This window comes from Panthera pardus, unplaced genomic scaffold (genome assembly GCF_024362965.1).
Source record: "Panthera pardus isolate Hobbes unplaced genomic scaffold, ASM2436296v1 HiC_scaffold_1, whole genome shotgun sequence".
Taxonomy (NCBI): domain Eukaryota; kingdom Metazoa; phylum Chordata; class Mammalia; order Carnivora; family Felidae; genus Panthera; species Panthera pardus.
This window is the reverse complement of record NW_026526654.1, coordinates 44,510,175-44,654,353: the sequence shown is the minus strand read 5'-3', so window position 1 is coordinate 44,654,353 and position 144,179 is coordinate 44,510,175.

Below are 144,179 nucleotides of genomic sequence, written 5' to 3'. Positions count from 1 at the left end.
TGATTTGCTGAAGACTTTCAAATTTAGCCAAACAGAAGAATACACTCTAGTTGTTATAAGCTCTAGTTCTAAAATGGAAGCAGAAAACACAAAATCAAGGATGGGTTGGCAGTTAACGTGACAGGTAAAGCGTAGCACTTACCATCCAGGCAAGGCCAGGAACAAAATACTAGGAAGCAGAGTTGGAAACACCAAGTATATGTGGGATACACAAAGAATCTAACTGCAATGGTGGTTCAACCAAGGTCACAGTTGGTGAGGGATGAAGAGAGTGAAGAGCATAGGAATAGCAGGATATAAAAAATTATTTGGGAAAGTGGCTTTTAACAGTAGAGTTCATTTTGGAAGACTCCGAACCAGTGGACCAAATAACATACTTATAGCACCATCCAAGGGGTAAAAAAAAAGAACCAAGGAAGAATCATTAGAAAAAAGTTTAACTTTTTTTTTCTCTAAATGCAATGGAGTAATCTTTGGGTTTATTTTTTCATTTCATTTTATTTTAAGTTTTCATTTTTATTTATTTTGAGAGAAAGAGAGGCAGAGAGAGAGGAAAAGAGAGAATCCAAGCAAGCTCCGTGCTGACAGCACAGAGCCAGCACCGGGTTCCATCTCACAAACCAGCAGATCATGACCTGAGCCCAAATCAAGAGTTGGACACTTAACCAGCTGAGCCAGCCACGTGCCCCTCTTCAGGGTTATTTTAATGGTTTTTCATTAAATGAAATGAAAATGAGATGAAATCGTTTTTCATTGTTTTATTTGAAATCCCCCTGGAAAGGGGCACCTAAATTCTTTTCAGTGTTTGGATCTATAACTGTCTTAATCTAGTCCTGTTCAGTCATTTCTCTAAGAGCATACTTTCAAAGTGATGCCCTCAGAAGGACGCTGCACCATTTGAATTCTACTGAGTATATAAATCATTAAGCAATTTTAGTCAACAGATTTTTGTTCAGTGCTTACAATGACAGGCTTTGCAAATATTAAATTAAAAATTAAAAAAAATACAATATAGCTTTGTGAGGCATTTGATTTTTTTCAACAGCATTTGGCATGACTAATGTGTCCTATAATTTGATAGGCTAGGATTCTCTCTTCAGGGTGGGTGATAGCAACCCTCCCTAGTGAAAGAGGAAAATACCTGGATACCATACATTTTTAAGCTGAAGTACATTATTTGAATCACTGAAAAGATGACAAAATTGTAAGGCATTATCAGGGCAAAAATAAGCGAAAGCAGGAATCCAAATAAGTGGACAGAGCTTTTTTCCCCTGTTTCCCACCCTCTCCCACACCATCATCATTATTATCATCATTCAGCTTCTTTTTCCCTAGGGGCAAACTTGGAAGCATGATCTTCACAGCCTCTTATACATGGGGTCACAAATTATAACCCAAGTCCCTCTCAAGATGGTGTTCTAATAAGAAACCTGTTCCTGACAAAGTTGGTGACTTTGGACTCTGAACTTTATACTCAGGAGTTAAGTTAAACCAAAAATAATGCTCTCTTCCCAAAAGACTTAAAGGAAAGTTACCTAGCAGTTGAGCAGAGCAGTGTGAGAGAGGAGAATGAGAATCCGTTCCTCAGAAGTTATAATCACAACTTAGTCTTCAAAAGGGTTTCAAGCCTCAAGTCCCACACATCTAGGAGTTTTAAAAAAAAACTCAAGCTGTGAATTTTGCTTAAATAAACATGATTGGTAGTACCCATGGGTGCCTCAGAGAAGAAAAAAAAAAACTTCTATAAAGAAATAAATCTTTATCCATGTCTTCAAAGAATCTTTTCAATGATTTTCCAAGAAAAAGAGCTCCCTAAAAAAGACAATGTAAGACAGGAGGCATGCACTGAAAAAAAAATCAACAGGGAGAAATAAAAACAGAATGAATCCCACAGGGACATTAAACATTGTAATAATTATGCTTTATTATACTTGAAAAATAAAAGATTAAAATATCTACAGGGAACAGTAAACCTAAACAGACAAAAAAAAAAAAAAAAGAGAAAACCCTGAACTGGCAGATTTTAAAAAGAACAAAACAGAACTCTTAGAAATTAAAAAATACAGCAACTAAAACTAAAAACTCAATGTTTAACTTTAATAGTAGATTAGACACAGAAAGAGAGAAATCTGGAAGAAAGGAAGATAAGTTGGAAAAAAATTTCCAGAATATAGTAGAAAGGAAATATGAAAGAGAAGTTAAAAGGCCTGAATAATTAAGTTAAACAGTTAGTGTCTCTATTTATATAATCAGATTTCTATCATGATAAGAGAGAAAGAGAATGGAACATAGGAAATGAAGAGATAATGAATGAGAATTTTCCATAACTGATGAAGATTCAAGAAGTTCCATAAGTCCCAGATATAGCACAGTGATGCTGTAAAATACCAAAAGCAAAGAGGTGGAAGAGAAAAAGAAGTAACTTCTTAACAGCATTAAGTCAGAAGACTGAATTTATATTTTCACTGTGATAAAAGGAAGTAAGTACCAAACTATTCCAAGTAAAAATATCTTTAAAATATGAGGACTGGGGTGCCTGAGTGGCTCAGTCAGTTAATCATCCGACTTTGACTCAGGTCATGACCTCAGTGTTCATGAGTTCGAGCCTCTGACAGCTCAGAGCCTGGAGCCTGCTTCCGATTCTGTGTTGTCTTCTCTCTCTGCCTCTCCCCTGCTCATGTTCTGTCTTTCTTTCTCAAAAATAAATAAACATTGAAAAAATTTAAATATAAGGACTAAATAAAGACATTTTCAGATAAACCAAAAATGAGAGCATATCCTAATATCAAGTCCTCACTAAGGAAAATTCTAAAAAAGTGATTTTTTAGGAAAAAAGAATCATGGGTGGAAGTTATGAAATGTAAGAAGCAATAAAAAGCACCTTGGTAAAAGAAAGTAAATATAAGCATGAATATTTTGTAAATGGTATTTATTGAATACCAAGCAATGTTTAAATAATTTTCATACATTAACTGATGTCATCCTCACAACCACATGAGGTAAGTTCTTCTATTTTTGTGATCCGTCTTACAGAAGAACCACAGTTGAGTTAAGTAATTTGTCCAAGGCCACATAGCTGAAAGTTGGTCATACCTGGATTTGAACTCTGGCTGTCTGGGCAAGATGGTTTTACTCACAAAATTTTTGACACCAAATGTGTGTGTGTGTGTGTGTGTGTGTGTTTGTTTTTTTACACTAACCAATTCTTCACTCTTTGGACACCAATCAGGTATCCTACAATTCAATTCAATCCTGGCGTTAACTACCTAGCGTTAGCATCAGACTCCATAAGCTTAAAAGCTCAGGTCCACAAGATGTACCACACTTCAAACACTGTAGCAAGTATTAAGTATTAGGTTCTTTGGTTACCCACATTTCTGTCTAACTTGGCTACAAACCGGAGGTTCCCATGACCCACCCCCCAACCTGTTCATTAATTTGCTAGAATGGCTCACATAACTCAGAAAGATGGTTAACTTACTAGTTTATTATAAAGGATATAACTCAGGAACAGACAAATGGAAGAGATGCATAGGGCAAGGTGTAAGGAGCTTCCATACTTCCTCTGGGTATACCTCAATGCATTCACCAATGTAGATGCTCTCTGAATCCCATTTGTTTAGTTTTTTTTTTTTTTTTTTTTAATGGAGGTTTTATTATGTAGGCATGCTTCATTAAATCATTAACCATTAGTAATTAACTCAATCTCTAACCCCTCTGGACTTGAAAGGTCCATCCCTCTAATCATGCCTTACTCTTTCTGAAGACTAGCCCTATCTTGAAGTTATCTAGGGGCCCCAGCCACCAGTCATCTCATTAGCATACCAAAGGCACTCTTATCATTCTGGATATTCCAAGGGTTTTAAAAGCCAAGTGCCAGGGACCAGGGATAAAGACCAAGTATATATTTCTCATTGTGTCACGCTGAGCCTGTGTTCCTAAATGCTGTACCATACAAAAATAAAGGATAACAGCAAATTCAGGCTTAACGGACATTAAAGTTTCATTTAGTATAGCTGAAGGTCTTCCTTTCCCTTCAATGTTAGTAAATACAAAAATAAATACATCAACTTAATGAACTATTTCTGAAATTAGATTTGGAAGATAGCAGATTACAGGAAGGAGTATGTCATATGAATACTTGCCTAGGATGGCAGTGCCAGTGGACCCAAAAAATTGGATTCACAACCAGAGCAGTATCAGGGCAGCGGCCAGGGTCCAGCACAAAAACTACACCTAAAAAAAAAAAAAACAAAAAAACCCTACACCTAAATTAAATTAAAAGCCTCCTGTTAGGGGCGCCTGGGTGGCTCAGCAGGTTAAGTGTCCAACTCTTGATCTCATAGTTCATGAGGTTGAGCCCTGCATCAGGCTCCATGCTGACAGTGCAGAGCTTGCTTAGGATTCTCTCTCTCCCTTTCTTTCTGCCTCTCCCCCTCTTTCTGCCTCTCCCCAGCTCGTGCTCTCTCTCTCTCTCTCTCTCTCAAAATAAATAAATAAAGTTAAAAAAAAATCCTCATGTTTTAAAAGTAGGTCCAAGAAATCAGCGTTCAGTAGTAAAAAGACAAAGTTAGGGGCACCTGGTGGCTCAGTCAGTTAAGCATCTGACTCTTGATTTCAGCTCAGGTCATGATCTCAAGGTTTATGAGTTCGAGCCCTGCATCTGACTTTGCGCTGATAGTGTGGAGCCTGCTTGGGATTCTCTCTCTCTCTCTCTCTCTCTCTCTCTCTCTCTCAAAATAAATAAACTTAAAAAAATTTTAAAAAGACAAAGTTAGATGCAAGAATGCATTTAGAGACTGGACTATAAAAAATGAAGAAAGTGAAAGGAAATTAGTTGAAGGAGCCCGGGATGTAAGCTGTTCTGGGTTGCTCCTAGCTGTCTATGGGATGTGGAAGATATGATACTAACACAGGTTAAAAAGGGTAGGTAGGAGGTCCAAGGGTGGGGTCAACCAGCCCATCCCTTGGCCTTGAGAATTCTTATTGTTAGGATAAACATATTGGACCAGCTGGGTTTTAAGTTTTCTTTCAACTGTAACATGTCCTTTGTGTAGAATGATTTCATGGAAATGATCCAAATGCCAGTCCTAGGTGTGATCTTTTGATTTCATGAGCTTCTACGAATGTTATAACATTAAGGCTGTATTATATTAAGATTTCAAGATAGAGAAACTCTGAGGAGGTTCCACATGGTACGAAGGGTATAAGACCTAAAGCAAAGAAGACACTCTAAATTCCTCTTGAGCTGCACACCGCAGCATCACTTGTGGCACCAGCCAAAGGAATCTCCCTGCCAATTACCTCTGTTAGAGTCGGGTACTACAGGTCAGGAACTGGGACGGAATGGACAGACCCAAAATAATCTCCCTAGAATTTGTATTTTTGCCTAAAATCAGAAAAAAAAAAAAGATTTAATTGGTCTGGGAGACTATCACAAGTAGGTGAAAGATAAGATTACATCTTCCAAGGGGAGACAGTCTGTGGTTGGAGAAAAGGCAAGCTCTACCGGTATTTTGGGTCCTAAATTTAATAATTGTAGCATCAAAACCCTATAATTTGGAAAAGTACTTGTGAAGATGATGTTTGCATTTTCTCTAATCACTTTCCTTTTGTTCCTATTTAGCATATGTTAAGTTCCGCATGAAATTACAGTGTTTCAGCAGCGCAAGAGAACCAAGGAAGATTTCATTTGCTTTCTTTTGCCAGGCTTGGCTCAAGCATTAAAGGGAAACAGGATAATTCTAGGGATGACGTGTGATGGTGTTGACGATACTAAAATGAAAACTATTGCAAGAAAATGAAACTAAAAGTCATGAAGTCAAGGCTTTCTTTTTAAGGTATCATGTTTGTCAACACTTTCTCCCCTCTCCCTCTGACAGTATGCACAGGGCTGGTGTTCAATTGCCCAGTGCTCCTCATGGGCTTCTGGGCTTGGTGTGGAAAGTTGTGCTCATCTAGCCTCCACTGGCAGAACCACAGACTCAATCCCTGCCTGCCCAGCAGGCAAATCATCTGGCACTGCCTGCCTTTCTTCTACCCCCTTGTCTACCTCTGCCTTCCTCGCCCCTGCTGTCAATGCAATTGTTCCTGCTACTGAGGTTTTCTTCTCTGGTGCCTTAGAACAGCAATAATGATGATAGTTAGGGGCTTAAAAATTCAAGAACTATTTGGTATGCATAATTGGTAGGATGTGTAGGATGGCAGAGAAGAAAGGATTCAGCATGCCTCCCAGGTTTCTGGTGTGGGCAAGGGTAGTGAGTTACCTGAAATAGGTTGATGACAAAGAAGAATAGATTTGGTAGGGGGCGGGTCATGAACTTCATTATGGAAATAGTATAAATAAACACATTCTTTTTATTGAGCCTCTACTTCTACTCTAGAGCCTCTAGCCTCTACTCTACCAGGCAAAGTTTCCAGTGCTTTAAGTGGTAGTTCTGATTCTTAGAGTAACTTTTTCAGGCAAGTGCATATACAGTTTGTTGTGATTTCCGGGACAGTCTAAGGACAATAACCAATAGGTAGTTGGATTTTCAAGTTTAAGATTCAGGAAACAGGTCAGGGTTGTAGATACAGAACTGTGTGTAGGTGGTAGTTAAACCTATGAGAGCTGATGCAATCTCCAAAATGTACATGTCAAATAAAGAAAATAGTCAGCCGAGAATAACCATAATGATATAAAGGAGAGAGCATGGGATTTGGGCTAGTTTGTTTGAATCCCAACTGAACTCTTTATTTCTCTGCCTATTTAAGCTAATAAAAGATTGTGCTTCAAAAACAGCCTCAGTTTTCTAGTTTTAACCAAATGATCCTACCTTACCTTTCCCTAGCGTAGTTTACTGGAACAGGGATAAAAACTTGGCTCAAGAAACTCTATCTAAAGGTTGAGCTGAGTTAATCGGATTTCTTAGAGCATTTGGACGAAGTGACATGGAAATTGTGACCCTTACCGTCAACCTCTCCTGCTCCCTGCTTTTATAACCAGGATACTTTATAATGACTCCAAACCAGAATTGCAGTGAAAATATTGTTTACAACTATGGAATGTTGAGTGTGAAATAATAGAAAGTCTTCTGAATTATGCAGAAATTTTCCTTTGGTAAACTAATTAAGAGGATGCCTATGAAGGTCAGCAGATAAAACAGGAAACATAAGTTGGGGGGGGGGGTTGCAGTGGTATGTTAAGAAAAATGCTCTTTTGTACATACAAAGTAAAATGTAATAGGGAGGGGGCCTAGAACACAGAGGGGATGTGAGCAGGCAGTAGAGATGAGACAGTGCTAGCTAGGCTCCCAAGGATAAGGTCCAGCAATTGAGAGCAACTGCCCAGGTTGTGGCTATCATGTACCCCCAATCAAGTGCAGTATCCTTGAGCAGCTGCCCCCAAATGCATCAGTTCCAAAGTCCACTCCCTCCTTGGCTTTCACTCTGTGTTTCAGCTCACTTACCTAATGATTTCAGAAATGTTCCTTGACATACCAAATATGAGGGGAAGGCACCTTCATTGCTTCAGCCAGGAATCAGAAGAAGGCTCATGAGCCTGCTTCCTCCTCCATATTCCAAACTTCTCTCAGGAAGTCTAGATCTACAGTTTCCTTGGGCATGTGCAGAATATTGGTGCCCAGTGCTTTGCAACTTGCTCATTCCATTAGCTGGGTACATTTGAAACATTATTCCTTTGTAATATTCCCAAGCGCTCAATCAACTTTCTAGGTCAATCTGTTTTCCTTCAGTCATCAGCAATACACTTTAAGTTTCTTAACTTAAGCATCTCTTGAAAAACAACTGAATGATAAGTGATACTTCTTATTTTGCAAAAGATGACAAAGATTTACAATATTTTCTTTGTATCAAAAATTTGATTTTATTTTTTTTACCATACTGTATAGTTGGAGTACCAGAAAATGTATTTTGGGCATAAGCAGAAAATTACAGTCTACATTTTTATATTCAAGTATATCATTAATTTAGAGAATTTATAAATCACTCTTACCCAGTTACCAAAGTTTGTTGCCTGCATATTATAGACTACATTTCTAGATGTCCCATTCTGCAATTTTCAGCCCTTCCTTATGTATAACAATAAGTGATAAGAGATAATAATTTTTGTTAGGAGGTGCTAGAGGGCTTCAACATAAACCCCACAGAGAAGGCAATCTTAAAATGTATCATCTAAGACATCTTCAAAATTGGAATATTAAGACAGATAGCAGATAGCTCTTCAGGGTGAGTGCTAATGCCTTTGCAAGGTTTTGTTATTCCATTTATGGGATTGGACAATGACTGATGGAGCTGGTGAGAAAAGAGCTCTTAATAACCCTGGAAATTCAGCCCCTTTCTTAATCCTAACTGATGTGCATAGAGTGAGATACCTTATTGTGACATTTAGTGTGCACGTGTCTGTGTGTACACGTACATGCACACAGTGCACTTATGCCCCGTAAAGGGCAAGGACTTCTGCACTCATAAGTAAGTATGCTTGTTTGTTCTGTTTATGTGATTGTTGCTTCAAAACGAACCGATAGACATCTGGCATTTGAATATTGAATGCGGATTGTTTCAATCAATATCGCCAATGTCCTGCAAAGAAGCACACAAAATGGAGGATCTGTTTGTTTCCAGGGCAGAGTCTATACTCAGTTATTTACCTTTTTGCTTTAGACTAGATTCATAGTGTTTTGTGCTTCGAGTTTTCATTTAATCAGATTATTAATCTCTTACTGACAAGATGATGTTCTGAAATTTGAGATATTTGTGTCTGCTTGGTAAAACCTTACAATTTTTAACTAAAACATCTATGTGCAAAAGATCAGGGTCAGACAAGGTCATATAATCTACAGGATCAGAAAAAGTAACTGCTTCAGAAACCCAAGGTTATCTCCTTTGCCCAAGACAGTATCTTCTGTATTTTCTACTGAGATGTGAAATTCTTTAACGAGAGATTTATTTGTCTTTAGTTTAAGTCTTTTATTTTGCAGAGAAAATGCAAATCTTGTTTAAGAGGTATATATTCTTCCACATGCACTTTAGCTTAAATAAGCCAAAGGTACTGTTTTAAGAGTAGATATGAATAGGTATTAATCTACCATGTCCGTGGATTATTAAAACAGAGATGATAACACCCACTCTGTAGGGATGGGAATGGGTTGGGACAGAGCCAAGACTTTAGTGTACTAGGGATGTGGGGAAGACCTGCCTTTATTCACTCATTCTACAATTATTTATCAAAAGCCCATTATGTAATAGGCATTATGCTAAGCTCTTGGGATACAAAAATAAACACAATAAATGCCTTCCCTGTCCCAAACAGAGCATATTGTCAAGTATATTGGTTTCCTCAGTCTGTGGTAAAAAAAAAAAAAAAAAAAAAAAAAAATTACCCCAACTTCAGTGACTTAAAACAACGGAAATTTATTTTCTCGCAGTTCTGGAGGCTAGAAATCAGAAATCATAGTGTCAGCAGGGCCAGGCTCCCTCTGAAGCCTCTAGGGGAGGATGCTTCCTTGCTTCGTCCAGTGTCTAGTATCCCCCAGGTATTCCTTGGCTTGTGGCCGTATAAATCCAATCTCTGCCTCTATCTGCGCATGAACTCTCTTCCTCCATTTGTCCCTGTCTTCCCTCTGTGTCTGTGAGTACTCTCCTCTTCTTATAAGTATACCAGTCGTTGAATGTAGGGTTCATTCTAAATCCAGGAGGAGTTCCTCTCCAGATCCTTAACTAATTATATCTGCATAGATGCTATTTCCAGAAAAGATCACATTCTGACATCCTGAGTGGAGATGAATTTTTGAAGGACACTAGTCAACCCCCTACATGAAGGGAGTTTTAATATAGACTAATGCCAGGAGAGGTGATAAGGGCTGCATGAGAGGGGTGAGGAGGAAAGTGAAGAGTATTTTAGGCAGTGAGCGTTTTGGAAAGACCCAGAGGAAAGAATGTGCAGTGGTTCTCAAGAATTTCAGTGTGGTGGGAACTCATGAGAGCATCTGACAAGGGAGGAATTAGAATGGGAAAAAGTGAAGATTGTTTTTAAAAGAGAGGCAGTTCCTGAGGATGTGAGGAGTTTTGTTTTTGTTTTTGTTTTTCCCTGAGATAAGCAGGCAGCTATGGTAGGGTTTAAGTGGGATACCATTGTTCTGTTTACATTTGTGTTTCAGGAAGGTGACTCTGGATGTGTGCAGAGTGGGAGGGAAAGAGAGAAGTAAGACTGGACACAAAGAGACTTAGGAAGATGTATGTCACACCTTATGGTGGCTCTGCACTCAGCATCTGACCTCTCCTCAAAGTGTTGCACCCAGACCTGGCCAAGGGTTGGGCAAAGGGCTCAAGTTAGTATACTGACACTGAACTCATAGTTTTATCCTTGAGAGAAATGACAAAAAATTCCAACAGTTTGGTGTTCACCAAATGAGCAGAGGCACCATACATTCCGGGGGCATCAATCCATTTTCCTGTTCTTTCTCCAGCCATATTATTTAACCTGCCCTACAACTCTGAGAGCTACCTTTGATCTCCATAAAGGGTCTTTGCTTAAGAAAGTTCAAGGCATTTCTCTTGCTCGCAGTAAAGATGCCCAAGTGAAACACCTCTTTTGGCCAAAGGATGACAGTGACATACACCTGAGTGGGGAGCTGAAGTAATGTGGATGGGTTTGAGCAATACCCTGGAAGTAACACTGTTAGGACTCGGTGATGGATTGGAAGCGGGGTCTTTAGTGAGTGGAGTCCGTAATGAAACTCAAGTTTCTAATGTGACACTCTCGGTGAACAGCGGAACCATTAACGGAGGTAATACACAGCAAGAGAAGGCTGGATAGAGAATTCATTGCATTCAGTTTCAGTCAAATGAATTTGAAGTGCCTACAGAACGTCCAATTGAAGATGACCCAAAAGCATATTGAATATAGATCTGAAATTCAGGACAGAAGCCCACGTAGGAGAATATGTTTCTGAGGATATTAATCCACAGGAGCTGAAGCTGGTATCATAAATACAGCAGACAACTGTACTGAATGACCAGGTCTTAAATAGTCCTCTCTTCTCATCTCTTGAATTTTCAATCACTTGTTGCTGTTTAATAGTTTCTTTTTCATGGATACTTTTTTTTTTTAATCTCTCAACACTTAGAGTCAAAAAAATATCCACAAGATAAGTAATATAAACATGGATTGGATAAATTCATTTTCTTTCCCCTTCTCTGGGCCCACATCAATTTTCTCTGGAACATGCCTATTATTTTCAATATCTGTTAAGTCTGGACATTCTTTGCTGCATTTCTATTGTCTGTTTATTAAGTTTGAGATCCATGAGAGTTGGAACATTGTTTTTCTTTTCTTATTTACTTCCAAACTGAATCTATCAAAGTGTAAAGCACTTAATGGGCATTCACATGTTTATCAATGACAATTTTAATGTGGAAGGGTTTCCGAGTTGAAATAGACACCAGAAGAAACACAATATGACTTAAATTTCCTAAGATTTTAATTATAATTATATAACACACAAAGGAAGTGAAAAGAGACATGGAACACAAATATGATTAGTGGATCATTTTGCTTTCTTTTGTAAATAACTTTTCATGCACAATTACGCTTACACCTGCATGGACTAAATTAATTTTTCCATGTGGATGGGTAAGGAACGATGAGTACCATCTGAGAAATGCTCTTCCATTTCAAGCCCAGATTGCGTTATGCTATCTAGCTCAGAATCAGAAGGGGTAGGAGAGGAAGCGGTGTGAGAAGGTTTCTCTGTATAATTTTGCTTTAAATCTCTAATTTTGTGCATTTTGTGTTAGCATCAGAAATATAAAACTGCAGGCATCGAGAATGAATTTTCTCTTCACTCAAAGCTAGCTTTACTTTTTCTGATCTTTCTGCCTGGGCTTAGGTTGGTGATTATAACACTTAGCCACATGAATCATTTTCTTCATCTTCAAAGAGCAGTAGGAACATTAAATAATTATTCCTCACAATTCTTCTGGAAGGTAGGTATTTTTGTTCCCATCCCATTTTCCAGACCTGAATACTGAGGGACAGAAGCCAAGCAGGTGTGCCAGGATCCCAAAAGATTAAGTAATAACAACCTTTTGACTCTAAACCACCTTTTCTCTCTCCCTTTTGGTTTTCCCTACGGACTTTAAGATATAAGAAAGAGATTGGGGGAGGGGGCGGGAATTGTAAACTCTGTGATGTTTTCAAAGGAAAGAAAGGATTTCACACCTTTTTAACTGCCATTCAGCTGCAGGTAAAGAATTTAACAGCTTTCGGAGTGCTAATTAGAGCCCATTATAACTTGATTGACCTGCATTGGCTGTAGCACTTCTCCTGTCCTTGCAAGATGGAGATTTTGCTTCTTTGCAGGGCTCTGATTCAGGGAACTCAGTTTTCTGACTACAGGAGCAGTGATAATTCCCAGGCAGCAATCAGAAGTGGGCTGCGTAAATCAATATTTAAAATGGAATTTTCCCTTTGCATGCTTTGGGAATAATAAGCAACCGATCCTGTTCAATACTTCCAGTGGCCCAAGTGTTTTCACACTTACATGGGGATACAGAAAGTGGAGGTTCATTATCTGTCTTAACTTCTTAATTAACAAAGTCAAAGAATATCCAAGAAACAAAATACCTGTATTTGGCCTTTGTGGCTTTTGCTATTTACTATTTGCATAAGAAATCAAGTATGTATATTTACAAGGTAAATGCTTTGTACTCAAGTGACAAAATTAGCTTTTCTGGATAAGTACATATTTGGGTAAAAAGTGTTTTCTTTTTGCTTGATTCAATGGTTTTCTTGATGACTAAGAGAATGTTCCTCTGTCTTTGATAATTGAATTTAATATTGTGTATATACTTATTCCCTTACCCTTAGTCTACTCTCAAATTTCTAATTGCTTATTGCACAGAAACTTACTGTGTGAAAAGGCACTCCTTTTTCATCCACCCTCTTCCTGCCTGCAAACAATTCTCCCATTTCCTCCACTTTCATTTCTTGTTGTTGTTGTGAAAACATCTTCTTTTTTTAAGTTGAGTTACAATTGACATATAACATTATATTAGTTTTAGGTGTGCAACATAATTTGATATTTGCATATATGGCGAAATGATCACCACAGTAAGAACTAACATGTGTCACATCCTCCACTTCTAACTTGCTAATTACTTCCAAGTCTTTAGCTAAATATTTGAATGGATATTAAAAATTAACACTAGAAAATACCAAGGTCTTTTTTAACTACTTTCTTTCTCTTTCACAACCTTCTCCCCAGACCTACAAGCTCTACTCTACATCTTGCTTTTATAAGTGCTGTCCTTAAAGACACTGTTCTCATTCACCTCTGTCCCCTTACTACTGAGGATTGTACTAGGAGCTCAATAAATATCGGTGAAAACTAAATAAGCAAGTTGTGTTTCCTACTATCACCTTAAAGGCTCCATTTCAGTTAATCCGCTTGCCACCTGTACACATGGTATTAATTTTCTGGTATTAATTAATTGTCATTCAACTTCATCAATCAGTATAGATGTCTGTGATCTCGGCATTGAGGACAAAGGAAGAAAGAGACTCGAACGGGTGCAGTCAAATACATGCCGTCTTGAGATATTTGACATCATTTATCAGCTAAGATAACTTAAAAATAGTGTATTCCTTTCTCCATATATTTCAGACTGATGGTATGCCTCTTTGCCACTATCCATCCGGTGAAACCAATTAATATATAATTTACCTATGTTCATCTTTGTCCTGAGGTGAATTTGGGGACTATAAAGATAATAATATCAAGTTGTTTTTTTAATAACTAAGAAAAATAAGGCAAAAAGAAGTATAGACAATTAAGGGAGCATCAGTGGTAAAGTTAGTATATGGAATGTGTGCTGTAATGATGTCCTTCACACTTGCAAGAAATGAGCCTCCTGACCGCCAATCTAGAGTGACACCCAAATCCTCATTGTGTTTCTGAGTTCGTTCTAGTACTTTATTTCCAATTTCTTGTATTCTTTTCTTGGGGGCTTAGTTTTGAGGAGCTCATCAGAGCACTGTAGTTAAGAGTCATAGGACATGGTGCTCTTAAATGCAAAGTACAAGGGATAGAATTAGACAATTCCTTCACTCAAGTAGCTGCACACCTCCTCCTCTGTCCAAACATATACACATACTCTCTCTCAATGGATATATTTTATATTGTCAAATTCGTTTTAAACTCATGACATTTTTTAAAGTGCCCAATTTACATCATTCGAAGGCAAATTTGAATTTTTAGGAGACAACCAAAACTCATCTTGAACCTTGGATAATAGTTATTTGATCAAAACAAAATGCAGCTATAAAGCAATGAGAATGTTTTCTTTCAAAAGTCAGCTCAGAAAATAGTTCCAAATAGTTCCACACATTACTGTATATGAACACTCACTATAGTAAATGTGTAGCTTTCTATCTTGACAGTTTGGAAGAAAAACTTAAGAGGGCTCCTGGGTGGCTCAGTTGGTTAAGAGTCCAGCTCTTGATTTGTGCTCAGATCATGATCTCACTCACCGTTGTGGGACTGAGCCCCACATGGGGCTCCACACTGAGAGTGGAGCCTGCTTGGAATTCTTTCTCTCCCTCTCTCTGTCCATCCCTTGCTTGTGCTTTGTCTCTCCTTCTTTCTCTCTCTCTCAAAATAAATAAGTAAACTTGAAAAAAAAACCTGTGGGTTTTTTTTGGGGGGGGGGCTGCATGTGTATACACTTGTAATAATCTACAGTCACTACACTACAATCACCCCTGCATCCAGCTTGCTCTAGCTACACATTAACATTGTTACATTTGTTTGTTGCTTTGTAGGATGTTTAGTTTATTTGCTGTACATCTCGTAAATTCTCATCAAAGTTTTGAAACTTCAGTATAAATAGTCCATATGGTGGTTTTGAGCATTAAATTAGATCATGAACATCCACGTCTCTTTTTTTAAACAGTATGCGAAGGTTGGTTATTAGTATCATTATTTGTACCTTTTCCATGAATCCTAGTACAAAATGAACCATCACTGCATATTCAATTTGTTGACTGACCCAGTGGCAGTGTGATTAAGATTACTTTTAAGTTTTTGGTATTTAGTGGTGATTCTTCTATTGACAATTTGCTCGTGTATCACTTCAAAGGGCAAGAAAGGTTTTCCTGGCACTAAAAATGAACTCATGACTTTCAATCCTCCACTATTCTTTCTAACTGATCATGTTGCACTCTATTGTATTTAAACAAATATACAACTTCCCCTGAAGGATAAAAAGTCACTTTAAGGAAAACACACACACTAGAGTGTAAACTTGAGCCAGCATATGAGAGTTTCATTTGCTTTGGTATGTAAAGCAAAAATATATGCTTTGATGTTAAGAAAGTTGCCCTAATGACTGGCAATTATGAATAACTATCATTTGATAGTAAGTCTTCCACGTGGTATTCTCACATTCAGGACCAAATTCTTTCTTCGTGACTCCCATATGTTCCTGAGAGCCAGGCTGCAGCCAGCCAGAGTTAGAAGGGTTTAAGATAAGAGGAAGTTTTCTGTTTCCTTCTTTTCAATTACTAAAGAATACAAAAGGGAAACAAATGTGTATTATTTTCTTGTCCCCAAATTTAAAACTATAGATTTTAAAAATCAACATCAAATTGAAAGCAAGAAAATGGTAACAGAATTGAATCCTGGGGCCCTAAAGAAATATCTTCCCCAAACTTTCCTAATATTGTGATATTTCTTTATAATCAGAAGTTATAATTAAAAGGTATAATTATTAACCCATTTCCTTTCTTAACCAGGCTCTAGTCCTTCATTGCTGCCTTCCGAAGCTCACCTACCTAGTATTTTCCTACCACTTTTCTTCTCTCTTTTCTTTCCCATAGGTTCAGCAGGGACATCTTTTTTCAACCTGCCTAACTTGCACTTAAAGATCCTGTCATGTTCTCTTCCTCCCTAAAGAACTGTCAAGCAGATCTCACACAAAATATCCAGGAAAGGAAAGGTGTACATGTTACTTTTTTCCACCCGTTTTACTTACTTTGAAGTTCTTTTGGACTCTAAGGTCATAGGGATCAAACTAAGGCTCTAATATGCTCAATTCTATTAACCTGTACTGAGAGTTAATTCATCTTCTGAAAGTACTTGACTTGATTCCAGGGAGTAATTTATATTAAGGTAGTATCTGACTGAATTTAAAAAAGGAAAGAGAGAGAGAGATTGTAGAAAGCAGTGAAAAAAACACTTGTATGGATGCATTTTATTTAATTGGTTCTTTCATTTAACATAAAACAGAAGTGTCGTATAGTATAAATTCATTATCTCATTAGGGTTTCCATGTTATATAGGCACTCGTCATTTTTGTCCCACTTCTTTTACTTTAAAAAACTGCATTTTTTTTTGCCTTTTTGGCTTTTGCATTACAGGCTATGCCATCCAAACTTGAAACTTCTCAAAATCTTACCGTTTCTTCACTCTGACTACTCCTATAATTTTTGGCATAACATCCCATGATTGGTTTTCAAATTTTTATTTTCCTACACGTATCCCACCTCATGGCTTTCTCACTACCAGTACCCAAAGTTCAAGTAATTCACCATAGATATTAGTGTATTTTAAGTCACATCTAACAAGGCAACTGAATCACCTGTATTTGCACAATCATTTCAATAGCATTTTATGCTGGTTACCTACACGGCTAATTATTTCAGGTATCTCAAAGACTGGATTTGAATTTTAATGTGACTCAACTATATAATATTCCTGGCCAAAATTCTATTCTGGTAAACCCATGTAAAACTGTGATCAGCCAAGGATCAACCAGAGAAGCAGAACCAGTGAGAAGTGGCTTGGATGGTTAGATAGATTTATTACAAGGAATAGTCTTACAAAAATGTGGAACTAAGCAAGCCTGCAGTCTGTAAGACAAGCATTCAAGACAGTAAGATCATGAGTGGGATAGAACCCCCAAAAGATGAAGCTTAGACACACAGAGGGGTGTCAAGAAGAGAAGACCATTAGCGGGATGGAATCCTAGAAGCATGAATGGAACTTGGAGTCCGATCTCAGGGAAGCTTAACCTTCTTTTAAAGGGCGTCACTTACTTAAACATTGTGGACTTTAGTGAGGGAGCTGTAAGAGATGGGATAAATAAAGGAAAATAAAATAGAAAGCAAATTATGAAATATTACATCAAAAATTATAGTGAAAGGTCAGAAAGATTATAAAGTTAAGTCAGCCCCTTATAATTAATTTATGGACAGTTGATTAGGGGCTCTTAATTATACCTACAAAGTCCTTTCATAGCAGCATCTAGGTTAGTATATAATTGAATAACTGCGTGTGTATGCCACAAAATGGCTGCTGTTTCCCTTCTGTCCTCTGGCAGCTCTGGGAAAATGTCCTTCTTAGTCTGCCCTAACTGGAAACATGCCAGAAAGGAAATTCTGTAGACTGTAGTTCAGCCCAGCCAGGTGGACACATCACAAAGTCATCATAGTCTTTAGGAATAAGTTTAGACCAGATGCTGCTTTGTAGCTCTGTTTATGGTTTATCCCTAATAAACAAATGCTCATCAAAAGTCATGGGAAAAAATGACCGTTTGTTGATCGTAATTGGCTTTTGCTGAGTGAGTACTTACTGTGCTAGGCATCATTTTAAATACTTTAGGTGTATTAACTCAAATTTCATAACAACCTTATGAGGTAAGATCCTATTATTATCCCCATTTTCAGATGAGGATACTGATGCACAGATAGGTTAGGTAACTTGCCTAAAGTCACACAGCTTGTAAGTGACAGAGCCATTTGTGAATATAGAGAATATAGCTCTAGAGTCCATTAGCTTTACCAGTATGCTATGCTGAAGCAACAAAAATGCCTTGAATTTTCAAATTTTGTCAAACAGAATTTTGATGTCCTATTCAGCTGTAATTATTGGACTATAATACTTACTCAGCTCATTTCCTATGTAATAAGATGCCCAGTTAGGATAAGAGTTCATCTTTGCTTTTCTACTAAACCCCTCTGGTTCCCCCCTTCCCACAAAAAACTATGAACTGTTACATTTTGTCACCTATCTGGGCACAGTGAGCACAGTTAGTTAGGAAAATGCTCCTCAAAGACCAGAACAAGTCTGTCTTGTCTTTGGTCTGCAAGGACAGGCACAGCTCACACTGTCTTGAATCAGACTTGGTTCCCTGCTGGGTGAAGAGCACTTTCTATTACACGCAGCCCGTCCCAACAGAGCCACATGCAAACATGCAATGAAGGATGAAGGAGGCATCAATAAACTGAAGGATTTTAGTGAAACCACTTACTGTAAGTGCGACAGACTTGGATGGGGTGGGTGACAGTGCAAAGTACTCTGAAAAATCGCTGGCTCCCACTGTTTTATCTCACTCACACTGGAGTTATTCCTGAAAATGAAAATACTTGGTAAGGCCAAGGATTTCCTTCCACAAGGCTTGCAGCTATTAAGGAATTGAAAAATGGGGGTGTCATTAGGCAGAGACTTAAAGGGGGGGATCAGTCCAATCACTGTATATCATATTACCAGGATATACAAAGATTACTCTAATCCTTAGCACATCAATTAACAGCCAACCTGTCTTTTTTGTATTTTTTTTTTTATGGAAGCAATATTCACAGTTGATGTCTGAGTTCTTAGACATTAAAAAGCTTGCCATAAAATAGGAGATGTTAGGGGCTTCTTATGGAATAATGGAAAAATGGAAATTAGTGTCAAAATGATGTCATGGCTTCAAAACATTGTTGGTACAAGTGCCTGACAGCCATCCTTGACACACTCTATAATGACATAGTAAGAAAGCAAAAATAATGTGACAATGACTTTCTATAGGACTTATGAAGAATGGTTGGGTGCTGCACTCCATATGCTGATCTCGAGGAGAAGATACATTTCCTCCATAAGACATCAATATTTATGAGATTTATTGATTATCTTGTCATGTTTAAAATATGTGCTTAACAGTATATTTAGGGGTCAATTGGAGTCACAGGGACACAGCATCATCTGCAAACACGACAAGAACGATCCTGTCATTCTTTGTCAGTTCTTACTAGTTCTCTCGAAGAAAATAAATCATTACAAATTTAAAGTAATTCTCACAGAGAAAATACCAAGGCAAAAAGTTTTTACGGATAAGATTAAAATATCAAAAAATATAGGTTAATCCCATATAAACTCTCCCAGTAAACTTCGTCCTTAAGAGTATTATTATTATTGTATTAATTTGGAAGGTCATGTCTTTACTGCAGATTTTTTCACCATCAAATCATATAATTGGAGAGCTGGATGAAACTTCAGCAGTCACGTAGCCCCACTTCTTCAGGATGAAGGGTTTACTCAGTATTATAGCTCTAGTTAGTAATGGAACTGCTGTCTGTACTTCTAACCGGGGTGGAATCACTTCTTTTATGCCAAGTTAAATCCAGTTAGAACTGCATTTGGCAGCAAGTATTGTATCAATTACCAAGAAATAAGCAGTTCTACACTGTAGTACAAATTACCAATGACCTTGAGGGTCCACACCCCTGCCAGCTCTCCCTAGTTCGCTTGTGGCTTTGGACCTTATAGTAGACAGAAGGCTGGTGTTCCCAGAAGAAGGAAGGAAGAAGGGAAATGGACTGAACAAACAGATGTCAACTCTGTCAGATCTCAGTCATATAGCCTCCTCTGGTTTCAGCTGAAAATTTTACCTTTTACAGCTTCATAATAAAGATAACAGGGCAGAAAGGGATTGAAAATGGAGGTTAGGACCAACAACTAATAGTGTCTTCCCTACTAACTGCTATGGACTGAATGGTGTCCCCCAAAATTCATATGCTGAAGCTTTAATCTCCCCCCCACCCCACCTTTCAACTGTATTAGAGATAGTGCCTTTAAGGAGAGAACTAAGGTTAAATAAGATCATAAGAGTGAAGCCCTAATCCAACAGAAACTGATACCTTTATAAGAGGAGGAAGGGGCACCACAGTTCTCTTTCTCTGCCATGTAAGGACACAGTGAAAAGACAGCTGTTTGCAAGCTAGGGAGAGGGCTCTCACCAGAAACCAAAGCCTGTCAGAACCTTGATCTTGGACTTTCCAGACTCCAGAACTAGGGGAGGATAAATTTCTGTTGTTTAAGCCACCCAGTCTAGTCTTTTGTTACAGCAGCCCAAGTGGGCTAATACAGTGTCATACCCCAATATGGACGTTCACTCATTTAACAAGAATTTAGGACACCTATCATGTTGTAATCACCAGATACATGCAGGAATTGAGATGAACATGATACAGGTCTATCTAATATGCAGGTAGCAGGGCTAATAATCAACAAAATAAGTGTGTGATAATTGTTTCATAGGTAATTACAGAATGTTATTGGAATACAAAGGGGAGTAAACAAAATCTTCACCCAAAAGCCTAACAGCACAGCTTCAAAGAGGGTTTCTAAGAGTGTTTAACCTCTGAACAACAGGCTAGTTACTTAACCTCTCTAAATTTCAGCTATGACGATGAAGATAAAAATCAAATCAATTGCATATATTTATTGGCTCAATTTAATGAGATAAACCATGTAAACAAGATAATGAGATATATCACAGTACCTGACATTTGGAAAGCATTTTTTAAAAGAATATAATCAGATCAACTAAGTCAGGGGTCATCAGACTTTTTCTGTAATGGGCCTGATAATAAATATGACAGGCTTTGCAGGCCATACTGTCTCTGCCACAGCTGTTTGGCTCTGCCACTGTAGTGTGAAGTCAGCCAGAGACGATACATGAACAAATCAGCATGCTATCTTCCAACACAACTTTACTTATAAAAACAGGCGATGAACCAGATTTGACACATACTATCACAGATACATAACTGCAAGTAATTTTAGGCATTATTTTGAGAGATTACTTTGTATTTTGCCTTAGAAATATACCTTTTATCATCAACGAAATGAAAGGCAATCTACTGAGTGGAAGAAAATATTTGTAAGTCATATCAGATAAGGGGTTAATACCCAAATATATAAAGACCTTGTAGCAAACCCAACTCAGCACTAAACAAAACAAAACAAAAATCTAAAAAATGGGAAGAAGACCTGAATAGACATTTTTTTTCTTTCCCAAAGAACACAGATGGCCAACAAAGAGACGCATGAAAAGATGCTCAACATCACTAATCATCAGGGAAATGCAAATCAAAACCGTAGTGAGGTATCAACTGACACCTGTTAGAATGGCTAGTATTAAAAAGATAAGAAACAACAAGTGTTGGTGAGGATGTGGAGAAAAGGAAACCCTTGTGCACTGTTCGTGGGAATGTAAATTGATGCAGCCACTGTGGAAAACAATACAGAGATTCCTTTAAAAATTAAAAATAGAACTGTCTTATGATCCAGCAATTCTACTCCTGGGTATTTATCTGAAGAAAACAAAACCACTAATTCATAAAGATATATGCCCCCCCCCATGTTTATTGCAGCATTATTCACAATAACCAAGTTATGGAAACAAGTTAAATGAAAACAGTGATGAATGAAATAAGATGGAACTTTATTCAACTACTAAAAGTAAGAAGGAAATCTTGCCTTTGTGACAACATGGATGAATCCTGAGGGCATTATGCTAAGTGAAATAAGTCAGACAGAAAAAGATTAAAAACAAACACACAAGCTTGTGGATGTAGAGAACAGATTGGTGGTTGCCTGAGGCAGGGTGGTGAGCAAAATGGGTGAAGGGGGTCAAAAGGTACAAAAAAGAAGAGAAATGAAATGAAAAGATAAAAGGAAGGAGAAGAAAAGAAAAAGTACTTTTGCTTTAAAGTGAGGCAAAGTGTATAGTCGTGAGTCTTTCTCATGTGGACCACACACCTGCAAGAGCTCAAATGTTTTCTCTTCTGGATTTATGTCCCAGAACAAGCAAGGGCTTAGCAGCAAACCCCTATGTTAAATGAGTCTGGCTTTCTTTCAGTTCCATTTTTGTGCTTTTACTCATAAAATAAGACCTATTCCCTGCCTCAAAAGCTCAAGAACTAGAAGGGTGAGATAGGACAGGGGGGCTTTAAGTGTAATTTTCATTCAAGTTTGTTTTAAGCGAGTGCCAGCCACTACATCAGACAGTGCTGAAACCGAAGGTAGGAGGCAAGTCCAGCCCTCAAGGGGCTTCCAGCCCTTTATAGGTTCAGAAGGCTGTAGTGATTGTTCTCTAGTGATACAGCAAATGTTTGGTCTGGTTTCTTGACAAATCACTGAAGCTTGCCTCACTGGTGGATAAAAGCGGTGACGAGTTCACTAGCCTTTTGATGACAAAGGTTGAAGGAGGCTTTTAGTGGTAGGCTAGAATTTCATCATAATTCAAATGTTGCCTGTTCAATTTTCAATCTCATAACTCCGTAGTCCTTTCCCTTCAATTAGCAAAATAAATCACTGGAGAGTGGGAGCAGACAACTGGAAATTTCCAACTTGTATAATCCATCTCTTTTTCCAGAGGGAACCTTGACATACTCTTCTCACAAGTTTTAAGCTTCTCTCCCAAACCCTTTGCCAAAGTTGTTTTTGGAAAGGCTAAAGAATTGCGGACAAAGTAAAAGTGTGAGGAGAGACCTTGAGGTGGAATATTATTATCTCGGGAGACGGGCAGCCTAGGGATTCGTCTTGCTTTCTTTTATATAGAAATAAAACACCAGGGCTAAGCTCCTGTTCACAAGCAGCCCAGATGCTCAGGCTCTTTTTCCTTTTGATGTATATTTGTGTATGAAAGCTTCATTTTCTTTGTTCCAGTGAGTGAGGGAGTTTGGTGCTTTCAGTAGAAAGCATCTACTTTTATTTCCTTTATTGGAATGGATATTTCTCCCACAGAGAATTGTCCGTATTTGTCTATGGGTCTTCCTTTCTCTATTCACAGATCTCCTGGTTGAATCTTTTTTCTTTCCCTTACCAGAAGTCCACATGGCATGCTTCCAATTGTGTTTATCCACTCCAGCTAATTGACAGCCACATAAGTGCAAGTAATGTGAGGTATTATTGTGAGAGATTTCTGTTTGCCTCTTTAATTAAGCAGTTGTTCACAGGTGCATACAGTTACAACAAAATTAATTGATAGCTTTATATCACACTTCTTGAGCCCACTGCTATTTGATGTTTGCAAACACAACTATTAGATTCGTCTTATCTTGTATATAGGGAGTTATTTCTCCTTTTCTTCTAAGAGAGGTTAGGACAGGTCGCCCTAAATACTAGAAAATCTATCAAAGCAGAAAAAGATAATTTTTCTAAGAAGGAAACAAAGTGGAATATTTATTTATGGAACATTTTAGCACCACTGAGAAGTACAATAGAAGCTTTTTAAGTTTCTGTATGCACAGCAAGTTTCCTGAATGTCAAAAATCATTGCTGCCCAAACCAAATAGCTTCCTGTGAAGGCTCTGTGTTTATCTTTCAATGATACGGAGGAGTCACAGGCACTTACAGCAGGCAACTGGCATTTCCTGGGATTACATTTTATTAGTAGTCATTTTTCACTCTTTTCTGTATTTTATCTGAGTACCAACAAGGCACCTTCCTTTCTCAGTTCATAGTGGGGCTTCCTTCCAAGGAGAAATATAAACAGATGCACTGCTGTTAATGTGTCCCACTTGCTGCAAGGAGCCAGAGGTTGGTGTTGGAAGGGACCTCACTCTCATTGACCCTTGGATAGGCGGCCTGGGAGAAAGATTGATGTGTGGCCTCCCAAGTGAAACTTCCTGAATTGGAGTCCTGTACTTTCATTTATTACCTGTGTGTTATGAGCAAGTTACTTAACTTCTCTGTCCCTCCACTTACTTATGGATGAATGAGGATAACTAAGGATGTACCTCATAGAAATGTTGTGACAATTAAGTGAGTGAAGTAAGTTTTAGAACTAGTCTTAGTCTTAACTCAGACTAGTTTTAGTCTGGCAAATGCAGAATAAGCTACAGCAACTATTAGTGGATTGGGTGATTTAGGTAGTTTATTTAAATTTTTTTAGTCTCACTGTAATTTCTCACTGTGTTCTCACTGTAACTTCTGGATATGAATACTGATTTGTTAATTGCATAAAATGTTAGAGGTATGTTAATACTTTAATTGTTACTATTGTGAAGACTTCCTAACTTTTATACTTACATATGTGATGTTTCCAAGAGTACAGCGCCTATTTTAACAACAATATTAATTTCTGGTCATGTGTCTTTTGTTATTTCTGTTCTCCATCTATCTTCCTTTCTGTCGGTGACTTTAGTCCTCTACCATGGCAGATAGTGAAACAGGTAAAGTGAAAAACTCTCCAAGCATGTGGAGAAGGTGGTTTAATGGCCCTGAAGTCTCTGTTTACTACTGAATTACTTGTTCTCTTGTCACTTAATAGAACTTTTTGGAACTTTTATGACAAAATCCAGAGAATATCAAATTAAAATATATATTTAACCCTTAGGAGAAATTCTTCTTGCACATTTGAATTAGTGACATATTCGGGTAGATTGCACTATCAGATTAGGAGATCATCACTTAGAGGAAATCTTAGAAGGGTATAATGTCAAATATGAAGAATCTTATTAGGGATGGTTGGGGGGAGTTGTTTACCAAGCCTTCAACTTGGTGAAATGTTTCACTCTGATCTCTGTGGCTGGATGCATTCCCAGTAGCAGGACTGATCCAGAGGATTGCTATCGGGTATATTTTTCAGAAGCTCATGTAGACAATGAGCAGCATAAAATCATATTTGAGATAGAAACACAAAAGATCACACTAAAGACACTAAATCTGTCATCAGCTTTGAAGAATAAATTTGGAGTGTGGAGTGGAAGATGAAATCTAAAAGGTCAAGACCTGCACAAACTCAGGAGTGGAGTTAAAAGGCAAAGAATAGGGCAAGAACAAGGCCAGAGGACACAGAACTGGCCAAGAACAAGCCTGGATGATGCGCTGAGCTCCCACTTCCCGGCGCGGTCTGCAGGATGTGTGGTTGGGGCTGACTGTATAAAAGGCACAGTATGGATGCACATGAAAGTGATATCATAAATACTTTGCTTTTGCAAGTTTTGCACTGAACACAGGTTAAATTTTCCTTCTTGATTTTAACTGAAAACTTGAGATTTTAAGGGAGAGAATGAGAGGCTTAAGGGAGTTGATGAAAGAAGCGCAAATGCTTTTACATCTGCAAGCCCAGGTCAAGGAGAAAGAGAAGTTTGGATATGCCAGTTGATGCTGGTCACGACTCAAGATAGTGGCCTCTGGGAACCAGGACCTGGTACCACTTGGATTGGTGCCATTTGGAACAGACAGCAGTTGGCTCTATCCAGACCTTCTATCCTATCATCTAATTTCTGCCCAAATGTGGGACTCTCCCATTTCTTCCACACACTAGCATTAATCTTTTGTCCAACTCTCCCTCCATTCTGATATGCTCTTCCTTACCTGTACTTATCACCTACAGCAACTCCTTTATTTTAAACATCTTTCCTTAAAAGACTTTTTCATCTTCTTGTGCATGAAACGTATTCATGTCATGGACCACTCTCTGTGTTCACAATCCTCTCATTTGCCTCGTATGGTCTTCCCAGCTACTCAGTGATGAGTGATGGTCTTCAGAAACTGAGACTGTTAACTTATCCTGTGTCTTTCTACTCTGCCTGTCATTACCACCTTGAGCAATTTAAATTTCCTGCATAGCAAAGCTAAGGGCATAGTCTAATCATTTCTTGACTCTCTAAACCCCTTCAGTTCCACCGCTTGTCAGTAACTCAATCATACGATTGCATTTGGGAATTTGACCACAGAGTAAATCACTTAATTTCTGGAATCTTGAACTCTTATTTCTTTTTCCTCTTCTTCTCCTCTTCCTCCTTCTTCTTCTCCTTCTTCCTCTTCTTCTTCTCATTCTTCTTTTCCTTTAGAGAGAGAGAGTGTGTGTGTGTGAATGAGTGGGGGAGAGGGGCAGAAGGAGAGAAGGAGGAAGAATCTTAAGCAGGCTCCATGCTGAGCACAGAGCCTGACACATGGCTCGATCGCATGACCCTGGGATCATGACTTGGGCTGAAATCAAGAGCAGATACTGAACCAACTGAGTCACCCAGGCACCCCTCTTTTGTTTATTTCTTATACAGTTATGGAAATCTTTTACTTAAAATTTGCACTACTTAAATATTATCAGATTGCTACAGCACGTGAAACAGAGTGGGATAATAAAGAGATGAGGCCTCCGATCCAACCAGATAGAAATGCATGTGTTGTAGCAGATATTGGGATTTAGGTTGGTCGTTCACAAACAGATACCATCACCCCAAACCTCTTCTGTAGCCACATCTTCATGGGGAGGTAAGGGGTGATGAGCACCATGTAACCAGCTCCCTGAGCCAAACTGCTCATTTCTCACGGTTTAGGTAGAGACTGGCTGTGTGCGGCACGTTGAGCCATGATCTGAGAAGCTCTGATGGGGCACTGTTTGTCCATCCACAAAATTAGTACACAGTCAGCCTAGGGAGGATTCCTGTGAATGTCCATCTAATCCAGCAGGGTTCTCCAGCAGACTCCTGGTGGAGAGAGGCTAGTGTGGTGGAGAGAAGAGAGGCCTGGCACCTCTTCAAGGCAGCCCTCATTGGGTATCTTTACTGACTTTGGAACTTCCACGGTGAACCGCGCACCTTTAACATTTATTCTCAGTACAAAGTAGCAAAGCAAAATAAGAACTTGTCTTATTCTTCACTTTGTCCACAAGCTGCTAGCTCTCTGCTGTGGAAATCCAGGAGATGTGCTACCAGCAACCATTACAGCTCTGACCCCTTCACTTCCTGTTTTCTAATGAGGCAGAGTCTCTATTTTTATTCTCTTTTCTTAAAATGGGGGAGGGGAAGGGGGTGTCCTGGATTGATTCCATCTTTAAACCCCAACTTCCAATAAAATTGAACTTGAGACAGGAAAAAAAACCCAACACACACACACACACACAAGAAAACAACCCCACCCCCCAAAAAAACAGAGAAAGAGGAAATAGAATTTAAAAAATATAACTGAGAAAAAAAGAAAAGAAGGTAAGAAACAAGGTTAGTATATACATGAATATACACCCCAAGTCTAATTGTTAGACATGAACTGATTCCCAAAACAAAGAAGAAAATTTGATCACAGTTCCTGTAAGGGAAACACAGTTCCTGTAAGGGATACACAGTGCTATATGATCTCCTTTAGGTGTGATAAAAGTGAAAATGTTTTCAATATCCCTAGGGTTAGCCCTGCTAATAATTGTTGTTTCTTATTATATTTCTTATTATGTGCCCTAATGATGTCAGTGCCATTCTCTTGAGAACATGCAGTAAAAGCAATCATTATTAACCCAAAACAATGTGTTATAAATATGCAACTGCACTGACCCTAGAATAAAATTTAGAATATCTGCAATAATCTGTAAGTCATAGATCTTTTATGAATATTATTTCTTGAAATGAAATCCTTGAGAAGACTTGGACACTAAAGAGTTCAAAGTTAACATTGATTGTGACAAAAAAAAAAACCGAAAAGGAAAATATGAGAATTCTATGTTGCAGTTTTAAAGTGGAGTTACATGCTTGACCCTTGACTAACAGAGGATAGACTTGAAATATATTTTTCAAAACTAGTCCTGCCACCTTTGTTTGGAGGTGGGCCAAGGGAGTGACTGTGAGAAGGGGTGAGATTTCCTTGAAAAATGTTTCTGCCTCTGCTTCAACCAAATAGACAGATTGCCCCGATGATTTCCAAAATGGTAGCTGATAATTCTCCCCCTCTGTCTCCCAACATGGCCATAAAACATCTCACACAAAGTATCTATAAAATATATCTCATTTTAAACAATGTACCTCCTGGTGAACCTTCAAGATAGATTAATTGGCAAAATGTATCCACAGATAACTGAATGATTTGACCTGTTACACAGAAGTGTTGGCTCTAAGCCAGTTACTGCTAGAGGACATCTGCCAAAACTTAAGATTTGAGTTTTGAATAGTTGATCCTATGCCACCATTTCTGACAATAATTAAAAGGCAGAATCAATTACGTGTTGAGGTCATTTCTAGTACATGACAATCAAACCATTTCATCGATGTAGAAAAGAATACTTTCCCCTCTTCTTCTCAATATCAGTGGTAGTAGATAACTCATCCAAAAATAGAATGAAGTTAGTAAAGTATGAAGAATAGAATCTAAAACACATTGTTGCTTTTCTCATTTGAAATTATTTCTTCTTATGTCTGAAGAAACTATGCCAATAGACTTTGTCATTTGAGGGATATTAAAATGGAAATCCTGTGTGAACAACAGATGGTTTCTCTGCCATGGGCTTCTACAGCTAACTTGCTCACTGATTTAAAGACCAGAGAAAGGTCCATAAAAGCTACAAACATTATTAGGTCATTTCGGCTCTATGCATTCCAAGCTACACATTCAGTCGCCACCACTGAATGGTGACACTAATGTTTTACAAAACATCTGGCACATAGTAGGTGCTCAGTCTTGCTTAATTAAAAGATGGGCTCTGTGATAAATTGTGGATTACTGAGTCTGAAGTTCATTTGTTATTATATAGAATATTATCTTGACAAATACAGATTTGTAAGTTATCAAAGAGAATACTAGAACAAAATTGAGATAGAATTTAAGGTAATTGAGATAGAATTTAAGGTAAATTTAAGGTACTATTTCAGAAGAATAGTAAATGATAGTCCTTTAAAGTATAGGACAGATAGTATATTAGACCCTTCTACAGAGATCTTAACCACAGGATAAAAGAAAAGAAAAGATAGGCAAAGTGTCAAGGACGAGTACCTATCAGTGAATATGTATCTCTAATAATTCTAAATGCAGGAAAATATATCCAGGACATTTTTTATTTGAATTTTTAAATTATATGTTTCTATATAAAGAATGGGTTCAATCAACAAACAACGTGAATCTAAAAGTTAAAAGAATTACGTTTATATTAGTAGGCCAGGAAAAATAAAGATTTCATTCCTGAAAGGAAAAGATTTCATTCCTGAGAATTCAATACATATTTTACTTCCTCAACCACATTCACTGGAGTTGTTACAGACAAAGAAATCCAAGAATCTGTATCATTCCTTATCTATATAAACAAATCTAGCTTCTCTAGCAAGGATTTATTGTACTTAAGCTTTCTGGATAAAATCAGAAGATTTTGGTACAAGTTAAATTTTCTTAAACATTTTATGGTCTTTTTTATGAGTTATGAATTGTCTTAGCTTCCCTAACCAAGTTGCTTCTGAGGACCTGCATATACTGAGATAGTACAAAGACTTTAAGAGTGAAGGTGTAGATAGTTTTAAGGGAATCAATTTCCAGACCTTCAACTTGTATGCATTCTCCTCTCTATAAAATCTCCCCTTTCACTGTGGCTTCACAAAGATAGGCTTAGTAAGGTGCCTTGTCCCCGGGTGTAAAACCCTCAGGGAGCCAAACAAATGGACCAGTAGAACTGTGTGTGTGTGTGTGTGTGTGTGTGTGTGTGTGTGTGCACGCGTGAGCGCGCGCACACATGGGCGCCCACCAAAAAGGAAATGGCTTTAATGATCCTTGAGGTAAAGCCTTCAAAAGCCAAATAGATTCCAATTCTTGACTTTGAACAAATCTAAGGAGGATTTTGTAGTATAGTCAGCTGAAAAACCATTTGAAATATTTATTGATGATAGCCACTGTGTAATATTTTTTGCAGTGTACCTCAGGAGGATTTTAAAGAATCGAGTTATACTACCGAGATCAGCTTCATGGGTATAAAACCTGTGCCGTTACATGGGACACTGCAGTCAGAGGGCCCTGTGCTTGGTTTAATGTCTCTGCTGTTAATGTTTTGAAAATTTAAATAATTTTATCTTTGAACTTGTGTTTTGCAAGTGAAGTCTGATGGAACAATGACATGTGAAAATGAGCAAAGGAGATATGCACGCACTATGTGTGTCTACTATTCCTTGCTTGTCCCTTTTTCATAGTGTCTGTGGGGCCCAACAACACTTAATTCTGGTGGACCCTTGATGCCTGTGACGTCAGCAAAACTCAAAGCAACTACCTGGTGAGTGTATTACATCAACAACTGAGTAAAGAATTGTGAGATCAAGGCCACCATTGGGCTCCATGCATAGCCTGCTTAGGATTCTGTCTCTCCCTCTCTCTGCCCCTTCCCTGCTCACATGCACTCTCTCTCTCCCTCTTTCTCAAAATAAATAAATAAACATTAAAAAAATTCATGATAAGTCAAGAGAGAGATTGTGGAGTAAATGAAAAAACTTTATAGTAACTTTAATGTCACTTTATTCCTACTTTCTGAACAAGGGGCCCACATTTTTATTTTGCACTGGGCCCAACAAAGTATTTAGATGGTCCTGAACACTGTTCCAGCAAAACATCCACTTCCATCTACTTCTTTATGTGGCTAAGTAAGCAAAGCTCACCATGCTTTTCCTTATAAAAATGAAAGATTAGAATGAAATTCTGAAAATCATCACATTCAAAAAATAATAGTGATCCATGAGCATGAAAAATAGCACCACCCTCCTCTTTAGAGTTGCATTTTCAATAAAAGTTTGCCTTGTGTATTTAATAATTACCTCTAAAGATATGTAATTTGTAATTTGGGGGGTACTATACAAAAAGCAATGCTAATTCTCTCCAGAACAATTTTATTTATTTATTTTTAATGTTTATTTATTTTTGAGAGAGACAGACAGACAGAGTGTGAGTGGGGGAGGATCAGAGAGAAAGGGAGACACAGAATCCAAAGCAGGCCCCAGGCTCTGAACTGTCAGCACAAAGCATGGTGTAGGGCTCAAACTCAAGAAGTGTGAGATCATGACCTGAGCCGAAGTCGGATGCTTAACCAACTGAGCCACCCAGACGCCCCCATCCAGGATAATTTTAAACACTCAGAGCTGGTCACAGGCATTAAGAAGTCAGGTTAATTTCTACTTATAGATAGTTGTGTTGTATCAAAGTACAATAGAGTAGTTCAATAAACGACATCAATATCAAAATACTCTAAATACTTTATGTTATGGGACAGTTCACATTATGTTTAGAACTACAAATATTTATAATTTCACAGCTTCTGTAAATCAGGATCAGAGGCAGCTTATCTAGGTGAGTCTGGCTCAGGGTCTGTCACCATGCGGTAAGTATTTGTCACTCTGCTAAAGGTTTTACCTGTGGAAGGCACACTGCCAAGCTCACTTGTGGGAGTTGACAGGCCTCAGGTCCTCTCGGGCTGCCAGACAGAGGGCCTGGGTTACTCCTTGCTTGTTGGAGGAAGGCTTCTTCTGGTTCCTTGCTAGCAGGGGGAGGTCTCTGAAGAGCCTTTATAAAATAACACCCTTTATAAAAAAGGTGTAACCCTTTTTTCATACATAAGTATGTATATACATATATGTTTGTGTATATATGCTATTTAGTGTATATATTATATATATTATGTATATGATTTTGTGTGTGTGCGCATGTGTGTGTGTGCGTGTGCGTGTGTGTGTGTGTGTGTGTGTGTGTGTGTGTGTTGAATTGTGGGTTGAATTGTGGCCCTTGACTTGGAATCTGTGAATGTGACCTTATCTGGAAAAGGGTCTTTGCAGATGTAATTAAGTTAAAAATCTTGAGATCATTCAGGATTTAGGATGGGCCCCAAATCCAAGGACATGTGTCCTTATGAGAGAAAGAGAGAGGGAAATTTGAGACACAGAGACAGAAAGAAGAAGGCAAAGGGAAAACAGAGGCAGAGACTGGAGTGATGTGTCTACAAGCTAAGATCAGCTAGGACTACTGCAGCCAACAGAAGCCTACAGAGAGGCTTGGAATAGAGCCTCCAGAAGAAAAGCACCCTTCTGAAATCTGGATTTTGGATTTGTGTCTCTCAAAGCTGTGAGAAGATATATACATTTCTGTTGTTTTTGGCCACCCAGTTTGTGGTAATTTGTTAGAGCAGTTCTAGGAAACGAATATATGCATATATATATATATATGCGCATATATATATCACACAGATATGTATCACATATCATATGTTACATGTATGATGTAGAGAAAGAAATCACTATAGATACTTAGAGGCTAACTTATTTCTCCTGACTATGTACAGATGCTCCATCATAGCACTAGGACCCAGAATGTCCAGTGTTATTTCATTATGAATGTCATATTGTGACCTGTGGCTCAGCTCAATTCAAGATCTATTCTTCCCAATTCTGCCACCTTTTCTTCTTTCCTCCCTTTTCCACTTCTCTCCCGGTCCCCCTGGCACTGCTTTGCTCCCCCATGGGCATACATCTGGATCCCATCAGTTCCACATTGTTCTTGGTGGTGTCTTAATTCTGAGCCCCTGCAGCGAAAGCTATGGAGCCGCACAGGTGTGGGGACTCTATTTCCAACAAGGCTTCTGTGTACTTTTGGATTTGCTTCCCCCTGATTGACTTTTACTGTATCTGCCATCAAGTGGTAGGCTGTGAAACTACAACTTGATAAGGAGAAGTCACTGTGACCATGTGTGTGACACACACATGTAGGGTCTGTGTTAGGGGCTGCCAAGTGTCAATAAGTGATCAATTATTGATCATGAATCTAAGCTGGAACGCTGTATGACTGATGACAAGCTATTACTTAGAAAGAACGTTGCACCCCCTACATTAACATATCTATTCTAGGGGCGCCTGGGTGGCTTGGTCGGTTAAGTGTGCGACTTCAGCTCGGGTCATGATCTCGCGGTCCGTGAGTTCGAGCCCCGCGTCGGGCTCTGTGCTGACAGCTCAGAGCCTGGAGCCTGTTTTGGATTCTGTGTCTCCCTCTCTCTCTGCTCCTCCCCTGTTCATGCTCTGTCTCTGTCTCAAAAATAAATAAACATTAGGGGTGCCTGGGTCGCTCAGTCAGTTTAGTGTCCGACTTCAGCTCAGGTCACGATCTCGCGGTCCGTGAGTTCCAGCCCCGCATTGGGCTCTGGGCTGATGGCTCAGAGCCTGGACCCTGCTTCTGATTCTGTGTCTCCCTCTCTCTCTGCCCCTCCCCTGTTCATGCTCTGTCTCTCTCTGTCTCAAAAATAAATAAACGTTAAAAAAATTTTTTTTAAAAATAAAAAAAAAAATCTATTCTAAAAAGGGTGTTTAACATAGCAATTTCTGTGACTTCACTTCAATTCCATGGGTCCAGTATACCTTAGCTAGTGATTAGTCTCAATCAGGATCTTAATTTTCCAAAAGCTGCAGTTCTGGTGGAAAACATTAACAAGAATTTACTTTTGTCAGTAGAAGTGCAAACATAAGTACAATTCATACATTTTTTTTGTTATTCTTTCTTTTAGATAATAGCTAGCTTTTTATCCTAAGATAACATACGAAAAGTTAAACATATTTTTTAGAAGAATTTAGGGGTGCCTGGGTCGCTTGGTGGCTTAAGTGTCAACTCTTGACTTCAGCTCAGGTCATGATCTCAAGGATGTCAGATCATATCAATCTCATGCTTACCATTCTGTAATGACACCCCATTTTTTACAAAGGCCAAATTCCCAACGGTAGCCCATCACACTTACATGATCTGCCACCCCAGCTCCTCTCTGAACACTTCTCTGAACTCTCTTGCCCTGATCCAGACACACTGACTTCATTGCGGTTCTTAAATATGCCAGGCAGAGAACCAATTTAGGAGCAATTTACTGGTTTCTCCCTCTGCCTGGTTTACTTTTCTCCCAGCAAAGGCTAACTTCTTTACCTTCTTCAACCTTTGCCCAAATGTCCCCTTGTTAAGGAGGCCTACCTGACAACCACTCATAAGACTATCTACCCCACTCTCTGTACCTTCATCTACTCTCATCCACCTTATTACAGCACTTCCACCCTCAGCATGTATTATAAATTATGTATTTATGATGTTTGTTTTTTATGGACTATTCTCCCCCATTAGAATATAAGCATGATATGGGGAAGAATCTTTGTTTTGTTCACTACTGTATAATAAAGATCCTAGAACAGTGTCTGAAACATAGTAAGTACACAATAAATATTTTTGAATGAAAGGAAGAAAGGATCTGTTGTAATAATTCATCCTGTATATTAAATGGACTTTAACAGTTTTTCTCAATTACTCAATTGTTAATTCCTTTAAGGACAGGGGCATTTCATCTCGTATCCCCATGAGTAAATGATGGAGTAAAACAAGAAGGAAGGGAAGATGGATGTTGAGTGCTAATTACATTACTGCTCTTAACTTTATTCACTATTTGGATGCTTCTAGAAGAGTTTTGAGATTACATTAACACAGCCCTGAAGGAGGGAAATTCACACATAGTAAGATAACACTATAGGAGACATTTGTTAAGGCAAAAATAATACAACATTAAAAATATTTGGGTATTTGTCATGCTTATAAGACACTGGATTTATGCTTAATATTTTTTCATCAATATTAATAATACAATCCAGTAGCTATAGATGAGATTTTACACAAGAGAGTCATTAATTTTTACAGATATTATCTTAAAATAACCTTGGAAATTTTGATTTCTATTGTTATTGGACAAAATTTTATAATGCAAAAGTATTATGCTATATGTCAAGTTAGCTTTCGATTAAGGTTAATATTACTGAAATAACTACATCTGCTTTCCTCTCACTGTGATGTTTATCACCTAATAAAAATGCTAAAGTTACCAAGGAAAGATGTTTAATTTGTTCTCACTGCTCAGTTGTATGTTGCATCCTATTTTGTAGTAAATGGCATAATGTCCCAAGTGGGCTGCCATACTGTCAGATACATTATTTATACATAACATTACTGGTTAATCAATGAACAACAAATGCAGTAGCCTTTTCTTTTCCTCTTTATTTTTAAAGTGATAGCAAGATGAAATATGCAGAAAAATATTCCATTTCTTTCTGATATTAAATAATCTTTGATGATTAAAAAAATAAAGTCAACAAATATGAACATAATAATTAAACCACATGCCCTAATGCATTCTAATGAAGAAGAACAATTAACTAGTCAAATCTAAATATGGTTGCTTTTTTTTTTCTAGCAAACCATGGTAAAAGCACACTTTATTACACATTGCAAACAGCTAAATAAATAAGATTTCCCCCCCAAAGGATGTATAAAATTCATCCTAGAAAAAATAAATTAAAAGAGTATTAATCATCTATTTGGAATCATAAATTCTGTATCAAACTGTGTGAAATGACAGCAAACAAAGGAGCAATAGCTTTATATGGATCACTTACCTCCTTTAAAATCTTATTGGTTGTTTGGCAATGTATCAAAATATGTTCAACTTGAATGCATATATGGGCAAAACTTTAGCTCTTTCTGAAGTTCCTACGACAACTTACATTTTGTGATGATACCACTGGGACAAATTTGCCTTGTATTCAGGCATTCTTCTCTTCTACCAGAAATAGTATTATAAAGTTAAAAGTTTTTAGTGAGGGCAGTTATAATAGATTATTTAGCTTTTATCTAAAAAAACATTCTATTTATTTGTGGAATGATGAATGTGAAATGAATGTTAAAAACTTAATTACATAATATAAAAACGACAGCAATAATTTATTAAAGAAAATAACACTGTACAGTAGTTTGAGCTATTTAGAAACAAACATATAAACAGCTAGCTGGATTTTCATAGTACAGGTACCTTCCTAAGCTGATAAGGGTCTTGAAATGTGCAGTTTCCAAGAGGAAGCTGTATGCTACAATAGTACATTTGAAAAAAGAGACAAAGAAATACATATATTATCACTGATAACCAGCATTTACTGAGCCCTGCTATGCGCAGAGCATTGAAGTCACATACATATATTCTCTTAAAAGTGAATTTCAAAAGTGTCCTGATTTAATTAGGTATGATTAAGTATATTAAATAATTCCCAAATGCGTAAACATTTTTTTCCTGTGAGAATTACAATAGCATTTAGAAGCCCATATTTTAAAAAAAAAGAAAAGAGAAAAGAAAGATGGTTTGTTTTTACTTTAGCTCATTCTGTTGTGTTTTTATTAATAGAAGTTTTAGATCGATACCAAATATTCTGCTCAGTTCCAGTGATTGAATATGAATACATTATGTGCATACAAAAATAGTGATAATCTAAGTTGATACAATAGTTCATTCTGCATTAGTGTCCTAGATGGGACAATGTTAAGAAGCAATTTAAATGAAATTCATTTAAATGTCAGCTCTCATGCTTGTGATTTTTCTATAATTGGTTATTTAATTAAAATAATTCTCATAGTCATTAATTTAGACTAAAACTTGCTGTGCACTGACATGTTTTAATTACATGGTATTAACAAAATTGATATGCTTTAAAAAAGCATGGTTAAATTTTAAACAAGAATAAATTAGAAATCTCATAGATCATCCTATTTAGTGTATTTATGAGAAAGTCGGTCATTTTAAATGTTTATTGCAAACAAAGTCACACCATTATTGTGCACACGTTGCACTTTATACCCCATATCTGCTAGAAAGGTTTGGTACACATACAAGGCTCCTGTTCTTGAATGTCTTTAACAATGTATGAAGGAAACCACATTAACTGAAAACCGCAAAATGACCCACAGATGGAGGAAGAGTTCACGTGTAGGTGATACAGAAGCTCATGGAGATTTTAGATAAATAATATGATTTCATCCATAACAAGATAACTTCAAACTTATATTAAAAGATTAAAAGAATAAATGATTTTGTTATAACCACTTTTGTGATCCTCCTTGCAGTGACAAAAGAAATAGGTATATTGCTTCGGGCTTATTTAAGAAAAAATTAATTTTGACATTACATTTGTGAGGTTACATTTGTGACCAGTCACATTCTTGTTTCAATCTTTGTCAAAGGACTAGATAAATATTTTACCCTTTTCAAATCGCAATTACAATCTTTGTCAGGAGTATGAGAAATCAGAATTTTAGTGTTTTTTTATGAATTAGAGGACTTCTATATTGCTTTGACCTTTTTAATATTCTGTAATTTAATTGGATGGACAGTCTACTTTTACCCAAGATTGCCGGTCTTCCCATTTAATAAACTTACTGACACAAAGCACCATTTTAAATGGCTGCTTTTTCTTTGTTTCCTGAATTGAAGCTTTGGTACTGGTTAGAGCACTGCTTTTGCCAACTAATTTTTTTCCATTTCCTTTGGAGATTTAAAACTTCTTGTGTGGCCAGATGGGTTCCATTCCTTCATCTGTTTTGGATATATGACAGTGGCAGAACCATGTTTCCAATCCAATTTCTTCACCTTTCTCTGGCTTCAGTGTAGGGCCACGAACAGAAAAGCCACGGTATGATACTCCGTGTATCATATAAAAGAAAAGGGGAGGTGTTTGCCTACACCTTATCGCAGCCTGTGTTTACACGTTTTATACCCTGGGCCTGATCAAGGTACATCTATTATTTTGGATCATCTTCACTGTCAGGTTGGACATGGCATGGGTGGTCCTGAAGACATGGAAGGAGAAGAAAGTAGTAATTACCATGTTTGTTTTTTGTCACTCAAGTTCCATTTAGATCCATCTAAGTAAGTGAAAAACTAGTTTACAGAATTCATTCTGATTCCTCCCTTCATTCTTACCGTCTCAATCCCTGTATGCTTCTTTCTCATTCTAAATATTATAAAACTCCATATTATAAATGGGTTGGTAAGAAGAGAAAAGAAAAGTAGTGTTTGGGTTTTTATTATAGTTTTAATACTACAGAGGTAGGAATAAGTATATTTTCCTCTTCTCTATTCTTCCCTATATTTATTGTGAAGTAAATTGATTCGGTTTTCAATATGATGGAAAGTAATAAATTAACCTGTTGATGAGGAGAATCTGTTAATTCATTGAGGTGTATTTGAATAATGTCTGACTTATAATAGCTGCTCAATAAATATTGGTTGAATTAAATTCAGTGACTGAATATAATGATAATAAGCACAAAGTTCCAATTAGGTCTCTTAACACAAATGGGAGAAAACAATTATTTCGGAAAGTCGGCAATGAGCAGATGTCGAGAGAAGCCCACAAGAATTTAATCTCTGTAGATCTATTTTCCGATTCACAGTGGAGCTGCTATGATCCAGGTGTGCTGACTCATTGTTCAAATCTTTTCATCCCCAGATCTTTTCTGATTCCCTCATATGGCTATTAAAAATGAAAAAAAAATCCTTAATTAATTTGTTCTGTAATTTGAGCTTTTAGCACAACTGAAATGAATTTCTTAAAGCTTAACACCAGAATTCATGATACGCAGTGAAAGAGCGAGAGATTTGACTACTGGCTCTGACTCCTCTGAGTCAAATGGCAAATTATTTCTTTGCAAGCTTCTTTATCTTAAAAATTGTTATCCTCCAATAATGTCTACCTTGTAGGGTCAATATTTGGTTACTACTATTATCCTGATATTGTTCATCCCTTTATTAAATTCTTTTTGCGATTCTGATGCTTTCCCTATCTGCCTTCCCATTCTTTATAAGAACGAAGAAGCCTAGTTGACTGGCTGTTCAGTTGACGTGGGCAGTGTTCTAAGACAAGTCCAGGTACGTTTAGCGGTACCATCATGACTGATGTGAGGCTCACCCATGCGGGCCATGATTAAGCACATTATCTGGAAACCATGCCGAAGCATAAGAGACAACATTTTTTGTTCAAACTAGAACATCTCCTTTAAATCATAAGGCCTTGGTTTTGACTGGTAGAGGTGATGAGCAGGCATGAGACTATAGCCACACAGTGCTGAGAATTATTCAGAAGATTATGTCATCATTATAGAATCTGTGTATCAGGATCATGCTAGGCGACACTTTAATGTAACTGGAAAATTATAAAGAGTGTGCTAAAAGCCAACAGATATCTGCATGGTTATTTAAACTTGTTTTTCTCAAATCCATGAATTCACACACAAAATTTAGCCAGATGTTCAGACATATTGTTGAAAGGATAACAAAATATGTACCCATACTTACCCATTTTTTTGCTCTGAAAATGTTCCCTAAGCTAGAAGATTAATGCTTAATCTTAGTTCCATATTACCTTCTACAATAGGGGTACCCTTTTGATAAAGTGACACTTTAGCAAATTGTATCTTACTGTAACTTAATCATAATCATCTGTATATTTGGTACAACATGAATAATTCCTTCAAATTTATGTTTTTAATAAAAGATTTTATTATATTTGAATTTGATAAAGTGCATCAGATGATTACATTTAGTGATAGTTTACAATAAACAGAACTGAGATGTAATATGGATCCACAATGAACTGTCATCTTACCCATATATCCATAGGCCTATAATTTTTATCTGCCCATTCTGTGTTCTTTTACCTGCTTTTCTTCTTCTCTTTTTTTTTTTTTTTTTTTTTTATTTATTTTTGGGACAGAGAGAGACAGAGCATGAACGGGGGAGGGGCAGAGAGAGAGGGAGACACAGAATCGGAAACAGGCTCCAGGCTCCGAGCCATCAGCCCAGAGCCCGACGCGGGGCTCGAACCCACAGACCGCGAGATCCTGACCTGGCTGAAGTCGGACGCTTAACCGACTGCGCCACCCAGGCGCCCCTCTTCTTCTCTTTTATAAATGGTGAGAAGCAGAGATGAAGAGAGATAGCAGTAGTGATTAGGATGAGATAATATAACTAACTCTAGTAGCTTCCAGCAAATTTTTGGTATCCGCACCATACTGAGGGAGTGTCAAACTCAGGACTGTTATGTCTATAAGAGGCAGAGATGCATGTTAAATAGTTTAAGTTCAATATCTCACATAACTGACTTTTAAAAATAATTGTGGATAATCATAAAACATAGAGAGCTTCTGCAGATGGACTCAAATGACAATTTAATGGAAAAAATGGGCAGAGGATAAGGGCGGATAATTCACAGAAAATATTTGCAAGTTATAATAAACACAGAAAAGATACTCGATGTTATTAGTACCCTGAGAAATTAAAATCAAAATATTGAAATAACAGTTCCTGATCCGGCAGATGTGCAAAAATTAAAAATAGAAATAATACCTAGTTTTGGTGAGGATATGGGGAAACAGACCATCTCATTGAAAAGTTTAAAATGTGGATGTGCTATGATCTAACAATTTGACCCTTAGGGATCTATTCAACAGAAAAATAGTCACCTATGAGCACAAACGTACACATACAAGGTTAGCCATTGAAGTGTCTTTAGCAACCTTTCATAGCCTCACAAACAGAGAAATCATTTTTGGAAGCCTGTTCTGTTTATATAACATTGTGAGAAAAAGAACACATTGAGAAGATTAAGTAATTAAATCTGGATTCTTGATTTAGAGGTGAGAAGTATTAGGAAATGCCACATGTAAAACATGTTTTGAAAGATTGCATTAAAAAAATTCCTTGCTCACTAAAGTCTCATTTGCTAACTTCCAGGTAGCAAAACTTATGGTGTTTAACCTTACTTCTGGCATACCTGGAATTTTTTTCTGTAAGTTCTATAAATATAGTTCTACTTGTATCAGTAAGGACCTTTTGCATTCCTCAGTTGTGACTAGTAAAAACATTTGCCAATCTCATCAAGCAGACATCCCCATAGCAGTCAAAAGAGAATGTTTCATTCCCTCCCCTGGATGGGTAGAGAGGAATTAGTCAGAAACTAATCTATTCATATATTTAAGAAAGATACCTTACACCTGTCTGGGTCTGAGTGCTCAGATATATTTTGGAAATACTCAGATGAAGACATAGTTCTGTTTTCAAGACATTCACAGTGTAGATATATAATTGTACGTGTAATTGGCATGACCAGCACCAAGTGTAAAAAGGATCCCACCTTTTTTTTTTTTTAAGTTAAAATCTGCTCAGATCCTTATTTGCACAAAATCCTTAAAATGTTCAGTATATTTTGGGGCCTCCAACCATATCCATAAATAGTCCAAGAACAAGAGAGAGCTTCCTCAGTCCAAAGGTACAAGTCCTGTTTCCAGTCGCCCCTTAGAGAAGGAACTGAAGAACTTTCTCAGTTCCCTGATGGTTCCCTTATATTAGAATGTCCTTATTTCTTTCTCTAACACATGATATCATTATTGAACATGGGTGGCTCAGCCCAGCTTGAGGCAGGGTATCAGACGATTGTGAAGGAGGGTAGAAGCCTGGAAACGACAATCTCAAAGCTTTGAGAAAGGTCCTATTTTTATAACAGCTGAGACTTGAGTTCACATTTGGTGCATGTCATCCTTTGTTGGGAGAACATTTGAATGAATTTTCAGTTATTCAATATTAAATTTTAAATATTCTGTGGACTTTCTTCGTTCAGACAAAGATTGATTTTCTAGTTCAAGGTTGCTCTGAAACTGAGAACACATACCTCTATCAGTTAAACAAATTCAGGTTTTATTGCTATCTACTACCACTCTTAGGCCTAGTGGGGGGCAGAGAGGGATACATGTGTGTGGGTGTGGGTGTGTTTATAGGGTAATGATTAGGTACTGGATCTGCTTGTCTAGACTGGGAAGTAAAGATGGATCCACCAGGCATATTAGCAAAGACTAGAGTGTATATTCTACTACATCAGACTGTCTAAAGGAAAGGTCCAGAATGGCTTTTAGATGGCTACCTGGGAGTCACTGCAACAGAATCCAAAACAAGCACACTATGATTAAACTGTAGTGTTCCTTTTATAACTTAGGGCCCAGAAATGTTAGCTAATTTATGAGACAACCTAGTAACCAAAGGCAAAGACCCCATTCAGGATTGCTAGACTTAGCAAATAAAATACCAGAGACTCAGTTAAATTTCAATTTCGGATAAACAATAATAATTTCCAATGTAAATTTGTCCAAAATATTGTATGAGATAGGCTTATATATTTAAAAAACTATCAATTGTTCACCTGAATTTCAAATTTAACTGTATTTTTGCTGTATTTTATGTGTCCTGTATTTTTATCTGGCAAACCCAGCCTCACTATACACTAATTCCCTTGAAAAAGGAATTTTCCTGGTATTTTAGGTTCAGTGGATAGATCCACTCAAGCTCATTGGCAAACAGTTTCTCCCCTATTTTAAGTTTGGAGTCTGGAAAAGATAAGCACTCAATTTTCTTGGCCATCTTTTTGTAGGAGTAACTAAGTGTTAATTATGGCTAGTCAGACATGTGAAAAGTCCTCTAGGAAATGTTCCCTTCTAGAATAAAAAGACAGTACTTCCCAAGGAAAAGATTTTTTGATCTTTCTACCTTTTTCCTGTTTGTGACTCAGAAGCAATGGCTGTAAGTCCAGCAGCCCTCTTGTATCTTGAGGTGACACACATGAGGACAGAGGTCTACACACTGATGCAGAAACCCTGACCCAGATGATCATTGAGTTACTCTACCTGCCCTAGACTATCAGAGAGAGACAGAGAGAGAGGAAGGGTCAGAGAGAGAGCATCCCAAGAAGGCTCCACACTGACAGCACAGAGCCCAATGTGGGGCTTGAAACCACAAACCATGAGACATTAGCCTGAGCTGAAATCAAGAGTCAGAGGCTAACCAATAGAGCCACCCAGGTACCCCTCAGACTTCTTGTTACCAGACAGAAAATAATTCTTATCACTTAAAACTATTATATTGAATTTTTTATTATTTGTAGATGATTGAGATCCTTACTGATACCTTTTGGAACTATAGAGTTTCTTAGCTTCAAATAACAAAAAAAAAAATCAAGTTTGGGAACAAGAGTGATATCACGGGTAAGTTAATTTACCTTCCTAGAGATTCTTTGAGCGGAGGAGAGAGGGCCATATAAGAAATCTAACATCAGAATCCTAGAAGCCCCTATGGTTGGAGAGATATGGGCAGAAGTTGTTTTTTTTTTTTTTTTTTTTTTTTTTTTTTTATGAGAAACTTGGCGAGAGAGTAAGTAAGAAAACAGGGTTAGGAACAGTGGAATTGTTTGAGAGACTTTGTGAAATTTTGGATATCAAAAGAGCTTCTTCTGGGCTAAGGGAAAGACTGTGGACAGAATTAAAGACTGTTCTCAGAACATTTGCAAAGAAAACACCACTTCTCTGGCACTCAAGTTTGGTAGTTTGGAGAATGTCCAGAGGCAGCATCTTTGGCATGACCACTGGCCTTCTCACAAGGACATCATCATCAGAGGCAGAAACGGGGCCTTGTAGGAAATAGATGAAAACATTCTAGAACCAGAACAAAAGAATAGACACCATGTGGTGAGGAGACTGACAGGCTGACCTGTGAGCACATGAAAAATGCCCCTTGAGGAAATCCCAGTAGTAACAGAGGGACATTTTGAAGTGCGCTGAAGTTTAGTTTTTCCACAGGCTGAGGAATTTGATCCACTGCTTTTGGTGTTATAAGTTCATGGGTATTTTAGCATAGCCTTTTGACAGGGCAATATTCCTGTTGACCCAGAATTTTTAGATGTATTTATGCTCCTCTAAAACTGAGATATACATGTGGTGTGTGCCTATATTCTTTGAATAATTCTGCAAATTGCATTATAATCAATTGGTGGAATGTCTACTTCTCTTGTTACCTTAGTTTAGGTGCTGTTCATCATTTATCTGAGTTTTTACCTAATTGACCTTTATGCTTTCCTCCTTAGCTTTCTCAAATCCATGCTGTACTCTGCTACCAGATCACGTCAGTTCCATATCTAAAACTCTTCAGTGATTCTCTTTTGCATATAAAGCCCAAGTTAAATAACTTCCACAATTTGCCCTTTGCTTCCTTTACAGCTTGATCCTCCAATATTCCTAAAGTGTTCTCTTATACCCCAGCCATGTAACCACTTCCTGAACACTTTGTGTCATTTTCCTCATTGGCAAATTCTTTTCTCACTGCATGAAACTCATTTTTTTTTTTTTGTCTTTTTGCCTACTTCACTTACTCCCACAGATTTTTCAAACACATTCCCAAAGTGATTTTCTTTATTAAGTCTTTTCTGGGACCTATCAGAGAGAATAAGTTATACCCAGTGCTGTGCTCCTAATAATGTGTGCACATCCCCATATTGAACTCATCACTTAGTATTATAATTATTTGATTGCATGTCTCTTCCATTATATCATGAGTTCCTTGAAGGCAACTAATTTGATTTTTGACCTCTTTTTAAAACCAGCTTCTAAATAGTAGGTGTTTAATAATTTTTAATTATGTAAATGAATGACTCATACTCTTGAAAATAAACTCCACACCAGGTCTTGTTACTTCCACAAGCCAAGTATTTCTCAATTTGGTTTGTTTCTCTCCATTCCAACCACTAACTACTACCAGGGATTAGAACTTCATCAACTCTGCCTGGGTGGCTCAGTTGGTTAAGCGTCCAACTTTGACTCAAGTCAAGATCTCATGGTTTGTGGGTTCAAGCCCGCATCAGGATCTGTGTTGATAGCTCAGAGCCTGGAGCCTGCTTCAGATTCTGTGTCTCCCTCACTCTCTGCCCCTCCCCCATTTGTGTTCTGTCCCTCTCTGTCCCTCAAAAATTAATAAATGTTAAAAAAATAAAAGAACTTCATCAGCTAGCTTCAGAATATTTCCATAGCTAGTGCTTTTGTCTTCCTTCCATCAGAAGTGTTTTAAAAAGTGAAATTATTTGAGATTTGTGGTTGCAGAAAAATAAACCTGGTGGCTTTGTAGAAATTGGACTGTGGCTGATGAAGGAAGGAGAAAGCAAGCCAGTCCAGTTTTCACAGAGCTACGAGTCATTTTTCAAAAACCCACAATTCTGTACACATAATTTCCCTTTTTAAAATACTTCCAATGGAAAATCATGAGCTAAGCATGTACTTAGACATATTGTGTCTCACCTAGTTTTCTGTTGAGGTTATTAAATTCACAGAGAAAGGGAAAAGTTAGGGTTACAAATGGAATTCAATACAGGATTTTATTTAGCTGACTACCTCAACTTTGGGGTTTCATTGAGTCAGTGGAGGTGACCCCGATAGACCACACGGATGCCTTGCCTTTTCTTCTTCCACTGTGCAAGACACCAGAGGAGGAAAACAGACTCTTTCGTCATCAGGTACACTCAGTAAGATATTTACACCCAAGTTTTATTATTTGAGCCCTTGGTCAGGACCAGTAATCCTTCAGCAGCCAGTCTTCCTCAAGGAGGTCCAGTCTGCTGAGCTAAACTGATCTAAATCAATACCACTGGCAGAAGACCTAGCGCCACCATCCCTCCATGCCCTGGGAAAAAGCCTTCAAACCATTGGGCTCTCAGTTGAAGAACCCAACCTGCCAACCTGCCAAGCTGAGCTGGAAGCTCTCCCAGCTCACTCTCCCTGGCATCCATCGACCTCAATTTAGGGAAGCAGCCTTCTCATTCATTCATCTCCAACATCCCTGGAAGGAGAATTGTCCTTATTTGCTAATGACCCGGTTGCACCTAATGACCAGAAAGCACTACAATTGGACTCACACTACATAGAGAACAAGGGAATTCCCTGTTGCTAATGATGCTGTTACTTATGTGAGAGCTAGCTTACATTTGCATGCTTACTATGTAACAAGCACTGGGTAAGTGTTTTATATATTTAATCACCAAAACTCCATGCATTTGGTATTATTATTGACTTTATTTTACAAATGAAAAAAAAAACACAGAGGTATATTATCTAGACAGTAAGTAAAGAATTGGAATTTAAACCCAGGAGGTCTTAACCAAATTGGCTGTCCAACTTTCTGCTGGCAATTGCATGCCAGTGTTTGAAGGTATGATCGTACATTGAAGACTCACTGGATATATAAAGAGAGTGAGCAACATACATGAGAGGGATTGATCCACGCAATTAGATCAGGCGTCACCCACTGACATAGTAACGGAATGGACAGAATAAAACTTGAGATGTCCACTCTTCAGTCTATGTGGCAATTGAAAGATTATTGCAACAACAATTTAATTAATTGGATCCAGACTGCTACATTGGGAACAAATAAAAAAAATCGAAGGAAAAGACTTTTGTAGAATCTAAAACATTAAAATAAACCCTTCAGTGGACTGAGGAAATAGTGGAACAGATGTGGTCCCCATCAGAATTACTGATCCTAAAATCCAACTTGAGAAATTATACCAGACTAAAAAGAAATGAACAGCAAATTATGAGAGAAAAGATAAGACGTAGATAAAAAAGGAGACAAAAGGGTATGAGCACAAAATTGTTTTCTGGACTGAAAGAGCAAGTGGGACTTTGAGTATAAAAGACTCAACAATGTCAGGCAATAATGTTTTTACAAAGCATATTTTTTAAAACCTTCAAGGAAGTACTCCAGCCCAATAAAAATTTATTTCGATAAAGTTTTTCATTTTTTTAGTCAATTTTTTTTAATTTTTAATTTTTTAACGTTTATTTATTTTTGAGACAGAGAGAGACAGAGCATGAACGGGGGAGGGTCAGAGAGAGGGAGACACAGAATCTGAAACAGGCTCCAGGCTCTGAGCTGTCAGCATAGAGCCCGATGCGGGGCTCGAACTCACAGACCAGAGATCATGACCTGAGGCAAAGTCGGCCGCTTAACCGACTGAGCCACCCAGGGCACCCCAAGATAAAGTTTTTCAGATAGAAGAAATAAGTGATTAGGAAGCTTGCTGAGCAAAGAAACATTTTAAGCCCTGAAAAAAAAAACCGTTGCTATTGTGGATAAGGTATATTGCAATATTTCGGAAAGGAATATTGAAATAGAAATACATCATGTAGGAAAAGAATTAGCAATACTCTGCTTCTAAAATTTTCAACAACCCTCAGTGTTAGTACCAGTAGAATGTATAGAAGTTTGCCAAATTACTTTCTTAAGGGAAGCAAATAGCTGGTTATTTAACTCATAATATGAATAAGTAAATACAGATTCAAGTAAATTGTTAAACCACCTCTCTGCATGTTTCATTTCCTGTGTCTGAAATGCTCCTGCTCCTCAGGATATCCACAGGGTCCATCCCTTCACTTCAGTCTGATCACAACTCACCTCATCAGAGGGGTGTTTCTGGATCTTTCATCTAGCGTTAGATTTCTCACAATGGTGTATCCCCTTACCTTATTTTATTTTCATAGCACTTTCATTGTTTACAAATATATACATATATTTTCTTTCTTTACTGGCCTCCCCCAGTAGAATGCAAGTTCCCGGAGGGCAAGGCTATGTTTATTCGCTGCTCTGTCCCCAGTGCTTAGAAGACTGTTTAGCACATATTTAAACCTCAATAAATGTGAATGAACAATATATAAAATGCCCCTGTAAATCAGTAAGAACAAACAAGTACCCCAATTAAAAAATAAAGGCACAAAGACCATGAAAGTGCCATTAAATAAGCATATGAAAATATATTACCTTCATTAGTAACGAAGAATGTAAGTTAAGTCAGTAAAAAAGATATTTCTATAGGTTGATAGCCAATATTTTACAGACTGATAATATTCTTCAGTAATAAGATATGGGGAATGTAAAATATATTTTTAAGGTCAAGTTTTTTTAATAGTTTATCAATATTTCTTTGATACAGAAAATCCACTTGTAGGAATTTTCCTATTGGAATATTTTACAATTCTATACAGATTTTTTAAATATTTGCCACATTTTTATAAAAGTGAAAAAGAAACTCTGCTGATCATATTTTGTCTATAGAGATAAAATATAGAGAAAGATATAGAACTAGATGCATAGATATGTTTTTTGTACATAGAAAATGTAAACTTGCCTCTGTGATTATCTCTAGAAGGTAGAGTATATGATAATTTGCTTCCTACTTGAGGTGTTTTTGAAATGTTTGAAATTTTACAAAAATGCCTAACATTCCATAATCAGTAATAAAATCCAGAAGACATGATTATAATCCCTAAAAGAATTTGTGAACCAATTTTCCCAACTTAGAAGTCCACTCTACAGATTGCATCAGGTTTTGTGGGGGTTGTTTTGTCTTGTTTTTGTTTGTTTTTGTATTTTTTACACACTACTGAGTTCTATAGGCTGGTATCTCTTTCAGGTTTTTCATCTATGTTCATGAGTGAGATTACTCCACAGCTTTCCCTTTTTCTTCTCCTGTGCTGGTCCAGTTTGGGTTAACACAGTTATGTGTCTCATAAAATGAGCTCCTCTTCTCCAATCACGCCCTGTGCTCTGCTCAATGTACGATCTGATCACTTGAACCCTTCTTATAAAACGTGTCATCTTTTTCATGCCTCTGTGCCTTTGTTCATGATGTCTCTGCCTGGCAGGCCCTTTACGGTTTTCCTTCTTCAGCAGCTTCAAGTGATCTTTTGAGACACTGTGAAACATCCCTTCTTGTATGAAGTCTTCTCCATCACCCCAGAGGTTCCCTTTTTTTTTCCTGATCCCAACTCATTCTATAAATAACGTTTTTGCCCAAGAGCATTTATCACATTGTAGTGTAAATATTTTTCTGCATTGTTTCCTCTCTGATCTAACTGGAGACTGTTTCCCATTCAGCTTTGCATGCCTAGCCCCTAGTACAGTGGTTCCTCAGAGTTTCTCAACCTCAATAGATATCATTTGAATAATGCAGAGATACCCAAGGACCACCTGAGAGTTTATGAGTTAAAAGTAAAAGTTCACCACTTCCTTGCTCATCCCTTTGAATGATTATTTAATTTTCCAGACTGATAAGGTCAGCGGTTACTGTGTTATAACAAAGAGTGAGGTTGGGTTTAATGTCATCTTTCTTCAGTCCTCCTATTCCTAAAGACCCAGAGAGGATTTCCTGTCCCTGCTGAGACATGTTAAAACGTCCTTCATCCTTCAGTTCTCCCTTGTTACATTCAATCTTGCCATTTTGGCTGTTTATTCTTCTGTTTGCCCTTTTCCAAAGGCAAGAATGCTTTATGACTTTTGGTTCCCAGAACGAGTCAGTGTGCATGTCTCTACATGGCCCTCAAAAGCCAGTGCTACTTGGATCTAACCAAGAACTAACGAATATATAAGCTCGAAGTAGCATTATGAAAACTGTCATAAGCAATAGAGGACCTGAGCAAGATCTAGCTCTTCCTATTGGATCTTTCTTCTCTTAACACTGCCATTGGTTTGTAATGGATTATCTGTTTAGAGTTTCTGTAGGATTTGCCTCACCCTTAGCTTTAATGTTTCCACACCTCAACCTGTAAAGCAGGAATCCTAGCTTCCACCTGAACTGAAATGTAGATGTATCTGGGACCTTCAGAAGCACCTTTGTTATTTAAGCGTTTACTAAATAAGAATGAAGAATGTTACTCCTCTAAGGAAAGTGATATGGGTTATGGAGGAAAGCATGAGGTCCAACTGAATATTTTGGTTCACACAAAACCCATGGATTATCCTGTAAACCCTATGGAGAGGAGGGTCCTTGGCAGAAGAAAATGCTTTCATATGCATCTCAGAGACACAAAAGCAACTTAAAGCAGCTGTGCCCCGGGACACCACACAGCTTGCTCTGGGTCCCCAGGGCTGCGGAAGCAGAGCATGTGCTGGGCACCTCTGTGTTTGTAGCATTAGGACTGCCAGGAACTGGTCCCTCCTCATTCCATGACACAGATATGCTACACACACACTTAATTCGCTCAGTTTTATGTAGGATTTTTTTTTTATTTACGTTTCCACTTACCATCATAAAATCTTTTTTCAAGATTTGCTGTAAGCTTTGTCTTCTCTGGGAAACTTTTCCAGAGTGCCTCTCCACTTCCACCCCAGGTAGAGTCACTGCAACTATCTTTGTTCCAAGTGCATTTTTCCGTCAAAATTAGATAATGATTTAATTGACTCGTTTATTTTTGTATACATCTTCAAAGCATTTCCAATACAAGTACCTAGCCCAGTGTCTGGTACATAATAGACTTTCATTAAGTTTGCTAACAAACTACATGAATAAATAATCATAATTATTTCAGTCACAGGATAAATATGTCTTTGTAGGCGCTATATTAATAGCTTGATGTTATTCTATCATATGGATATAACAAAGAATTCATTAGTCTCCATTTTTGGAATACTGATTTGTATCAAATGATTATTGTCAAGAACAATGACAGGAGATATTCGTGTATAAATTGACATCTTTGTACATTTTCTGATTGCACAATAGAAGAGGAATTACTGGATTGAAAAACATAAATATTAATCACAACAGAATTATTTTCCCCAAAAGCCTGTATCACTTTGCACTCCCAACTTTTTGGGAGTGTATAATCTTCAGTTTCACCTCATCCCTGACAACGCGGAATTTTATATATTCAAATTGCATGTACAAGATTTTTTTACACACATACATGTTAATCTAACCATAATTATACACACACACATTTATATATGGTTTCTAATTATACTTATATATATGTTAAGAAAAAAAGCATTATGTTATTTTAAATTTCATTTTTGGCTGCATTATCAAGCTACCAAACTTGAAAAACTAAAGTTCATTTTCAAACATACCAATTTTGAAGGTGGCAGTATTGAACAAAGTCATATATATGTGTGTGTGTGTGTGTGTGTGTGTATGTGTGTGCATAAGTATAATAATAAAAATACTGTGTGTATAAGTGTGCACATGAGGATACTAACAAAAATACTGTGGAGTTCCTGGTATGTGCAAATATGAACATTATGATTAACAAACCAGATAAGGACCAAAATACAATTAAGCTGTTTATTGTAATCCAATCAACGTGATACTTGTTTCTTTCCTACTTCTCTCCAGAATGCCAGCCAACTACACGATACAAGTGCCCTGACTTCTGCTTCTACTAAGTGTTTAGCCTGTTTTGGTCGTATTGTAAGTTATTGTGATTTGACGGCTCTTGAGAGTTTCTGAACCATATTTTCTCCCTGCTGTTTAGAGAATCTTCTTTTTTTTTTTTTCTTCCTATTTGATTGTCATGGAAGAAGTGCGGTGTTTCGAGGAGCAAGGCTTTTCATTTTATTTCATTTTATTTGAGTGAGTGAAAATGAAGTAACAATTTCAACATAACATTGGGCATTAGTCTTTTTCTTAAAAGCTGTGGATTGTCATTAACTGACAAAATATTCTGCTGCCAAGATCTTGCAAGTATTGTATTTGTTGTCTGATGCCAAACATCCTCTTTAAATGCTAATGAACAAAGTATGGCATGCATTCTGTTCTTGATAGATGATGCCTATACCTTCTGTGGTCAACAGAAGGGGAATTCCCGGCCCATATGATTTCCATTCTGGCACACTCATCTCCTTCGCACTTACAAGCCAGTTAGCATTTAGATGTATTACTCAATCTTATTCTTACGACGAATGGAACAGCCACGGCTTAGCTTCACCTACCGAACCGAAGGAAGTAATGTTCTGAAGGAACTTCTCCTTGTAATTATTTATCCCCAATCAGGCAAATACAGTAAACATTCAGTTTCACATTTAAACTTCCTTTGGCTAAATCCAGGTAGTCAAATTTCAGAAAGCCTTGAATACAATTCCAACCAGTGTGGCCTTTCCTCCACAGGCATTTTGGAGCCATCAAAGAACGTCAAGATAATGTGGTGACATGATCTGGTGACAGATTTGGGGGAAAGGAGGGCAGTGAAAGAATGTAATATAAAAACAACCAGTGGGCTTTTGCAATAGTCTGGGCCTTTACGGACATAGTATGAGCTGATGCATCTATTAGGAAAGGGTCTTGGGAAAATACTCACAGGCAGAGTGGTCCATAGGCTTTGGGAACAGTCTATTCTGAGTTTGACTCAGGGCTTCACCCCATATTACTATGTTGATATTTTAATTAAATTTCTTTAAATCTCTGATTTATCAGATTTATCACCTGAAAATGGCTGTTATATTAGGACATAAGATTCAAAATTGTTATAAAGGTTACACGAGATAATGGACTAACACTTCTAACATAGTACCTGGCATGTGGTTTTCCTCTTGCTGTGTGTGAGTTTTTCTCTTTCTGTGTAACAATTTTTTTCCCTCATTTTTTCTATGGCAGAAGTCTGGACACAGCTTAGCAGGACTTCTGTTCAATGTCTTACAAGGCTATAATCAAAGTATCAGGCAGGCTACACTGCTTTCTGGACTTTAGGGTCCTTATCCAGGCTCACCTGGCTGTTGGCTGAATTCAGTTCCTTGCAGTTGCAAGACTGAAGTCCCCACTGAGCACCTGGGTGGCTCAGTCGGTTGAGTATCCAACTTCAGCTCAGGTCATGATCTTGCAGTTCATGTGTTCAAGCCCCATATCAGGCTCTCTCTGGTCAGCATAGAACCCACATGGGATCCACTGTTCCCCTCTCGCTCTGCTCCTCCCCCACTTGTGCTCTATCAAAAAAAAAAAATAATAACCATTTTTAAAAAACTGAAGTCCCCACAAGGTGACTGTCAGTGGGGGGCCACTTGGATCCTGGAGACCACCTACAGTTTCTTGCCAAGTGGTTGTTCAGAAACCCTCTCACATCATGGCAGCTTATTTTTTCAAGGCCAGCAGGAGAATCTCCTTGTCAAGTCTAGTAAAACAGAATCCTTTAGTACATGACATAGTTAAAAGAGTGACTCACCCATTGCCTTTGATATATTTGATCAGCTTAAATCAAGTTAGGGATTATGTAACAGTCAGGCGGAGCAGACCATACAACAGTGAGGGCCATTGTAGGGTCATCTTAGAGTTCTACCACAATATATATATTAGCTCTTGTATTAGTCAAATATTCTTTCTGTCATAAGACACAGAAACCCAACTTAATGTAGATTAAGCAAAGTAGTATTTTAAAATGAAGGATTCATTAGAAATATTCAGGAATTGTTCACAGGATTTAAGAAGAGGCTGCAGGAATCAGAGTAGCATCAATGAATTTAGGAATCTGAACAAGGGTCATAATATCTCTGGAGACATGTTTCAGCATATAAAGAGATTCCATTTCCTCACATGCTAGCTTTGCCTTTTTCTTAGCATTAGATTCACACTTTCATGCTTCTCCATGAAATATAGGGATTGCCTGTGTCAGGGTTCATGAATCTCCACCTTTTCTATAAGGGGTACAGACTTTTCCCCCACTATCTCCAGAAAAAAACATGTTTGCAAAGCACTCCAATATGTTTGTGGTAGATCAGGTGAGAGAAACCAGTAACTCTGACAGATTGATGGAGTGTCATGATTCACTTAGCCAAGGTCACAGGCCGACCCTTGATGTTGGGCAGAACTATATCAATTGCCAGAAAATGGGTTGGGCAGGAAACAGAAGTGTGAAGATGGAAGCCTGGTAGAGTGACTTTTTCCTAGTAAAATATTATGAATATTTTCAAATGTAAAGTTGAAAGAATTATAAACAATTATATACCCATCTCCTAATTTCTGTAATTGTTGACATATTGCTTTGTTTGTTTTACTACATATCCATCGATTCACTTTGTCTGGTCTTTGATCCATTTCAAGTGTGTTGCAGACTTCAGTATACATCACTCTAAACACTCCAGTGTGGCTAGTACTAGAGTTTGGCAGAATGAATTTGAAGTTAAAGGTCAAAGCATAAGAAGTCCATTGGATAAACCTAGAAGGATAAGCTTTCCCAGGTAATTCTTTCTCACTAACTTGGTTGCCATTTATCTAATCTAAACAATAAAAGAGAGTGGCTGTTTCGGGCATTTTATTAAAATGGAGAATTGTTCAAATACAGTAAATATGTTCAAATAATATTAGGAATAGGGAGAAAGATAATGTAGTAAGCCCTTACTATTCATCCACTTACTCATCTAAGTTAGAACCCTGACAGTCAAATACTTCTCCCTAACTGCTTTTATCTAGTTAGTAGCCAGTCAGCCACCTTCTTTCAGTTTTCTATATACTCCCCCTCATCCCCATCTTCCCCCTTTCCATCTCCACTGATTTCTAACTCTCTCCCACTTTGCTCTTGCAGTAGCCTCACAAATTATCTCTCTGACTTACGTAACTCCTTTCAATAAACTTTATAATGCCTCTAGAGTTATCTTTCTAAACACACATCTGGCTTTGTCACTCCTTGAAACATGTTACTTCTCTTTCGTCTGCAGGAGAAAGTCCAACATGCTAATATGGTGGACAAAATCCAGTAAAGACCGGGTATTTTGTAAATGTCTTTATCAATATCCTAAATAACAGCAGAGAATATTTGTACCACCCACATTGCACTTATTGCCAACTGATTACATCAAATATCTGTTGATCTTGATTATTTCTATTAGATGAATGCCCTGAGTTGGTCCTGAGATGTTCTAGGTCAGGCTGATGTTACCACACATCTTGGAGTGTTAATATGGAATGATAATCTTAGATGACGAAGAGATTATAGAACTTGCTAAGACCCATATTGGGACTGAAAGTCTTTCATAATGGCCCTGTACTATTTAATCCAAAGCTGATGAAAATGTCAGTTGATCAACAAATGATAATAGGAAATTGTTCTTATTGAAATTCTGTGCCCTCCCGTATATGGCAAATAGGTCTTTATAAAATACTATACATAAGAAGGGGTACTTTTTAATTAATTTTTATTAGATTTAATTCTGTATTTATACACTAGAGTGCCTTAATTAGAGACAGTATGTATTAAATTGTCACTATTAAATAGGATTACATTTTATTTAGGTACAAGTAAATGTATTAGCTACTAATCATGAAATAGGTCTGCTCTGCAAATTTAAAACAGATTCTGAATTTTGTATAATATGAGAACTTGAATTAACATAGGCTGAGTGAGACATTGTTTTTGTTTTTTGAGCCAAATGTTTTCATTTTTTGATGTTTTTTTCATTTTATGAGGTTTGCATTAATAAACTCATTTTTAACAAAGTTAACCAAATCCACTACTAGTCAAGATTATTTATAATATATCATGTACAATTCTTAGAGCATTACATTAGAAATTTTAGTCATTTGTAATGTCATTTAGATATTGGAAGTAAATTATTTAGATGTAATAGAAAAATATTTATATGCTTCCAAAGAATCTGTTATTATAAGAGCTTTTCCATGACTCTAATTATCTTTCTTTCCTAATACACTTTACAATGAAATCCAATTTTCATAATTTCAACAGAAAAAAACACAGCACTTTATTAGTGAAATTGAAATGCATTGTATGTTCACAAATGAGAGGGAAAAACTTATAAAAATGCATGCATAATTTTTAAAAAATCAATTGATATGGATTTCTCTGACAATCAAAGGTGTAGCATGAATACTTTATTGTCTAAACTTGAAGGCGTTGCAACCACTGTTGCCAAGGACGCACCACGTTGTTATGGAAACAACATGGGTTTTAAGTCAGAAAAACCATGACCTTGCAACTATAGAATTCATAAATTTGGACAAGTTATTTACTCTTCTGAAACTGTTTCTATATTAAAAATTGAGTCAATCATATCTACCAGATAGGACTATTAAAAAGATTAAAGGTTCTGGTGTATCTACAATGACTCACATATACATAGGCATATAGAAGTTCCACCAAAAATACTTGTTACCCTCCCTTGGTTTCCTGTAAACAATTAAAAGGCAGAAATTATTTGTCTTCTGAAAGCACTAATGATTGGGTGGGTCCCAAGAAAAGACAAACTAAAAACATGTTTAGAATTTGGTGTGTACAAAAGTCAAAATAGACGCTAGAATGTTGTTTAACACCAACAAGTATGACAACGTAGAGAAGTTAGAATGACAGAGACATGGGTCCCAGGCCTACGAGTCCACCAGTGAAATTTGTAACTTTGAGAAGATGGTGCATTTCACAGGCTTTCAGCATTTTCAACCCTAACGTGATAAAATGAAGGTGTTGAGAACAACTTTCCTCTTCCTACAGTGAAAGTTAAAACTTACTTTTTCTTTTTCCTTTTCTTTTCTTTTTGTCAGAAGAAAGTTCTGGAAGATCTGAGTAACAGGAAAAGTAAGATTTCTTTTCTTAAAAAAATGATAGCAGCTTATTTTCCTTTTTGTGCTTCCTCTTTCAATAGGTTTCTTAAGACTCCAATATGAATGAAATGATAACTTTCTTCCCCACCTCACAAATTTCCTTCTTTGCTTTTCGGGGTCTTTAGTTGGGTTCCTAATATTACAAATTGACTAAAGCATTTCTTTTCAAAGTCCTTTCACAAAGATCACGGCAAAGCTGACATTTTCAAGACAAGTATACAAATTCTATATGTTCTTTCAATTAATTCCTCTCCCTGGTGTTGTTCCCTACAGCTGGCTGTTAATTGTGGGCCAAGTATAAGCTTTTAAGGCACAAACTCCTCCACAGGCCCCTATATGTATATTGAATGAGTCAAAGTATTGGATGGTAATAAGTGCATTTATAAGCATTATTTCTATAGTGAAAAAAAAAGGTTAATTTGAAAGTCATTCCTCCATTCAAGAAGAACAATTTTCTCTAGTCTTCTGACTATTTATAGAAAGACCTTTACATGTGCAAACTAATTAATAAATGGGATCAATTTCAAGGTATTTTTTCTGGTTCATCACCACTTAATCATTCAATTTAAAAAACATTTTAAAGGCCAAGTCTAAAATAGATTTGCACCCACGCCCCCAGTGTGAATTTTTCATTCTTTACAACATGCAGTAGGTACTGTATAATGACCTTTTCTCTGTTTGGAACAGGGATTAGAATAATACATTTGACCCTTTACAGTCACCTGGGAGAGATGTTAGTCTCCATGTTCAATAAACTGAAATATGTCTCAAGTGTCCCAAGGTTAAGGCCATGACTTTAAACTATTTAACACAGAGTATCATACTGATTCACTTAGACTCTCAGGCTTTTAAAAAAATTATTGGACTGAATTTTATGTACTTTATCAGAACAATTTCTTCTCTTCATACAATTAAAGCAAATATTTTACATTGCAAATAAAGCAAGTTAACCTAGATGCATTGTGCATTATAATAAAATTTATAGCTGCATAAATAGCAGTGTAAACTTACAGAAAGACTAGTAATTATAGTGCCATTGATGGTCTTTGTTGCTTTAATTCTGAGGCAGCCAGAATGATTAAACTGAATCTTAATCGACTTCTCCATTAAAAATGCTGGCAGAGGAGCTCCTTTAACCTTTCCCATTGATTGAACACAACAATCACCATTCAATTATAATGCAAAAGGACATTTGTTATAATGTAGAAAAGATGCATGAGCCATTTCCTTTTACTCAAGACAATCAATGAGATGACTCCTACTTCTGCAAAGGTGAGAATGCTCTACCTGGGAGTCTGATAAAGTCAAAACCAAACAGAAACCTCCCCACCGTACAGAGTAGCGTACTGATGAAACTAATCTGGAACAGATTCATTAAGAAGAAATGTATTTTCTATTGCTATTTACAATGGCCACATCTATCCTTGATATATTGTTTTGCTTCCTAGATTTTCAAAGTACTTAAATTACCATGATCAAAGGTTTAATGGTGAATTAATGAGGGTGGTTACTGGGCCTTTTATATGTGTTCTCAGTGCAGGCTTAACAATACAAATCAAGGCAGTACTGGTAATTGGAATACCAGAATTTTAGACTACGAAGGAGCCTTCGAGATTAACTGATTTACTTAAGGTCAGATGGCTAATTGTCACAAACCCTGCACTAGGATTCAGGTCAATCAATTACTCATACAACACTTGTTGCATTTGTCACTTCTGAAGTATCCTTCATTTTTAGTTACACTTTTTACTTGATTCTATAATTGTATGGAAAGTTCAAGTAATGTACTTACATCACGTAACCTAAAACATATGACTGACTCTGAAAATATAGTTTGTATATAGTTTCCACATATGTAATAGCGGTACATTAAACATGGCGCTAGATTCTTTGCTATTCCTCCCACTGAGCAGTGGAGTATGATTCTCCTCCCCTTGAATCTGGGCTAACTCAGTGACTTGACCAATAGAATGTGGTGGAAGTGACATCTGGAAATTCAGACGCTAGGTCCTAAGTATTGCAATATTTGTCCATGCTTCTTAGAACACTTGCTCTGGGGAAGCTAATTGCCATGTAAGACCTATGACCACCCACAGACCACTAGGTTATATAAGGAAGCTGAAGTCACTATATGGAGAGGCTGTAAGGAGAGAAAAGCCCAAACACCCCCTCTGTCTCAGCCATACCACACCAGGAATGAGACATGAGTGAAGAAGGTTTCTTGGACATCCCAGGGCCAGCAGACAGGATGTGGAGAACTAAGAAAACAAGTTGACATCTAGAATCAAGGCCTTAAGCATATGGCTTTAGTCAAATTATGACAACTGACCAGGATGGCCTTAATGTTCCTCAACTTGACTGAATTTAGACAGGTTTCTTTCTGACTGAATGCCCCTGACCTCCCTTTTCTTAGAGCAATTACTTCAGAAAGCTTGCAGTTGTAAATTCTCCGGTCTGCCCCTTTGAGATGTAGATCTCCCAGCCTTTTGCCAGTTTTACAGCCCACAAATGCCTTTCTCAAGGACCAGGGAGCCATCCTTCCAGAATATAAACATCAAGAATGATACAGCCCCTATCTCCCAGTCTCTTTAGGGAAGGTAATTGCCTAACTTGGCAAACGCAGATGGCTTTATCATATTGACCAGCTTCCCCTCTAATGTTCTCCAGTACTTTTACCAGCTCACCTCAGCATTCAAAATCACCCCCACCTTCTGTTTCAGTGGAGTTAAGCTTAATTTCTCTTCCCCATTGCAATAATCTTTAATAAAGTCTCCCTTGCCTCTCTGGCACCATTTTTCTTTGACACAGCCAATTCAGTCATTTGTTCCTCCCTATCTGAGACCCTAGTCATCAAGGATCAGGGACTGGTCATTCCTGCAGTGCCCTGCCCTAATTCCAGACCACCAAAATCATGTGCACAATAAAATGGGTGCTGTTTTTATGCCATTAAAGTTTTTTTATATAGTTTGTTGTGGAGCAGTTGATAACTGAAAACTCTCTATAGATAGATAAATGGATGGATAGATAGATAGATAGATACACACACATTTATGATGTGTATAGTTATACATTGTATAGATATAGATAATTGTATAATATATAACTATCCCAGTTCAAGATCCTAATTTCTAGCTGCATTCAGAGAAGGATAGAAGTATGAAGTTCATGTTACTAATTTACTTTGAAGGTTGTACTAGTGCTCAGTGCATTTCGTTACTTAGGAGAACATGCACAACTCTTCACTTTAAGTACTTTGAATATGTGTCTAATCACTAAAACAAAAAGATGACTTTAGTTATAATAATTATTTTGTGTGTACTTAAACACCATTATATAGCCAGCCCCATATCTTCAGATTACCTCTTTTAAATGTCAGGGTAAATGTACAATGAACAGCAATTAGGATGATTGTAAAAGTAAATAAGTTTTAGTCTACTGAAATAATCAAAGAACAGGGAGACATAAGGTGAACAAAAAACCCCCAATCTTTCCTTTGAAAAAGATCCAGATTTGAAATGGCAATGTTTCCAAATTCAGAGCAACCAAATTTCAAATTTTTGGTTCAAAGGCTAAATCATTTTTTTAAAGTAAATTTTATTTATTCTGAGAGAGGCAGAGAGAGAGAAAGTGGGGGAGGGACAGACAGAGAGAGAATCCCAAGCAAGCTCGGCATTGTCAGTGCAGAGACCGATGTGGGGTTCCGTCTTCCACACTGAGATCATGATCGGAGCCAAAACCAAGAGTTGGAGGCTTAGCCAACTGAGCCACCCAGGAGCCCCTAAATCATTTTTTTTCAAATAATAATGAAAGTTTGAAGAAAGACTTAATTTATTAGATTGTAATATTTTATTATATTTCCAAATGAACATGTAAATTTTTGTGAAAAGAAAATATTTTTCTATGGAAGGAAAACCTAGACTATTTCAATATAACAGTTCCAGACTGATATGGCTAGAATGACCAGTTAGTTTTGAGAAACTTGTCACGCATGGAGTCAGTTTTAGTATTCATGTCTGTCAACCAAGACTTTTCAGAGGGTATATCCAGAGGTCTCTTTTGTGACTATGTCTATATCTTGCTTTTAATGGGAAAAAAAGTCATGATCCATAATTTTGAGTATAAGATTAAAGTATTTCTTCTCAAGACCTTTTTGCTGAATCTGCTTGCTTTTTATTGAAAATTATAACATTTCACATATAAATCTCTAAAGTATGGCTTTTATTGGTTTACTTATTTTTCATATACTACATATTTATATTATGCCTAATTAATAATTTTCCGGGTCATAAAAACTGCTGTTTTATTATGTTTTCTGAAAATATGTTGACTATAGAATATATGTGCCCCACATATCACTTTCAGGAAAGCAAGTATCACAAAAAGAATACCTCAAATCTGCTATCGTGGTGGACCACAGCTCCAAAATGGTGAGGGATGTGTTTGTAGCAGGAATAGCTTAGCTGGAACACACTGGACAGATTAGGTACTTCATCAGACTCAGGGTGACTTTAGAACCACTCAAAGCAGGCTCTGGGCACAGGGACTTCATGGCAGTTCTGTGTTGAGTGGGAGGTGAACTGATAAATTACTTTCTGTGGGCTGAAAGATTTGCCCCCAAGCTTAGGAAACAGAGCAAGCTTTGTCTGGTGTAATAAGTTCTGATTGTATCATTCATGGAGCAGAAAACTTTGATGGGTGATTGCCCCAAGAATTAAAGCCCTTCCAAAGTCAACCTTCTTGCATCACTTTTCCACTGATAATGTCTGTGAAGATACAGATGGGCCATTTAGTGACAGGGTTGTGCCTTTGGCTTCCCACTATTACTTAGTTTTATGATATATCCTAGAGTTTGTACATTCTGGTTATGCTGACTCAACATGTGCCTTTATGCTGATAGAATGACAGTTGTAATAGTGGATGGGATTTAGATTAGGCTTTTAAAAAACCCTTCTGATTATTACATGAAAAGATTGTTTTAAAAATATATTGAAATCTCTTTCTCTGAAGGGTTTTGTCTAGGTTAATTCTTTCCTGAAGGAGTTTAAGCGACTCCGAGATCAAATATTTCATCACTTTGCACAGGCAAATAAAAATAAATTCCAGCCAGACAAAAGACAAAGTGTTCCTTAGCCTCCAAGTGGTTAAACTGGTGACCAGGAAACTGGCCTCTGAGTTTCAGAATCTGACTCTTAGCACTTGCTGATAACTTTAAGATAATGTTTTAGAAGGTACTTATGTTTCAAATGTATATTTTTTTTGTTTTCTCTTTTGGTTAATATTTCCATTTTTCCCTGAATTCACATTTCTTTATATAGCGGTGTAATTTTTTGATGTATTAGTTATATTTGAAAGCCATGAAGTCTAGGAGGGTATTAAGTAATATCATGAATTTACCCATTCACTTATTAAACTAACTCTTGTTATGTCAGAAAGGGCTAGGTCTGAGAAGAGCATTGAATTATCAGTTGAAAGAATGCTGGGTAAAAAAAAAAAAAAAAAAAAGGAGAATACACATGGAGAGGAAGAAATAAAAGCCTGTTCTGGAGATCAGGAAGCTTTCTTGGAGAAATGACTTAGGGAATGAGTAAGAATTCATGAGAACGAAACTTAGGAGTTCTCTAACTGACTTGCTGGATTGGGGGAGAAAGGAGACCCATGGGAGGATGATGAAAGAGAGAAAATCCAAGAAAGCCCTACTTTTAAAAATGAATTAAGAAGATTTGCATATTTTTTGATTCTATAGAAGAGTTTATACACATAGGAATTAAGGGTTTTTTTCTTGAAAGTGTTAGAGAACTTGTCCCTAAGTCCATTAGGGACTGAGCTGTCATAGGGAGATAGAGAAGCAGCAGTGTTGACACTCCAATCACCCATGGCATTCTGGGTGAGCACCAGAAATGTACCAGAATCAGAGCCGACTTTATTTGATTAAGGAAGCTCTGCTCAGCCCTGGCACGATCAGGAACTGGGGTATGAAATAGGATATGGAGGAAAATTAGCTGGGATGCCCCCCCCCCCCCCCGCCGCCGCTGGCCCTGCCAGCCCAGTGTTGGGTGTGGAGAGGGTCCAGCCCTTTTCCTGGCTTGATCAGACGCCTGAAATTCTAACCTTGTGTTTGCAACTGTAGAAAAGGCAAATCATCAGCAGGTGTTCTATCTTTGTTCATGACTGCAAACATCTACCCCTCCCTGGCATGATGGCAATAGAAAGCTGGATTCTAAGCCTTGCCCTTGGTTGGGCTTGGTTGCCTCCACCGTTCTGGGCCAAGTTTTTCCTTCAGAGGCTAGTCCTCCATAGGTCAGTCTTGGACAGCTAAACCTGAGTTCCCAGTATTAACTGAAAAAGAGTTCCAAGGTATAACATGCTGGACTATGTTAAAGAGGGATTTTATTACATGATTGTACAAAGCTCTGATATGCTAATAGGAGGAGTAGTTTTTAAAGAGAGCAGTACAATAAGAACAGTTGTCCCAATTCCCTTGAACCCTGAATATATACCCTCTTTTGTGTTAATCTCTTGGAATTAGTGTTACTTAGATATGTTTTGGGAAATGCCACTTTTTATCTACAAGATCTTGGTATTTATATTTGTATTTAAGGTTATACTAAACTCTTAGTCATTGAAACATGTGACTTCTATGTCCCATTTAGATTTATGCCTTGAATTCTACTTTTTATGATACTACCTTTATGATTTCTACTTTCTTTTTTTGAGGGTTTGCCTGATTTAATTGGTGTATGCTTTTTTCTTCGAGTCACTTGTCATTAGATAACATCTCACAGTGGATATTAAGTTTCTAATGTGACAGACTTTTTCAATTGTTTTAACTTTTTTTATTGAGATAATTGTAAATTCACAAGCAGTTTTTTTAAAAAAAAAAATTTTAATGTTTATTTATTTTTGAGACAGAGGCAGAGCATGAACGGGGGAGGGTCAGAGAGAGAGGGAGACATGGAATCCGAAGCAGGCTCCAGGCTCTGAGTTGTCAGCCCAGAGCCCGACGCGGGGCTCGAACTCACGGACCGCGAGATCATAAGATGAGCTGAAGTCAGACACTTAACCGACTGAGCCACCCAGGCATTTCACAAGCAGTTTTAAGAAAGATCTCCTGTGTATACCTTTATCCAGTTTCCCCCAATAGTAACACCTGGAAAAATTATAACACAATATCACACTAGGTTGTTGACTGATACAGTCAAGATATAGAACATTTCCATCACCACAAGGATCTCTTATGTTGCCCTTTATGGCCACAACCACATCCTGTCTTCCTTACACCCTCCTTTACCCCTGGCAACCACTAAACTGTTCTCCATTTAAAAAAATTTTCATTTCAATGATTTTTTCAAAAAGGAAGCATACATTATATAAACTTTTTGAATTGGTTATTTTTCCTTCAACAGAAGTTACCAGAGGTTGGCCAAGGTCATTGCATGTGTCAGCAATTTGTTACTTGTATTGCTGAGTGCTATTCTACCCTGGGAATATACCCCTGTTTGTTTAACCATTAACTCATTGAAGGACATCTCAGTTGTTTCCAGTTCTTGGTTATTATGAATAAAGCTGCAGTAAACATTTGTATTTAGGGTTGTGGGAACACAAGTCTTCATTTCTGTGGATAAATGCCCAGGAGTGTAATTGCTGGGTTGTATGGCAATTGCATAATTTATTTATTATTATTATTATTATTATTAATGTTTATTCATTTTTTTGAGAACAAGAGAGACTGGGTGTGAGTGGGGGAGGGGCAGAGAGAGAGGGAGACACAGAATCCAAAGCAGACTCCAGACTCTGAGCTGTCAGCACAGAGCCTGACATGGGGCTTGAACACACAAACCATGAGATCATGACCTGAGCCAAAGTCAGACGCTTAACCGACTGAGCCACCAGGCACCCCTACATAATTTATTTTTTAACAAAATTAATAAAAACAACAAAAAACGCAAAATTCTTTTCCAGGAAAGATGTACCATTTTACATTCCCATCAGCAATGTGTAACTAGTTTCCTTGTATCTTCACCAGCTTTTGGTGTTATTACTATTTCCTATTCCTATTCCTACCATTCTGATAAATGTTTAGTGGTATCTCATTGCAGTTTTAATTTTCATTTCTTTAATGGCTAACGATGCTGAACATACTTTCATGCGCTTACTTGCCATGTACATATCTTCAAAGAAATGTCTATTATGCCTTTTGCCCACATTCTAATTGGATTGTTTTTATTTCTTTCCTATTGAACTTGAGAGTTCTATACATATTCTAGACACTAGTCTTTTGTCCCATCTGTGATCTACAGATATTTTCTTCCACCCTGGAACTAAACTGTCTTTTTATAGAGTAAGTATTTTCAATATTGATGAAGTCAAATTTATCAAGTTTTCTTTTAATGGATTATGATTTTCGTGTTAAGTATAAGAATGCTTTGTCTAGCCCTAGAGCCCCAACTTTTCTCCAAATTGTTTTCCTAAAAGTTGTGTAGTAGTATATTTTAGATTGAAGTCTAAGATCCATTTTGCGCTAGGTCTGAGACTTAGGTCAAAATTTTTTGCTTGTTTGTTTTCTTTTATTTTGTTGTTGTTGTTTCTGTCTAAGGATGTGCTTCAGCACCGTTTGTTGAAAACTTTATTGATTTTTGTACCTTTGCCAAAAATCTGTTTGCATCATCTTTTAGAAATTCTATATTTAGGGGCACCTGGGTGGTTCAGTCAGTTAAGTGTCCAACTCTTGGTTTTGGCTCTGGTTATGATCTCGTAGTTTTGTGAGTTTGAGCATCGCTTCAAGCTCGGCGCTGGCAGCGTGGAGCCTGCTTGGGATCCTTTCTCTCTCCCTCTCTCTGTGCCCCACCCACACTCGTGCTGTTGGTATCTCTTTCAAAATAAATAAATAAACTTAAAAAAAGAAAGAAAAAGAAATTTGAGATGATTCAACCTGGAGTGCTTTCAGAAATTCCTTGAAATTCCTTTCACCTTTTGGTAGACTGAAATAATCCTCCCTGTACTAGCACCCTTTGCAATGCAACTTTCTAGTGCCTTTACACTCAGACTCTGGGCAAGGCTATGCCAGCTGCTTTGGACAAAAGAACGGGGCATAAATAAACGTGTTAGTTCTGAACCTAGGTGCAAAAGCCCTTGTGTATTTCTGCTTCTCCTGAATTCTGCAGTCATCATAAAAGCATGTTCTGGCTAGCCTAAGGATCATAAAAACATGGAGCAGAGTTCAACTACCCAAACCCCTGATTGGAGGCCAGCATAGATAAGCCAGTAGCCAGTGGGTCCCCAAAGAGTTGAGCAAGCCCAGCAGAGCTCAAGGGGGCTACTAAACTCCCATTTATTCCCAAACACATGACAGCAGCACTGATTTTCATATATCACCGAGGTTCTAAAGTTGTTTGTTATTAAATATTATTGTGGCAACTGATAATTGACACATCACTTAGATGGCTTGGGCTGCTGTAACAAAATACCACAGGCTGGGTTGCTAACGAACCACACAAATGTATTTCTCACAAGTTCTGGAGATTGGAAGTCTGAGACCAGGGTGCTAACATGGTTGGATTCTGGGTTGCAGACTGCCTACTTCTCACTTTGTCTTCACATGGAAGGAGGGACAAGCTAGGTCTCTGTGTCTCTTTTATAGAGCACTACTCCCAATTGTGATGGCAGAGTCCAGTTACCTCCTAAAGGCCCCAGCTTCTATTATCATCATCTTGAGAAGGTGGAATTTCAACATATGACCTTTGGGAGACACAAACATAGTAGACCTGTTCCTTTATTTCCAGTAATGAACCAAATTTATCCTTAGTACAGAATTTATTTGGTTATTTCAATTGGTGGAGTTTGAAACCTGTGTTTGAATTTTCATGTCATCTATAAGTAACAATGTACATTTTTTTTTTTTTTGAATTCTCACACTATGCCTGTAAACACACATCTCTGGATACATACTTTTTTTCTATACGTATACTGAAAAAAATATATTATTTTTTATTTAACTGGTGGATAGCTGTCCTGTTGTTTGTGCAGTTATCCACAGGTTATCAGTTAAGCTTGTTATAGCCTTTCTTGTGATCCCTGAATGGATAAAGTTTCCCTTTCTGAATCCACAAAAATGAAGGTCATATGACAAATCCCATGTCAGTAAAATGAGGGAAAAAATATAACATATGTTCTATATCGGGTATTTTTAAGTGTGTAATATAACTTAAGGGTAAAATGAAATGGGACATAAAGAATCCAACATAGCACCATGATTTTCCAAAAGATCGAATATCATATATGTGTATAGAAACAATACAAATCTGTGAAGGATTTTTTTGGCTGTTTAAGAAATATCTGCATGTGACATGCAAATTTGCAGGTAGCTTTCTTCTTTAGAGTTTTGAAACTTCTAATACTCTTCCTTTTTGCCTTTGGGTTCAGTAGATTAAAAGGCACTTGGTCATTAAATAAACTTTGAAGATAGTGATGTGCAGATTTGACTTTGGGGTACAAATATACAGGAGCAATTTGCAACCCGGGAAGGTGGTAGTATGGGAGAGTAATATTTGAACAAGAATTGACTGAGGACGAATTTTCTGCTTCAGACAGGCATCAATAGCAGATGGTGAGGCCTACTGGGAAATAAGTCTAAGTACTGGGAAAGGAAATACTGTATTGTGGCAAATAGAAGATCTGACGCAGCAGAAATGTCTCACAGGAAAGTGAGGTGAAATTGCCCATTAATGTTTTATAAACACTTTTTTATAGAAGAGATAAAATTAATCGAAAAAAAGAGGGATTTTGGATAGCAAGATTTGTGCAGAAATGTTGCAGGATCCGCTGGTAGTACTTGGGTATCTCTCTAGACCTTGTAATGTGTGCAAGTTTATAACAAAACTTTCTAAGTGTATTTTTTGAAGTTTAAGGTGTTTGGATACAACGTTGAATAAAATATGTGAATATTACGTTGAGGAAAAAAGATAACAGACTTTTAAAGGAATAGTAATGGAAGTTTATTTCTTTCTAAACTATGCTGTTTAAAATGTTTCCTATTACAGGGGCGCCTGGGTGGCGCAGTCGGTTAAGCGTCCGACTTCAGCCAGGTCACGATCTCGCGGTCCGTGAGTTCGAGCCCCGCGTCAGGCTCTGGGCTGATGGCTCAGAGCCTGTTTCCGATTCTGTGTCTCCCTCTCTCTCTGCCCCTCCCCCGTTCATGCTCTGTCTCTCTCTGTCCCAAAAATAAATAAAAAAAAAAAAAACGTTGAGAAAAAAAAAAAAAAAAAAAAAAAGAAGGAAAAATGTTTCCTATTACATGTCAAAGTTCCACTGTTACTGTATGAAAATAAACTTGTTGAGTATCACTATTTTAATGCACATTAAAATTTATTTAAAAAGAAGGGGTGCTTGGGTGGCTCAGTTGGTTAAGTGTCCAACTCCATTTCAGCTGAGGTCATGATCTCACGGTTTGTGGGTTCGAGCCCCGTGTTGGGCTCTGTGCTGACAATGTGGAGCCTGCTTGGGATTCTCTCTCTCTCTCTCTCTCTCTCTCTACCTCATCCTCTCTCTCCCAAAAATAAATAAATAAACGTTTTAAAAAAATAAATTAATTTAATTAAAAAATAAGATTAAAATATACTAATCAATTTTGTTTTCACTGAGAACCTAAAAATCCAAGTACCATTTTATAGTCACACAGACATACAAACACATATACACACACAAATATGCACACCCACACAAGTTCATCATATAACTATTTTACTTAATTTTTGAACATGTTCAGGAGAAAGTTTTCTATAATTTTATTTCAAAAATTTGGTGAGTATTTATTAAGTATTTTAGGACATAAAAGCTAGCTGGGACCCATGTACTGAAGTATGTATGATTGGTTAGCATTATTTTTTTGAAGACTTGAGTAGAATATTTGGTTTAAATACATACAAGTAAATTAAATATTAAAAAAATCTGGTAGAATATTTCAAATATCTAATATATGACTGAAGTTATAATCCAATAAATATTTCTCTTTATGATCAAGCACCTATTTTGTATAAAATGGATTTTCTGTGAGGTCAATATATCATGTTGACTTAAACATGAGATACACAGGAAATATGAATGATACAGAAAGGCTTGACAAATAAAAATCTACATACAAAATTAATATATTTAAATAGTTATAGGCTGAATTTTGTCCCCCAAATTCATATGCTGAATCCTGAACCCCAGTACATCAGAATATAACTGTATTTAGATAGATGACGTCTTCAAAAAGGTAATTAAGGTTAAATGAGGCCAATTAAGGTGAGCCTTAATCGATTATGACTGCTGTCCCTATAGGAAGAGAAGATTAGGACACAGAAGGTTAATCATGTGAAGCACAGGAAAAGATGTCTTCCTACAAGCCAAGGAGAGAGGCCTTGGAAGAAACCAACCCTGCAGACACTTTTATTTTGGACTTCTAGTCTCCAGAAGTTGTTTAAACCACCCAGTCTGTGGTACTTTGTTATGACAGTCACAGCAAACCAATACAAATGCCATAGGAAAAAATATAACTATTTTAGTATAAGGTTGCCAAGTTTTGTTACTGTCATAATAATGACATTACGGTGTCATAATTATGAGGTGACAATATATTATAATATATTGTCATGACATTTTAGAAAAAGCTATGTTTCCCTTAATATAATTTTCAACATTGTTATGCATGGGACACAACCACTCCTGCTACGAAATTTCTCTATATTCTATATGTAAACTCTCCCTCTTACAATCCCTTCTTCCCACCCAGACCCACTCACTTCCCTCTATGTAGCAGCAGGGATGGTTTATTATCAAAAACGTATCATACAGGGGGAACCTGGGTGGCTCAGTCGGTTGAGCGTCCAACTTCGGCTCAGGTCATGATCTTACGGTTTGTGGGTTCAAGCCCCGCGTTGGGCTCTGTGTTGACAGCTCAGAACCTGGAGCCTGCTTCAGATTCTGTGTTTCCCTCTTTCTCTCTCTGCCCTTCCCCCAATTGTGCTTGAAAATAAATAAATAAACATTAAAAAAAAAAAGGTATCATACAGGAAGTCTAAACTAAAGCAAGTGCATGACTTTGATAGACTTAAAAATCTTTCCATGTTTCCTATAACTCCCTTGGAGGGAATTTCTCTTTTCTTAATGAGCCAATTGTTTTCATTAACCACTAATTACTTTTTCTAAGCATAGGGGTATATGTGACAAAGATGATGAAATTACATGGGAAAATATTTTACTGATAATTGGGAAATGTTATACCAGCCAAAAATAGCAAGCATCCAGGAGATTATTACTTTAAGTTCATGGAAAAATTAAAGCATTAGTCTTGATGTATCATGATTATACCATGAAGCCTAAAGATAAATTTTAATTACATTATTTTAAAAGCAAGTCACCAAACACTATTGTATAATACTTCTAAAACATAATCCAAATTTCAGTGATACAAAGACTTAGTAGGAATATATTTACCACATTATATTTGTCAAGCATCAGGGTCTCCCTATAGTAATTCCCTTAGCCATGTACAAATGGATTTTGTAGTATGTATCTAAGCCTTATTTGACAGTATGATTTAAATGGCACTCCAAACTCTTTCCAAGTTTTAGATACACTAGGAAATCTGGAAGCTAGGATTTGGCTGAATTTTCCATCTTTTAGAAAACTTTTTCGCCTAAGAGGTGATCAGAGTTATAAAATTTCTTGCGGTAGGCATTTAGGAAGTTCAGGATGCTGATGACTGTGCTCTGGAATCGTTCGCATAAACACAGAAGACATGTAAATTGTAGACCACTTGAAGAGTCAGCACAATGGCAAAGGCTTAAAATTAACCTGAAGATAGATCTACCTGCACTAGGGAAACCCAATAGCAGTCAAAGATCTTCATGGATGATTCAAAGCTAAAATGTCTCTCAGATTCTGCTCTTTCAGCTGTATATTGTCACACCAACAGACTAATAAAAGTGGATAAGAAAAACAATGGTTTACTTGCAAAACGAGAAGACTGAAAGATGCATTCCTTTCCACATCTTCAAGTTTTAGCCCAAATCAGGTGTCGGTTTAGTCGTTACATGTTTATGTTGTTTTTAAGAACTCATATTATGTCAAAGCATTTTGAAGTGAATTAAGAAACTAAATTTGTGAATATTCTAAAATAGCATTTGAAAAAAGAAAACCAGAAGGAAAATTTAAAAAGAGGGGAGAAACTGTAGCTCGTGTAGAATCCAATAGGTCTGCAAGAAGCAAACTTTTTAAAAATTTTTTTAAAAATTTATTTATCAATCCTGAGAGAAAGAGAGAGAGAGAGAGAGGGAGAGAGGGAGGGGAGGGGCAGAGAGAGAGGGAGACAGAGAATCCCAAGCAAGGGCTTGAATCCACGAAACTATGAGATCATGTCCTGAGCCACAAGCAAGAATCAGATGCTTAACTGACTGAACTACCCAGTGCACTACAGAAGCAAACTGTTGATTAAAAAGTGCCATCTATTCTGGCGTGCCTGGGTGGCTCAGTTGGTTAAGCGTCCGGCTTCAGCTCAGGTCATGATCTCCGGGTTTGTGAGTTCAAACCCCACATCCAGCTCTGTGCTGACAGCTCAGAACCTGGAGCTTGCTTCAGGTTCTGTGTCTTCTCCTCTCTCTGCCCCTCCCCTGCTCATGCTCTGTTTCTATCTCTCAAGAATAATAAATAAACTAAAAAAATTTTTTTAAAAAGTGCCACCTATTCAGTTAGAGAAAAATATTATATAATTCAATTGGTTGGTCTCATGTAGAGAGGACTGACAGTTCATTACTGAATCAAAACTCATTGCTTTAGTTCTCAGTCCATATGCATAGAGGCAAGATAATGTCATTGTTGAGAGTATGGTTATGTTGATTGGTTATGTTGATTCAAATCCTAACACTTGCTCGCTGGCTATCCCTAGAAATACAGCCTCAGACCTGGTTTCCTTGTCTGATAAAGGGGAAACTAACAATACTTCCTCACAGATATGTTGGATAATTAGATAATCAATGCGTGAAAATGTCCTTCACAGATGGCCTGGTATAAGTAAATGCTTAATAAGTGACCACCATTATTATTTACATTCATCATAAACAATCAAATCAATTTTCAATTCATACCTAAAGAAAATACAAAACTCTGAATATAAAAAAAGAGTGAAAAATATATACACTTCTGATACATATTTAGCACTAAAAAATGGCTTTAACAGACTTAGAATTTTTCATGGCCTCATAATGACAAAACATCTTAATGAAATGCTTAGGTTAGGATTTAAGGAAGTCGTTTCATACCAGGCAAAGCATTCTATAGGGACAGAAAGGTCTACCATTTTACTGTTCTGGGAAGAAATGATTTCTACATCTGATTAGATAGATTATTATCCAGTTTATAAATTGTTTTATAATCTAAATACTACCTAAATCTTTGAATTTTCAATTTTAGTGATTAACATTTTATTCTAGAATTAATAATTATTTCGTTTTCAAATTTTCTGTTCTCCTCCCGCTGGCTCTGTGCTGTTTCTATGGACATTAGCTCATGATTTTTACTCCCTCTCTCCAAAGTATTTGAAATACATAAGACACAACAGAAAGAAAGAAAGAAAGAAAGAAAGAAAGAAAGAAAGAAAGAAAGAAAGAAAGAAAGAGAAAGAGAGAGAGAATGAAAGAAAGAAAGAGAGAAAAAGAAAGAGAGAGAGAGAAAGAAAGAAAGAAGGAAAGAAAGAGAGAGAGAGAGAGAGAGAGAGGAAGGAAGGAAGGAAGGAAGGAAGGAAGGAAGGAAGGAAGGAAAGAAGGGAGGGAGGGAGGAAGGGAGGAAGAAATTCAGAGTTCTTTTTTCTAATCAGCATACCAACTCTCCGTACACCCAGCCTGTTTTTGTGTGTGTGTGTGAAAGGGTATTTAGTGGTTTTTAAAAAGCACTGGGAGTACTGCTCAATGTTCTTCACTCTAACAAAAATTCAGGACAGCTGTGGAAGCTGAGATCCCAGGGAGATGAGGTAAGATTCCAGGTGCTGTCTTTGGCTGCCAGTTCTGTAAAACAATATTGTACTAAAATAAATAAATAGATAGATAAATAAACACTGCTTTTTTAATTACCAAGCAGGCAGGTTTGGGTAAGAGGTGTGCCAAGCCACATGTGTATGCTCACACAACGCAGCTTTTCCGTTGCTAACTTGTGTCCATTGGTGTGACAAGTGCCAGGAAAACGGACGGCCAAGCTATCTCAGACACAACTGCAGCAAGACAGTCTGAAGAAGTGTAGGCAGTGCTGTTTTGTCTTTTTTCTTTCCCTGATTGTCCTTCAAGACGATTAAGAGCAATTTGTGAGTGAAGAAATTTTTAAAAAGGTGTTTAAAATGAATTTCTTGGAAATATTCATTATAGTCAACTTTTATTTCATCCCTTCTTGGTTTACCAAAACAACTTGACATTTCAAATACAAGGGCCCATCCTTTCTCGCAGGTCCATTCCATGCTATGAGTGAATCAGCTTGCATTTATGTTATATGTGAATGATTTGGGGGAATCTTCAATATAAAAAGAATAGTAAAATTGAGGATGTTCATATCCAAAGATGAGGTAGTCAAAGTCATGTGTGAGGGAAGTGCATCCTTGATTTTTTTGTGGATTCAAGCAAAATTCTAGAAATTTCTCAGGATCCTATAGGGAGCAAGACTAAAGATCAATTCGTGATGTAAAGGAATGCTGAGTGGAGGACCCGCTTTTAGCTGGATAAACATAAGTTTATTACAGGAAATGATAGATCAACTTTCTCCAGAAGCAATTAATTATCTGCAAGCATGGACAGAAAAACAGTGTCACAAACAGGGCAGATGCCAGTGTAAAAGCTAAGGGAGCAAGGGCATCATGGAAGAAGGTTAAGCTCTTTGTAAGGGATTGGTCATGAGTCTGTAAAGGGAAGGAAAGCAATAGTGTGGGGGGAGCTGGGTAATGATCTCTAAGTTTCTAGGGAGTGGGTGAGAGGGCTTGAAATCAGGAAAACACAAGCATATTTGTTGTTTTAATGCAGGGCTTGGAAAATTCAAAGGAGGGGTTATTTAAAACATAAGATTTTGGAAATGATTCTGAACTACTACAATAACGTCAAGACTTCATCCTTGCCTAGTGCTACCTTGCTTGCTACCATAGGATAGAAGTAAGAGAAGCTGAAGTTAAGAATGTGAAGGAAGAATGAGGCCGAGAGGTCTATGTGTATATTGAAGATGCTGTTAGGGGAAAAGGTGTAGAGAAAGATCGTAATCCAAGACTTGTGACAATGGAATACATGGGAGGCTCATCCTTGATCCTTGTACGTAACTACAATAAGGGCCAGGAAAGAACATTAGAAATGGATCATGTGAATTTAAAAGAATGCTAGAAAAACAATAGGGACTAGCTCCAAGACATTTTCCTCCCACTTCCTGTGGTACTGCCCTCTGTCCCATCAGCCTGAGATTCTTGACTTCAGAATTGCTTCTTTAAATTAGAGGGCATATGTGAAAACGTTCTCATGAAAAGGAATAAAAAATGACCTATGTTGTTTGACAAGATAGAGTAACGTATTTAGATTGGCTTCTACCCGTCTCAAGCTAACTCTCAGATTAGCTAATTTTCAATTTGGGAAATTTGGAGGTCCTAGATACAAAAGGATGAGATATCAGGGTTTGGGGTGGAAGGGTTGCAAAAATGAGAGCAAAAAAAGCTTGGGAGTATCTGTATTAGTTTCCTCAGGCTGCAGTTACCAGAGGACCACAAAGTGGCTGACATAAAATGGCAGAAAATGTGTTCTCTCACAGTTCTGGAGACCAGATGTCCAAAATCAAGGTGTCATCAGGGCATGGTTCCTCTGAGCCTCTGAGCAGGATCTTCCCTTGCCTCTCTTCTTGCTTCCAGTGGTTGCTGTCAATCCGTGTGTTCCTATGGTGGCTCCAATCTCCACCTCTGGCATCATGTGGCATTCTCCCCCCACCCCCGCCATATCTCTATGTCTGAATCCAAATTTTCCTTCTTATAAGGACACCAGTCATATTGTATTAAAGGCTCCTTCTACTCCAGCATGACCTGTGATATTATGATTTATAATAAGAAATATATCGTTGGTCTTTGACAAATTTCTGGCAGAGCTCCTTACACCCTTAGAATTCCCTGCAATGAGAGAAAAGTGTCTCTTGTTATGTTAATGAGGTGACCCTTGGATACACCTAAGAATGGGAGCTGTGTCTGGCACATAGAAAATGTTGAAAATATATTAACTATCTATATTTTTAAAATTTAATTTACAGAGCACCTCGTTTTTTTAAATGAAAATTTTGAATTATATTAAGTGTAACTACAAGGAATATAACTAAATGACTGAATTCTATTTCAACTTAAAGTCTTAAATAACTTTAAGGTAGCTTTTCCTAAAATAGTTTGTTTTCTTTACAGAAGATGACTTTTTGCATAAGTTTAAAAGCAATTACTTTATTACTTAGCTTTGACATCAGAAACTAAAATAGGGCATTTATTAAAATATACTTGTTGGGGCGCCCCGGTGGCTCAGTTGGTTAAGCGTCCGGCTTCAGCTCAGGTCATGATCTTTCAGTTCGTGGGTTTGAGCCCCGCATCCAGCTCTGTGCTGACAGCTCAGAACCTGGAGCTTGCTTGGGATTCTGTGTCTCCCTCTCTCTCTCCCCCTCTCCCCTGCTCATGCTCTCTTTCTATCTCTCAAGAATAAATAAACTTTAAAATAAATAAATAAATAAATAAATATATTTATATATATATGTGTGTATATATGTGTGTAACAAGTATATATATATATATATATATATATATATATATATATATACTTGTTAATTAACTTTTTCTGTACTTAAAGAAACCTGTGTTTTGTGTGTCTGTTATCATAAGTAATGCGAGTGATCAAAATAGTAGTAATTAGATAATATCGATCACTTACTAAGTGCCATTGTACCAAGTGCTTTATATACATTTTCTCATTTAATCTGTAAAACAGTCCCATTGTAGTATGTAGGAAATAATATTAATTCTTTTTTTTCTTAAATGAGGTCTGTGAAGCACAGAGTGGTCATGATAATTTACACAGGGTCACACAGCTAGCAAATGGTTTAGTGAGCACACAAACCAGTTTTATCTGATAGTAAAATTTGGGTTCGTAGCCTCTTTGCTGCAAAATCAGTTTCTGTGCCCCATTTTAATACACGGAAATTTTTAAAAAGGTGAAACACAATTGTTTATAAGTATGGTTTTTGGGTAGTTTTAAAATCAGCTAATCAGAGGACTAAAATATGCTTTGCGAGCATAATTTATTTATTTCTAGTATCCCTAGAGATGGCCTTACATGAAATTATCAGTTCCTCAGTAAAGATTGCTCATTTTAGGAAAAAATGCTTTTCCTTCAGAAACATTTCAAGAACAGTAAATAGCAACGCCAAAATCTGTTTCTGTTACTATCTTACAAAGTTAAGCCTTGGTCTAGAAAATTTTCAAAGTCAAAAGGCCAAAAATATTACTTTCTTGTTTTCATGTACAGCGTTTTCATCATCCCAACAAACCACAAAACAGCATCCTGGAACCCCACCTTCAGCAGACCTTGGTCACCTCTTCTCTCCCATGGATTTGTTTAGAATGGCTTTCTACTTCTGTCTCTAAGCACATGCTGATTAAAATGTTTTAATTAAAAGTATGACTACTACAGAAAAATTATTGAGCAATTCTTCAGGATGAAAATGCTTAGTGTTGGAAGCCTAATTCCACCGTTCATGTTTATACTGAGCAATATTTTCTAAAAGGTTCACCTTTGTGTTGTGTAATATTGGATTTAGTCCCAACAGCTAGAAGGTATTGTTTTTAAAACAAGGCCAAGCAAGCAGAAAAGTTTGTACGATGATACAGATTTGATTAGCTCCTAAACAAAACAAGTTCAGCCAGGTTGGTCTGCGCAGTTATTCTAAACTGAATCCCATAACTTTCCTCTGCAGCCATTGTTCTGAGAGCGGGCTTTTGTTATGTTCTACAACCATTTTTAAAAGGAAGAGGCGACATGATCGCATGGGTCAGAGTGTGTGGCAGCCTGCACACAGAAACAATGGACAGGCGCTGGGATGGGAGCCAAGTCACTCAGAATTGTAATACAGCGTGTGAGAGATGAAAAGGAGTTTCACTAAGAAGCCAGTATGACCATTACTTACGAATGGGCTCCTGTTTCCTACTTGATGAAAACTCCCCACAAAGTAGAGAACCTCAGCGCTCTCTTTTGACAGGATTCTCCTCATTGCTTGGTGCAGCATTCCCTCTAGCAGCTGTTGGCGACACAAAACCCCAGAAGGACCATCTTGGTCCAACCTGGGGAATTAATTAATGTTGATGATCCTAATCAGGGAGCAGGCTTTAACCCAGCCAGGCATCCACATGAGTTACAGAGTGGCTCATTTGAAACCTGTCTCATTTTTTCACAGAAGCAGAGGTATAGAAGATTAATTTAGTCCAGGGCTTCTCCAAAATTAATATGTATGTGAATAACCTGGGGACTGTGCTCAAAGTCAGATTCTGATCAGTAGGTCTGTGATGAGGCCTGAGATTCGGAATTTCTATCAAACTGCTAGGTGACGTTGATGCTGTTGGTCAATGGACCCAACATGGCTCTAAGTCTCTCCTTATCATTTTAAGGCAAGGCCACAACCTTGCCACACTGGCCGAATGAAAACTGCCCTGATTCAAGGGATATCATTTATAGATTGGACATTTTTCACTAACAATTTGATTTAAATTCAACAAATTTTTAATGAAAACTAAATTCTTTCTTAAAGTTAAATTCAATCTTCCACGAAACAGCTTATACCCATTTTCCCTGCTTTCCACCTAATGGCTTCTTATTCTCTAGTGTGGCTGCCTTTGTCTTCTATAATAACAACCTGTTCTTAGTTTGTAGTCCTGTTGAGTCCTGGAGGCCACACTTCTGTGTGGCAGAGAAGCTTCTTTCGCTTTGGACATTCTCTGCTATGTTCAAGAATTACCTTAAAACATTGTGAAAGTCTGCTCTGCTTCCAAGATCCCCATAAGCAAGTACAATTTTCACCAAACCCAGAGGAAGATAAGATTTTCTCTGTAAGACAGAGTTTCTCAACTTCCAGGAACAGAAGTACCCAAGGAGCTTAATCCAAACACCAGGGGCACCTGGGTGCCTGGGTGGCTCAGTTCGGTTAAGTGTCTGACTTCAGCTCAGGTCATGATCTCGCAGTCCGTGAGTTCGAGCCCCATGCCAAGCTCTGTGCTGACAGCTCAGAGCCTGAAGCCTGCTTCAGGTTCTGTTTCTCCCTCTCTCTCTGCCCTTGCCCTACTCACGTTCTGTCTCCCAAAAATGAATAAACATTAAAAAAAAGTCAAACACCACACACACACACACACACACACACACACACACACACATACACACACAACATTTGCTCCTGCATCTCTCACCAGATTCTGATGGACAATTGGCTTTTCTCCACTCTTCACCCTCTCTCAATGTACCCTCATTAAGAACTACAGTTTTACAGTTTATTCATTCAGGCTTCCATCCTGTGTAGTAGGATGAATGGTGGCCCCCAAAAGATATGTTTCCTGGAAACCTGTGAATGTGACCTGATTAGGAAGAGGGTCTTTGTGGGTGCACCTGGGTGACTCAGTAGGTTAAGCGTCATACTCTTGGTATCGGCTCAGGTCATGATCTTGCGATTTTGTGAGTTTGAGCCCCATGTTGGGCTCCGTGCTGACAGTGTGGAGCCTACTTGGGATCCTCTTGGTCTCCCTCTTTTTCTGCCCCTCTCCCACTTGTGCTGTCTCTATCTGTCTCAGAAATAAGTAAATAAACTAAAAAAGAAAAAAAAAGCGTCTTTATAATTGTGGTTATAATTAAGTTAGACATCAAGATGGGATGCTTTTAGATTATTTGGGTGGGACCGAAATCTAACAGGTTTCTTTATAAGAGATAGAAAAGACAACACAGACACAGAGGAGAAGGTCTTGAAAAGATGGAGGCAGAGACAGAAGTGGTACAGTCACAAGGAATGCCAAGAGCCAGTGGAAGCTACAAAAGGCAGGGAAAGATTGTTCCCTAGAGCCTGTAGAGGAAGCGTCGTGCTGCTGACACCTTGATTTCAGACGTTGTGAGAGAATAAACTTGTGTTGCTACAAGCCACCCAGTTTGTGGTCATTTATCATGGCTGCTTTAGGAAACGAATACAACCAATAAGCTTCTGCCCATACTTGAGACACAGCTTTGTTATTTTCTTTTAGCCAAATTATAGTATTTATATGATTGTAGCTTAAAAAGACTGAAAGTCACCTAGAAACATAGCTTCTTTGTCTCTCCAGGACACTAGAAAGGCTGTTGAAACACTTCTACTCATTGCTCTCAGGAATACCAAATGACAATGGAGGAGGCCAAATTCAGATACCCTTGAATGTGATGTTAAGTATCCTTCACAAATGCAGTCTAATGGAGTAGACAGATGCTAATAAAAATAATTCAGATAAATGTATAATTAAGGTTGCGTTAGGGGCCTGAAGAATGGCTCCACACTCTTGTGAAAGTAAAAGGTACTTCAGAGATGTCTGGGATGGGAGTCAGAAAAGACACTCCAGGAAAAGTGACAATTGAGCTGAATGTGTTAATTGATAAAGGAAGGGGAGCAGGAGGAAAACATTCCTGCGGGAGAAAAAGCTTGGACAGTGGTCCTATGGCAGAAGGGAACCTGTCACGTATGAGGAATGAAAAGAAAGCCATTGTGGGTGACACAAATAAAGAAAGCAAGGCGGGGGCACCTGTGTGGTTCAGTTGGCTAAGCGACTGACTCTTGATTTCAACTCAGGTCATGAGCTTATGATTTGTGAGATGGAGCCCCTCATCCAGCTCTGTGCTGACACCGCGGAGCCTGCTTGGGATTCTCTCTCTCGGTCTGTCTCTGCCTCTCCCCTGCTTATGCACACACGGACTTACTCTCATGCTCTCTCTCTTTTTCAAAATGAGTTTTTAAAAAGGAAGCAAGAGGGGTAGTGCTGTTGGATGATGTTGGAAATTGGTGGCAGCACATGCTAAAAACTTGAATCTCAATGAAAAAGCGATGGAAAGACCTTGCAAGGGTCATGTGAGTTAAGGCGTGTAGGTGGTGGTTGTCAGAGGGGTGAGGATGATGTGAACGGCTTTGTAGTTTCACAGACGACTCTGGCTCTCCTGTGAAGAGAAGTTTAGAGAAGGACAAACATGAAAATGAGAGGATTATCTGGCCAGCTAATTCATTAATCCAAGTGCGAGATGACCAGCGGGTGGTGACACAGATGGCAGGAACAGAAATTTTGAGAGAGATTTTGGTGGTAAAGCCAACAGGAATTAATGCTGGCTGTACCACAGGGCGTACCTTTAGGGAAAGGGAGGTGCCAATGATGACTTTTGACCCCTGTCCTGACTTACACAACAGGACACTCTATAGTGCTATTTATTCAGATAAAGGCTAATAGAAGACCAAGAAAGAAGGAAGGGTCATGAGCCAGGTTTGGGAAGTGCAAAAGCTGAGATGCACTTGAGATATGTATGTAGTGAGATCAGCTGACAGCTACAGAAATGTTCAGAGGACAGAACTAAATATATAAATTCGGGAATCATCAGTGAATAAATGGTCGTTGAAACAAGGGGAAGTATAATGTTGCCTGGGAAGAGAGTAAAGAAAGAGAAAAGAGGCCACACACTGAACCTGGGGGAACATAGCATTTAAAGTCTAGGTGGAGAAAGATGATGAGACTTTCAATGCTACTGCAGAGGAACTGCCCCAGAGAAGAAAAACTGGAAAAGAAAGATGTCCTGGAAGAGAAACAAAGAGTATTTCAGGAAGGAAAAATATGGGGAGCAGAGGTCAATGATGTTTTGAGAGGTCAAGGCAGATAAATAAAATATGGTGCTTCCAGGTAGAGAGGGTAGAGAGAAGACAATGTCGACTTTCACTCCCTCCCAGAATCTTTTCAGAAAATTTATTAGAATAAAGGGATTTCCTTTTTTTTATAAAAAGCCATAAACCTACAAAAATGGAGATAATATGAGAATAGAGAGCAGCAAAACAATTTAGAAACTGCAGAGGAAATAGGCATACAATGAGGGAATTATTATACCCAATAAAGAATGGAATTTTAAATGGCAACATGAAAAGTCCAAAACAAATAAACACATCAAGTAAAACTCAGTTTGTACCACAAAAACATCAAAAGACTCAGGAATTAGATATATCAGATAGCTCTAGAAGTGGGGTAAAGGAGTACTTTTAGAACAGAATAAAGGCATTTTCAGACATCAATCTTCTTTGCATCTGCTATGCAGAAAACTGTGTCTGTGTCCTTCAGAAATGAGTGCATGAAGCAAGGAAAGAGGAAGACTTACAGCACAGGATGCAGGAGGTCCAAACTAGATAGAAACAAAGGCACAAGCTGGGGCAGGGGACACTAGGAGGACAACTGCCCATCCAGCCTGGAGCAGGTCATAAACCTCTGGGAGAGAGGAGATGTCTCCGGCAAGATACGTCCTGATGATGTCCCAGATGCTTCAGGATAGACTGAGAGAAAATTTAGGCAACAGGTAAAGTGTTTGGAGAAGAATTAGTGATAAAAACATACAAATGGAGCACTTCAAGCAAGTCAATTATTAGGTCTAGGAAAAAACAGCGCAGGAATATGTAAAGATTCTAAATTATGACATGACTGTCTTAGGAGAATGGGGGTGTTGGGCTAGGCAAATTGCTCATGTGAGGAGGGCACGGGGGCAAAAAGAAACTCAACAAATAATGACTATGACTGAAAAATCAGCAGGTAATATAACACAAGAATATTATTTAGCTATGCTTTTGTAGATGTAAAATAACCAGCTAAGAAGGATGATGATGGTTGCCCTTGGCACAGGGAAAATGGAGATGGGCTATAGGTGTAGGAAACAGCCATTATGCTGTATTTCTCTGTTTGTAACAAACTCTATAATTCTTTGAATCTTTAAATCCCTTGACTAAAAAATCAAAATTAAAAAAAAAATTTTAATGTTTATTTCTTTTTGAGAGAGGGAGGGAAGGAGGGAGGGAGAGAGAGAGAGAGAGAGAGAAAGAGAGAGAACGAGCCGGGGTGAGGCAGAGAGAGAGGGAGACACAGAATCTGAAGCAGGCTCCAGGCTCTGAGCTGTCAGCACAGAGCCCGACACAGGGCTCGAACCCACAAGCCGTGAGATCATGACTTGAGCTGAAGTCGGACGCTTAACCAACTGAGCCACCCAGGGGCCCCCAAAATCAAAATTTTTTTAAAAAGAAAGAAAAGTGGGAAAAGAATGAAAAATGTCCATTGAATTTTTGACAAGTAACTCTTGAATGCCCAGAAATGAATCATTACATTGGTGTTAAGGCACCGAAGCCATTTAAAGATGAATTTGGTGGGCAATGGTGTCACTGGTTGTCATTTTAAATCACTCCCCTGTGAGAGGCACAGCCTTGTCCTCTAAGGGTGGCCGCTGAGCGCTAGACTCAGACTCAGCTGAGGTGTCTGTTCATATTTAGTTTCGTGGGCCCTACCATTACTTTTATGAATCGGAATATTTAGGAGAGCCCCCTGGATAATTCTTTTGCCCACTAAAGTTTGAAAAGCACAACCTAGGGCCGTGATTTTTAACCATGTGGTCTCATCCAAGAGACAAAGGAGTAGTTTTAAGATACCCATCCCCTATTCCACTGCCTACAGCCATCCAAACTCAGTAAGTCAGGAGTGTTCTCACTGTGAATATATTCCCTTCACAAGTTCACCAGATGCTTTTGAGGCTCATTCCTGCATCAGCTGTCCTACTAAGGAATTCCAGAGCTGCTGGCGTCTGTCCTTTAACTAGGAACTTTTGGGAGACTAGACAGTTGTGCAAAGAACTGTAGCCATGCCTTTCAGAGGCTATAGCAGATGCTTTTCTACTTGGTAGTGGAAAAGACAATCTGCATCATTGTCTTGGAGCCCTTATTTATGTAGACAAACTTGTGCCAACTATTTTGCCTTCTGTTGCTTCACTTAATTATGCCACCTCCTTAATGATAACCCTAATGATACATTTTGGTTGTAGCTGGATAGTATACTCCAGTAAATATCGGGGGGCACTGAAAGGATTATTCTGTAGCTTTTTCATGCTTTCCCACATAACTTAAAAAAAAAATTAAAACATACGTTCTCTCCCAACCTGGTGCTTAAAATATATTATTATTTTGTAAAATTCATTATCCCGTAGTTTTGAAAAATGCCAATTAATGGAAAAAATATTAAAATATGCCCTCTTGTTTTCAATAATGTGTGTGCTTGAGCTTCTATAATGAAACATTTATTATTATAATAATGTTATAGTATTGTTATGTCAAAATATTCTCTGTGGTATTTACAGAGTTCAAATTATCTTACCAAAAGTATAATTTGTAGTAGTATAATTTGTAGAACCTTAAATAACTGATATTCCCAAATAATTAATATAATGTCATTTCTAAAACCCATACTTTCAATCTGGAGGGCTATGGCTCACAAAATAGCCACTTAAAAAAACATGCTAAGGAGTGATTAAGAGTCTTCCTATAAGACTAACAAGGCCATTTGAGTAGACGAGCTGACTGGCTAGAGAGGACTCACGTTCCACCAAAGCATCAGACTTCTAAAGGAAACCCCCCCACCCAGCCCCTTTCATCCAGTGGGGCTTATACCAGAGGATCACTGGCAGTTCTAATATGTTGTATGAGGAAGACAGGAGTGAAATCCCATCAGGTAGGATCAGCTTACATTATTCAAAGTTTAATATTTATAATAAATTCACAGGGCCCTGAGATTATTGACTTTTCAGGAATAAGATTTTCATAATTTAAGGAGTCATGCAGGTTTTCTGCATTAAATGTAGCCTTACAAGTGGTTTTACATGAGAAGTTAAAAAGTACCAATTAACAGAGGCAGTAAAAGAAGACACAACCATATACTCATACCATATACCCAGAAGGAATCATTACATATATTAACATTTTAAGGTTAAAAGTGGCAGTCTAGTCCTAAGCCAAAACAACATTTTCATATCCAGTTTAGAATTAAGAAAATGGCACATAATCCTTATATGTTATTTCTCATATGGTTAGGGAATTTGAGAAAAATATATTTTTAATCTCTTCTCCTGTACCCAAAGTAAGACCTCTGGGTATAACTATTGTTAAATATGTACTCAGAGTTTTCTTGGACCTCTCCAGACCAGATATTTACAGGGCCACAAAAAACCGTTACTGGAACTTTTTTGGTAAATCCTTCTTAGTTTGTATTTAGCAAGGGTCTTGGTCCCAAATATTACCAGTGGCCCTTGGAAGGCTATTCCCAAGGGTCAGCCAGCAGTCTTCAGAGGGACAAATGTATAGGTCCAGCCAGAGGAATGGACAGGAGCTCAGGATGTCACAGGTGCTTTTACGAAAGAGCCCCAGCTGGCAGGTTCAAGGGTGGAGGGGGGGGCGCGGCACCTGGAAGACCTTACAAGAAGCTCTAAAGAGTCTGGTCAGTTGGGAGAGGTCAGGGTCATCTTGGGGGGCAAGGAGTCACATACAAGTGAAAGACACAGGGATTGAGTTGAAGCATTTATTACATCTGCTTTTGTGAAAATAAATCGTTTTTCACACACAGCCCTTGATACTAGGGAAGTCTCCAGGTTGCTAAGCATCCGTCTCTTCCCTCAGGGTATGTGGTCTGTGTTTTTGTTCTGCCCTGTTCCATTAGAGTGTCAGGGCAATGCAGAAGAGGTGAGGACACTGGCATCTTTCACTCTCTGTCATACAAGGTCATATGGAGACCCATACAACATTACCTGAGTTTTCCCAAGTGACATGAAAATAACTCCTCAGCTTGTGCCTGGTGTGCGGTCCCCAGCACTTGGGACTGTACTTCATGTACCTGTGGCTCTGCCAACCTAACACCCTCAACTGTCCCTAGAGGCCCCTGGATGTCCCACAAATGCCTCTGGAGGCTTCTGTCTCCCTTAGCCAGTGGGGGGAAATACTAACAGGTGCACAGTGACTCCTTCGGGGAACTACCCAACAAAGAATCAATGTAGGGCATTGCTCAGTGCAAAATAGGTGCCACACATAAGTTCAGCTTGAGTCGAAACTTATAGAGTCTACTTAATACAGCATCTAATATCAATAATAGAAAATTTTATTTACTTTGATCTTTTTCAAAATACCTATACATACAAGCATTTGTTAAAAATAGTCTATAAATAAATTTAAATGAAATGATTGAGTATACGTAATTTGCATATTCTCATAAACTTGAAAATTGTGATTGCAATGCTAGATATAACAGAAATGTGTACAGATGCAATCAGAGCTGAAAGGACAGAGCAGTAAAGTCTGGGTCAAGGAGCACTTCTCCATTGGGATACCATTCATGTTAGGGTTTGGATGATAAATAGAAACTCTGAAAAAGAAGGGGGCTTGGGTGGCCAGGGTTAGAATTCCAGGCAGAGGGAACAAGAAGTGTAAAGGAATGCATGGCATATTCAGCTATTTTAACCCTGAGGTTTTCCAAAACCAGCTAAAGTTTTGCCTGCAGCTAGTTTTGCCTGCAGCTAGTTTTGCCTGAACTAGCTTACAATGTCCATTGTAAGACATTTACATGGAACCAGAGCAGAAGAAAAGCAAGTGGGAAGGGAGGAGGAGGAGGAAACACCACTCCAAAGATGCATTCCTGAGCTTGTCACCACCATGGGCAGCTGGAGCTCCAGCCCTTTTGGGACCCTCAGAGGAGTGTACAGATTGAACTCCAGACTTTGCTCAGGAACAGGGGTCTATTTACTGCCCCTAGTGGTCAAAGTTGGCCCTGGAGCGCTATCTCCCTTGGCTGAACAGATTCCCACAGGTACCTCACGTGCAGGTGGCAGAGAAGCCCTGTTGTGGGAAATCAGGGACATGCTGTTCAGTGGAGGCCAGATGTGGTCAAGGTTCACCTTAGCACAGCTGGTTGTTGCCGTAGAGGCTGGAGTAAAATGGTAGCTCAAAACGATGTAATGCCGAGTAGAATATATGTCGATATATAAGGTAAGAAAAAGTCTGATACGCAGGCAGAAAATTTGGATGCAAAATTTAGAAAGAAGTTCTAAAAAGTTAGATTGTGGATACATTTTGAAAGATTTTTAAGTGCTGTGTAAAAATGTGCTTGGTCCTGTAGTCAATAAAGAATAATCCAAGTTTTTAAGAGAGAAGAGACTCAATCATATTTGTAGCTCAATATGGGGGCACCTGGGTGGCTCAGTCGGTTGAATATTTGTAGCTCAATGAGTTAATGCTGGTGTCAGTCACTGCTTATTTGACCAATGGATGGAATTCACCTTTAGGCCAAGCACTGTGCTAGTTCTTGGCCATACTATGAAAACAAGATGAGTGAGATGATCCTGCCTCCTCAGGTCCACAGCCTATGGAGGAAGACAAATTCACAAGCCTTTGCTAAAAACTGGGGTAAATTTTAAAATGGGAGATATGGGTGCTATTGGAGCACACAGCAGGAGTGCTTGGACTATTTTGGGGGTTTCCAAGAAGACTTTCCCAGAGAAGTAACACTAATTCAATATTGAAGGGTGAGTGGAGTCAGCTGTATAAAAGAGGAAAAGAAGAAATAGCCCAGACAGAGGAACAGTCATTGGCAGGAGGGACAGAGGGAAACCAGCATGGTGAGTCAGCATGGCTGTAGTAGTGAAGTGTGGGTGGGGAAATGCTCACAGATGTCTGGAAAGGTAGAGAGGATCTAGTCTGTGCAGCAATTTTGAAGAGAAAGAAAGAAAGAAAGAAAGAAAGAAAGAAAGAAAGAAAGAAAGAAAGAAAGAAAGAAAGAAAGAAAGAAAGAGAGAGAAACTGTCAAGAATCACTGAACTGAACTAAATGAACATAAATGTTGTGAATCACCCTTGTTCTTTTAGTGCAAATAAATTAACTTTTATTTAGATCTAGCCTGCATCTTCCTAGCCACATTTTCAGCGAATTTACTTTTGGCAGATGGAATAGAGACAGTTTTCCCAGTTCAGAACTCACCGTAACATTCCATGATGGACACTCAGGTAGCCCCCTCACAACCTACTAGGTGGGCTCATCCTCCAGGGCTAGAATTACATTGCACACAAAGGATTATGGCATCACAGCAGATTCTTGAAAATGAGGCTGAGGGGTGCCTGGGTGGCTCATTCGGTCAAGTGTCCGATTCTTGGTTTTGGCTCAGGTCGCGGCTTCATGGATTTGAGCCCCATGTCAGGCTCTGCATTGGCAGCATGGAGCCTGCTTGGGATCCTCTCTCTCCCTCTCTTTCTGCCTTTCTCCCACCTGTGCTGTCTCTGTCTCTCTCAAAATAAATGAACTTTAAAAAAAAGAAAACTATGCTGAAATTCTTATAAAAATATATATATCTTTTAAAAAACCACTTCAGCCTGTCATTATTTTGTTCCTCCTTTCTTTTGTCTCATATAACAAGCTGGCCTTACCTGTCTTGTTTCATATCGATTCCTGTTTTATGACCTTGGCCAAAAAATATTTCTATTATTCTATACATAGAATATATCTGCTCCTTTCCTGGTGACTCCTGGTGTTTGTTGCCCCCTGCCATCTTTTTGGAGAGAAAAAATATGGCACATAGCTCCGAGATGGGACACGCCTGTCTGCTACATTGGAGAGGTATTAGAGGTTAACTAGGGGTCGTACTGAGTAACAGACTATTTGCTTTGCATCAACTGTAGTTTACAAGAGCAAACGTGATACTCCAGGAATGTATGCAATGTATGTCGTGTTAAATCGGAGGTCATCCTCTCACATGTCGGGACATGGCTTCTAGTCTGAAGTTCCAAAACTTTAGAGGCCTGTGAAGTACTTGGCCAGGTTCCAGGGGAGAGCAATGAAAGTGATAAAAGATTGGAAGGCTAATACCTTTGAGGGAAGGCTAAAAGAACAAGAATTATTTCTCCTCTAAATGAGAAGTCAGAGATAATTTAACAATCTTCAAGTATATGAAAGGTTTAATGTATAGAGCCGTGGTGTCCAAATCCAGGGACGTCAGAGGAAGGTGACGTGGGTACAGAGAAGGTACTCTGGCAGGGTGGGAGGCTGTACATTCTTCGGGATGTTTTGCTACAGAACCCCCTTCCTCTGAGGCCCAGAAGATTGGATCTTATCTAGCAGTGAGGTGTCATGGAGCGTCTGTGTGAGCACTGGGGTAAAATAAATGACTTCTAAGATTCCTTAAATTCAGTAGTTTTCGGGTTTTTAAAAGGTCTTCCATTTGAGGGGACTCTGAGGGCAAATAAATTACTGGCCAAGACTTTATTCTTACACTTTCTAGAATTAGTAGCACGTCCTGATCATTACTGATAATATCTGCAAACAGGATTCTAGAAGTTTGTATACCACCAGTTTACCAGTTTTCAGACAATTAGACACAACACACATGCACACAATACATACACAACAGGCAATAATCATGTTAGCAGTCCTATACACAATACTTCCTAAAATTTCTCTATTTGTATTTCTTTGGGTCATCTCTCTTCCACTTACCTCCTACTATCTGATAAGATACTGTTGTCCTGAATCATGCTAGTCTTTCATTGTCAAAACCGAGAATGATAAATATATAGTCTAATAATTCAGTTGAAATAAACATTCTTCCATTTCAGTAGCAAAATCTATGCATAGAGACACCTGCATATTTGGGGAAGTATTCTAAGTTATAATTTTATGACAGACAGCAGCATAGCATTCCATTTAAAATCTTTTTACAAAGGTGGGTGATAACAGAAGCTAGGACAATACAATAAAATACTATGTCTGCAATAAAAAGTCAGACTTCACTCTCCTGAAATGGGCTCATGCAGATCACTATATCTCTGTTTACGGGGAATTTTAAGATAGTCACAAAACAAAACTGCCAAGCATGAAAGAATAATTCCTTTAACAGCTGTTCAGTAAGGTCAAAAACACAGAAACTACTGAAGGTTACAAAAGTGTAGCTAGAACTCTTGGGAGTTTAGCTCCATTGCAACAGAAATTTCAGAGTCATCTTCTGATTGTATTCCACCAGTTGCTGGAATGCTTGGGATTGGTTACACGATTTTAGGAGCTCAATTCTGTCATTTGACTTACCACCTCATGCCATCACGACTGAGGAGACAGAGTTAATAAATAAAAGCATAGATGTCTCTGATGCTTAGTTCAAAATAGAAACAAACATGGATCAATAGGAACAATCTGACACCAATATCCCAATTTCTGCCCAGACATCAGCAATGGGAAGGCTATTGTGCACAATCCTGAAAATCTGTTCTCCAAATGCACTATTGACAAAAGAGCTGGACATAATAAGAAATTAAATGAAGCCGAATAAATACCTGTACTGAGGTCTAGACATCAAAACTATATTTGGTGAAAAAAAGCAAGAGAGAAAAAAGGAATAGATCAAAAGGTCATCAGATGAAACATTGCTATTTTTGTGGTTCATAACTCCAAATTGAAATATAAAATCACCTCAAAGCCAGATTTGTTTTCTTTGACACTTAATTTGAATAGATTTCTCTCTACTTTTACATTTATAGAGCTTTGCCTTTTTTTTTTAATTCTCAGTGAATCCCACATTTTATTAAATAGAATTCAGCAGTTTTATTTTGAATTTGAAGTCATCTCAAGGAACTTCCAACGCAAATAGTTTTGGCAATTCTGTCTAAGACCATAGAGCGGTTAAAACAGAAATTAATATAAATGAGTGTACTGTGACCATGAACATGTTTATCAAGGTGACTCCTCAAGTTCCTTGTTAACCTCATCTGCTCTTAAATTTCATAGATTTAGTGTTGTTCTTTCTAGCAGTCAGTATTACCTCAATATTTCGAAAGTCTCAGTGACTTCATACTGTTAATACCACATTTGATTACATTTGTTATTAAAGAGATTAAAGGTAAGTTTGTACTGTAAGAACTGTTTCTCATCAGTATAAATGCAACAAAACATAACTCTATGCAGATCCAGCTTCGAATTTGGAACTTTCCTCTATTAAAGTGCCTTTGGCTTACAATGAAACCAAAACAAGCACTGAAGTGAAATTAGTCAGACTTTGGCAGATATTTTTAAATTTCTCAGGTGGAACAGCCTAGAAATATTTGGTTATTAAATTGCCTTTCAGAATAAAAAAAAAATCTTAATGTAAGCGTGAAAGATTCGAAACACTTTTGTATTTGACAAATTTCTCAATCCTAAGAGATTGATGGTTCGATTATCACACCCATTGTAGAGCTAGGAAAATCAAGGCAATATATCCAAAGTCATGGCAGTACCAGGGCTAAAACCTAGTCCTCTGAGTTGAGCTCCTACAATTGCTTACTCAGTCTCAAACACATACATTTCCACAGAGGACTCCCATTTGTGAGATGTCATGTCACAAAGATGTATTGGCAAGGGATGATATTTTCCCATTGAAACACTGTGATAAAGAGAATTTGGCTTTCCAGAAAAGTCCTTGACAGCTTATTTGTTCAAAAGAAGAATATTCATGGAGCTATATTTCCTACCATACTTATAATGATGTTTCTTTAAAAATGCGCCTTGAATTCTCTTTGGGGGCAGAGAAATATATTTCACTTAATATAGAGGATCAAATTCTCCCTCCCTCATGGCAGTGGGAACAGGCTCCCCACTAATTTCTCCACAGCTCCACATAGAAGTGATTAATGGGGTGCGTCTGGGTAGCTTAGTTGGTTAAGCATCCAACTCTTGATTTCAGCTGATTTTGGCTCAGGTCATGATTTCACAGTTTGTGGGACTGAGCCCCATGTTGGGCTCTACACTGACAGTGTGGAGCCTGCTTGAGATGCTCTCTCTCTCCCTCTCTCTTTGCCTTGCACACATGTGCTCTGTCTCCTCTCTCTCTCTCTCTCTCTCTCTCTCTCTCTCTCTCTCTCTCTCTTTCTCTCTCTCAAAAAAAATAAACAAAAAAAAAAGTGGTTAATGGGTGGGAGCTCCAAGGGGTCACTGTAAGGAATGCAGAGTTTCTTCAGTCTCCCTTAGATGATTCCTCTTAAGCTGATTCTTCATTATACCCCTTCTTTTCTTCTTCAAGCATTAAGGAATGTCTTCTTTCTTCCTTTCTTATGCAAGAAAGCCACTCCTTTCAACTAGAATTTTTATAATCTCTCTTTTATTATATCGTCTGAAATACACATTTCTTTGAACATTTAAAAAAAAATTTAATGTTTATTTTTGAGAGAGGGAGAGAGAGCGCAATTGGGGGAGGGCAGAGAAGAGGGAGACACAGAATCTAAAGCAGACCTCAGGCTTTGAGCTGTCAGCACAGAGCCTGACTGAAAACACCATGAGATCATGACCTAAGCCGAAGTCGGAGACTTAACCTACTGAGCCACCCAGACGCTTCAGTTTCTTTGATCTTTAAAAAAAACATGTGCGAAACAAGTAGTTCCTAGCCCTCCAGCTTTTAAAATGTTGTACTTTATTTAGGATCCAGTTAAACTCCTCAAGGATGCATCCTACATACAGCAGCATACCTGGGGCTCACCTCCCTCCCCCATGAGTCCGAATCCTGCCAACTGTCTTATGCTCTCTTGGTCCTCTCCCACTTCCACTTTCCACACTGAGGGGTACTTAATGTCGAAATTTTGTCTCCACGACGTGTGGTGTACTTCCCTCTGACTACAAACCTTGTCGAGGCCTGTTCTCCCTTTCTTTTGCACTCAGAATACACGGCTGCATGTGACTAAAACTTCACTAACGGTATGAGGACAACCAGGGATGGTGACAGCATATTGAAAGTCACTGGTCTCAAAGTTTCATGACTCTTCTCTGCCTGTTTTAGTGTCTTAGAGCTGCTCTAACAAAGTAGCACAAATTGGACGCCTTCAAATAGAGATTTATTGTCTTCCTAGCTTCTGATGGTGGCCATCAATCCCTGGTCCTCCCTGGCTTGTAGCCTCTATTGTCACCCAGCACACTTCCTGTGTGTCTCTGTCTGTGTATGGTGTTCTTGTCTGTGTTTTGTGTGTCTGTTCCCTCTTCCCTCTTCTTGCAAGGACACCAGTCATATTGTATCAAGAGCCCAACCTACTCTAGTATTGCTTCATCTTTTTTTTTTTAATTTTTTTTTTTTTCCAACGTTTATTTTATTTTTGGGACAGAGAGAGACAGAGCATGAACGGGGGAGGGACAGAGAGAGAGGGAGACACAGAATTGGAAACAGGCTCCAGGCTCTGAGCCATCAGCCCAGAGCCTGATGCGGGGCTCGAACTCACGGACCGTGAGATCGTGACCTGGCTGAAGTCGGACGCTTAACCGACTGCGCCACCCAGGCGCCCCTAGTATTGCTTCATCTTAACACAGCTAATAATTATACCTGTGACAGCCCTATTTCTAAATAAGGTCACATTCTGAGATATTGAGGATTAGGTGATTATAGTAGTCAAGGTTCCCCAGAGAAACAGAACCAATAGAGTCTATCTATCTGTCTATCATCTATCTAGAGATATTATGAGAAATTGGCTCATGATCTGCCTTCTGTAAGTTGGAGATCCAGCAAATCCAGTGGTGTAATTTCCACTGGAGTCCAAAGGCCTGAGAATCAGAGGTAAAAATGGTATATATCCTAGTCCAAGGGCAGCAGACCACTTTGAGAGGAATTCTTCCTGAACCCATTAGTTGAGTGATGTTTGCACTGGGTTTGAGGGTGGCCCGGACCACATTCTAAGCATAAGAAGTACTTCTCTTGGTGACATAGGGTTGTGTATGGGAACAAGTTCCTTTTGCTTATTTTCCTCTCAACTAGCCAAGATTGATAGTTGTAGTGTTAACTACAGTGTCAAGTGTCTTGTCTTCTGGTCTGCCTCACCAGGACAGCCTCCTGCAAAAAGGACAGTCTATGTGTTTCCTCTATTGCATCCATCTCCCCTGCTTTTCCTTCATACCACAATGAGTCTTGGGAAGCAACTAGGACCAATTCCAGACAGTTTTTCCCCACAGAGTAGGCTACTTTTTTGAAGAATTGTGCCTATTGCCTTCATTTAAGATCTTCATCCATGAGCATCATTTCTTAACATTTTCCTGCACTCTTGTTTGACCTTCCCAATACCTGGCCACCATTTCACATATACTATGACTCAGCTTAGAGACGTCTCCTAATTGCACCAACAGAGGCTTTTTTCCCCTTTCTTTCAGCCTTTAGCCATCTGTATTATTTTGGGGTGATTACCAAGAGGCACAGGAAACAGTATTATTTTTATGCCTATTATTCAAAATCCAAAAATGAAGACTGGTCTCTTATTTTTGCTTTGTTTCAAACTTTATTTAACTTTCCATTTCTCAGGAAAAGCTATGAAGACAAGAAAACTGAAAAACCACATTCAAAGAAATTAACCCCAATAATGATGCAGCACATACAGAAAAGAATTCTTTGGTTCTACTTCTTAAAGAGCTTGCCACGATCTTACACTTTGGCATGGTTTTAATGGTGGATTTGACCTTATTTCCAAGAAAACAAACACAAAGTCTGGACTTTAAATGTCCTAAGAACCCCACATTTAATTTCATGCTTCAAAATAACAATTTGTATGAGATTTCAAAAGTTTAGAATAATAAATGTTTCTCCAGTGATCCATTCACACATACTGTCTTTACCCTCAGAAATAGATTCAGGTGAAGAATAATGAACATGAAAAATTTTGAACTAATAGTGTATTTTCCTGACTTTATTTTATGGACAGAAAGTTTATTTCTAGATCATCTATATAGCAGCATCTCCTAATCCCTGACCTCTTAAAACTATTGAACTATAGTAGTATGTCACTTTCATAGTGTATACTCTTGGCTTTTCTTTTCCTTTTGGTGAATACAAAAAGGTAAATGTGAAATGCCCACATTTAGATATACTCATATGTGAAACACCTTGTCACACTAATCAAGAAATCTGGAAATGCATTGTCTTAAAACTAACTGGAATTAGAAATAAAACTAATGAAAACTAAACTGTTTTCATAAACAGATTTGCACTTTTTAGATAAAAACCTACAGAAGGATGAATATTCCTATACAAACCTATTCAACCAAACCTGGACTTTCGGGTGAGAATATCAAGGATGTGCTCACATATATGTCAACTAAGTCAGTACAAACAAAGGCTGTGTAGTAGAAATTTAACCTAGCTGAACTTTGCAGACACTTGAAAAGTTAGGGCAAAAGCTTTGTAAATAGATTGCCTCTCTTAACATGTTCTAACTTTTCTCTCACTGTTACCTATGCTGCCAGGGGTGGGTGGGCAAATATCTTTCGGCTCCTGAACACCCTTTGTTTGGAAGCAGAGAGATCAGTGGTTTGGCTTGCCACAATTGTTTTGCTGGTTGGCACAGAGTTCTAATTATTCTGTGATACATCATAAGATATAATAGATCACACAGTAACCACATTGTTCTTCATCTGGGGTCCTTTCTTTTCCACCCCAGTTTCTGCTTACGGCTGGGTCTTCTAGCCTCTCTGAATCTATCTATCTTCTGTAAGTGTTCTGATCATTAGTATATTTATTAATACATTCTGCCAGTGAATGCAAAGAATATAAGGGTGGTCAGACCCTTATATTAAAAATAAAAATAAATTTCTTTGAAGAGGGTCAGTTATGACATAAAGAGCAAACAATTATCATGTAGATGCATTGTCCAGATTACATGTGCTTCAATTCCACCTGCGTGCAAGTGGTGGTATATAGAAAGTTATCTATTGAAGATTTTTCTGACTTGCTCCTTAATGTTACCTCTAACATTAAATGTGACATTAGCTATGTAGGGAACATGAGGGAATGGATATATTTAATTTTTAAAAAATGAAATGTAAATTGGAAAGTTAAGGGTTAAAACCACTGAGCAGTAGCAATCATCATATCTTTATTAAGTATTTACCATGTGCAAAATGTGTCGTTCACTGCTATGGGGATATAAGCAGATGAATTTGTCTCTCAGGAAGTTTTAACATATTCCTGCAGATGACATGGAAATTAAAACAGATACAGACTAAGCCAGAAATAAATGATTTTCACAAACAGTAAATGATTAACTTCTGAGACTAATTAATAAGTCCAGAAGAAAAACTGCACCAGGTTAGGGTCTGAAAAGGTCTCACAGGAGAGTAGATGGAGTGAAGCTTTGAAAGATAGAAATTAGGTATGTAGAGATAAAAAGGTAGGATTCCAAGAGTGAAAGGAGGTATGAACAGGCTTGGAAAATCCCGAAGTTATTTGGCCGGAGAAGATGGTTAATGCAGGTGAGTTGTAAGAAATAATCTTAGAAAGGAAAATTAGGCCCAAACTCGGAATCTTAGTATACAAAAGGAGCTCTCGAAGAGTTATTTATTCCCATACGTAACTTTCATCCAAGACCATACTTCTCAAAACCAAATTTGATGAAGAACTATTTCCCAATCTTTGGTTTTTATAAGATTAATGCTTTTATTAACGCTAACTTTAACATTCCTCTTACTTCCATCTGGACTTATTTTCTCCTTCGTGCTAAATAGAACTCTATAGAATGCTTTGTATTAGTCACACTGGGTTAATGAATGCTGTGGTAAAAAGACATCCTCCCAAATGTCACAGGCTAAATACAACAAAAGTGGATTTCTCGTCCACAGCAGAATAAATGTGCAATGTGGGCAGACTGGAGACTCTGCTCCACCGGGTCACTGAGATCCAAGATGACTGAAGTGACTTCATCGCTCCGCTGCACTCTGTGGGGAGTGTGGTTCTCTCCACTGCTTTAGCAAGGGAAGGTCCAGCTAGGGGGTCACAGGCTGCTTCCAGGCTTTGGCACATCACTTTCCCACATCTTACTGGCCAGGTTAGAGGGCCTGCCTACCTGCAGACAGAGAGGAAACATAAGGAAACAGATGGAATGTGAGTTCCACTATCTCTGTCACAGCCTTTGTTGTGGGAGGTACATTAATTGAGGACACATTATAAAATTTCCCCTACCTTTGTTTCTTAAAATATCTCTTTTCTTCAAAAATGAAATTTGCAGATTTTATTTCTCAGCCTGTTAATCATTGTGTGGGTATCTTCGCTGAACCCCCTCCAGTGAATTCCTATTCTACTCATAAATGGAAATTTAAATTTACATTGGTTCTCTAAGAAATGTAAGAAAAAGTCCAGTGTAATTATTTTTATTATCTCCATGTGTATTTACCATTTTATAAATGTAACTGAAGGTAATTTCAGACCAGCTGTCTGCATCACATCTCTGGCTGCTCTCTGAATTCATCTGTTTTATTCTGCTTTTCAGATTTTTGCCCCAACTCTTTTACCTTCTTGACCAACCCACTTTCAGCCTTTCAAAAAAGAGTGTCTGTTCTTGAAAGTCTTCAAGACTCCTTTGCACCTTCTCCAAAATGCTTCCCCATATTCTCCCAATAAAAATAAACCCTTCCCTCTCCAACCTAGTGTGTTTTTGAACATCAAATGCTTATCCTAGTCACTTTGTATTTGCAAGTCTATATGGCAGGCCTGCAACAAAGACTTTACTGGCCCCCTCCCCTCACCCTCCCACTCTGGGAACATCTGGCAATGTCTGGAGGCAGGTTGTTTTGCTTTTTCTTTTTAATGTTTGTTTATTTTTGAGAGACAGAGACAGAGCATGAGCGGGGGAGGGGCAGAGAGCGAGTGAGACACAGACTCCAGAGCAGGCTCCAGGTTCTGAGCTGTCAGCACAGAGCCTGATGCAGGGCTTGAACTCACAAGCTGTGAGATCATGACCTGAGCCGAAGCCGGATGCTTAACTGACTGAGCCACCCAGGCGCCCCAAGGAGGTGGTTTTGATTGTCAAAATCTGGGGAGGTAGGAGACTGCTTCTGGGATCTAGTGGGTAGAACCAGGTATTTGCTAGATATCCTACAATGCATAAGACAGCCACCACAAGCAAGAATTAGCCAGCCCCAAATGTTTATGAAGTCAAGGTTGAGAAACCTTGCTGAAGAGTATGAAGGCCCAAGTGATGACCTCAGGATGCCAACCAAAATTCCCTGTGGCCAGTAACATACTCAACATTTGGGAGTGAATGGGCTTCAGAAAAGTCTAAAAGCCCCACTGGGTAGGATTTTTAGGAAGGACAAATTCATTTTTAATAATATCCATGGCTTAGTTTTGTACTGTTTGCCCACAGTTTCCTACTTCTCACGGACAAGAGAGCATTATACTTCCCCATTCCTTTTGCATTTGGGTATGACTATTATTTCTAGCTATTATGCTGTAGGTGGAAGTGACTTGATTAATTTATGGGCCAGAGCATTCAATTACTGATCTGAGACCCTCTGGTTCCCTATTATTCCTGTGACTGAAATCAGCCCGCATCCGTAGTGAGGGCCCCACAAACATGCGAAGGATATGTAATGCGAGCAAGAGCTCATTGTTTAACCAAAATGTTACATCCGGTTCTTTGGTGCCATATGCACATGAATATTTAAAAAAAAACTCATGTAAAATTCTGCTCACTCCTAAAATGCTAATGTATGTCAGCATGATTTCTTTTAAGACTTCAATGTTATCTTTGCAGCTTCACTTACCATTCTCTGACACGAGCCTGTTCTTTAGCTTCATCTTGCTGCTAAGTCAACAAATTTTTGAAATCAACAATTTTTGAAAGCTTTTCTAAATCAGTCTTCATTCTGCTTTTGAATTTTTGCTTTATCACCCTCATGGATAGAGCTATAATACTGGCTTTACTTTTCCTAGCCCATGTAGGTTATATATGCTTTCAATTGCACTATATTTATTTCAATTTGCAACGCGAATCTAATTCTATTTGCTTCTCTTAGTTTGTAAAATATATTCTGTTAACATGAAACCACTCATGGGACACAGAGGAATCATAAAGTTATGGAGAGATCACTGCAATGGGATGATGAGATAGCACATAAAGCTTTGTACCTAAGTTAGAAAAACTGGATCCCTGTACAACTCAACCAGTTTATTGCTGTAAGGTAGATAAAGTCTATACACGCACTTTGTAAACCAACCCGCACTATGCAAAGGGAAGTTATTATTAGTGAACTCCCAGGTCTCTTGCCCTGCTCTGTCGCCACTGATCTGTGCAGCCATGAGGAAATAAGTTCACTCCTTGGTTTTCAGTTTCCTTGTTCATATACAGTAGTAGATTGTACAAGAGTTGATTTGTGCTTCTCTTTCCAAATATTCAAAGTCCAGGTTTTTATACACAGTGAGTTATTCTTAATTTAGGTGCTGTACAAAAATTTCCCCTCTTGAAAAAGGAAGTGTAGATTACTCTTTTATTTTTCAAATTATTCAAATGTCCGATAAAGAGAGATAAATATCTTCTATACATATTTCCAACTTTCACTATTATATATAACGAACACAGCGTATGTTCGTTCTAGGTAAATGTTGAGATACATGGCTATTTACTATTAGTGTTAAATCACTAATTAAAAGGAAGTCATTTATAGTATAGGTTTAATAGTATTAAATACTACTACTAATGATAGGTCTTGGCTAGGCAGTGTTTCATGGATATTATGTACATCACCTTATTTAATTTCGCGATAATGGTAAAGGTAAATAAAAATAATGATACGATGAAACTGAAGGTAATATTATCTTTTAGATTGGGATATATGACCTCTTTATTCACTTTAAATTTCCCAAAGCATTTGTGATCACTCTGTGGAATCAGTGTACAAACTATAATCTGAAAGAAATCGGTGGTATTTTTACAGTACGTGAGCACAACCATCTGATTTATAGTTCAATCTGTTAATGCACTCTGTTATTAGGCCACCTGGCAGTTTTATGCATTGTGAATTTAAAGAGGAGCTCGATGTAACATAAGCTTTACAAGCTGGGGAAATATTATTGAAATGAAACATGAATGAGGACCATTTAAACAATAAAATAATGTGTATAGACTATATATTTTTTAGTTTTAGCTAATACGTGCCTTAGGTATAAATTCTGAAATAAGTTGAGGTTCTTACGAGACTATAAAGATGAAATTCAAAATAAACTTATTATTGTACTATTGTTAATCATGTAGTATTCACGCGCTTAGAGAGAAGCAAAACACAGCCACAAATTCCTCTGAAAAATTAAGATCGCATATCAACTACATTTTCTTTTAGGACTCACAGAAGTGTACTTGGGGAAATGGTGTCAGAATGAAGAGGCAGAATTGGGATGTGAAGAAAAACCTTGTAACTTATTGACCGTCTCTTTTATGACTCTCTTTTATTATCATTTAAGGAATTTGATCCACCATTGCTAAAGTACAAAAGAAGGTCTGTACAGAGATAATCCCTGAAAATATGTCAGTAAGATTAAACAGTGGCATAACAGTGAATGTGTATTAGGCCTGAAAAAAGGATGTCTACTGTAATGTGATCCTGTTCACCCTCTATTGTTCTAAATATATCAATTAGTAGCTCATGCAGTTTATGGGAAGTATTATATAATATAAAGTAATATACTATGAAAAGTATTATAAGTGAGCTGGATTCTTTACAGTGACCCATGAAATTCAGGATTGGCTTATTCAATTTTATATCACTATTGGATTTCTCTTTAATTGAATTTATGAATGAAATGGTATAAGGTGGTTGATGATATTTTTATTCAGACATTACACTGCAATCAAACTGCATTATCAGCATTAGGTTTTCCAGAGAATCTTGTGAATATGATTCATATTTATATAACTTCAAAGAATATTTTCCAGTATATATTCGCTCTAAAATACATGCAAATGACTGAAAGGAAATTGTATTTTTGTTTATGTAAATGTATCTATTTCCTCTCATTTTTGCCACTAGGAAAACGTGAAAGATTAATGAAAATGTTATGAATTTTCTACTTTGAATTATCGGACACTCCACAAATAATTATGGAAAAGAATGGCTTTTCAAATGGGTATTTCTTCTCTAAAATTTATGGGAAGTATTAAAATTACTTCTCACTGTCACGGTATCTTCCAACCACTGTCAGGTGAAAAAAGTAAAACACATTTTTGCACACACTGGAGGACAGAATCAAATATTTAAAATACACCCAGTAACAAATATGCTATCATGCTTTTAACCTTAACATTTACTTAATTATTAGCTATTTGGATTCTACACCTTGATTCCGATATTTCTGTTTAATCTTTTGATTTTAACATTTTAGTTAAGAGAGTTTGGTAATATGGTGCTCAAACTTTTTCCTAAGGAAAAAGAAAACTATGAAAATAAATGATCATTTAACAAATGAAATTCCCCTCAAGTCTCAATCACGACATATTATTTGGGTTAATTTTCTGAGAGTTGGTATTTGGATGTTCCTTCTTTTTGCCATATAACGAGGTGACTGAGTGTTTTTTGCCAGTCTAATATGCCCTGAAGACTTTTGGTTTGGGAACGTGAGGTCACAGGATATGATAAAATTCATTTTACTGAGGTGTACTGGTTATGAAAATTGCTTGTTCCAGTGGGCGATTTCACTACTTCATTTACAGCATAAGTGCTCATTGTGCTTCCGCGGGCTGGGATCTGACCCCTATATTTCTCATTTTCCTTCTGAAATGTGGGTCAGCAGTGTTGTCAGATTCCTTTTCTCCTGTAAAACATTTTATTTTTAAGTATTTGACACAGGAGCTTTCTAGAAGAACAGGTTAAAAAAAAACCAAGTCCTGCTGGATGGCATTTATGACTTGGAGAACTATCATCACCATTGACCTCACAACTCTTCTTAAATAGTCAGAGAAGGGCAACAAAATTGTCAATTAGGCTTCCGGGGAACAGAATTCAGCCCAATACAATTCGCTAGGCAGCATCATCATGCAGATCTGGCTTCTATATGAGAAGCGTTCAAGCCTATAATAATGAGGGTTCAACAAATTTGAACTTCCTTTCCCAACAGCAGATTTGGAAGCTGTTGATTTGTTATACACTTATTAAAAGGTTTTGTAACATTGAAATGATACTTTGGATATTCAGTCTAATTCTCTGATTCACAGACCAGAGGTCAGGATTCTAGAAAGCTTTAAGAAGTCCATTTTTGCTTTCACAGAGATGGTGGTTTAAAAACATATATAGTATTTATACATATATTTTGCCTTTCTTCTGTTTTTTACCTGAGATGCATTTTGTGTCCTTTCTTTTTTAAGAGTGTATTGTTCTAAGGTGTTGTCAGTATTTAGCAACAGCTTACAAAGAAAAGTGTATTGTTCTAAGCTGTTGTCAGTATTTAGCAACAGCTTACAAAGAAAATCTGGTACTCTTACTCGCCAACCACTTTTTTAAGGATTTGATATTCAGTACACTCACCAATAAGAGTAAGAATCGGAAAAAAACAATAATAAATTATAACTTGTGTTTCATATTTCACTAAGCACCACAAGCTTTTCATGAGTTAAATCAACACCAACTGTCCCTAGGCCAGGAAGAAAGTAATAGAAAGAAAATAGAATTAATATAAAATTCTAAGTAGAAAATGTATAGTCACTATAAAATGGTAGAAAGAAATAATAAGAAATGCTCTCCTTTTCCACCAAGTCGCCCTCTAAAAACTGGGCTGCAACACTTTAACCAGTAAGGTGATATCCATTTAAAATATTTTCCTTCATGGAGAAATTGTGTCTGGTCTTACCCAATACTAACCTGACCCATTTGTTTCATTTGCAAATGAACTTTTACCAGGTCTAGACCTGTTTCTCAAAGGGAGAGAAGGAGAAAGGGAGATGGGACCAAGGCCAATGGTGCTTGCTTGGTCTGTAAGAGAAGAATTATTTCCCCTTCATGGAAAAGAAGCCAGTTATAATAATACTAAACAATAGAGACCCACTGTAGTAACTGCCAGAAGATGAATTAAGAAATCTAAAGAATAACAACAGCTGGGCTGGGTCTTGTATTGGTCACCTATTGCTCTATTTAGTTCCCAGCCAGACTAGAACTCTTCTAGCTTTCAGTATGATATATGTGCACAAAATCCCAACCACACGTTTGCATTGGAGTCTACATTCCTTAGCCAATTAGTGTTATGATTTTATCACAGCAATTACTTGAAACTGAATTCCAGGAGTTGTTATCCAGGGTGATCTCTGATCTCAGAGGGTATTTGCTGAGGATGAACAAACTAGAAAAAAATACTTCAAAGAGTATTCATACTAGAAAGTACCTACAATATTGATATTTTATCAACTACAGTGATGGAGCCAGATTTAGTCCCAATTGTTTCTGTAACCTATCTTGGTAGCAGTTAAATGAATTCACAAGGATGCCATACATTAAGGGGAAAAGGAAACAGGCTTGGCTATCTGTGGCAAAGACCTTGTGAAATTCCTCATAGAGCCTGTACGACAAATTTGTGTTCTGGTACAGGTACACAGAACATGCCTCGAATCATAAGCCTCAGTTTTTATACATAATAAAAATCTACGGTGGAGATATGTCTATATGTTTCCGAACACAAATCTCCCCTTTGTGAAAAGGTTAAAGGCATATTAGAGCTGTTAGTGACCAAATAGGAACTGTTTTATTTCTCCGTAGGTACATGCTTTACGCAGAAATACAGTCATATCTAAATTGATTGACTAACCAGAAGGAAAGAAACTTTACTAAAAAGTAAAAGCAAAAAAAATTGATTTTGTCACATTTTCTGTAAATCATCACAGTGAAAGAAGAAAGACTATACCTAGATGGATTTGCTGTTAGCCTATCGTAAATAGTCTGCAAATATTTTTAAAAGTTGGTTTATAAGAGTTTCCAGTATTCTAATCTTACCTCTTGTTTTTCATTTTCTCTTCTTTTCCTTGGGGTATATGACTCAGTGCAGAGTCTAGACTCCTACGCACCATAAATGTATTGACTTGGAATAATTGTTTGTATACATACAACCTTCACGTTTATTCTTTTATCAACAAGGTTCCTCAGGGTGTAGGGTTTCCCTGAAAAGTATCTAGCCATAGGAGATAGAAATGTTGTCACCAATAGTTCTGAGTTGGTGTATTTTTAACTTGTATGCATCTTTTAGCTGAGTCACTTGCCCCAGGGAAGAGGAAGGAAAATGAAAAGCAAGAGTGAGATAATAACAGTGGGAATTTTTACACACACTGGAAAAAAAAAAAAGAATTTGAGATTATCAAGAGGAAATGCAGGGAATCCAGCCCCTTACTGTTTCACGCTTTAATATAATGTGTGTACAGATGTCGTGTCCGTCTTTCAGGTTAGTAACCGCTTTAGCACATGTTCATATGTAGATTGCCTTTTAGAAGCTGACAGACTAAAGACGCAAGAAGTTCTGCATTTTATTCTCGTTGTGCGCCCGACATTCTGTTTGGCATTATCGTGTACATGATTTCACTCATCCCTCACAATGGGGACGCCAGACGTGACCACCTGCCCACCTTTCCGAAGAGAACACAGTACTGCTCAATTGGATTTGGTTTTTCCAGGCTGTGGTGCCTTCCACAGAAGCTCAAAATGCTGGTGTCAAAACTGCCCAATTTTGAAATAATTTAACGAAACGATAGGAAAACTATTAAAAAACTGGGAAATTCTGTTTGGGGAAAGGTACCAAAGAACAGACGTAATTCATCTGATCATTCACAGAGAGGGGTACCTCTCTGCAAATGGAGAAATTCAGAAATGTAAAAGCACAATGGACTCTTGAGCCTCTCTTCATAAACTTTAAGGTGGAATTATCTTCTGTGCATGCAACGGGCCCTCAACAAATGATTGGTAACAGAAACATATACATCGGGGGACACGTCAATGCCTCGGACCAAGCCGAAGGTAAACCCGCCTGCCAGGCTGAAAGTCTGGGAGTAAAGCGGCTCAAGTTAGGGAGGTTATAGCGTAAAGCTCTGTTCCTTCTTGCTCTGACTTGTCTCTAACAGCTTGAGCTGGGAAAGCTTGACTCAGACCTCCGAAGCACAGGTGTTTTATCTTTATATAAAAATAGCAACCAGAAGCAACTTCATTTTCTTCAGAACTATCTTCGTATCGTCGTGTTTCCTGTTATCTAGATTAGAGAAGCCAGAATCTTTGTTAGTTAGTCTACGTTGGCACATCTGCCTTATGGGAAGCAAAATGATTTGCCCAAGCACTCCCAAGCCCCGCAGAAGGACCAAAGAGGAGGCATTTGTAGCCCTTGCCAAGGATCCTAGATATCAATGACTGGAAACTGCCAGACCAGACCCAAGCGGTATGGGATGGCAGCACCACCCTGGAGGGCAAACTGAAGGCAGAGAAGAGGTGCGGGACAGCCTCATCCTACAAAGGGGACCAGACAGAGATGTGATCAGTGCAGCCTTACAGAACATGCTGCCTTAACACACTTCTAGAGGATTTGAATAGTTTCTTGAAAGAGTTAGCCTTTGAAAGAGCAGGGTAAGATGCTACAGCCCCGAGAGATTTTTAATGTACAGATTGCTTCCAAGCACCTGGCACTATCCTGGGTAAGCAGCACTCGGATATCTAGCTGCTGAGCGTGCGACCAGGGAAGGGAGAACGAAAGGCCCCTGGGAGGAAACCAGATACCATTTTTTGGAGATGATTGACCAACAAAACAGGGAGAAGCCAGTCCTGAGAGCTGCTGCTGAGAGCCCTGTCACAGGCAGGCATCCTGAGGTCCCCAGCTGACAGGTGGGTACAGAGAGTGCCCCAGTTTAGATCCCGGATTGCTCAGGGCTCTCCCCATCCCGTTGTGTGCCATGCTGGAGGAATAGGTGGTTTGGCCGCTATTCTCCGCTCAATGTCTTTAGGAAGGTAGCTCTAGCTTACCATTTGTTATGCTCCTTTCTCAAGAGAGAGAATAATTTTTCCTCAAACTCTGGAACAGGCTTCAGCCAATTAGGGATAGTCCCTGCACTGAATCCACCCTGGAGGGTTGGCTCAGGGGAAAAAAGTCATTACCAACAATTCCACCTGAAGATTCCTTTTAATGCAATTTTTGAATCTTTGTCTTCAAATGTTGACTCTTCAGATTGTCTCTATTAATTGGTAACACCAACTACTATATAAAATAGAATTACTCTGTCATCATTCCTCAAAGTCATGTTTGAATCACAGTGTCAATGTTATATAAGAGGTTTATTACAAAATTATCTGACTTCAAGTCTAATGAATAATTCCTTCAATTAATGTTCACAATTGAAAAGGAAAGGAAATATGAGTGTGAAAAAAAATGAGAAAAATCATAGGAGGATGCCTAAATAACAACATCAATATGTATGCTGGTTCTTTCTTTCTTTTTCTTCCTGCTAAATTCTATGCCCTCACAGACTTCACACAAAGGAAAGAAAGTGAATATTGAATCAGGGGAATTTTTAAATTATGTAAAATTTCTGCCTATAATAGTCATGTGTGGGGAAAAGTATACTATTATAAAACTTTTAAAAAAACGGTTATTATGATTATTATTCTCAGAAAATTTGTGCTATAGAAAAGTTAAATTTGTCAATCTTAGAAGCGAAGCCAGTTCCAACAGCAAGAGGATCTGTACTCTGATGGAAAAGAAGGATAAGATGCTAGGGCTGTGGCTGCTCTGGACCTTTCCCTAGAGCTTGGGACTGAGGGCTGGAAGAGGTAAAGGGATAAGGGGGTGGGTGGGGGAGGAAGGGTTTATGAAAGGCCATACAGCCTGACCATCTGACACTAAAGTGGAATAATCAGAAATGCGCATTGGGTTCTGGAAGGACTCTTGCTCTCTTCTTGCCTGATAACAGCACTGGAGACAAACACAGGGATGCTACCACTCTAGAAAGGTGACTTCCATGAAACTCAAAGAAACTACTCTGAGGGAGGCAAGAAGCTCAGTTCCAGGACAGACTAGGAGGAAGCGTCTCATTAGAGAGCTTAAGAAGTTCAAGAATCAACTAGAGACTTCAGTAGCTATGGGGATGAGTTTAGTAGACCTGAAGAAATATCCTGAAAAGTCCCAATGGCCTTGACAGGCCACTTCCATGGCTTCAATAGTGAACCTGCATAAGTGACTGACTAATCCTTACTACTCCTTAATCAATGCTCTTCTCCTTTATTTACATTCAAAAACCCTTGCTGCTTGTGGGGTGCAGGAACCACTACCTAACACCTAGCTTTGTTTCTGAGAAGCCTCATGGTAGGAGAATTTGTGGTTCAAAATACTTTCGAGATCAAAAAATGTTGTACTGTTGTGGTTGAGAGATCCTACGAAAGTCTTTTTTTTTTTTAATTTTTTAATGTTTATTTATTTTGAGAGAGAGAAAGGGTAGGGGAGGGGCAGAGAGAGAAGGAGAGAGAGAATCCCAAGCAGGCTCCGTTCTGTCAGCACAGAGCCCCATGTGGGGCTGGAACCCACAAACCATGAGATCATGATCTGAGCCAAAATCAAGAGTCGGATGCTCACCCAACTGAGCCACCCAGGTGCCCCAAGACAGACCTTATGAAGTCTTTATAAACATTTTTACATGGGGCACCTGGGTGGCTCGGTCAGTTAAGCGTCCGACTTCAGCTCAGGTCATGATCTCACGGTCCGTAAGTTCGAGCCCCGTGTCGGGCTCTGTGCTGACAGCTCAGAGCCTGGAGTCTGCTTCAGATTCTGTGTCTCCCTCTCTCTCTACCCCTCCCCTGTTCATGCTCTGTCTCTCTCTGTCTCAAAAATAAATAAACGTTAAAAAAAATTAAAAAAAAAAACATTTTTACAAATACTGAAATTTTTATACAAATAAAATAAAATAGAGGCTACAGTATATATTATCTCTTGCTCCTGAGAAAGTCTATGTTCTACCTCTACAGAAATTTAAATAAAATATTCATAAATTATTGTGCTTTATTTTATGAAGTTGCATTCTCACATATTTCCCCCCTACTCTTGTCCTCTAACCAAATATTAGTGCCTACAAGGGCACTTAAAAATAGAAAGTTTTGAGATTCAGAAGTAGTGACTGTTGCCTCACTAACGCCAGAAATGCAAAGTAACTTGGATGCTTGCAATTTAAGAAAGCTTTGGGTAACCTCTGGTTAACCTTCCTGACGTGCTAAAAAGTATTTCTCTAATTCTCTCTCCAAAGCGTGGAGTGGACTGTCCCAATGATCTGAGCCCCTTCTGCACACAGCTCAGTTCCCTTCCCTCTAACAAATGGAGAGTGTATTGAAAGGTCCAATGGAGCTTCGATTAATTTCTAAAACCTTTTATTGTCACCAATGAGGTGGGGCTTACTGTTCTTCTTTTACTTTTCCTAATAGTCACTTCTATGCTTTTCTATTTATTGTCAGTAGAAGAAACTCACAAGTTGCCTATACTGGAAGTAAAATTCTCACTGTTGAGCAAATAATTTGCTGGCCGCAATAGAATTTGCTTAAAGAGAACACTGAGCTTTGAAGGGATCACTGAATAGAGTAATCTCTTATTCAGCAGTTAGAGTTACATACAATAAGTATCATCTATAGTCTAAATTATCTTTGAAACATTTAAAATTTTCCATAGAATAGAATATTGTATAATTTCATGGTATGTCCAATATCTAGCCCTGGAACACTGTTGACAGTGAATGAAGCGGGTAGCTTGCATTTAGATTCCATGTTGAAATGAAAACACAGAGAGCTGATACTGCTCAAGGTCAAGGTTCTTACAAAGTGGCTTCTCTGTCCTGATCATAGAAAATATGTGAATGCTGGTTACTTCTGCTTAGAGTTGTAGCTTCCTTACCAAATTATAGAAATATCCAATAGTAACCAGGGCAAATCAAGAACTCTCTTTGGAAGGATAAATGAACCTCTAGGCTCAGAAGTTTGGCCAAAGCAATTCAACCCCAATGTTCAACTACTCAACATAACTTCATTGACATTCATATCAAACTTTTCCTGTGCTGAAGAATACTCAGAATAATATCCTTGCAACAGTTATAAGGTTTACCTAAAATCTCCCTAATTCAGGTAAAAGTAAATATTTTGTTAGATATTTCAAATGATTTATGTGTCATTAAAAAATGACAACTTAAAATCGCTTTACAGTAAAAAGTAAAAGATTCTTATCATACTCAACGGGCTATAAATATCCTGTCTTTTCTTTCTCTAAATTATAATTTCCATTTGTTTAACATCTAATTTAGTTCTATAAATATCCAATACCATTTTGATATTTGCTCAAATGTGCCAAGTACTGACCTCTTTATCAAATTAGGTCTGTGATCAAATCAGGGAAAAAATAATACACTTAAATTCTGAATATCTTTATTTTTTTGTCCAGCAAAACAAAGTGGTTAATCTTTAAATGTTCTAAGCCTCTCTAGAACTCTGTGGTTTTTGGTAACCTTGGCAATCAAAACTCTTTAAACCATGTGCCTTAAAAATAACTTTAAAGCAGTTGCTTATAAAATGAAATAAACTCAAATAATTTATTTCATAATATAAAATTATAACTTCATTACCTATTTATGGAAGTATATTGATGATAACTAGGTAAGAATGTTTATATTAACAATTTATTTGCAGAAGGCTATTTAGAAGTTTTATCACAGAAATACTTTCAAAAGTACAAATAGCCTTTAAAAATTATAATATAGGACAACCTCATTATAAAACTTTAGACAATATAGAAAGTTAGAAAGTAAACCCTTCAGAAATAACCATTATTAATACTCTGTACATATCCTTTCATATTTTTTCATACATTAATAACACACACACACACACACACATACACACACACACACACACACACACACACACACACACACACACTCAACCCTCACTTATCCTGAAAGTGGAATCAGCTGATTCATACTGTTTTGTAACCTGCTTTTTTTCCACTTAGATATTTATCACATATCAAGTATAATTTTCAATATTAGTTTGATATTTTTATTATATGGGCCATAAGTTATGTACATATTTCTCACTAATGGAATTTGAGTTTGTTTTTCCAAGAAGGTTTCTTTTTCTTTTTAAATTTTGATAGAAAACCAAAAGAAGTTTACCAATGAACAGTGACCTCGATGCTGAAAGGTGACTTGCATTTAAAATTAAGATATGTGCATATTATATTTTTAGCCCATTTAATTTATATCCTATTTATATTCTATTTAAATAGATAACATTTAAGAGATTCTATGAGATCCTGAGTCTTTCCTGGATGTTTGCATGTACATTTTAATCTAATTTATAATTCAACTCAACTATCCCAAGGTTTACAAATAATAACTATGACACTGAAATTTTTCTACAGAAGTAACATTTAGTTAGTAGCAACCCATAATTTCAAGGCACATTTCAGTTCTAAAGATGGGTTTTTTTTCACTATTTCATATTATCTAACTAGTTTCCTAAAAATTGAGTATAAAATTATAATAATAGTGTTGTATTTATTGACCTCTGTGGCTCCAGCCTTTGCGGTAGGTACCAGTTTTCTTTGCTTCAATTTATAAATGATAACCCTGAAGCTGAGGGCTGTTAATTACCTTGCCCATGATCTAGCAACGGTGAGACAGGTGTGACATAACGTCTGGCTCCATGCTGTCCCCCCCCCGGCTCAACCATGCCAGTATTGGAAGAATAGAAACTTGGGCTGGGTCTAGAAAACAACTGGAATGCCATGCCAGGTTTAAGTTCATTTTATCATAAAGTTTGTGTGGGAAATTTAATTTTTCAGAATGACTATTTATATTGACTGAGTAATCAGATAAGTTTTATATCTTTCCTTCCTTTTCTGCTCTACGCAGGAAGTGTGTAGTATGCTAAGACAGAAATAAGCCCTTTACAGAAATTTGTACCGCTGACCACTTTTCTGATTTTTCTCACAGTTGGCACATGATATCTGAACTGTGATGCAAGGGGAAATTAACTCCAACTCCAAATTTTTCTGCAGTGATGATTTATGTTCCTTGGGATTCTATGAAGATATCAACAGTATTCTTGAGAATCAGGAATTCTAAATTTGTATATAACTATTCTACATTATTAAATGAAAAAAAAAACGTAAGAAAGATATGCACTGAGCTCTGATAAGCATCTTTCATCTTTTCTTATGAAGAGATACCATAACCTTTTCTGGTATGTCTAAAGGGATTGTTCAGGCACAGATTGTATTATCTTCTTGGATCCCACTTGACCATCATTCCTCTCAGGCTGAGATGTCCACTTTTTGTTTTAAGGCCCAACGTGTAGTCATATATATATCTTAATCTTCATTTCTTTCAACTGTGTGATGTAGCTTCTCTCTCCGCCTTGCTATACTCAGTAGGTGCTATCTCTCAGTGACTGGATTCTTTCTGCTCCATGAAATACTCCTGGATCCAGGTTAAACTGGAGTAACTATTTTAAAATCTATTTACAAGAAAGACCTGCCCCTCTTTTGAGTCCAAACCTCAAACTAGTATCCATGCAGGCAGCCCTATGATATTTTTGAGTAACACAATTTAACGTTCTCCAGGCCATAAGAGCACAAATATTATAATGTATTTATTACTTCATAACCATTACCTTTTACAGTTAACCCTTGAACAACACATAGGTTGGGGTGCCAAACCCTCATGCAGTAGAAAATCCATGTATAGCTTTGGCTCCCCCAAAACTTAACTACTAATAGCCTACTGTTGACCAGAAGCTCTACTGATAACCTAAACAGTCAATTAACACATCTTCTGTATGTTACGTATGCACTGTATACTGTAGTCTTTCAATAAAATAAGCTAAAGAAAAGACAACGTTAAGGAAATTACAAGGAAGGGTGCCTGGGTGGCTCAGTTGGTTGAACCTCTGACTCTAATTTGATTTAGGCTTGGGTCATGATCCCTAGGACCGTGGGATTGAGCCCTGTGTCAGGCTCGGCACTGAGCATGGAGCCTGCTTAAGATTCTCTCTCTCTCTCTCTCTCTCTCTCTCTCTCTCTCTCTCTCTCTCTCTCCCTCTCCCTCACTCATACTCTCTCTCTCTCTCTGTCTCTAAAAGAGTAAAAAAATTTAAAAATAGAATAAAATTTAAAAAATCACAAGGAAAGGAGAACACATTTACAATACTATACTATATTTATCAAAAAAATCCGTGTACAAGTGGACCTAAGTAGTTCAAATCCATATTGTTAAGGGTCAGCTATAAATTTAAAACATTTTTGTGGTGTCTTACCTTGATTTGTTTTGATATATGTCTTAAGGGCATATATTGTAAACTTCTCTATTATAATGCCCAACATATTATATGTGTGGGATTTTTTTGCAGCAAGGCTGAGCCTCTGCTGGCTCATTTGCATTAATGTCCCCAGAAACCAATGCCTGACACATAGGTAGTGGTCAAAAAAAGTTTGATGAGCCTAAGAGTGAATGGATAGATTGAGAATGTTGCTTTGTGTTTGTAAACAGTCAATATCATGAGAATGATGGCTTCAAATCAAATTTCAGTTACCCTAGCCATTTTAGAACGGATTATCCTACACATTCTAGAGAATTCGTTCTTATATTTCATAATATTCTACAGTAGATTTTAGTGTGAAATTGTACATTTGAAAACAGAAGATAGCCATAAAAGAATTCAACAGTATATAACTAAAAACAGGCATGGTTCCCTTCAGCAAGCTTTCCTATTCAAATCATTTTAGTAAATAAATATTTAACAAGCAATAAAACTGATGGTTATATTTACATAGCAGTCAATTTATGTTCTACAAAAGCTAAATTCCCCATCCCCAATAATACTTTATATTCCTTGACATTAGTCTACAACAAATGGCACAACTGTGTTAAAAAAAAAAAAAGAAAGAAAAACCCATAATAAAAACCATTCACTCTGCCAAATATGTCATTACATTTTTTTTCCTGTTCAGCTGCCAGATGTATTGCATTATATTATCAAATTGATAGATCTAGTGTTATTTCTACATTTACCATTTTACAACAACAAATAGAAATATAAGGAAGCTTTGGTAACAAATCTTGCTTAATATGTATGTGAAGTAGACAGTTTGTCTAAGAGAAAAATATAACTGATGACAGATTTCATTTCAGTCTGCTAGTGCTTATTAAGATGTCTACAAACAAAAAGCCATATCTGGGTACATCTCTCTCTGCAAACAAAGGAAAGTTTTAATTGCTTTAATCAGCATTTGCATTGTCTTTGCGGTGACACAGAAAAACAATTCAGGTCTAATCAGGAAACGTCTTCCAGAGGAAAATTCTTCGGCTTAGACTTTAAGTGAAGTTAATAACATATTTTCTGGAATTCTTGAAAAAAGTTTAACAATGTAATACTGTGCTGACTTCTATTTAAATTATTCCTAGGCCAATAATAGAACGACTGGTGATGTTTTTTGGTATGTCCTTATTAGGAATATCATTTTCAGATATGAAAATGGTTCCTATAAAATCAAAAAGCAGACTGATGAATCAACCCCAAGTGTCAGCATTTCACTTTTTTCCCCACCAACAGTATCTTAAACATAAGGAGGTCTTTGCTTCGTAGATGTTCTTTTCAATTCAGTTACTCAAATCTGTGCTACAGCCCTACTAGGTGAGAGACATTAATATTAACTAAAAACATATAAAAAGGAACAAAAGCATGTTCAATAAGTTTACTGCAACCCTCAGTAACAACCCCAATTCATGTCTTAGTATCTCATATACATCAAATGCATTCTATAAATACTGCAATGACTCCATTCAGAAAATAAAAGCAATCATTAATAGGTAGATAATGCAAAATGTGGTATGGAATGGAAGGTGGGCTTCAAAGCTGGGCAGAACACGTTTCAAAGTTTTCCTCAGCCTATCTCATTTGAGCTGTGTAAGCTTGGGCAAGTCATTTGTCATCTCTCTGGGTCTCAGTTTACTCATTTGTAAATGGGGATTCATTCAATTTTCTTCAACAAAAATTGCTGAGCCTGCTGTGGACCAGGCACTGTGTTGGCACTGGGAGTACATGTGACCTGTCTTCACAAAGCTTCCATCTAGTGTGGATATGTGTATTAGTTCAATAATCACACGAACCAACAGGGTGATTGGAGTGCACCAAGGGTTACATAGGACAGAATCACGTTTGGGGTCTATGTCCTCAGAAGGCATGGCTTATATTACATGTGAAACTGAGTCAGTGATTCAAAAATGTTTTCCTGTAAGAAAGACCTAGAAGTGTGGTGTGCAGGAAACTTTTGCATGCATTGAAATGGATTTAACTTTACATTTCTTTTCAGTTTCCTAGGTGCCAATAATTTTAACTCCAGGGCATGAGGTCCCAAGTCATTGCTATATTCTACTACAAAGGATTGTGTGACTTTTGACAAATTAATCTCTCTGTGCCTCAGTTTGCCTAGTTCTGAAATAAGTACTCACCCCATAGGCTTGGAATTCAGATCAAATAAGTTAATATTTATAAAGTTCTTAGAACAGTACCTGACATCTAAGTGTTCTTGTTCTTGTTGTTCTCTGTGTCAACTGGCAGTCATGGGAGTCTGTCCCATGAGACAAAATGCTGAAAAAGCAAAAGAAACACAATTTTAAACTTCCATGCCTAAAACAAAGAAAACAAAAGATTATATAAAGGGATTCTATTATTTCCTGGTGTTGAGAAAAGGGAGGGCTTTTTCTTGAGTACTGTTTCCACCTTACTACCCTGAGCTGAGGAGCCCAGGCTTCTCTGAGAATAGAAAAGCCATGTGGGGAGACTCGGGTCATGATGGAAAATGGCTGGGGCAAATTTGCCTAACAGTCCTACTGTCCTAATGTGACTTCCTGCCTAGAAACTCCACAGATACCGAACATATATATAACTCAGAAAAGACCTTTGTTTTCAAAGAGCCTACACCCTAGATGGGGAGAAACACAAAACAACAAAACAGCACACATTCTAACATAATAGCATTTATAAAATAATCTACATGGTGATCAGCTCTGTGAATATAAAAATCAAGCCTTATTTATCTTTATGTCCCCCAGAGCCTGATAGTAATGCTCAATAAATATTTGCTGGATTGAACTGAATACATTAACAAGTACAAACAAATAGAGTCTGAGCAAGTAATTGCCAAAAGAATGCCATGTCAAGGAATGATCGTAGTGGAACTCTAGTGTCCCCATTGTAACCCTGGTAGACATGGGGCGCCCCAGCTTTCTTTTGTGGCCTCCTGATGAGCCAATCTATTAGGAGGCCACTAAGGAACAATGAAGCCAGATGGTATATATCAGGTACCATTAGACAGTCCAGGGAGTTTACCTAATATTTAATACGTTTCGTAATGAAATGTTTCTCCCTGCTAATGGGATGGCCATTGTTTTCTGTGAATGATTTCATAAGTAATTTGATTTATAATTAAAGCAATACTAACTATTACTAATTTCATGCCTTAATTTATTCCTGCAAAATTAAACACTTCCCTAAATGTAAATATTCGTGTGTCAATCTTTGTGGCATCTAGGGAGGGGACAGAGTTGTTGCATGGAACAGAGAGTTTCTTATCCAGCAAAGGGAAGTAAAATTCTAGTGCCCATATATTCCTTATGGGCTCTACATTATATAGGAAAATTCTCTCTTTGTGATCCTGTTCCTTACTTGATTCTTTTTCTCTAAAAAAGGATGAACATAACCATATTTTAGATCACTCTCTCTGCCTAAAGCAGAAGGTGACACTCCATTCTCCTAAGATTAAAGAGGTTTTAATACATTGGCAATTTAGGTTATTATACAAATAAGTATCTTGGTTGAATTCAGGCAGATGTCTTCTTCAGTATCTTGTGTTGTTCTGAATCTCTTAGAGCCTTGTTTCTCAAAATCTGGTTCCTGGACTGGCTGCATCAGTATCTCATAGGAACTGAACAGAAATGTAGAATCTCAAGCCCTACCAGACCTACCGAACCAGAGTCTGCGTTTTTAGCGAGAGCCCAGGCGATGTGCTTGCACATTCTAGTTCGAGAAGCACTGTCCTAGGACATACACTTGGAGAACCAGGCAGGTAGAATACCCCTGGGAACCCAGTGAGACTGAAAGTGGTTGGGTCACCTGTTGATCATGGGATATCGGACGGCCACCCTGACCTAAGGGTCTCAGAGAAATTTTGAGTCGGGGGGTGGGGGGGCTTAGTTACAAAAGTTCATTTCACCAAATGGATTTTCTAAATGGTTACTGCCCTGGTCTCTCATTTTGCTGATGAAAGAGAGGGAAAGATGAAGTCCATTATTGATCCGGAGTTATTACAGGACATCATAAGCAAGCAAGAGATGGCAGAGATGGTGAGTGTGCTCTTCAGTTGAGTCGGCGCCATTGGAGGAATAAAGGAGCTGGCATTTACATAAAGACAAAAGGGCAAGATTTTGCCTTCCTAAATATTTGCCAGCCAGGAAGTCAGAGAAACCTGGAGGAGGCGTGTGTTGGGAGGTATCTCTGAATTTGCTTTGTGATATTTGCAAGATAATCTGCGGTGTTAGGGTAATTGGGATTCCAGGTGCATTAAGCTGTTGAGAACTTTATATAAAAATATTTATACTTTTAGCTGCTCTTGAATAAAATTTTATTCTTTTCTTCGATGCTATTGTCTGTTGCACACCTTTTGCCTATTATCAGTCAGAAACTATCAGTACTGAATTATTCTGTCAAGTGAGAATCTAGGAACTTTACACCTGCCAGTTTAGGCTGATTTTCAATATTGTGTGAAAATGCCAAGGAATGACCTGTCAGTCTGTATTTGTGACAAGAGTCCTATTCATGTTGCTCAATGGTTTGTAGAAGTGTATCTTTGAAGAATTATTTTTATATGGTCCAGTACATCTCAATGTCCTAGGCAATAATTATCTTGAATGCTAGGCCCCCAATAAAAGTAGAGGCATGAAAAAGAAGGGTTTCTTTAGTTAGTAATTATATGTGAGTGTGCTGGAAAAAAATTCCATCTCATTTTCATCTGAGTCTATTCAAACCTCAATTGTAAATAAATGCAATTTTTGCACATATGAAAGTCTGAGCCAGTTGTGATCCTATAATGTAACCGTACTTCAATTTTGCAGTGTCTCCTGCTGTTATGAGAGCTGATACAAAGTCCTACTAAAAAGCAAATGAAGATCTGTGACAGAAGTAGTCACACTTCTTTCCCAAACTCCGTGAAGCTCTCTTAAAATTAGAATGCAGCTTTTGGAGGTTTGTGGCCAACTGCTTGTCGTTTTCTTTGGAGACATTCTTTTTCTTCTTATTTTGAACAAGGGTCAACAATAACAGGGCTAGGAGGTAATAACTAATCTGTTTGATTGACGACCTCTGCTGGCAGGCCTGAGCCAAAAAAAGCACAAAACCCAGAAAACTGCTTTTCTGATAGGTTTGTGGCTGGCCTCAAGGTTAGGTCTTCATTTCTTGCCCAAGCATGCCGGAAGCATTAGGCTCCAGTTTTGGGTAATAATAAAAGTAGCTAACCCTTCGTGAGTGTTTACTATGTGCATAAGCTCATGGAATCTGCTCAGAACAAACCTATGTGCCAGACACTGTTCGCAGCTCTCTACGATTATTAGGTCATTCAATCCTTACAACAAAACAATGCCCATCTTTCCGAAGGAGACTCAGGTATAGAGAATTAAGAAACTGGCCCACGGCACCAGGGTGGCTCAGTCGGTTAAGCATCCAACTCTTGATTTCGGCTCAGGTCATGATCTCAAGGTTGTGAGATAGAGCCCGGCTTCCGTCTCTGCACTGAGCACAGAGCCTGCTTGGGATTCTGTCTTTCCCCCTGCCTCTGTTCTCCCCCTGCTAGTATGTGTGTGTGCGCGCGCTCTCTCTCTCTCTCTCTCTCTCTCTCTCTCAAAATAAATAAACTGAGAAAAAGAAAAAGAAACTGAGCCAAGGTCACACAATCAGCAAGTGACAAGGTCAGGACCCAACTCCCGGCAACCAGGCTCCAGAGTGTGCCTTCTGAAATACCCAGCTACGTGACACACAGCAGGATGTAATGCAAACACTTGAGTACCTCCATACCGTGGACTGCATCTCATTTAATCCTCACTGCCACCAAACAATATAGACTGTGTTATCATAACCCTCATTTTATAGATGGGAAAACAAGAGGCCCAGCTTGTTGAGATGGTAGAGAGATGGTAGGGAATCATGAACAGGTGGAATATGACCTTAAACCCTATATTCTTAAGCAATTGGCTCTATCTAGATCTCCAAATGTAGTACCCAGCAATCAGGATGTTGTATCTTAAGATTAAATACATTGGTTATGAAGACTGAAAAGCAATGAATGAGAATGATGATAGGTTTGAAGTTAATTGCCAAAGGTGAAGCCTGCTCCCTTTTCTTTTTAATTTTTTTTAATGTTTATTTATTTTTGAGAGAGAGAGCGTGCAAGGGAGGGGCAGAGAGAGACACACACACACAGAATCCGAAGCAGGCTCTAGGCTCCAAGCTGTCAGCACAGAGCCTGACGTAGGGCTCGAACCCACGAACTGTGAGATCATGACCTGAGCCAAAGTCGGACGCTCAACTGACTGAGCCACCCAGGTGCCCCTGCTCCCTTTTCTGGAGGATCAAATCTCAACTGTACATTATAACGGTTCAGCTCCTCCGAGTGTGGGGCATTGTTTACCCCTGCAGCTTTACTGCCTGTGGCTATTTCCATCTTCACAATCAATATCCTCGTGCTTCTCTTGTTTCCCACCCAAATACCCTGGGATGCACTGTCTACTGCCTGGAGACTTTCTCTCTCCTCTGCCCACCTTCTTGGCTACTGTTCTCCTTCTCTGGGCCATTAGATTGAGACTCAGTTCAGAGGTCACTCCCACCAGCACCCCCACCTTGATCTCCTCCTTCAGACTGTATGAAGCATTTGTTCCCCCTTCCTGGGGTCCCCTGATACTCTTTCTCCATCTCTGTGCATTGTAATTCTCCATTATGTATCTGCTTACCCAAACAGAACGTGTCCCTTTCAAGGGCAAAGATTTTGTTTTGCTTCCATTTTGTAACCCCGCACCTAACACTGTTCTAGGGGGATAGCAGGCTCCCTGTAGGAGATGACTACATGATGTACTAGCATGAGCCCCCAAAAGCCCTTACGGGAGCGGCTTTCAGGCTCTCGCCTGGGTGGCTCAGTCGGTTAAGCATCCGATTTCGGCTCAGGTCATGATTTCACAGTTTGTGAGTTCAAGCCCTGCGTCGGTCTCTGTGCTGACAGCTTAGAGCCTGGAGCCTGCTTTGGATTCTGTATCTCCCTCTCCCTCTGCCCCTCTCTCACTGGAGCTCTGTCTCTCTTTCTCAAACATTAAAAAAATAGAAGGCAAATCATAAAAGGTATGTATGTAGTGATGGTGGCAGGGGGTGGAGAATGAGTCAAGGGTCCTTTGTGTGACCCTAATATTGAATGGAAATAAAAGAAAATGGGAGAGTACATTGAAGTTGTTTTATACCATAACCTAAGACATACAGAATCTTGGATACTATCAATGGGATTTTTTTCTTTTAGTTTTTATAACATTTTTACCTTGGGATACTTTGAGATTTACAGAGAAGTTACAAAGATAGCACAGAGCATGCATATATATCCCTCACTCATTTTCCCCCACTGTTCTCATTTTACAGGACCATGGTGCACTTGCTAAAACCAAGAAACCAACACTGGAGTACTATTACTAACCGAACTCCACAGTTTGTTTGGATTTCAATAGTTCCTCTCCCATCTCCTTTTTTCTGTTCCAGATCCCAGTTCCAGGATACTACAGCACATTTAGCATCATATAGCTTTAGATTCCTCTTACCTATGGCAATTTCTCAGACTTTTCTTACTTTTGATAATACTAAAGCTGTTTTGTAGCCTTCTAGCTTTATTCAAAATTCAGTAAGATTCTAGCAAAAAGGTAATATTAGATTACAATCTTTGTTAAACTTTTCTGAAATATCGTGAGTCCTGAAAGATTCAGTCCTTGACCTGCTCCCAGACTCCCTGGGGGAACCAAATATTTGACCCACCCTGAGTCACCTTTTGACTAATCATCCCCCAAAATCACAGCATCATGAGGCCCAACACTTAGGCATCCGTGAAAACATTTTATCCACCGATACAAGAAAGGACAGAGGTCTGAGTAAAAGCAGATGTGTTAAAAATACCTACTGATACAAAATACTTTTTTCAGTGATGGTTCTAACCCTACAAGTATTAAACTTTAAAAAATTAATTTAATAGGATAAGTAATGAAAAGGAAAGTACTGGCTTTGGGATTAGAAACTCTCAGTACATTTTCCAACTCTGCCACTTAAAAACTGTATGATTTCAATCCCAGTAATCATAACCTCAATAATCTCATGTATATCCATTCGTAATTACAATTCTCAAATGTGGTAATACATGTAAAAATTTTCTATGAACTCTATCTTATTTTTATTTGTCGTCATTCATCTCATCTCAGGAAAAAACACTTCTAGACTAAAAAGCTTTCTTGCATGTTAGAAGTTTTTATTTCAAGTTTCTCTCCTTGGTTATATCTGTTTTTGGAATGGCTATAAAAGCTGTTTTGATTTCCAAACAAAATATTACCAGATACTTATTTAGCTTTCACTACAATCTTACTGCATAGGTAGCAGTTTGATTCCAATTTAAACAGTGGAGAAACTGAGGCCCAGAGAGATTTATATGACTTAACCAAAGTTCCACAGCAAGGAAGTAGGGGAATCGGGATATAAACTCAGGATGCCTGGCTTAAGTATATCAGCTCTTAACTATGAACATTTAACATCTTCTTAAAAACTTCTCTAAAGGTGCAGCTAGTCACAGAAAATGCTTTGAGAAGATGCTCTCACACCCAGCTGGGAAAGCATAACTTGGAACTGATATCCCTTGGACTTCACACTTTTTGACCCAAACTTGAGGACACTGGTTTGACTTCTGGGTTGTCTCTCATTAAATATAAAATTAGTACTTTCCACTCTTTCCTTATTTTTTTTTTTTTTAAATCTGTAGGACCATTATGGGACTTGAACTCATGACCCTGAGATCAAGAGTCACGTGCTTTACCAACTGAGCCAGCCAGACACCCTTCCACTCTCCCAGATCCTTAATGGACACCACATTCCTTACCTGGTCTTCCAGGTCTTCATACATCTTTAGATTTAAAGGACCTCAAAACTACAACAAAGTGAAATAAGCATTAGATACAAATAAACTATTATTTATGTGGGGAAGTTTGTAGTATTTTGACCATTTCTTTTTAATGTAGACCATGAGGCTCATGAGTCTGACTCAGAAATAACCCATTTCCCTGAGATTCTGTGTAGCTGCCCCAGCTTCTTGGAATCTATCCAAGGATGGCTGAAGTCTAAGAGATTGTGCAGCATGGAGCCATCCCACAGTGTGTGGTGAAGTCATCCACAGTCCTGCTTGTAGCTTGGACAGTCTCTTGAATGACACAGAATAATATCTCTCCACAAGGAGCAGCTGTTATCTAATCGATGCAGTAGATTGAGAAACAAGCTTCTTTCCAAGATGGTTAGCAATTGCAACAGTTAATATTGACACGCTCTTACTTTTGTATTCTTTTTTATTCATGATGTTTTCTCAACATCGCCTCTTCAATACCAATTCAAAGGGGTGGCACATTGAACTTTGGGTATGCTGTGACCTACACTGTGCCCATTAAAGAAAGTTCACAAGAGGGATTGCATTTTATAGTGTGATTTATCGGCTTATTTAAGTAGGAAGAAATTCAATATGTAACTTATGGCACCCCGTTAAGGTAAAGCGAGGGTCACCATGATCGTTTCTCCACCACATCAATTCCTCAGGAATGCCAAACAATGCAAATTCACCCCCAATATTTCTGAGAGTTCCCAGGGTGTGCTTCATATGAACTTCACTTCCCAATCCCGCTGTTCACCTACTGCCAGGCGGTGGTGGCTATTCTCCTCTGCGCTCCTTTCCGTTGGCTCATATCTCCTTTCTCGACTGATGCTCTCTTAAGGCACCGCCACTGTTGCTGATGCCAATCAGCATCTGGGTCAGATGGCTTTTCCCAAGTTTGCCAGCACTACAGCTCTCAGTGCTGCTGAGACCTCTGTCTTTCAATTTCCCATAGAGGTTCTAGTGAAACCATTCTTTAAGTGTTTACTTGTTCTTATGTTATAGATCCACCTTCTCAATCCTTATTAATGATGTCACACTGCTATGATCAGACTGTATCCTCTCCTTCCACTCAATCCCGCTGCCCCCATTTATTCCCTAAATCTAAGTGTTTCCCCAGTAAGCTCATCATTTACATGGACCTGGGCAGGTATTACCTTGCAATTTTCCAGATGTGCCAGATTCGCTTGAATCTTAAGGTGAATGCCATTTACGCTCCAGTTTTCTGTATCGCTAACTAAAGAGGCCAAGTTTCCATAACCCGGTAATGCAACAGTCATAATGAAAATGTATTTCCTTATTATGTAAGGGCTGTTTATGAAATCCCAGTACATTTCTCACAGCCAGATTAAACATTTTATTGCCTTTATTTTTCATCAAGTATGCAAATTCTTTTTAGCAGGTTTCATTTTTGATTTAAAACCATTTTTCATGAAAAACTAAATCATTTACGGCCATATGGTCTCATGACAATGCATAGTTAAGAAAAACTCAGTGAATTTCATACAGGAATGCCTCTTTGATGTCCTTTCAAGTGAAAGAAATGCACTTTCTAGCCATAAGTGAGCTGCTTTAAGAAGGAACTCTTAAATGTCGATAAACATGTAATGTGGGTACTTGCCAAAGAGAAAAGATGTAGGTCAGCACCATCTCCTTCCTTTTATAGAAAAAAGAGTTATGGTTTGGTTCCTAGCAGGAAGGGTCAAAATGATGTACTCCCATATGCTATTTTAGATATGGAAGCAAAAATAAAAAAGACATGCTAGGGAAGCTGCAAGATGAAGCAGGAACTGGCAGCAATAACATGTGATCTGTCAGTATTTGGGGCTGACACGTTTCACATGGTTTCTTTCCTGGATGCGAGGAGTTCAGGCAAAATTGCAGGAACTGACGATAATAAAAATAGCTGTCATTTCCTGAGGACCTACTATGTAGTGGGCACTTTGGTATGAACTAGCTTAACTCATTTGGGCCTTATATCTCTATTCAAAAAGCATGTTGACATTCCCACTTACACACAAGGAAACCAAGGCTCATGGAGGAAAAGTAACTTGACTAAGGGCTTATAGCTAGTAAATGGCAATGCTGGGTTCTGAGCTCAGCTATGCTTGACTTCAAGGCCTGCATCTTCTGGCAGTTCTAGGTGGCCTTTCAGTAAATAAGTAAATGAAAAAAATAAATAATTTGAGCTCTTGGGTCCCCTTTATTCTGGCCACCTCCCACCTGGAATACTCAACCAATCAGAAAACAAGTACCAAACAATCAGGAAGTAGTGTGGCAAAGTCCTAAAAAACACCTATATGGGGAGTCACCAAGGCTTGAATTTGAATCGCAGGACCATCATTGATTACCTGTGTGATCTCAAGAAACTATTTAATCTGCTTAAGTATATATTTCCTTTTCTGAAAATGACAATAGTAACCCTATTCTCAAAAGACTCCTAAGGAATTCACTTATGTGGTGTATATGTCATCTGACCTTATTCCTTTGAGATCATATTAACATTAACTGCTACTGGAGTCCACCTGCATGAGCAAAGTCAGTATCCTCTCAGTTATTTCTGAGAGCCCCATTTCTGCCCCAAATCATATGCTTGTGATCAAATCTTGCCATGGCCTCTTTTTCCTTCTTTCCATGAGAGGACTCCTTTTCCAGACTCAGCCCTCCTCAGCTAGGAGCTTCCCTAATACCGCAAGCAGCACTATGGCTTGTGGCAGAGTTAGGAAGCAAATAGCTTTTTCCTAGTGTTGGGATATACTTTATTATGTGAGCTTCTGCAGCAGGCTTTTGTTTCCTGCCCAGAACACAATGTCTTTCACGAATACAAGTTATGCATTTATTGTTTCTAAATCATTTCTTTGGACTGTAGAGCCAACTTCTCCAGCTAGCAGAGGACAGGTGCCCTGCATCCCCAAGCATTGTTCACGTCCTCCCTCTTTCTTTTCATCTTCCTTCTCCCCACGTCCATTCCTTTGTCTTTAGCCAAAATGTAAAAGTCCTTTGCATACTTACTTTCATAAGGACGTACCAGGTCACTAGCTCATGCATTTTTCCAGTCTAGACTCTGAATCCCAGTTTGGCTCAACTCAACCTGATAAGGAAATTCTATAGCACAATGCCTGTTACATGGCAATTACTCAGTAAATGCCAAATGCCTTTTCTTTTTTTCTTTTTCTTTTCTTTAAAGTTTATTTAGTTTTTGAGAGAGAGAGAGCATGTGTATGCATAAGAGCTGGGGAGGCACAAAGAGAGAGAGGGAGAGAGAGGATCCCAAGTAGGCTCCATGCTGTCAGTGCGGAGCCTGACGCAGGGTTTCACGTGGGATTCAATCCCACCAACTGAAATCAAGAGTCTGAAATCAAGAGTCAGGTGCTCAACCGACTGAGCCACCCAGGCACCCCACCAATTGCCTTCTAATCCTGGCATTATGTTTGGACCTTCAGAGATTTAAAGCAATGCAATCTGGATGCTCTAGGGTGTGACTGTTGAAGGTAGTGTTGTGAATATAGTATAAAGAAAGAAAATTATTACTACAAACGCCTGCTGTTAAGTATACAAGCATCAGGACATGGCAACAGGCTAAATGTCCCACAAAGAGACTAAATAAATGTTAGATATGAACATTCTACATTGAGAGATAAAGAGAGTTTTTCCTTGTCTTCTTATTTAAGGGAGATATTCAGGCGGAAGTGTGGATTTCAGAGACTGATTAGTGAAGGTATTGGAGGCTGCATCCGTTCATGGAAAAGGATCTAAGGACTAGGTGAAGCCTAACAAATATTTGAAGTGAAGTACGATCATCCAAGAAATGGGAACAGACAGAAAAGCGTGGGAAAGTAGAGAAGTGAGGCAAAGAAAGATCACCTCTACTTTATACTGATGGTGAATATGACCTTGAGGCAGAGTGTTCTGGCCTAGGGGATAAGCAGAAGTGATGGAAGAGGTACAAAGGGAGAAACTGTCATCAGGACAGGGGTAGAAAGCTTGCATCCTGAGTTGAGAGTAAGGGTATTTGAGAAGCAGAGAATCTGATTACTTCAATGGAAATAATATAGAAAAATAATGCATTCTTCTCAAAATGCAACCCTCATGTCACTATTCTTCCTTAACATCTAATGTCTCTCATTACTCCCTGAATCCTTCATATGGCCTTCAGTGTCCTGCTTACTCCGGCACCTACCTAACTCTCCAGCCTAGAAGCACAGTTCTTTCAGCTCCTGGAATGTGTTGTCTTTTTAAATCAGAGCCTTATTCATACTGCTCCCTCCCACCAACACTTGGCTTCTGCTCTTGGCTGTACTGCTGACTGCTGGGCAACCTCTTACAAGTCACTTCAAGTGACTGAGCCACAATATCTTCATCTTCTTAGAAGGAGTGGGGTAGGAATATCTCTAAATTCCTCTCCAGATCAAATATTGCATGGATCTGTGAATATTCAGAAGAATGTTATTAGCATAATTCCAGGCTCAGGGAAAAGGGAAGGTAACTGACATTTATTAAGAGGCCACTGTAATGCTTTGTTTTGACCTAGCTAGAAAAAGGCATGCTTCACTTATAGAATTTCTCCCATTACAGGTGTTATAAGGAAGGAACATGTATCATTATAGGGGGTACAAGTAGATGGTAAAAATGTTGTCCTTAAAATGTTGTTTACTAAGTGTATGTAAGTCAATAAAGAAACCATTTCGATTGTAACTGCCAACCCAACAGTCAATACTCTTGACTGTAGTTTTGACAAATTGACCCTCTTCCTTTAAATATTTGTATAACCCTATGTGTTTACTCTGGGTGCCTTCTGGAGATCACTCGAACCTTCTCAAACCCTTTGGTCTACTTCTTTCACTAAGATTGGGAAATCAAAATTATTTTCAACTGATCTTCATATATATGTCGTATGTCTATTTCTCATTTTATTTTCTGGTCTAGAAATCGTACCACGTCTTCAATGATATCAGTTCTCAGGAAGGAGTTAGCCAGCGTGGCTTGTGAATGTGAGGAGGGATGGACTGTGGGAGAAGAGGAAAGGATGAGAGTGTATGGAGTCAGCCCCAGGAAAAGTCATCCCCAGAAAGGGGCCAGTTATCACAGCTTGCGGTAGATACAGGTCGTGGAAACATAGCAGAAGAACTCACTCATCTGATAGAGTTGAACGAAGGTCCGATTCAAAAGTGTAGGCAGATGTAGTGCTGATGGTCAAGAGCAGAAGGGGGTGTAGAAAAACCACAACTGTCCACTCAAATCAGGGAAAGAGATACCAGAAATCAACTGGATGGAGATGTGGGAACATAGCCAAATGGGGGGAAAGCAGGGACTGAGACAGGCACAGAAGATAAGGACTATTTCTCTAAAACAAACAGAAACCATAAGTTCTTCCTCCTCAGTACTTCCTGTCTCATAGACATTTTATACCCATCTCTCCTTTCCACCTCTGATTTATGTGAGAAAATGTGTATTATGCCACATGTAAACTAAGGACATACTCGTGAATAGAAAATAAAGTCAGTCATTTAATTCCTTTATTTTGCCAGACAAATATTTCTTTAAAAAGATGGATAGCACAATTAATATAAATGGGATTATTTAATTCAGCCATAGTATAGAAATGCTAATAATTTTATTAATATTACTCACTTAAAATTCAGCATTAATTCTGAATTTTGAAGTAGGTGCAAACTGAGTGACCCTAACAATGATATGGGGCTCTTCAACAACATATGCAAACAGGAATTAATGGATAAAGGTAGTATGGAAATAAGACTCCCAGTATGGTGATAAGAATCTTAAAGTCTGTCCACCTTCTTACAGTATTGGTTCTAGGACAGCCTTTTCCTGATTTGATAATCCTGTTTTACTCAGTGTTGAGAAGAAGAAATAACAATAAATCAGAACACACTATCCCTATCTTTAAAAAAAAAGATCCTAGCTAGGTTCATGAGGTTTAAAATCCTACGTTCTTGATCCCCACAGTAGGATGTCAGTTCACTACAAAAGGATGAATTTTGCCAGAGATTCATGTTGGCAAACCAATTAGAATGAAGCCTAACTCAAAGTCACTTCTACCTGTTGTTCTTTTTGTGATGGAGGTGTCCAAAATTTATCTATGCTTTAGGGCACAGAAATCTGAGGATATGAGTTCTTCGGGTTATCTATTTCAGAGGAGTTAAAGCTGTCCTTTGAGAAAAATTATGGCCTTTTCCAGACATAAACCCCTGCACCACCTCTAGTGAATTTCTCATTGCCAAAGCAAGGATACTTGTGAAACTCTTCAGTTGTCTAAGCTTTATCTAATTTGCTACTTGAGCAGTTGTTAAGTAAGAGATGTGTACCTTTATTTAATCAATAGCTCAGAAGACGGGCACTTGAGGCCTTCATGAGCAAATTCAGCTTAATTTGACTGTGATAAACTATTTGCCAAAAGCTCAGTGGAAATGCTGATTTTTGAAAGGAAAGAGGGTTTATTAAGTAAGAAGGGAGGGTGATGGCAGAGTGAAGCATTTGAGAATCACCTTGAGTGTTTTTGCAAATTCTACCCTGGCTGCTGAAAACCTGATACATAGGGTGACTCCTTCCCAGCCTTGCCCTTTCTCATTCTCTTGCCTCTCCCAGCCCAAGGCTTAACTCCCCAAGGTAAGGCCATAATCGCCTCTTCAGACATACAATTACTGATACTACATACAATTGCTGATACATACAATTACTGTTACTAGGACAACCCTAGTCCTCAAGTTTTAAGGGGGCCATTAGAGGCCCATAACTGAAAATACTGTGGTCCCCACTGACATTAGTCCAAAACAAAGATAACTTTAGTAGTCTAAATAAAAATGAAATGGTTCAAAATGAGAGAATTCACACATGCAGAAATTAAAACAGTATTTTGCCAGATTTTTCTTCTTGATTCTCTCTCTTTTTTTCCCTATGCTTAGCCTGTCAGGTTATCCAGCACCGGTTGGGGCAGAAATATTTGAGGACCATTGATCTAAGGGATGTTAACTCTCTATTCCTTCAAAGTTCTCCAAATGCTATTACTGACCTAGGTGAGGGCATCTGAAAGTAATATACCTGGACTATATTATCTTATTTTCTGGAAAAATGCCTTCGCTGAATTATGATTTAATTTTATGCCCTCAGCTTTTACAAAAGGTCATTTTTGAAGAATAGTCATTCATCCATTTGGAGAGCCATTCCGTATCTTTTGCAAAAGCTAGTGAAAGACTTTGAACATCACGTAACTGAAAGTGTCTTATATAAGGATTAGTATGGCATATTTTCCCCATAATTTAGAGAAGGAAAATATTTTTTCTTTCTAGTTCGTATTCTGCATATGGGGGAACCAATGTGTTTTCCTTTTTGTTTGTTAAAAAGGGCAAAATTAATTTTAGTTTTTTTATTGTTGCAGCCAGCTCACCTTCCCAAAGGAAAAACGTTTCTCTCCACTCAGGATAAAATCGAATTCTGTGTCTCCTTAGCAATGGTTTACCTTTCATCTGATGGACACTGAGTCTCAACCCATCCTTTCCCTCTTTACATCACCTTCAAGAAAATTGAGGCCAATTTTGTGTCCCCACCTCCCACCAGGGTACAAGGCTTAATGAGGCACATTTTGTTTAGCCATCTTTGCAAGATCTATCTCATTCCCCACCCTCTCTTTGCTCTTGCCACATGCCCCATACACAGGTCTAGAATAGTGCATCCGACCACATCGTTAATGTCTTTGTAAAAGACAGTTGTAAACCTCCTCCACTTCTTATTGTTTAAGGCAAAATAAATGAACAGTTACATAATTTTAAACAGCCATCTCACATTTTTGTTACATTCATTCTTCTTATAATTATTTATGAAATTTCCATTTTTATTTTCCCATTTTAAAATTGTACGATTCCTTTCTGAAAGTAGGCATGGGCATGACAGTATTTTAAAATGTAATGACAAAATAATAATCGCAGTAATAGTGGGATGAAGAGTTATCAAGGAGAGAGAGGCAAAGACTGGTTTCGTAAGTAGGCTGAGAGAATGATAAAAGCATGTGGCTCAAGCTTGAGAGAAATTGTGAAAAAATATGGAGGACACACAAGCATGACTAATTTTTATTGATGAGATATTCTCCAGTTCTCCCTTCCTTCTGATTTTCTTTGTCTTGTTTTTTTTCCCCAGATGGAATTTCTTTGTTGAAATCTCTACATTTACTACCCTATTTCTTCTTTCTTTAACACAATTCTAAGTATTAAAAATACTCTTAACTATGGACACACTCCAGTCTAAATCAAGAAAATGTAGGTATTGCAGTACAACTCCATAGTAGCCACATAGCTAAACTTCAATTCCCCTTGGAAATATGTGCCTTGGTACAGTGTTGACCACAAGATGCCTCACCAGACCAAACTCATTTTACCGTTGAGAAACCATTCTCCTAGTCACGTGTGGAGACATGAATGTGGGCCTGAAGCTCACAGCACCTGCACATAAAGACGACATACTTTAGCATGAGGCTACGCATATTAATAAGATGAAGAATAATGATAATAACTAACGAGAACCGATGAAGATGATGTAACGGAGGGAAAAATACAGCTATAAGGATTTGTGAGGATAATCAATGAGGTGATTTGGTAGGGCTAAATATTTCGTAATTTGTTTGTGTCGCTATATCATGGCTTCCTTCAGAAATACCATAGTGGCTTTCCTCTCAGCATTTTGGAGGTTACCATCTATACCAGTGGTTTCTCAACACACAGTGAGGGGAGAGGAGGAGCAACAATTCTGCTCCTCAGGGGACAGTTGATAATGTCTGGAGACTTTTCTGGTTGTCACAGCTTGGGGAAATGGTCCTAATGGCATCCAGTGGGTAGAGGCCAGGGATGATACCGAGCATCCTATAATTCACAGGACAGCCCCCATGACAAAATATTATCAGGCTCAAAATGTCAACAGTGCCAAGGTCGAGAAAAACTGCTCTGCATTAACCCTGTGTGGTTCTGCTTCCGCAGTCAGTCATTTAGCATTTTATTGTGCATTACACTCTGTCCACAATCCCTGCTCAATGGAGAGCACATCGTTGTATGAAACATAGTCGGCCTCCTCATGAGGGTCACAGTGTCACCCAGCATATAATACACAAAACACAAGTGATAAGTACAATTAGGGTGACTCTTTTTTTAATGTTGTATGAATACAGAAAGGGAGAGATCATTCATTGCTCACATGGCAGAGATATGGGAAATCTTCAGGCATGAGTAGGCATTTGAATAAGGTTTTGAAGACTGAGGAACTATGGCTACATTATGTAAGTATTATATGACTACACAAAAAAGGATTTCCTCTTAACAACATAAACACTTAAAACACCAAGTTTCTCTCATTTATATTGCAATGAGAAAACACATATGAACAAAATTTCTATTCCTGTTATTTCTGTTGTATAAGAGAAAAGACACATGGAGATGTCCTATATTATTCACTATGTCACCTTGGAATTCCCTACTCTCCGTTGGCCCAAGGGACCCTTACTGATGATCTTGAACTACATTCAGGAGCATTTGAAATCCACCTGACCAAAAGGTGATTTTTGCACTTCTGTGTTAAATCCGATCAGCCAAGGAATGCATCCCTACTTTTCAATCAGCTGCAGCAGTTCCATTGAGAGAACAAAGTCTACACACAGGTGGCCTGGCTTATGCACGAATTTCTTGTACATTTGATCTTTATGAGAATACCAAGAGTATATTTTAATTTTCATTTGAGGGAACTGAATAACCTACATGTTTACTTGCATTGGCATTATGTTTACGGAAACAAGATTAAGACATTCCAGTCTCCTCACTAGATAAAAATAGCATGTGCATGCTTTGGAAACAGTAAGATTCAAATGGAATAATAAGCCAGAGGTCAATCACACGGAGACTCATCCAAGAGAGCACTCTAAATTAAAGATTTGTGGGAAAGGGAATCAAAAACTCCTCTTTTGTTGGAGATCTTTTAATCATTCTAGAACACAAGCTGTCTTTCTGAAAGTATATATTTGAATAATCTCAGCAGCGATGGAAAACATAATAAAGCATATTCTCCCATTGATGCTGACGTGCTAAAGATCTCCTTCTCTAATCATAGCATTTATGTGTTTTATAAATATGGACAGACATTATGAGCTATAACTCAAATATACATTTGTAAAAAGGAAAAGGTTAAACCGTACATATTTAATAACGTCTTATAAGATTGCATGTGTTTCTTGTTTTATGAACCGCATTGTTCAATATCTTACAAGCTGCACTTTAATCCCAATAACATTTTTTTAAGTGGAAATGACATTAGGACTTGAAGTGGCACAGCAGACCTGGCCCCCCTATGCTGGTGCGTCAGCTGTTTCTAACCTGCCGATACAGATCTGCATTCGAGTGTCGCAACCCGGGTCACCCAGTGCTCGGGTTGCTACCTATGAAAAGTAATAACTCTCCCAACCGCCTGGCCAGATAAATATCTGATTAAAGAGGGGTCGAAATGAATCTGAAGATGGCGTGTCCGCACCGAGACGTAAAACTGCTGTCGCTCTGGGCTTCCAGCAAGGCTGGGGGAAGACTGGAGAAGGAATGTAGGCCACACAGAAAAGGAAGCCGGCCCCGGCAAAGTGATGGAGTCTCAAACTGTCCAACTTTTCAGTTGTGTGTTTTTTAGATGTTAAATATGGTTCAGAAGATTAAAGTCTTCATTTTAGGCAAAGAAAGGAAATAATGTTTCCTGTCCCATTTGCCAAGCTAAGTGAACAACTGTTCCTGCACAATTAGAATTGTTAATTGATTTGAAAACATAGGGCTTTGAAGGTGGAAAACTGCTGACATTATTTCAATGGGGAAATGCACTCCTGAGAGAGAGCACTGCAGTACAATTTCTCTCCTTGTTTTGTTGAATATACATCTATAAAAACACTGTGAATCATGCAGTAAAAACTGCTGTGCTGATATCATAAATCTCTGATAATAAAAATTTCATTGTTGAAACAATAAAATAGACTTTTATTATAACACAGAGTATCCACCTAAACATTGTCCTTTTAGCTTCTTCGAGTTAAATGTATGCACAGTTTTACAGTCTATAAACAGATCTGGAATAAAAGTTAATAAATGTCAAAATTTGCATTTCAAAAAATTCTTGCTGCATTTTAGGGAAGATCAATCTATGAACCTTTCAACATTATGTCAAATGAAATGCTAATTGTACCTTTAGGAATTTCAGAGACAGTGACAAGAAACTAAATGCTCTGTTCCTTTGCATCAGCAAGTCGAGGATAATTGTATATCTACTCTTGTGAACTTCTAAGAAAAAAAAAGAAAAAAAAACTAAGAAAAAAGGGTTTTCTATTCTTTAACTCAGGAGGGTAAACTCTTTCAGCCACCCTCCATCAATCTACCTTCAAATAAAGTGTGTTAACATGTTGACAGTGGACAAATCACACAGTGCTGCATTTATTCATTTTATAATAGGTTTGTCAAATGAGCTTCAGTTAAAGAGATTTAGGAGTAAGAAAAATTTTCAGCCAGAAATAACCGACTTATTCCATTCAAAGTGATGTAAGGTATAAAGGGGGTACTTCTTAAAAGCCTAATCTTTATTAAAACGCACAATTTTTGAAGGCTAAGTCACAAAAATAAATATCAGGAGCCCAAAAAGTGCTTTTATTTTCTCTACCCTTAAGATAAAGAACTAATACATCCCTTCTCCTTTCTGTAATAAATCGTAGCACTGAATCTCTAAGAGATACAAATTATCCTCTATACTGTCTTACAAGTGTGAGTATAGATTGAGCCAATGAGCAATGTTATCTAGAAAATAGCACTTAGCGTAAGGTTTGTGCCATTTTTTTGAACATTATCCTATTTGTGGCACTGCCTTCATTTCGGAGTCAGGCTGCTGAAATATTTGGTACACCACCCGAGCAGTGAAAAACGAAGGGCCGTGCAACTGAAAAGCGGCTCAGGCTGTTAACCTGCAGTGTTTGGTCACCTATCACCACTTTAAAAGTAAAATAGGCATTTTCACCTTCTTCAAAGAGCGTTATAGATAGTGTTGAGTCAAAAGCCAAGACTGTTTGCCTCCACATTCCTGGATTTCTGCGTTGTCTATTGATATGTATTAGGAATATGAAGCAAAAGCGCTTCAAACGTTTAAAAGACTTCATTTACAAAGTATATTACACAGGGCCATTTTCAGGCTCGCCCCGGACAGCCGATTTGTAATCCTGCTGCTCGTAGGAAAGAAAAACACCGAGCATTCTCACACCACAGCCACGATTCGATTTAATAAATCCTGTGTTTTAAAAAATTCAGATGGAAATAATACATATTTCTTGCTCTACTAGACGACTCCACTTTGTCTTACACAAACCCTAAATTGCCTAAAACATATTTTCTGTCTGAATTTACTCCACAGATTTTTCACTTAGTTCGTGAATATATTGTATTTCTAATCCTGTTAATCCTTAACAAAACTTGGAATTCTCTGCAAGCCAACAAAAATAAAAATAAAAATATATTTAATGAAAATATGCAAAGGCATTAGCAGAGACATTAATAAACATTATCACGAAAGGGCAGCTTCAACTTACTTCAGACGTCAATAATTTCTGCGTAGTGAGCCACTCTCCGTGATGACCCATTGTGAGCGTCCTCTCGCACACGTGACTTGCATGATTGGACATGGATTCTATTTAATTCATGGGTATAAAGCAGCACACCTTTAGCAGTAATGAAACAATAGGGGGTAAAAGAGTCTACGTCCGTTTAAAAAGAAAGTTTAATATACAAAAGTGGTTCTCAGGCAGATACATTACAAAAAGTTGGTCCAGTGCTAAGAAAACGGCAACGTGATATTCTATAGGTCATGATGTTGTACAGAAATTTCCCAACTCTCTCTAATATGTACAATTCCCAAAATAAGTGCAGAACTTGCAGCTATTCTGAGAACCCTTGGAGCAAATTTCTCTAGACAAGCTTTGTTATTAATCATCCTAATTTTGCTCATGTTGTGTTACATTGGGGAAAAATAGTTGTCCAATGGACAAGTACACTCCTAAACAAAATGCTCATCTTTTTCTTAAGAGTCAAAACGGAAGGCTAATAAAGACCATTTAAAATAAAAGGGCCCATTACTCCTCAGTTTTATATGAGCTTACATGCTTTCATTGTGCAGAGTGTGTTATTAATTTCACATGCCAGATTCATAGGTTTCTGCAATATCAGGTTTGATGTATTCATTATCGGCACTCAGTACATTAATTCACGCTGAAGTCCGGTAAATCAAAATTATACCATCTGGCTTCCTGTTCTTAATGATGAATTTGATGTAGGGGTGATTAAGATTGTTAGGCTTTTGAATTTTAATGTAAAAATTAGGGGATTAAAAAGGCATTTAGAAATGACCAATAGTTAGAATAAACTTACTGACAGGATCTAATTTGTGTACTTGCTAGTAAAGCTCCATTTTAATTAGCAGCCACAGTCTTTCAGCACAAGCTCAAAGAGACAGAAGTTTAGTGATTAAGAAGATGAAGCTGTTAAATTGATAAATTGACCTTGAAATACTTGTAACTGTGGGGGACGGCCCAGTAACTCAAATTGTTATTGTGTTGCATTGCCACATAGGGAACTGAGTCCAAGAGTGACCCCAGACACAAAATTTTGCTGTTCCCTTCTTCTTCTTTCTTTTTTTAGGGGAGTTGATTCACCATCTTCACCTTGGGGGGAGGGGCTGAGGAGCAGAGATAAACAAATACAAAAGCCTGCAGACCTGTGCGTTGGCCCTGGAACAGTGGGAAGGTGAAAATTCCGTCATTGTTTCAGAACTCCTTGACAGGTGCTATTTGAATACTATATCTAAACTTGAAAGCATCCTATAGGTCTTCTTGGTTTCCTGATGGAATGATGCTGTACCCATACGGTGAGATCCTCAAGCAGTGAATTCACTCAGGAAATCTGGGGCACAGCCACCAACATTCTCCCTCCAGCACCATATTTAAGAAAAAAAAATATGGAAATGGAAGAATTCTAAATATCTGCAACACAGAGCATGTATATAACACACAGGCATTGTACTCAAGCTTGACATGAGACTTCTTTTAATTGAAAGACCAATCTGACATGGATGTTCCTTTGACAGTTAAAATTACCTCTGATTTTAACAAAAGCATTTGAAATGTTACACCGAACTCATTACACCTTTTCTGCATAAAGAAGTTTAATAGTTAAAACAAGTTAAGGAAGAATAGACTCTTAATGTAAAATATTATTAGAATAATATAAAGAAACATCCTCATTTTTTTTCCCTAAGACATAAAGCTAAAAGTGCAAGAAGCCATACAATGGGAAAGTAAGGTTGAAAATGAAATTATTTCCTGAGAAGAAAAAAAAATGTACTACCCTGTGCGGTCTCATAAAATGTGATGCTTTAGTTCCTATGAAATTAATAAATGTAGTCACTAATGCACTGAAATAAAATACAGTCAGAATGACTTACATCAGAAAACAAGTACATCTGTATATATCAACAATTTGAAGGATTCTGATTCCTGGCAAGTCAAGGAATATTTTAAATCTTATATTTTAGAGGAAATCGAATCTTGACTAACCACTGCAATTTATGTCATTTTAAATAAGATATATTTGAATAAGTATATTTTTCATGCCCTAAAAAGACTGATGTCTTCTTTTATAAGCTCATCCTGTGACACACTTGAGTAGGTAGGTATATTGATTTTTTTTTCTTTTTCTGATGGCAATGAAGTGTAAATGGAAAATATCAGACTTGGCAATCACTTAAACCATGTGAAAATTTCAGAGTGAAGGCTATTAGAGTCACTTTGTGATCTCCCCAGATGACCAGAGTGGGGGGAGGAAAAAAAAACATTTCTACGTTTCTTCAGATCCTTTGTGTGACAGCTAAGGAGAATAACATTCTTTCTAATACGCCAGTTTTCATCTCTAGTGGAGAATAACCTCAGTGCTTTCTTATGTCACTGGCTGAGAGAAGACGAAAGACCCAGCCTTGTGTAAATGGCTTTGTCTAACCATCAGTCTTTAGCTCTGCATGGCAGCTGTACTATTGACATTAGCTTGTGCACTGGGTGAAATTGAAGTGAGTTAAATGTGACCTTGGCTTAGTTGTTGAAGTAGAAATGAACTCTACTGGGAGTGAAAAAAAATAAGACCAGTTTCTCTAACTTCATTTTTTCTTTAATGAGTTTAACAGCACTCTTAGGATTTGATACATTTTATAAAAACGCTTTTATTTCCTTTTCTATTATGCACTGTGTAATCAGCATTTAGTAAGGTTAGCTTGCCCTTTTGTTATGAAATTCTTGTTTCAGGTATTTATATGCCACATCCTAAAAAAAAAATGGCACATTTATTTCCCTTTCCCCCCTTATTGATCACAGCCCTTACAAAGGGATGGAAGGTTTTCATGCATACATGTTCATCGACTTGAATAATGAACACCAGGCCGCTGAAAGAGTGTAAATGCCCGGTGTTTCTGATGACATTGCATTGTCCACTAGGCTACATGTGCATCCACTAAATACCCTGCTGGTAAATCATGTGCAGTGAACAAGTCAGGCTGCAGGTGGGCGGGAGGTGCTAGAACATGTCTAAGGCTACAGCTCCTTTGTTTTCAGATGCAATATAACACAGCGTGTACATCAAAAGAACACAGAATTGATGATATTGTTTAGGTGGAGACTATTCAGAACGTCCTTGAAGCTTCATTTCTATTTCGAACAGTCCTCACTCATATACCACTTATACGTTAATGACACGTTTCTGTGTAGAGATGCGTTTGTGTGTGTGTATATATATGTGTACAGGGGAGTGTGATATGTGCACCCATATATGTGTTATTTTAGATTATAATAATGATACATGAGTGACAAATTAGATTCTTCAAGTTCAGTTTCTGTCTTCAAATTTATTACAAAGAAGCTCACGATGAGAATATTTTAATTAGCCTATCTAATCGAACTTGAGCAAACACAGTCTGAACTCCTTATTCTTTACAGTTCATATTTCACCCAAAATGCTCTTCTCCCACTGCGCTGTGGTGGTATCACCGTTGGGTGTTAATGGAACCTGCACTTTTGGCTTCTTTATTTAATCATCTTTACACTAGTTTAATGCTCTGGTTTTCTTTTCTGATTGTTTTGGGTAGAGTAATTGTGCCTCCAAAATATCCGCATTCTAATCCCCAGAATATGTTACCAAAGATAGCAAAAGGATGTGCAAATGTAGTCAAGATAAGGATCCTGAGCTAAGGAAATTATCCTGGATTATCTGGGTGCACCCAGTGTAATCATAAAGTTACTCATCAGAGAGAGACTGGAGGTCAGGGTCAGAGACCCGGATGTGACAGCAGAAGCAGAGGTCAGAGCAAAGCAGTGCGCTGAGCCAAGACATGCATGGAGGCTCTAGAACCTGACAAGGACCAAGAGGGGCATGGATTCTCACTTTGAGTTTCCAGAAGAAATACAGTCTGGTGAAAATATTTTTAGACTTCTGACCCTCAGAATGAGTACGAAAATAAAGTTGTGTTGTTTTAAACCACTAAGTTTGTGGTAGTTTCCTACAACACCATGGGGAAACGAATATATTGATGCGAGCACATTTCAGTGTCTGTACATCATCATAAATGCTATGGCACCGTTATCAATTATTTAAGCAATTTCTCTATCACTTCCTGTTTTCTCATCTTTTAACTTTTGTGTTCGAGTAAGTATAATATTGATGTTTATCATGTTCAGGAAGAGTTCAGCAATATTATGGATTTCAAAAAAGGAATCAGAGCAGTCTTCAGAAGTAGATGACACACTGGGAAGCTTGCAGGCAACTCTGCATGAAAAGAAAACGTTGTGACCACCTGCAGGAGCCAACATGGTAGGCCAGAGAAGTGGAAAGGTCTCCGCTTGGATGAAATGTTGTGAGAAGACACCATGATGGAGAGCTGGCCAGATGCCAGTGCTTCAGAGTAGAGGGTCAGATTTGGTTACAGGGAGGGCTTGTAGGCAAATCAGAAGGAGCACGGAGCCAGGAGCTTTGTGATTGACCTCTGCCTAAAGGCAGCTGACTCACACAAGGGCCACCCAGGGCCAAAAGAGAAGTGTAAGCATGAATGTCAAGGCTAGAACTGGAGAGAATTTCTGTGCTTCTCCAGGTATTTGTCCAGAGAGTATATTATGAACTTGAGGATAAAAATGCCCAGTGTGTTTTACACACTTCCCTCGGGCTATGCATATCTTTGGAGTGCATATAATTCTCAGACCCTGCTCAGGCTAGATCAGCCACACTCTTCCTCCCTGCCTCTGCTGAGGAGTGCAGGCTCAGCACGGTGCCTTGGCATGACGGACTGAGCAAGAACTTTGGACTTTTAGGGCAGACGCACCCAAAAGTGCCCCTCCAACAGTGCCCCTTTGGGAGTGTACACGCTTGAAAAGTCAGTTACGTAACCTCTCTGCACCTCACTTTTCTCTACCACAAAGGAGGCTCATCATGCCTGCTTGATAAGATTCTTATGGGGGTTACAAGAGAAAAGGTAAGAAAAGTATTTAACAGTGCCTGGCATGCAGGAAATGCTCAGTAAGTATGAGTTTCTGTCATTTCTCCTAGGTCTCAGTTAAAGGTGAAGGACGATGAGCATTCCCAATTACCAGTGTGGCCTGAGGTTGGCTATTTGTCCATACATACCTTATCTTTAAAAAATTTTTAAAGTCTATTTATTTTGAGAGACAGAGAACGTAAGTCAGGGGAGGCGCAGAGAGAGAGGGAGACAGAGAATCTGAAGCAGGCTCCACACTGCCAGTGAGGAGCCTGATGTGGGGCTCGAACCCACAAACCGTGAGATCATGACCTGAGCCCAAACCAAGGTCAGACGCTTAACCGACTGAGCCACCCAGGCACCACATACATACTTATCTTGAATTTATCTTCAGCTTTCCACAGTCTTTATTCAACTTGCTTCCTCCCTCATCATCATCTCCATTTATTTAGTGTTCTGGAGACCTACTAACCATACTTCATATTGCCCAATTCTTTCCCAGAATCATTAGAACAGAACTACATTTACAGCATTGTTAATTACTGTTCTTCAATTCCATTTATGGAGGGGAGAAAAGAGATCATATTTATTTGATATTTGTTTCATGCTGGATACATGCCATGTATTTTCACACACACTAAAATATCATATGCATATATTATATATGTAATCCCTTTATGTAAAAAAATACATACTATGCATATTTATGTGGCATTTAAAATGGTAGATAAATAAGTTATACTACTGTGTGACCAGACCACATACTCTTTTTGGTATTTTCATAGAATCTTACTAGTTACTCTACAGGTAGAAAAGTAAAAAATCAATAAATAAAATATAAAATAATGAAATCCTTTCTGAAAATTAATTAGAATAAGTTGATTGTAGAATGGTTTTAGGAAAGGAAATGCATTACTAGAGTGCCGGGATATCAAAGACATGAGTTTAAAATGAAACCACATATAACTTGTGTAGTCATTTCAACATTAGGCTGACATAATTTGGATACTCATTTATCATGCAGGTGATAGGAATGAAAAATTTTCAACTGCTCTGTGTGTGTGTGTGTGTGTGTGTGTGTGTAGTGCAAAGGATCACTATAATGATGAACCCTACCCCTAGAGAGCATATGTGTGGGTATAGAGGGAGCTATGAAAATAACTCAGAGGCTTTTCAAATTGTACCCCCATCCAGATTTTGATGAATTCTTTCAAGAGAAGAAAGATCTGCTCTCTCATTGAGGAACACACACACACACACACACACACACACACACAGAGAGAGAGAGAGAGAGAGAGAGAGAGAAAGAGAGAGAGAGAGAGAGAAATGCTTCAAATTATATTCCACCCCAATAGAAATGGTAAAATGGTCTTTTTGGAGGTGCCTGCCCTTCTAGTGTTGAGAATAGTTTCCAGGAGATGAGTCACTGATGAAGTATGTTGGCATCTTGCTGATGTGCTAGTAGAGAAAGCTGGCTGGGAACCACTTTGGTAGCCAAGCATTCTTAAATTCTTAAAATTGCCCATGAAATCATAATTATGGGTTGGGGTAAAAGGTGTTCCTTTAACATACATACAGTAATGTGTAACATAACAGTGCCATTACAGACACATCTATTAAAAATATATAAATACAAACTTTTAAGCATCAAGTAGAGATTAAACACACACACACATACACACACACACACACACAGATACAGACAGAGATATAGACAGAGATAAAAGTTCAATGACTCAGGGACCATAGTGGCTACTTTCATGCATACATCTTACATTTCTTTTATTAGTTTTATTCTGCCTTGGCAAGCTAGTATCACCCTCGTATTTTGGGTAAAAAGAATGACTGACTTGCCTAGTTCATATAGCTATAAGGTGGCAGAAAGAAGAAACTGCTTCTAGGATTGTGATTCATTATACTGTGTTTTAGAAGTTACATGGAAATTGGGACATCTGGGTGGCTCGGTTGGTTAGGCAAATAACTCTGGATCTCAGCTCAGGTTATGATCTCGGGGTTCCGTGGATCGAGCCCCACATCCAGCTGCATGCTGGCAGTGGAAACTACCACCCTCTCTGGTAGTTTGGGATTCTCTCTCTCTCCCTCTCTCTCTCTGCCCCTCTCCCGTTCATGTGCTCTCTCTCTCTTTCCAAAAATAAATAAATACATTTAAAAAAACTGTTAAAAAAAAAAGAAGTTACCTGGAAAACCTTAAAGAGAAATTGGGAATGGATAGACTGCCAAGGAACAGACACGGGTGGAAAGCCCAGCCTCAAAAACAGCGAGATATCCCAAGAGAAGGAAGAGCAACCACATGTGTAAATCTAGCAAAAAGTGAATAGAACAGGATACAGAGAGAGCAGGGAAAAAGACAAACTAGAAAGAATAGAATATGGAAATCTAGGCATGCTGCAGTCAGCATTAGGAAAATGTTCTAGTTTTGGAGTGGGCTGCTGGGTTTAAACCCAACTTTATGGCAGCCTGGGTCAACTCACAGTCTCTAGATCTTTCTTCCTTGTGTACAAAACAAGGATAATAAGGCACCCCTATCTGAGAACAAAGGACTTTATCACAGTACCTGGTACACAATGAACTTTTAATAAATAGTACTTCCGTGGCTGTTAAGCAGCAGAAAAATCTGTCTCTCAAGCACAGACACACCTGCAGTTCCTTGAGTAAGGCTCAGTAGGAAGAATTTTGGTACAAGGTTTAAGAAAAAGGCAAAGACTCAGTCTCTTAAACTGGGTGCATCGAGTTTGACCTGATGTCAAGTCAGCAGAACAACTAAACTGGGGCATCCTTCCTGCAAAGGTGAGTGGTCCCAGGACTTGTGGGTGAACCTTACCTGTTTAGAGGGCCAAATGGTCTCAAATGTGGGCTCTGCAGGATAACAGGGCTAGGAAGGGATCATACTATCGCTGAAAGTATAGGACTCTGGGCTACTTCTCTCAAAAGATTTTGGAAAATAACCTAACTGAAAATTCTACTTTAACCAAATTTCAGTACTTGTTAGTGTCAGAGAAATAGTGCTGTGTTTCTTGCTTCGGGTCCTACTTTCCAAATATATGAAAATTGGTACCTCTGGGGAAAAAATCCTTCTGTAACAGCTAGGTGAGTCATCCTACCGTCTGGGTGGTGGTGGTTATAGCATGGCAAAGGTTCTGTCACACTGAGGGTCTGAACTGAATGGAAGCTCTCACTGGAATGTGGAGGGTTTACCTGAGGAAGATGCTAAAGGGCTCCCCAGACCTGCAGCTACCAGGTCAATGACCACAGTGTCCTCCTGGTACGGTTGTCATACCTATTCCAATCTGTTTTTATTTTTCCTTAGTTATTATCAAGTTCTTTAAAAACTTTTTTTTATTGTTTATTTATTTTTCAGGGAGAGAAAGAGAGAAAGACAGTCAGTCAGCAGGGGAGGGGCAGAGAGAGAGAGGGAGACAGAATCTGAAGCAGGTGCCAGGCTCTGAGCTGTCAGCACAGAGCCCGACCCGGGGCTCGAACTCACAAATCCCGAGAGCATGACCTGAGCTAAAGTCAGACACTTAACCGACTGAGCCACCCAGGCGTCCCAGTTATTACCAGATTCTAATGCACCAAATAATTTTGTTTGCATTTTTGCCTATCTTTTCCCACTGGAATATAAGCATCGCACGGGCAGGGTCCTTGTTGCTGCGTTCACTCATATGGATGTCTAGCTCCACAGGAGAATGGCTGAACAGAAGAGGCACTCAGCCAAGCTGTGTGACTGGCTGACTGACCAAACGGTTTAATAATGACGTTCTCCTTGTGAATGATATCTGCCCAGGGGTTTTGTTCTAACTCTAAAGGCTTTTGTGACTCTGACCTCATTAAAAAATTTTTTTTTAATTTTTGCATTAATTTCAGACTGAGAAAAATGTTGCAGATGCGGTACAAAGAATTATGGCATATCCTTCACCCGTATTCCCTAAATGTTAGCATTTATCATGTGTGCCTTGTCATGGTATCTCTCTGTCTCTCTTGTGTACGCACACAGGCACACATACACACAGGCAAACACACACACACACACACACACACACACATTTATTAGTTTTAGCAACACTTCAGAAAACTTGTGGACATCAGGCCTCTTTACCCCTAAATATTTCCCTGTATATTTCCTAAAATAAAGACTATAACCACGGTATAATTATCAAAAACATAAAATTAATAGTGACACAATGTGATTTCTAATATACGACATTTATTCAAATTTCATCATTTCATAACTAATGAGCTATGTAGCATTTGCTTTTTTATTTCTCAGACCTAGGATCCAAGATCTTACATAAAATTGTCTCGTGTCTCTTTAGTCTCCTTTGATCTGTAATGATCTATCAGAAATTCTTTATTGTTTTTGAAGCATGCTGTTATTTTGTAGTGTCCCTCAATTTGGGTTTGTCTGATGTGTACCTCTGATTGGATTCAGGCAATGCATTTTTGGTAAGAATATCTTAAAGGCAAACTTTTGTCTCTCTCATTGCATTCTGTCAGAAGGCTCAGGGCGCCTGGGTGGCTGAGTCAGTTGAGCATTAAACTCTTGGTTTCGGCTCAGGTCATTATCTCATTGTTTGTGGTTCAAGGCCCATATTGTGCTCTGTGCTGGCAGTGTGGAGCCTGCTTGGGATTCTCTCTCTCCCTCTGACACTCTCTCTCTCTCTCTCTCTCTCAAAAGAAATAAACACTAAAAAAAGAAGCTTTTTGTTCCCTACTCATGATAACACTGATTACTTGGTTATGATGGAGTCTACTAGGTTTCACTACTAAAATGTTCTTATTTGTCCCTTTGTAATTAGTAAGTACTTTGAGAGGAAATAATATGAGAGTCTCTAAATACCCTCTTACTCATAACACTGTCATGCTCATTTTTGGGAAGTTTCTATGTATGTGCCCCTCTGTGAAAGTTTTAACCGAAAGCTGGTTTCTAGATATCTGGACTTAGTGATCTAAGAATAAATTGTCCCTTGACTCACCATTTATAGAAAGTAACTTGCCTTGTTACCTCACCCATCTTCTTCACGTTATGGGTGAAAAATCTGAAGTATATCTTAGAGTGATTTTCACAAGGGCAGAAATTTTCAAGAATATCATTCATAACAAAGGAACACTATTCACGATACCAGATAATTGGGTCTCATAGAAGCAAATACTTTTGTTTGTACAAAAATATTGCTTTGATTCTTGAGTAAATATTAAATAAAATTCTGAATTTGAGTAATTCATTTGGAGACAAAGTTGTAGAAGAGAGATGAATCCATCAAAAAAGGTTTTTTTTCTCTTTTTCTCTTTAAAGATTTTAACTTTAAGTAATCTCTACACCAGGGGCACCTGGATGGCTCAGTCAGTTAAGTGCCGAACTTCGCTCACATCGTGATCTCACAGTTCGTGGGTTCAAACGCTGCCGTTGGGCTCTGTGCTGACAGCTCAGAGCCTGGAGCCTGCTTCAGACTCTGGGTCTCCCTCTCTCTTCCCCTCAACCTGCTCATGTTCTGTCTCTCTCTCTCTGTCAAAAATAAATAAGCATTAAAAAATTTTTTTAAATTAATCTCTACACCCAATGTGGGGCTCGAACTCACAACCCCAAAATCAAGAGTCACATGCTCTACCAACTGAGCCAGGCAGGCACTGCAAAATCAAAAAAGTCTTAAGGTACATTCCCAAACATTCCTTTTTCTTACTGTTACTCTGAAAGAGCAATCAAAGAAGGAAACTGTCATTGGCATAACTGCTTAGGCACAAGAAGAAAACATAGGTGCATGGGCTGTTTGATGGAAAACCATTTACCAGTCAAATATTGAAAGATATGCAGAAATCCCCGGTGAGAGTAAAAATCTAGAGTTCTCATAGGAGAACTCTATATGTATATAAATAAATAAAATTTTACGTAAATAAAATTTATATTCAAATTGCCCAAGGGGCGCCTGGGTGGCTCAGTCGGTTAAGCGTCTGACTTCAGCTCAGGTCATGATCTCGCGGTCTGTGAGTTCGAGCCCCACGTCAGGCTCTTGTGCTGACAGCTCAGATCCGGGAGCCTGCTTTAGATCCTGTGTCTTCCTCTCTCTGTGCCCCTCCCCCACTCACTCTCTGTCTCTCTCCAAAATAAATAAGCATTAAAAAAAATTAAAAATATGATTATATTCAAATTTCCCATGATTAGTCAAACACTGAGCTAAATAAGGCAGAAATTAGCTTACGCTTTACCGACTGAATTCTCTCCCTCCAGTTCTCTGCATAGTTGCCTTCTGGCATATCATCCTAGATCTGAAACTTACATCCTTAGCTCTGAAATAGGCAAGCTCTTTCTCTGCGCCTTGGTTTCCTCACAATTCAAATGGAGGTGTTAGTAATAGTATCCACATAGTGAAGTCAGAGTGAGGAATTAATGAGTTCGTGTACATAACGTTCTTAGAACAGCACCTAGAACAGATCAATGCTATGTACAGGTTCACCAGTATAATTATCAAGTTAGTATGATGGGAGTTTAAGACCACCCCCAAATTTGATCTCACTAGAAGCACTCCCAGGATTTAGCATATAGGCAGAACTATGGCTGTAATTTATGAAAATGAAAGGGCACACAGCAAAATCAACAAATGGAAAAGGTACTTTGAGCAAAGCCCAGAAGAAACTAGACACAAGCTTCCAGGAATCCTCTTTCAGCTGAGTAACACAGGACATACTTAAGTCCCGCAGGTATGAGTTGTGATAAGATGTGTGAAGTGTTAGCTATCAGGGAAGCTAATTTGAAACTCAGAGCTCAGGGTTTTATTGGGAGCTGATCAGATGGGGCACCTTCTGCCTAGCATGTACCAAAATCCCGGACTCCCAAAAGGAAATCAAGTTTCCAGCATAAACAATATTGTTTGCACAAACTGTTCAAGCAGAGTGAGCACTTTGATCAGTTACTGGTGTTGGAAACCCTCTCAATGTCCAGCTTCTCAGATGCCAGCCAAGAGCCAGCCTTGCAAACAGGATTTTCTAAGGATAGCAGGCCTGCATGTTAATTCTTTTCTGCACAATTAGTACTTGCTATAAGGATCCTTGCTCAACACTTAACTAGTCACTTCCCAGTGGAAAAATAATTGCCTTAGAAACATAAATCAAATTGGGTGATAGGTACCAAAATCAAAATCAATTGCACACTACCAGGTGTTACTTCTAGACAATGACTTCCTGCAAATATTTTCCATGTACAATAAGATAAAGGCAATATAATGATTACCTTCTGCCACAACAACATAAGGCACCTTTAAGGAAAAGATAGGTTGTATTTACAAGCTGCTTGAATTTAATTCTTTAGTCTCTTGCTCTTACCTATCCAATTTTCCACTTATTCTTTCCACATCCAACTTAAAAACAGGCTTAATGTAGAACTCTGAACAGCTAATTGTCAAATGTGTTCAGATTAGAGAGGTGAGTAAGATAAGGCCTCCGATATCAATAATAACAATGGAAGTGCTACAGGACCATTTGGAATCTGCAGGGGCAGAAGACTAAAGCATCGATATGTGATAATGCAGTTACTGAGAAACATTCACTAATAATCTCCAAGCAGAGAACCCAACGGTTGCTTATGTGATGGCATAAAGAAGGGAGCATATTATTACTTAATTCTAAAAGACGTATGTGGTCAGATCA